The sequence below is a fragment of the Chionomys nivalis genome, chromosome 8 (assembly GCF_950005125.1).
Source record: "Chionomys nivalis chromosome 8, mChiNiv1.1, whole genome shotgun sequence".
In the NCBI taxonomy this organism is placed as follows: domain Eukaryota; kingdom Metazoa; phylum Chordata; class Mammalia; order Rodentia; family Cricetidae; genus Chionomys; species Chionomys nivalis.
Window position 1 is genome coordinate 56,214,112 of NC_080093.1, and position 129,072 is coordinate 56,343,183.

General features: G+C 47.0%; 7 protein-coding genes and 1 pseudogene across 8 annotated transcripts; 4 read left to right on the top strand and 4 right to left on the bottom strand.

Annotated features, from left to right (window-relative positions):
* Positions 1-3,825: 3,825 nt before the first annotated feature.
* On the bottom strand, positions 3,826-20,930 carry LOC130879883 (NEDD4-binding protein 1-like; annotated as a pseudogene).
* On the top strand, positions 4,727-22,781 carry LOC130880343 (interferon-induced transmembrane protein 2-like). Its single transcript, XM_057779330.1, has 3 exons — positions 4,727-4,803; positions 21,567-21,895; positions 22,433-22,781. Exons 2-3 carry the CDS (start codon positions 21,755-21,757, stop codon positions 22,571-22,573), a joined length of 282 nt encoding a protein of 93 aa, XP_057635313.1. The 5' UTR covers positions 4,727-4,803; positions 21,567-21,754; the 3' UTR covers positions 22,574-22,781.
* Positions 22,782-27,333: 4,552 nt separating this feature from the next.
* On the top strand, positions 27,334-28,715 carry LOC130880131 (interferon-induced transmembrane protein 3). Its single transcript, XM_057779007.1, has 2 exons — positions 27,334-27,694; positions 28,410-28,715. The coding sequence occupies exons 1-2, from the start codon at positions 27,446-27,448 to the stop codon at positions 28,572-28,574; spliced, it is 414 nt and encodes a 137-aa protein (XP_057634990.1). The 5' UTR covers positions 27,334-27,445; the 3' UTR covers positions 28,575-28,715.
* Positions 28,716-57,160: 28,445 nt separating this feature from the next.
* Positions 57,161-59,987, bottom strand: LOC130880240 (interferon-induced transmembrane protein 1-like). The gene is made up of 4 exons (XM_057779185.1): positions 59,866-59,987; positions 59,141-59,291; positions 58,311-58,518; positions 57,161-57,526 (listed from the first exon to the last, which is right to left on the bottom strand). The coding sequence occupies exons 3-4, from the start codon at positions 58,494-58,496 to the stop codon at positions 57,371-57,373; spliced, it is 342 nt and encodes a 113-aa protein (XP_057635168.1). The 5' UTR covers positions 58,497-58,518; positions 59,141-59,291; positions 59,866-59,987; the 3' UTR covers positions 57,161-57,370.
* Positions 59,988-80,675: 20,688 nt separating this feature from the next.
* Positions 80,676-81,851, top strand: LOC130880176 (interferon-induced transmembrane protein 2). The gene is made up of 2 exons (XM_057779108.1): positions 80,676-81,078; positions 81,545-81,851. Exons 1-2 carry the CDS (start codon positions 80,833-80,835, stop codon positions 81,731-81,733), a joined length of 435 nt encoding a protein of 144 aa, XP_057635091.1. The 5' UTR covers positions 80,676-80,832; the 3' UTR covers positions 81,734-81,851.
* Positions 81,852-86,722: 4,871 nt separating this feature from the next.
* Ifitm5 (interferon induced transmembrane protein 5) lies at positions 86,723-87,667 on the top strand. The gene is made up of 2 exons (XM_057777081.1): positions 86,723-86,911; positions 87,455-87,667. Exons 1-2 carry the CDS (start codon positions 86,723-86,725, stop codon positions 87,665-87,667), a joined length of 402 nt encoding a protein of 133 aa, XP_057633064.1.
* Positions 87,668-89,472: 1,805 nt separating this feature from the next.
* Pgghg (protein-glucosylgalactosylhydroxylysine glucosidase) lies at positions 89,473-96,259 on the bottom strand. 2 transcript variants are annotated; one of them, XM_057778483.1, is made up of 14 exons: positions 96,184-96,259; positions 95,181-95,461; positions 94,342-94,552; positions 93,831-94,266; positions 92,395-92,514; positions 92,083-92,214; positions 91,778-91,889; positions 91,601-91,673; positions 91,375-91,511; positions 91,109-91,242; positions 90,920-91,015; positions 90,703-90,800; positions 90,420-90,631; positions 89,473-90,344 (listed from the first exon to the last, which is right to left on the bottom strand). In XM_057778483.1, exons 2-14 carry the CDS (start codon positions 95,434-95,436, stop codon positions 90,289-90,291), a joined length of 2,073 nt encoding a protein of 690 aa, XP_057634466.1. In that variant the 5' UTR covers positions 95,437-95,461; positions 96,184-96,259; the 3' UTR covers positions 89,473-90,288. The 2 variants fall into 2 exon arrangements, with proteins under 2 accessions (XP_057634466.1, XP_057634467.1); XM_057778484.1 differs by lacking the exon at positions 92,395-92,514.
* Positions 96,260-112,265: 16,006 nt separating this feature from the next.
* On the bottom strand, positions 112,266-118,237 carry Nlrp6 (NLR family pyrin domain containing 6). The gene is made up of 8 exons (XM_057778713.1): positions 118,209-118,237; positions 117,376-117,647; positions 117,120-117,155; positions 115,205-116,930; positions 114,428-114,520; positions 113,030-113,200; positions 112,787-112,954; positions 112,266-112,389 (listed from the first exon to the last, which is right to left on the bottom strand). Exons 1-8 carry the CDS (start codon positions 118,235-118,237, stop codon positions 112,266-112,268), a joined length of 2,619 nt encoding a protein of 872 aa, XP_057634696.1.
* Positions 118,238-129,072: the final 10,835 nt, after the last annotated feature.

A 129,072-nucleotide genomic window follows, 5' to 3' on the forward strand; every position in this document is an offset into this window, starting at 1 on the left:
TATTTCAAGCCCCTCCCCTGGGAGTGGCCTCAATCCAAACTCCACCTCCAAGAAAGCCACGCCCACAGGCTATTTAAACTGCTCCACAGAGAAGGACCGCATGGTCCCCCTTTCCCCTTGCTGTGGTGGCTTGCTGTCCTTGTGGGACTCCTAACAGTGAGAGTGGGGGTGCCTCTGACTCTTCTGCCTGCACTTGGGAACCTTTACTACTGGGTTGCCTTGTCCAGTCTTGATATGAAGGTTTGTGCCTAGTCTTATTGTCATGTGTTATGTCATGTTCAGTTTTGCCCCTGGAAGACCTGCTCTTTTTTTTTTTTTTTTTTCCTTTTTAGGGAAGTGGAGGAGTGAAGTGGATCTGGGGGAAAAGGGAGGGAACTGGGAGGAGTGGAAGTAGGGGAAACTATGGTGAGGATGTAATGTATATAAAGAATAAAAAATAAGGGCTGGAGAGATGACTCAGAGGTTAAGAGCACTGGCTGCTCTTCCAGAGGTCCTGAGTTCAATTCCCAGAAACCACATGGTGGCTCACAACCATCTGTAATGAGATCCGGTGCTCTCTTCTGGCGGGCAGGCATACATGCAGGCAGAATACTGTATACATAATAGATGAATAAATGAAAAGAAAACCTATTTTAAAAAAAAAGAATAAAAAATAATAAAATTAAAAGATTTTTTGTACATTATTAGGAGTACTCTAATTTAAGTTTATCGTTATATCTTAAGATATTTCTGGGGCTAAGAGCTGGCTGAGTGGCTAAGAGCACTTGCTGCTGTTCCAGAGGACTGGAGCTTGGTCCCCAGCTTCTGGGGATCTTACTCTCTCTGAAGGTACCCACACACATGTGGCATATAATCACAGACATGTGCACACCTACTATCGTATTATCTAAGCAGCCAAGTAAAAGTTTCCAGCAACTTAACACAATTTCTATCCTATGACTTAATGGACGTTGTTTCATGTGAGGATTCAGAGATATGCATGAATGTGTCCTTACAGACCTGTGTCTACACAGATACTGACTGGGTCAGTCATCCTGAAAATTGAAGGCTAAAGGTTCAAAGCAACAATAATTATACACCATGACTATTTTATGGCTCAAATATCAAATGGATTTTATATTTATACAAATTACAGACTCTAAGGGCATTTCCAGTTGATGGAGAAATATGACCTCAATGATCTTAAAGCCTGATTGACTAAAACACATCTCCTCCTAACCCTGCCCCCACCCACACCCACTGTGATGGCTAATCTTGGTTGTCAGCTTGACTGTGGGTGGAAGCAACTAAAACCCAAGGCGAGAGCACCTGGGAGGGATTTTCTTGACTGGATCATTTGAGGTGGAAGACACACCCTAAGTCTTACCTACACCCTTCTGGTGCTAGTTTCCATAAAAGAACATTGAAGGAAGCTTTTGCTTTTTCCTTATTTGCCATCACTCTTGCTGGAAAGTTCATCTGTCCTGTGGCTGAGGCTTTCCTTCACTGATGTTAGAACCCACTTCTTTGGGGCAGACATGGTGCTAGAGAAGGAACTTAAGAGTTCTAACATCTTGACTCACAGGCAACAGGAAGTGGTCTGTCTCACTGGATGTAGCTTGAGCATATAAGAGAGCTCAAAGCCCGCCTCCACAGTGACACACTTCCTCCAACAAGACCACATCTCCCCATATGCCCCTCCCTTAGGAGGCACTTTCTTTTTTTTTTTTTTTTTTTTTTTTTTTTGGTTTTTCAAGACAGGGTTTCTCTGTAACTATGGAGCCTGTCCTGGAACTAGCTCTTGTAGACCAGGCTGGTCTCGAACTCACAAAGATCTGCCTGTCTCTGCCTCCCGAGTGCTGGGATTAAAGGCGTGCGCCACCACCGTCAGGCCCTAGGAGGCACTTTTTTTTAAACCACTATACAACTCTTGCAGAGGACTTGGGTTTGATTCTTGGCATCCATATGGTGGTCCACACCCATCTATAACTCCAGATTCAGGAGATCCATCACCTTCTTCCTGCCTCCAGGCATGCTTGTGGTGCATATACATACATGAAAACAGAGAGCTCATACACATAAAGTAAATAAGTCTAAAAAATTTTAGAAATTATATGAAAGAAAAAATATTACATTTTTTCCCCATTAGAGCCTGAGCTGCCTCCTCTGGTGCCTATTAAATGTCAATCTTCAATATAATTTTGAATAAAGCTTATCTTAGCAGAAAACTCCATAGAAAAGCCAAATCCTTCTAAGAATTCAAATAGATGAACCTACGGTGACCAGTAACATTCAAACCACCACAACTGACGTGTTTTGATTTTCTCTTGGGTTTGTTTGATTCAGTGGAAAGATTTGGCTATGTGCTATTAATCCCAAAGATTTAAGGAGAAAGACCACTAACCCAAATCATTATGGCCAAATTAATTAAAACGAGGTTTTTTTAATTCATGTACTCTGACTGCCTCCCTCCCCCTAAGTTGTGATTTAGGAGGTCAGCATTAGAGGAGGGGATGATAAGGTTTTTATAGCTTAGAGGCAGAGGCTTTCCAAATGGGGGATTGGGCAGGCTAATAAGCTGGGTTACAGACACAGGATGTAAAAAGGTGGGCATAACAAGGGAGCCATAGCAACGACTGATTATAATAGTCTTTATAATAGTCTTTGAAACAAAAGCAGAGTTGCAAGATGATCTTATCAACTTTTTGAAACAAAGAAATGGTTGCTGTTTCCTGGAACAGGCAATATAAAACCATTTGTAATTAAGGTTATAGGTGGGAATAGCCCAATCCTTGAGAAACAGAAGTTTAATCATAAACAGAAATGAGCCTAGTTTTCTTTACTATAAGATGGCTTTCAAGCCAAAAATGGAGGCAGGCTGGCTCATCAGTATCCACTTCATGAAAATCCCAACAGAGGTCTGCAGCATTGTACAGTAGTGGAGCTGGGTACTCTGACACTTCCAATAACCCTCTGGTACCTAGAATCACCCCAGCAGGTGTGTGTGTGGGGGTGTAGGAAGCACCAGCTCTTTAAACAGGTGTGTGTGTGCACACGCTGGCTACAGGGAGCACCAGCTCTTCAAATCCTGGGGATCTAAACAGATCACTAATAAGACTTTGCTGCAACTGGGCCTGTGGAGGCTCATGCATTTAATCCCAGCTCTCGGGATGCAGAGGCAGGACAGCCTCTAAAGCTACAGAGAAACCCTGTCTTGAGAAACAAAACAAACCCAAAAAACAAAACAACACCAACAACAAAAAAGATTTGCTGCAGCTGTTAGGTCTATGGGAGTTGTGCAAAGATGGGGACAGACCACCAAAGCTAGTAAACTAGAAGCAAACTTTTTTCCAGGAAAAAACTAAAAATTAAAAAAATAAATCTCCATGGGACACAAAAAGCTTATCAGCTAGCTGAGACCACAGCCAGAGATAGACATGTACAGCTACTGCAAAAGATGGTTTTCTTTTTTTTTTTTAATTTTTATTTTTTTAATCTTATTAAGAAAGGCTAAACATATTCACTTGTCAATTTTTCTTCAGTTCTAAGGAAATAGTTTAAAAAAACATAAAGTTGAAAGTACACTCAAGAGGAACTGCTGATACACAGTTCTGAAAAGGCAGAAAATGTGCTTTCCTTTTACAGAAAAGGTTAAATCTGTATTAGCAGCAAGTTTTATACATAGAAATAAAGCTGGGTTTAAAACTCCAGTTTTATGTAAACACAAAACACATCCCTTCCTTTTGTTAGGAAATCCTGAGCAGCCCCGTTCACTCTGGAAGGTTTCTTCCCACTATGGTTGTCCGCAGTTGGCAGCTCGCTCTGGTCCCCATCAGCCTTGGGCTCTCAGCCCAGCCTTTGGTCCAACACCAGGTCAGAACGCATGTTCAGGTCTTTCAGGAATAGCTGAACTGGCAGGATCTCATCGATCTTCAGATTTTGCTCAGAGTCAGGAAAGATCTTCAGCAGGGCCTCTCTCAGCTTGCTGGTCTCTGCAGATCTGTGTGCTGGCATGAGATGGTTCTGCTGTATGCTGGGATACAGTGGTCAGGGATGTGAAGTGGGGCTGCTGAGGAAGCCGAGGGCCTCAAGAGGCTCCCTGGTTCCGACATGGAGGCTCGTGGCTGGTGGTAGCTACTTGGGTGTTGTGGCTCCGGGCGAACGTGTCCACATTTGGCAGGGCACTGAGTAGAGACTCCGTGTCTCCAAGAAAGCCCTCCTTTCCAAGGAATTCTTCTAGCCGAGGCCCGTTTCTTCCCAGAGGGTCGTCGGAAACCACAAATATGTCCCCCACGAATGTGTACTGAAGCAATCTTTTGGCAATAATTTCTTTCCAGGACATTGACTTAGTCACAAACTCTCTGAAGTTATCATTGCTTACAATGACACCCCCAGTCTTGTCCTCTAAGTGTAGTAGGAACCTGTCAACATGAGAAGCAATTTGTTCTCCAAAGACTGTCCTGGAAGGAGTTAAAAATAACAATCAAAGCTCCTGGAGCTGGGTCAAGAAGTGCTGTTCTGTGACATTAGGATCGGGCCTTGTTCTCCACTGTGTCACAAACACAGTGATGTTTCTGTGGCCAAGCTTCCAAAAATATCCAACGGCAATTGCTATTCCACGGCAACTAAAGAACTTTTTCAGACCATGGGTAATTGCAACATTACATCCATCTGTAACAATATGCTTCAAATCTGCTCTGCTGGGTGCATTTTTTAATTCCAGCTTGTAAGGTATTTTCAGCATATCTCTAAATCTCTGAACCCCCATAACGATGGAATCGGTATGATCAGAGGCCCCTGCCAATCCTGCATCGGTATCTGAAGGTAAGAGCTGGGGCAGTGGCAGGGGTGGAGAAAGCTGGGAATGATGCAGCTTAGGCTGAGGGGAGCTACAGCAGCCAGAAGGTTTCTCACAGGCAGCCTTCACGTTATTGGGAAGCGAGGGTTCAGCTTTCTGTTGAAAACCATTTTCGGAAAAAGCTGGACCTCTCTGGTGGCCTGTAGCTCCCCTCAAAATGAAGCTGACTTCTTCAGGACTGGACGAGGCAAGAGACAGTGAGAGGCCATCGCTCTCAAGGCCCACATTGCCACTGTCCTTCTGGTTTGAGCCCCACATTTCATGTTTCTGTCCCACTGGCCCTGTTCTGAAAGAATTTACTCTGCCGTTTGAGGTATGTGGTTTAGAGTCTTTAAACGATAACTGGGAAAATTTTTCTTCGACATTTTGCTCTGTGTGACTCTGTGTTCTTGGGAGTGGAATCTCCTGTGAGCTCATTTATGCTGCCCCCAACACCTGCACTTCTGCTCTGAGCAGCAACTGGACACACAGAGCAAGGGGCACAGGCTCTGTGTCCTTGGAGCCTTTGGTTCTCTTTCTCAATTTCCTCCTGGAGCAATAATGGCTGTGTAGAAGGCCCGTACTTCCTGATGACTTTCTCAACAATCTCTTCGGAATAGGCCATATTACTAAAGAATTTTACAGCAAGGATATACTTCATTTCTTCTATGCAGACTCTGATATTTTGTTAATGTTCTGTCTGCACCAGCTTGACTTCCTGTATCAAGGTGATTTGCCCGCATAAGTGAAAAAGAACAGGAAGGGCGTCACACTTAACCAGTTTAGCTCATAAATGACCCTTGTCAGTCAATAAAACCAATTGGCCAGAACTAGTATTCAACGCCACTATTGACACGATTGTAGGAGAGAATTGGCAGCATTGATTATACTCGGTGGGTTATGGAAAGCACAAAAGAACATGATGTTTGCACAGGATGAGAGGGGGCAGTCTGGGAGGTGATGGAGGTCTGAGGAAAGGTTGATAGGCTCAAATACATTGTTCATATGTATAAAATGACCACAGAAGGAATGAAAAAGAGAAAAGGGAGAACTTAGAAATGGAGTCCGGTAGTTGATGAGCAACTGTTTCTGCACTAGACAGGAAACGCAGTGTCCTTCAGGAAAAAAGCGGAGTGCAAAGCAAAGGCTGGCAAGGCTGGATAAGTGCATCAGGATGGCACAGCTTCCCAGGCTCGTATCAGTGATTCACACACACTGTCTGCCTTTGTAGACTGTCTTCTCAGTCTCTGCCATTCCTCTCCGCTCAATCCCCATTCTTTCTAGACCCCAAATGTAGGTTTTTACCATTTCTCTCCTTCTAGTCATGATTACTTTTTAAAATTTTATCTGTTTCATAAAATACTATACACCCTTCATAATTTAAGCAATATAGGAAGCCATCCTTACACAGGCCAGATGGAAGAGTAGGTACTCTGACATCTGAATTCCACAAATATACATACTTTGAATATAGTACCATCTTAGTCTGCTTCCATGCTGCGCTGATAAAATGCTGACCTACAAGAACTTATGGAAGAAAAGGCTTCCTTATGTCAGCTACAGATTAAAGCCTGCCATCGGGGGAAGCCAAAGCAGAAACTCAACACAGGAATCTGGAGAAGAAACAGAAGACAGAGGGTGAGGAGCAATGCTGAAGATCCAGAAGGCAAGGCAGCCAGCTCGCCACTGACTTTTACCTCAACCTCAGTCTGAAATGGCGATCCTGCCTCCAGGAACCTCAGCATGAGGCTGTGTGTGGAGAAATGTTTCCTCCCAATTTATAGCCCTCTCTAGGGTTGGGATTAAAGGAGTGTGTCATTGTGTTACTGGAATTAAAGGTGTGTGTTACCATAATCTGGTCTGGAAGGCTGACCAGTGGGATCGTTTTACTCTCAGAAGAGATAGGGAAGGATACCACATAGTCATCAAAAGAAAAATTCACCAAGATGACATTTCAATTCTTAACATCTATACCTCAAACCCAAGGGAAGCCATATTTGTAAGAGTATCACTACCGAGCTTAAATCATATACTGACCCTCACACACTGATCTTGGGAAACATCAATACCCCTGTCCCACCAATAAACAATCATGGTAGGTAGGTAGATAGATAGATAGACAGACAGATAGATAGACAGATAGATAGATAGACAGACAGACAGATAATATCGGCAACAGAAACAAGAAAAAGTTTCCAAACTCATGGAACTTGAACAGCTCTCTACTGAATGAAAAAATGAGTAAAAACAGAAATAAAATTAAAAAATTGAAGACTTTCTAAAATTGAAGGTAAATGAATAACCAAACAATGGGAGACATTAAAAGTGGTTCTAAGAGTTTACAAGTTCACAGCACTAAGCGTCTTCATCAAAGAGCTGGAGAGATCTCATACTAACAATTTGAAAGAATAGCTGAAAGCTCTAGAACAAAAGGAAGAAATCACATTCAAAAGGAGTAGATGGCAAAAAATAATCAAATTCAAGTCTGGAATCAACAAACTAGAAACAAAGAGAAAATACAGCCAATGAAACAAAGATTTGGTTCTTTAAGATGATCAACAAGGCAGGCAAACCCTTATCTAAATTAACTCATGAGCAGAGAGAGAATATCCACATTAACACAATCAGAAATTAAAAGGGTTGTATATCAGACACTAAGGAAATCCAGAGGACATCCAAAAGATGGTTTTCAAACGCTCCCTTTGTAAAGCAAGAAGCAACAAGCATTAGGTATGAGCAAAGGAATTTTTACAATCTTTAGGTAAAACTTAGATACAAATTGCCCTTCTCTGCAATTTCCAGTAACAGGGTTTTTAATTAGACTAGTGCTTGTATTTTAGGTTTTTGTTTCTCCCTGACGCTCCCTGATGGTGCTAACCGAAGCTCTGCACTCCACAATGCTGACCATGCGTAACCCAAAAGTCACGTACATCCCACCCTCTAAAGGTTAACTTAGCTCATATCCGTTGTTGATCACTGGTGGCTGGGGTGTTATTTTAGGGTTAACTCTCAGTTTGCAGAGCTGACCCTCGGTTTGCAGAGGGCCGCTCCAGCCTTGCAGACAGAGCTATGGGTTGTAAAACAAAGTAGCCCACGGTTAATAGTTAATCCTTAAACTGCTGAGAAAGCTGCCGACAGTCTGCTCTCATCCTCCTAGGCGTACACCTTTGCATTTCTTGATTTCTACGTTCTTATTTCTGGAATCTACATTTCTGTATTCTTATTCTTGGACTCTACACAGCCACTGGGTCACTCAGCACAAACACAAACTAACAGCACAAGATGACACGTGAAAACAACTGTTTCAATTCAAAGTTCATTCTTAGAGAAACCATCTCTCTCTCTCAAATACACACACAAAGGTAATAAAAAAGACTTTAAGAAGAGAATAGAGAAATGTTTATTCGTTGTGACTATGTTGAGCAAAGGAACAAATAAAGGGGTTCAGTTGTCCCCAATAGAGAGAGAGCTAAGAACCCAAAAGCCTTAAGTTAGCTGAGAAATTCCTGCTGGGAAAGTTCTTGCGCTGTGAACATCTTGAAGACGTTGGGATCCAGAAACCTCTGATAAGATCAGCATACCAACCCTGGCTGATATTTACCACTTTGAGACTGTGAGGAACAGATTTGCACATGGAATCTCCCACCCCCAGAGTTCTCTTTTCTGCACTATAAGCCCCCCAACCCTCGCCCTCTGCACCTGGGTGCAGTCCTTCTATGCTAAGTCTTCTTTGGATGTGAAGATTGGCGGCCCTGGGAGTTGTGATAGTGAGGATAAGGGCAGAAGAGGTGTCGGCCGTTACCTCCGCAGCAACAGTTGTGACAGTGGCAATCACAATAACAGGCAGCTGAAAAGTCCTGGGGACTGAGCAGGGCAGAAAGAGGAATGGATGAAGGAAGGAGAGAGAGAGAGATCAGAGCTGAGGCTGAAGGACAGAAAGAGCCAGAGATACAAAACTGCCAAACACGGTCATTGGGAGAGTTCCAGAGAACCATCAGATTGTAAGGACCGAAGGTTTCAGACCAGCAGCTGCCTAGGACTGGTGAGTCCTGACTCCTTGGGCCTTAGATGGAGCCCCTGTCACTGTGGGGCTGAGTTCAGGTCTGCATGTGAGCTCTAGGGGGAGCTACCTTTGGCCTCTTGTGGTTCGCTGCAGCGACTGTTGCGTTGCCTTCAGAAGCCAAAGGAAATACAAGCTGCCAGGACCAGGGCTGAAAGAGATTTTCCAGGCCTACCTATGATTTCTGCTCATTCCATCTTGGGTAGAGGAGACAGACCCCAGGTCAGCTGGCTGCTCCTGAGAGACTGGAGTACCACACATGCAGAAACTCTGTACTTCATCCCTTGGTTTGGGGGTTTTCCTCTCTATCCTTTGAACTTGGCCTTGACATGCCCCTATCTGTTTTGCTTTGGCAAATTATATTACTAAAGCCTTCAGTCTTTGAGATGTACATTTAAATATAAAAGATTACATTTTAAAAAGTTTTCTTGCTTTAGGACCTAAGGGCATCCCTTTCATGAGCCAAATAGGACAATGCTGCCAATCCAAAAGAGGAGAACAAGGCCACTACCACAACTGGAGCCAAAAGTGAAGCAAACGATGTTTTTATTGGGCTGCACCCAAGAGCTGGCCAGCAACTGCTTCCTAAGTGGGGTTAAAGAGAGCAGCTGGGATTCTACCCCTTGGATCCGTTTTAAGGAGTAAAATCATAAGTAGTTTTATAGAGACAGACAATAGGGCAATAAGAAAATAAAAAAAAAAAACAACTAAAAAAAACCTCCAAACATCATGTTGTCGCCTAGTATGTGATTAGGGAGGGATCAAGGAGAGTCATGGAGGAAAGGGAGGGTCAGGGTATTCTCAAAAATAAATCAAGGTCCTGGGCTAGGGAAGGTCAGGGTCCAGGAAACAGAGCAGCTCAGCTCTTGCAGTAAATAGAAACTTATTTTTAAAAACACAGTATAGACGGCGGAGGTGGCGCACACCTTTAATCCCAGCACTCGGGAGGTAGAGGCAGGTGGCAAGTTCCAGGACAGGCTCCAAAGCTACACAAAGAAATCCTGTCTTGAAAAAAACAAAACAAAACAAACAAACAAAACCCAGTATAATTGCTCCTGCCTTCAACATGGAGTCAGGTACATTCCTCAATACAAAATGCACTAGTTTGTAATGAATGGGCTGGTTTGCTTCCGATCTTGTAAATAATTTAAGTTTAATAATATTTGCCATAAAGCTAAGATTTTACATCTGCTCAACTTCCAAATGGTCTTTTTTTTCTCCCTTTCTTTTGTAGGGAGGTATCTACCCAAAATTTATATATCAAAGGGATATCCCTTATCATCTGGCTTGTGAGTACGATTTTATGATGCAAATTATTAGATCTGCTTCTAAGTGTTTATGTCCCTGTTGAAGGGGACTTCCTCACTGCAGGATTAGACACAAACCATACCCAAACACCTGCTTTCACAGAAAGATCCTTTATTATAAGTGGGAAGGGAAGTTAAAGTGGCTGCTTTCTGACCCAGGCAGAAAAACAGCAGCAAATGACTTTGCAGGTGTAATATTTAAGAGGAGAAGAGGGGAAGGTCTGTAGCACGAATTTTAATTGGTATTAAAAATAAAAACCCAGAGCCAGATATTAGGGGGTGAAAACTGAAGGATCAGAGAAGCAGAGCAGCAACCACTAGAGTTCTTACCGCTATCAATGTTCAGACCGAGGGGGTGATCCTATCTCTATGAATCATGCTGCCGTCTCTGAAACCTCAGACTGAATGCTCGGATTGATTGTCCAGACTGCACTGAGCTCCCGTCTCCTCCTGCCTTATGTTCCTCTCTCTGCCCAGCCACATTGCTTCCCATAGCCACCTCCCTGGTGCTGGGATTGAAGGTGTGAGCCACCACCGCCTGACTCGATTTCTCTTTGAGACTGAATTCACAGAGATCTGTCTGCCTCTGTCTTCCAGTCCTGGGATTAAAGGTTTGTGCCACCATTGTCTGGTCTCTAGTGGCTTAGCTCTGTACTCTGATCTTCAGGCAAGGGTTATTTGTTAAAACACAAACAAAACCGCTACAAAGGTCTGTGTTAGAATGGCCCAGATGCAGTGATAAAGGAGCTAGGGAATGACAAAGAAGGGGACAGAGGAGAGGGGTATTTGTCCCAAAGGGACAAAGGACTACCTCTGGATAGAGAGGAGGCAGACGTGGCCTGCAGGCAAATGGAGGTTTATAAAGGTAAAGGAGAAACCCATGTTAGGATGAGGTGTTTGATTTTAATTGGACGTGTTAATTAGGTGAGTCATGTAATGGTCTGTCCTGTCCCTTTAAGAGACAAGCCCCGCCCACTCCCCCACCCTGTCCACTAAAGCAGGCAGATCTTCCTTTCTGCTAGCAGCCCAGTCTCCTCTCTCTGTTTCTCTCTCTCTCTCTCTCTCTCTCTCTCTCTCTCTCTCTCTCTCTCTCTCTCCCTCTCTCTCTGTTCTTCCCCCTTCTCCCCTTCCTTTCCATAACCCACTAAATAAATATCCAACTTCCTTCACTCTGCATGTCATGCCTATCTCGCCAGCCGCGTGGTCCCTGCCTGGGACCAACCACCTTTGAAAACCTGCGGACGTGGTCTTGTGCCATGCCCATCTGTCTGTCTCTCCTGGTGGGATTGGTTGCCCTGTCAAGGTCTCTCACCCACCACACACCTCCCTGCCTGGGACTCGCTACCCCTCATAGCCCCCAGCAGCCATTTAGGGAGATACACTGTCCCCTGCTTGGGACTGGCTGCTCTGGGGATCCGTTGCCCGCTGCCTACCCCTGCTTGGGGCGTGGTCTCATGGCTTGCTGCCCACTGCCACCACTCGGGGACCTGCAGCATTTTACTTAAACCATAACAAGCCAGAGAGGGTTTTTAATTGCTGGACTTTAATACTTTGATAACTGGACCTTGGTAGTCAGCCTCAGGAGAAGGAAGTGGCCAAACAAGGGAACAGTCCTTGGTGACTAGCTACAGGAATGTAATCTAACGGTTTTTAGCAAGACAGAGAGAATTGAGAGAAAGGCAAAGCCTGGCAGAGCCACCTGCTCCAGTGGGCTAGTATTCCTTCATCTATGGCCCCACCCCTTTCCAGGGTCTTTTTTTTTTTTTAAATATTTATTTATTTATTGTGTATACAATATTCTGTCTGTGTGTATGTCTGAAGGCCAGAAGAGGGCACCAGACCTCATTACAGATGGTTGTGAGCCACCATGTGGTTGCTGGGAATTGAACTCAGGACCTTTGGAAGAACAGGCAATGCTCTTAACCTCTGAGCCATCTCTCCAGCCCCCCTTTCCAGGGTTTTATACTCTAGCCCATACTTGCTGGCAACTCATGGCCCACGTGGGTTTCATCCTCATGGGAGACTTCCTGTCATAGCCTCGTAGTGCTGAAGTTGCAGGTGAGAGACGCTCCACTCCACCCCTGTCGCATTTTTCTTTCTCTGGTTGGCATTGACAAAACTAATTATTAAAAACTATTTTTGTTTTCCATTTTTGAATTTTAACTTTTGTTTCTACATTTTCTAACGCTTGCAAACATTCATGTTACAGACACTCAGGCTGGGATGAATGTGCATTCATTGTGGGCTAATGAAAAAGCAAACAGACAAACAAAAGGGTTACCTATCCGGTGAAGGAGCTGGCTGGGTCTAAGAGGTGGCCCCTCAGGGGAAGGGAACACCTCACCTGCTCACAGCAGTGCTGGGTTGTGTCTCTTGACAATGTTGACTGACTAGAAAGTAAATCATTACATGTTGAGTGTAAGCATCATCTCAGTTCTCATAAATTTAATTAGTTGATGAAATTATTGACCGAAGTCATCAGAGTCAGGTCTTACCTGCTATCAGGGTATATTTCTCTGCTATATCTTTATGACATTATAATCCATGTCCTCTTTATCCTGTCTATAAACAACATTGCTTAGTGGTCAGCAGTACTATAACTGAGGCAAAATTTCAGTTTTAGGTTATATATTTACAGGGAAAAAAGTAAAAGAGCTCCACTTAATAGGTTTAAAGAAGTCAGCCAGTGGTGCTATACGCCTTTAATCCTAGCACTCAGAAGTGAGAGGCAAGTGGGTCCTTATGAGTTCGAGGCCAGCCTGGTCTACAAAGGGAGTTCCAGGACAGTCAGGGCTACACAGAGAAACAAAACAAAGAAAAAAACCAAAAGACAAAAAAAATAGATTTAAAGAAAAGTAAGTGTTTAAATAAATATTCCTAAAACTCTCAGATATAGGTAAGAAAAGTGAGTCAATGTCTTCAGGCCGCCAGGAACCAGAAGCACTTGAAGCTCGCTGCTTTGATGAAAACGTGTGTGTGGAGTCGTTAGCCTTGAGTACTGTGTAGACAGTGTGTAATCCTGGCGTTCAGTGGACAAATGCACTTTATCTGTAACAGAAATCACTAACAAGAAAAACGACCTCAAGACAGCAAATCTTGTTTGTTGCTGTTGACTTCAGAACACCTTCCTGATCTCTAGAACAAAGAGCCTTGTGCACACAGATAAGCACCGGAGATGCCAGGAAATTTAACACACAGTTCACCTCTTCAACGGAATGAGGTGCGAAGCTGCTCTTCCTGGAACGTTAGGAATTATGCCATTTTACAGCCTGATGATCCTTTAGTGTCTGATGAGAAGCTCTGCCTTACCTCCCAGAATTTGTTTTTACTTATTCAAGACCTTTTCCCCTAAATTTTGAGCCTCGCTTTTCAACCATAACCCCACTCTTTTTTTTAAATTAATTTATTTTTATTTAATATGCATTGGTGTTTTGATATGGGTGTTGGGTTTTATAGACACACAGTTGTGAGCTGCCATTTAGGTGCTGGGAACTGAGTCCAGGGTCATCTGTCATCTCTCCAGCCCCACAAACCCACTCCTATGAGTGAGGTCTCTTGCGTTTTTCAACAGCCTAAGTGACTTCTATGTTATCTTAGGGCCAGGGCAATTCTGACACCACAGGTGTTATGTTTACCTGAGTCAAGCTCCCTGGACCCTAAATCTTGGGCACAATCTCTGAGTCCACAGTACTCCTTCTTATAAAAGAAGCCAGTTACACTTTGTAAGGACTCTCAAGGTAAACATGTCTTAAAGTGTGCACTTGGGACTGAGTTCATTGTTATCTGAATACTTTTCCCCAAATTGTGCTGTGCTTAAATATGACTGAAGCAAAATGACCTGGGCCAGACTCTAGAAGTCCTGTTCCAGCACCGGTTACAACAAAATGGGGCTGAGCTGAGTTTCCTTCTTGTCTCTTGGTGGATCCTTTTCCCCCTGCCTCCTGTAAAGCCTAAAGGAAAATCGCCCCAGCAATCTCCTTGGTAATTTGTGCCCATAGGTTCTTGCCAAGTTAAATGAAATGATGCGTGGTTACTAAGTATCCAGGCCTCTTAAAAAGCAGATATGATTTAGAAACCTGTGTACATGAGGTTTCTTCATGTGGCAAAGCTATACCATTTCGGGTTTGTTTAGCAAACATGACTCGACCCACAGTAAATCTTGTGTGTGGAAAAAGCAAGGTTACCAGAAGTTAGGAAATGGCATGGTTCACAGAAATTGTGAAACAGCAGTTTTCTGCTGTGTCGATGTGAAGTGTGCTATACACGGTAAACAGCTCTTAATGGCTTTCTTCCCGCTATTCTCTGGAGAACAGGTGACTAGGGGCTGAGCGATCTGAGTGCTGGCTGCTAACCAACAATCCTGAAATAAGAGAGTCACTACCTATGGCAGAATAGGTAGAGAAGCTGTTCATCTCTTAGGAGAGCTGTGATGAGAGACCAGGACCAGGCTCCCAGTTACAGGAGTTATTTTCTTTTTTTTCTTTCCTTTTTTTTTAAAAAAATATTTATTTATTATGTATACAATAGTCTGTCTGCGTGTATGCCTGCAGTTCAGAAGAAGGCACCAGACCTCACCACAGATGGTTGTGAGCCACCATGTGGTTGCTGGGAATTGAACTCAGGACCTTTGAAAGAGCAGGCAATGCTCTCAACCGCTGAGCCATCTCTCCAGCCCCTACAGGAGCTATTTTCTATAGTTTTGGGTTAAGTTTTATTTTTTTTTCAGCAGAAACGAATAAAGAAACAAAGAAAATGGGAAGCTAGAAAGGGAGAGGGGGCCGCTGCCATCAATTGGCTGAAAGGGAATTTTAGATAAGGTTGCCAAAATGAGTTTGGTTGCTGTTTGTTTGTTTTTGAAATAGAGCTCACATTAGAACCAGGCTGGTCTCGAACTATCAGCAGAATCTTAGTCTCAGTGTCCCAAGTGCTAGAACTATGAAGTAAAGCACAATGCCCAACCAAAAGGAAAGCTAATATGAAAGTAAACAGAGGGGGCTGGAGAGATGGTTAAATGGTGAAGAGCTCTGGCTGCTCTCCCAGAGGAGCTGGGTTCAAGTCCCAGTGCCCACATGGCAGCTCACAACTCTCTGTAACTCCAGTTCCAGGGGATCTGGCAGCTTCATACCAATACACATAAAATAAAGTCAAATAAATTAAAAAAAGAAAGTAAACAGATATCAGACTTTAATCGTCCTGCTACAATGACAAAAGTTTGCTCTGGTCTCAGGGACTGAAGGAGTTTTTCTGTTTTAAGTTACTGGCCTAGGAAAGGAAGATTTCAAGTTTTATCAGGATGCTCCTGTGTGTTCTGTGTGTACATGCTGTAGGTTCCTGGTTACAAAAATGTGACTTCATCTGCCTTTGAATTCTTTATCTGTTCTTGATATTTGTTATGATTTTTGTTAAATACGTAACTAAAATGTATTTCTCAATTATCTGTGACCCTGTATAGTCACAAGCTTAAACTATTTTATTTATTTATTTTATTTACTTATTTATGGCTAGCCTGGAACTCAGCTTTTTTTTTTTTTTTTTTTTTTTTTTTGAGGTCAGTAGTGAATTTACTAATGGGGCAGGGGACCGCACCTGCTCAACATTCCACAGACACCAGGGTTGGCGCAGTTCAGAACCTTTGCTTTTCTCTGGAGGCCACTGCACACCTTGGGTTCAAACAGAATCTGGAAGAGACAAAACAGATAGACAAACGCAAATGCTGACTTAATAATCAAGAACTGGCTTGTTCACTGGCAGCCAAGGGCCCAGGCTGTGAAGCGCTCCCACAACACATCCTGGGTGTTTCTAGTCAAATACTAGGGTGGATGAAAGCTTAGGCCACACAGTCCCAGTTTTCCAGTCCAGGAACTGGCAACCCACCGGAGGCAGGGCAAATAATGCTGAGCTTTTGTCAAGGCTGGTATTGAAAGTGTTCCAAGTCAAAAGATACATATTCTAGTGAAAACATGAATTCAGTAAAATCGCAGCAGATTCCAAAAAAAAAAAAAGATACATATTCTTATTCTGCTAGCAGCCTCAGAGCACAAGGAGGGGATTTATGGGAGGGAAGCTAGTAGCTTTTTTGGGGGTGGGGGGGCAGGGTTTTTCTGTAGCTTTGGAGCCTGTCCTGGAACTAGCTCTTGTAAACCAGGCTGACCTCAAACTCACAGAGATCTGCCTGCCTCTGTCTCCCGAGTGCTGGGATTAAAGGCCGGGCGGTGGTCCTACCAGTAATCTGACCACTCATCACTGAGGAACCTACAGAGGACTAACTATTCCGGGGGCTCAGCTTTGCAGCCCCCACTCTCTGTGCTGGTGGACCCTACTTGAAGTGCCCTCTGTTGATCCTGCCGGTCGTCTGTCTGTCTGGATGTGGTTTTGCACCTTGCTTCTGTAGCTTGACTTGATCCTAAGACTCAGTTCAAACCTGTGAGCAGGGGGCTTGTCTCAATGTCTTGGTAGTGGTTTTTCCAGCCAACTTCCAATGGGAGTTCAGTGTGTGTCTCTGCAACCCGCAGAGGTAGAGACCCTCTTCATACCCTATCAGCTTCCTGCTTCAATCTCATAGAATTTCCCCCAAATCTGCTGGCCTCTCTAACCCCTTCTGGCCATTCTCTAGAGTAGTAGATACTAAGAATATGTGAACTGTAATGTGTGGCCCAAGAGTTAATATTAGGAATAAGGATTGGAACTGAAAAGTTGGTCTGTGGCTGAGTGGTGGTGGCACACGCCTTTAATTCCAGCACTCAGGAGACAGAGGCAGGCGAATCTCTGTGAGTTCAAAGCTAACCTGGTCTACAAAGTGAGTTCCAGGACAGCCAGGGATATGTGGAGAAACCCTATTTTGAAAAAAAAAAAAACCAAGGAAACAAACAAACAAACTTTGCCAACAGCCGGTTATCAAGAGCCAAGCGTGGTGGTGCATACTTTCAATCTCCAAACTTGGGAAGCAGAGGCAGACAGATCTCTGTGTGTTTGAGGCTAGCCTGGTGTACATAAATAATTCCAGACTAGCCAGGATTATACAGTGAGAACCATGTCTAGAAAGAGGAAGGAGGGAGAGAGAGAACAGAGAGAGGAGAGAGAGAGACACACACACAAAACACCTACACATAAACACCACACACACACACACTCAGGGCAGGCAGAGATACACATGAGACAGAAAGAAGGAAATCAGATTCATTTGGCAAATGACTGCAAAAAAAAACTAATAGTTTGTCAATTTATTTATTTATTTTTAAAATCTATTTATTTATTATGTATACAGTATTCTCAGTATTCTGTCTGCATGCATGCCTTCAGGCTAGAAGAGGGTACCAGATCTCATTACAGATGGTTGTGAGCCACCATGTGGTTGCTGGGAACTGAACTCAGGACCTTTGGAAGGGCAGGCAGTGCTCTTGACCACTGAGCCATCTCTCCAGCCCCAAGTTTGTCAATTTATTACCAATCAGTATATTCTGACATTGTAGAAAGACGCAAATATGCCTGTCTATTTCTGTCATGATGCTTTCAGAGTACATACTATATCTACCTGTTTGCTATCAGCATACTGCCTCTCAAGCAGGACTCTCAAGACTGATTTGAGGGGGCCAGACTCTTGGCCCCCATGATAGTTCAGATGAGGAGCACCTGGGAAGGGGAGGGGAGGTCCTGACCATGGGGCTGGATATTTCTAGACAAGACTCGGGTGTGTATGGGACGCCATACTCTCTCTTCCCTGTTCCCAGGGCGTCCTTGGTGACTGTGAGATCTACAAAGTTTTCTCAGTCCTTTTTGGCCCCTGGAGACACAGAGATAAAGTAGTAGCTTGGGTGTGGCTGATCTTCACCCGAGTTCATGTTGAGGTTGGTCATCAGGGATGCTGGTGGGGTATCTAAAGAGAAAAACTCCTGAAATGCTCGAATAAGTCGTAGACAGTCTTTTTTACTGCCGGCTGGGCTATCCTAGGCAGTGTAGCAGGAAGCAGCCTTGACCTCCAGTTTGTTTGAGTTTTAAAGGCAAACCTGCAATTGTGTATACAGAAAAGTAGCCGTGGGCGTCTGCAGTAAGCAAGCAGTTACAGCAGCACAGAGGTTGGCTCAGTGACCAGGCATTCTCATGACCTTCAGGTCAGGCACACACTGTATAGGAATTTATGGCTGGTTCAGAGGCCAGTTTACCCAAGACACTTCTAGCCCTTAGTGTTCTTAGGAATGCTTTCATGAGATGGCAATTCTGTATTCAGCATCCCACTCTACTGGGCCTTGGGGAGTTCTCATGGTGAGGGAGGGATCCATCCTCACAAAGGGGTTATCACTGGGAAACTGGTCAGCCTGGGGACTTCTAGTCCAAACGAACCTCAGTTCTTTATTATATAACATACCCAGTCTCAGAGACTCTCTTGTAGCAACGGTAGCCAGGCAGAGGCAGGCTGGGACTCTAGCCGTTAGAGCCTGCGTTGGTATTCAGGAGACAGAACTAGTTCATACACGCCATCAGCTTTACGGAACCCTGTTTGATCTCAGAGTCACATGGCAACAGTCACGGTGTCTCTGCCCTCACTGCCTCTCCTCTGTGCCGTTTCCTTGTCCTTGGACTCCTCAGGCCCCCGGTGTCTCACTCTCTTGAGTGCCTATTCACAAAGCTGGGTCCAAGTGATCTTCAGGATTCAGTGGATGAGGGTGCCCCTCATCTCTTTCTGGGGCCCTGCTGTCCAGCCCCCAGTTAGGAGCTCCTGCACGGTGGCAGGCTGGCTGCGGCAGCCCTACTACGGTTATATTCTCCCATCCACTGCATGCCCCAGGGTCTGTGCAGCCGGTTAGGATCACTGGTTAGGATGGAAGGGATGGTGGGATTCCTTTTGTTCCTGTTTTCCCACTACCTGAAACTTTCCCCAACCTGTGTGGCCGGAGCATGAAGCCCCTGCAAGAAGTGGACCCTGCATGCGTTTGCTGTCCGGCTCCACATTGCTTGGTCTCTTTCAGTCCAAGCTGAGGATGCAATGCCTGCGTTCCATGCAGGACTGGGCCCGAGGGGAGTCTGCACGATTCCCTTGGGCAGTGCCATGTTGAGAAGCCCACTCCGAAGCATGAGCTGCCATGAACAGGAATGTGGCAGTTGGTCCTGCTAAGTCAGAGCTCTTACCCAGAAGCCCCACAGCTCATGGGCACGTCCACTTATGCCTAGCTGCACTGTCCGAAGACGAAAGTATTAGGAGTGGGCCTGAGGTCTCAAGGAAATGACCACACAATTCAAAATATTTTGGTCACCAATAAGTTTTAGGTTTCTAGCACCCATGTTAGGCCGCTCACAACGACGTATGACTTCCGGTCCAGGGTGTCTCAGGCATCTGCACTCATGTTCATTTACTCCCAAAGACACACACAATTCAAAATTACGAAAATAAATTCTTTCTTTTTTTTTTTTTTTTTCCGAGACAGGGTTTCTCTGTAGTTTTGGAGCTTGTCCTGGAACTCACTCTGTAGACCAGGCTGACCTTGGACAAAATAATCTTTTAAAAATTAATGATGAAATATATGTGCTAAACTTTGTTTAAAAATTATCTTTCCCCCTCATGAAATAATGATAGCTTTAGTTTTGTGTTTTTTAATTTATTTATTTTATTGCATTGGTGTTTTGCCATGGGTGTCAGGTCCCCTGGAACTGGAATTACAGACAGTTGTGAGCCACCACACGGGTAATGGGATTTGAACTCAGGTCCTCTAGAAGAGCAGTCGGTGCTCTTAACCACTGAGCCATCTCTCCACCCTGTGTTATTAGTTTTGATTGTCAATTTGACACAACCTAGAGTCATCTGGGAAGAAATTCCTAGTGAGGAATTCTCTAGATCAGGTTGGCCTGTGGGCCTGTCTATGAGGGTCTGTCTAGTTTGTTAACTGATGTGGGAAGATCTGGTCCACTGTGGAGAGCACCATTCCCTAGGCAGGGGTGTCTGGAGAGCACAAGAGAGGAGAAAGCTGGCAGAGAGCAAGCAGGTAGGTAAGCCAGCAAGGATGCAGTTCTCTCTCTGCTTCTGAGGGCTGATGCGACGTGAACTAGCTGCTTTTGAGTTCCTGCCTTTACATTTCTGAAACGATGCTGGAAACTTGGGAATTGTAAGAAAATAAACATTTTTTTTCTCTAAGTGGCTTTCTGTCAGGATATCTGTCATAGCACCAGAACTGAAACTAGAACACCAACTCTTCAAATATCCAGTTTGTGAGCTCGGCGGAGATGGTTCACGCCTTTAAACCCAGCACTGGGGAGGCAGAGGCAGGCTTATCTCTGTGAGTTCGAGGCCAGCCTGGTCTACAAGAGCTAGTTCCAGGACAGGCACCGAAGCTACAGAGAAACCCTGTCTCGAAAAACCAAACCAAACCAAACCAAACCAAACCAAACCAAAACAAACCAAAATCCAGTGCATGCTCTATGTTTCCTGCACTGGGTGAGCTGCACCGCATTCGAAAGGCTCGTGGTCACAAAGACTACTTGGAGAAGAGCCAGGACAGTAGCTTCAAGGGACCCAGAAGTCCAGGCTGATGGGACAAGGGGGTCCCTGGAGGCCTTGCCTTGCCATGGATGACTGGTTCAGGGGTTCCTAAGGACACAGCAGAAGGAGCAGTAGCCTAGCCCCTGCAGTGTGAAGAGGGCCCAGACCCAGGGGCAGGGACCATTCCAGGATCTTGGTTTCTGCTATTTAGGAGAAACCTAGCAGCACATCCATCACATGCAAGCATCCGCTTACCTCCCCCTGCTCCGATTTCCCCATCTTTCCGTGAGGATGTGCTGAGGCAAGAAGAAAAGACTGCAATTTCAGGAAGGCCTTGGCCAACTTCACATTGCACCTCCTATGGCTCCTCTGGGTGCGGTCCAGACCCACCCAGCTCGCCCCCGAACTCCAAGTCTTCTAATAAAATGATAAAAGATGAGAAGGAAGGGTGAGATCGCACAAATATGTTAGTCTAGCACTGTGAGGATGCCATGTGCCTGGAATAAACTTCTAGTCTCCCCGCCTGGCTCCTCTTCAGCCTGTGAGCAGAGCCTTGGCCTGAGAGGCACCACATTGCCCTTTGGCTCTGGACAAGAAGGATGACAACGATCTGTAGCTCTCTCCAGCCCTGGTCCAAAGCATGTCAGCCAGTAAAAGGGCATGGATTTCTGCAGAGAAGGCTCCTCCAGTGGAGACTAGCTTTGGGGCGCTGGGGAAGGCACAGTAGAGGGCTGCAGTGTCCTGGCTAGGAAAATGGCTGCAGAAAGCATCAGTACTTTTATTCTAAGCAGGGGGGTGGAGAGCCAAGTCCTGACTCAGGTTCTAGTACAAGAGGTTCCTTTTCCTGACCCTTTCCTTTCTAGAACCCTATCCTAGCGTACCACTACATAATCTGTTTCCACATCCCACTTCCAGGTAGCTCATTGGTTTACAGAAAACAGGAGCAGAAATATCAGAGAAAGCAGAACTTTAAAGAGGCTGTTGAGCCCACCCGCAGCATCCGGACCTCGCTCCACAAATGGTTATATATAAGCACCCAGGACTCCACTATCTACAGGAACTTCTAACTTCCTTCAAACAAGAGCGTCCTTTAAACACAAGACATGGAGTCCAACTCCAGGTCCACCGTGGTCAACATCAGCAGCAGCGATGTCCCAAAGGATTATGTGACCTGGTCCACATTTAACACTGTGTTCATGAACAGCTGTTGCCTGGGTTTCCTTGCCTATGTCTTCTCTGTGAAGGTGAGTGTCCTCGCCATGGGAGTAATGGGGCAAAAAGGTGCATATGGGACTGAGGCTCTTCCTGCCCAGAGAACACCTTGGATATGTACAGCCTTGTGTTTGGTGTCCTGTTTGTAGCTATGTTTGTGTGTGTAGACTGTGTAGACAGCATATAGTGCAAGTGAATTTTATGTGTCTTGGAGACTCTCCTAGGTAGGCAAAGGGTAAGGCTGCCTAGGGATTCTGGGTGAGACTGTCTCCACTCTCGAGGACTTCTCCTGACTGCTTAGCGTCTGGAATGCCCCTTCACCCTGCAGCCTGGGGCACCAGTCTGTGTGAAAGCAGGGCTTACAGAAAACAGTACCTGACGGTGGGACAGGCGGGACAAGCAGACAGTGCTGGGCTCTGCGGGACAGTCTGAGTGTATGAGAGGGAGAGGGTCCTTGTGCTGAGGGAGGAGATGGTAGTGGGTAGGAAGGACAGTGGGGAACTGAGGCAGAGCGCCTGGCTCTCAGATAACTTGCTCCAAGTCCACACTGATCATCTGGTCTCCTCCAGTCCAGGGACAGGAAGATGGCGGGCGACGTGATTGGGGCCCAGGCCTACGCCACAACTGCCAAGCGACTGAACATTGGTGCCGTGGTCGTCTCCATCATCACGTTCATCGTAATTATCATTATATCCACCCAAAGAAGATAGACGATCGCTGCGAGGATGGCACTCCACGAAGTATGTGCTCTTCGTATACAGAGTCGGTGGATTAAACCCCCCTGCGCTGTTTCCTCGGGGAATGCATGCATGTCCTCCGCCCTTCCCAGCCGCCACTTATCCTGGCCCCGACCTGTCACTGGATTCCTCGTGGGATTGTTAACCTAACACATCAGCTCCCATTGGAGTCAATAAAGTGTGCGGGGTGGCAATTGTGCTGTAACTCTCTGTCCCCCGACCAGTCCTGTCCTGAGCTTACTCAGGGTTTTCCTGGCTTCCTTCCTATCTAAGAGGAGCTGTAGGGGCAGAGTGCAGGGCCTTCACAGCCAGGAAGGTTTCTGGCCTCTTGCTGGAGGCAACAGTTGACCAGCATCCTGCTTAGGGTCCTCTTTTACTTAGCAGGCACAGGCAGGCAGTAACGTACCCCCCCCCCCCCCCCCCAGAACTCCACACGGCACCAGGGTTGCAGCCAGAATGCCTTAAAGCAGTGAGGACTTAAAAGAATGTCCTACCTATCTAAAGAAAAGAGATGTACACGTCCCATCTGAGGGTCATGCTGTCTTTGTTTCCAGCTCTCTTTCTCTGCTCCCATTCTCTCTGTTCACACAGCTTATATACGCATTCAACAACAAACTTCAGGCAGTAAACGAGGCTACAAAGGCGATTTCTCAGGGCCCTGATGCATCCCTTGAGTAAAACCATAAGGGGCAAATAAACTTGTCAGCTACCGATTAGTAGGCAATTGTAACAGGGAGTATATGCAGTGGCCTTTTCTCTTAAGAGGGTTGCCTACTGCAGAGGCAGGAGGATCTCTGTGAGTTCGAGGCCGGCCTTGTCTACAGAGCAAGTTCCAGGACAGGCTCCAAAGCTACAGAGAAAAACCCTGTCTCGAAAAATCAAAATTAAAAAACAGAAAGAAAAAGAAAAAAAAAAGAAAGGTTGCTTACAAGGGTTTAGAGAAGAGAAAGGCTAAACAATTAGGAGTCTAAGGAAGGAATAAAGAAGTTGTGTACAATACTATATTTCTTAAGTGTATTAAGCTTTATTTATTTATTTATTTATTTATTTATTTTCGAGACAGGGTTTCTCTTAGCTCTGGAGCCTGTCCTGGAACTAGTTCTTTTTTTTTTTTGGTTTTTCGAGACAGGGTTTCTCTGTGGTTTTGGAGCCTGTCCTGGAACTAGCTCTTGTAGACCAGGCTGGTCTCGAACTCACAGAGATCCGCCTGCCTCTGCCTCCCAAGTGCTGGGATTAAAGGCGTGCGCCACCACCGCCCGGCTGGAACTAGTTCTTTTTGTGTTTTTGTTTTTTGTTTTTCGAGACAGGGTTTCTCTGTGGTTTTGGAGCCTGTCCTGGAACTAGTTCTTGTAGACCAGGCTGGCCTCAAACTCACAGAGATCTGCCTGCCTCTGCCTCCTGAGTGCTGGGATTGAAGGAGTGCACCACTACCACCTGGCGCGTATTAAGTTTTTTAAACTGACATTGTATGATTAACAGGACATGAAGGTGTTGTGTCCTCCCTCCCTTTGCCCTTGCTCCCCAGCCCTAATGACTGGAGGCCATTTGTTAGTGTCTACGAGTAACCGTGGCAACCCGCGGGAGTCAGGGCAAATAATGCTGAGCTTTTGTCAAGGCTGGTATTGAAAGGGTTCCAAGTCAAAAGATACATATTCTTATCCTGCAAGCAGCCTCAGAGCACAAGGAGGGGATTTATGGAAGGGAAGCTAGTAGCTTTTGGGGGGTGGGGGGCAGGGTTTTTCTGTAGCTTTGGAACCTGTCCTGGAACTAGCTCTTGTATACCAGGCTGGCCTCGAACTCACAGAGGTCAGCCTGCCTTTGTCTCCAGAGTGCTGGGATTAAAGGATGTGCCACCACCACCTGGTTTATAAAAGTATATTTTATTCACCAGAAGTACACAGCAGAAGGGGAAGTCATCCTGTCAATCCTCAAGAACAACAGTGCCCAACAAATGAGGAACACACTGGCAACAGTTGTAGGAAGAATCCCGCGGCTATTTTGGGAAGCGGGGAATCAGGTTGGCACACAAGAGAGTTATAGACAGACACAGACAGTATTTATTGTTTATGAGTTTATCCTCCATCAGATAAATCTGGCAGGCTGACCTTATAAATATCAGCTGCCACTACTGCGTATCTTTGCAGACCCCGACAGTAACTAAGAATCGCATCCCTCTAGCTTCATGTACGCGGAGCACCCAGGACAGGTACAGAGCCACAAGCCAGGGAGTCCTCAGTCCAGGGATAAAGAGCCAGGCTAGGGTCCTCCCATTTCAGGAGGAAGAAGCCTCGACCCAGACAAAGTGTGTCTAGGATTTCTGTAGTGACTTCCAGCTTGGATTCTGGGCAAACTGTAGTACCCGCTGGGCGCTGTAATGGGGCAATGACCCTTCCCTTCTCAACCAGTCTTACAGGTTTATTTCAGGTCAGGTCGGGGTGGGCAGCAGGAGGTGAACATGGAGTCTTCGCTGCCAGGCGCCACCTGCTGACGGAGCACATTATCGCTCTGTGGAGCCTCAGATCTGAGATGGGGAGGGCGGGTCTCCATGGGCCTTGGCACCCTTCACCATTAGTCTGTATTCAACATTCATCTACCCTCTTCTTGGATGCCCTGGGTGCCTGCGTTTCCACCTCATTTCGGGCACCCACACATCTTTAGAGTTTCTGGGTGGCACTGTCTTCCTGTGTTGGCACATAGGTTCTAGTCCTGGGTTCTGATCATCTTGTGAGGCTAAGTGGGTTTAGAGATGCCCTCTTCACCGAGGTTCAAGGTTCCGGAGCAGGATCCCTCCCTTCACTGTCTTGGGAGCTGACCCTGTCTTAGGAAGACAGGAACCCTAATAGCAGTGAAGACAGAGGACCCCACTGGGAGAGCAGCTGTGATACTAGAGGGGAGCGACTCAGCCAGACCCAGTCATCAAGGGCTTGTTTGCATCGGTCAAGGAGCAAGAGTTTTTGAGAAGAACCCAGTGTGGCATCTCCACTAAAACTCATGACCCTGGGCCTTCAGAGTTTTCAAGCTCAGACCCAGATTGGGACTGAATGAAGGTAGAGACTTCAGGACAAGGAACACAGTCCCTGATGTCACACTTCAGGCCTTCCTAATGCCACGTATGAACAACGCTTGACAATTATCCGGAAGGCAGGGAAACTGCAGGCATGTTAACACTGTGGAGCACAGAAATCAGGCTGTGATCTCCAGACCGAACACCGTCCTAACCGCCTGTCTGAAGTGGAACACATGGGGCTGGATATGACTAGGCTTACTATAACCCGTGAGTGACGTCAGAGTGGAGCTGCCTGTTCTGGTGGAAGCTTCACCTGAGCCCCTAGCACCCGTGTACCCAAAGAGTCTGGGATGATTATGCAGAAGTCCCATCTCTCCCTAGACCTTCCTGCCAAGAGTTAGCCCCTCCCCAGGGCTGCTCAAGACCCTGCCCGTAGCTCTGCCATGTGTGTAGCAGAGGAATCCAGCAACCGGGGATGCAACACTGCTCAGCCATGAAGAGTCCCCATGCTCGCTTCCCACTCACCAAATGTGTAATTGGAGCAGAAGCAATGGAAGCTGTTACAACTCCCCATCGTGTTGGTGACCTGTAGGGTGCCCTACACCTGCAGGGCAGGGTGGTCAGTCGAGTGGGAAGACTCTGAGTTGTTCCCTACCCCAAGCCGGAGAGTAAACAAAGCAATGTCTCATCCTAAAAAGACAGCAGAGAAACCCCTGCCCCCCAGCCTACACTGAGTGGGGTGCTGGTCCCACCCATTTTCCTCACCCGTTCTGGCAGCGACAGGACAGAGGGTCTCTGGTAGGATTAAGCCGGTACCAGCCAACGGTATTGCAAAGAGGAGTGACTGCAGGAGATGTTGATAACCCTGTGAGGAACTCAAGGAAGAGAGTGAATAAAACAACTAGAACCTGGGAACTGGGGGAGCCCCAAACCCCAAGACTCGGAGCTCTAGGAAAGGCGGGTGCTGCAAGGTGCCTTGAAGCAGGTCTGGCAGCCCTGTCCTTGCAATGCCACCAAGACAGAAAGTGACTACAACCCCCAACAGGAGAGTCCAGGCCAGGCCTCCTCGTTGTCAGGGAAGGGTAGCACGATCAGGAGAGGCTTTGGGGGCCACAGCCCTCACCCCACCGCATACTTGAGAAGGCTTTTCTGGCACAGTGGCGGTCCTCAGTGAGCATTCCACTAGCACGAATAAATGGTGGAAGGGCTGGAGGAAAAGGGAGTTGGAGAAGCACACACACACACACACACAAAAAAAAAAAAAAACCCAGCCCTGGACCATGAGGTCACAGCCATGTGACCTGGGACCATTCAGTTCTAACACCAAAGTCCAGTGACTGACCACGTTAGGGCACTAGGTCTCTGCAAAAGGAGACACAGGTACAGTTCACCCCAACTTCTACCTGCACCTAAGCCAGAAGAACTGGCCTCTAGAGTGAGTGTTGTGGGCTCTGTGGGCACCCTTAATTGCTGGGAGCAAAGAGGGTTCTGCGGGGCCTGCCTGGGACCTTGGCAGGGGCAGTGAAGTCTGCAGCTGTTAGCCTGAGCTCCGCAGACTGCAGGACCCTCTCACTCATAATCACTTTAGTTGGGCCCTGGGACAAGTCCTGACTTGGGTTCCAGGACAGGAAGTTCCCCGTTCACAGTCTTTCCTGACATCCTGCCCTGGAGTAATTTGATCCACAGAACTTTTAGATCCACGCCCCTCAGAACTCAGCCAATTCTCATTAAGCCAAAATTCAGGAAAAGGAAACTTCTGAGAAACCGAAACTGCTGGAGAGAGGGTGGGCCCACAGCACTTCACCCTCTACCCTTCACTGCTGGCTGCGCTCGGGACCATGAACCACACTTCCCAAGCCTTCCTGACTTCTCCCAGTGGGGGACACCCCACAAACTACGAAAGAATCAAGGAAGAATATGAGGTGGCTGAGATGGGGGGACCCCACGGATCCACTTCTGTCAGAACCACCGTGATCAACATGCCCAGAGAGGTCGCTGTGCCGGACCATGTGGTCTGGTCCCTGTTCAATACGCTCTTCCTCAATTTCTGCTGCTTGGGGTTCATTGCCTATGCCTACTCTGTGAAGGTGAGTGTGGTGGAGGTGGAACGATGGTGTAAGAAGGTGTGTGGGAGCCGGGCGGTGGTGCACACCTTTAATCCCAGCTCTCGGGAGGCAGAGGCAGAGGCAGGCAGATCCCTTTGAGCTCGAGGCCAATATGGACTATAAAGGGAGTTCCAGGACAGTCAGAGCTAAACAGTGAAACGTTGTCTTGAAAAACTTAAAACAACAACAACAAAATTTGTGTGTGAGCCTGAAGTCCCATCTATCCAGAAGGCACCTAACCTAGGTGTGTGTGTGTGGGTCCTTTGTTTAAAATGTTTGTGTGCGTTCTTCTGCGGTGTGCATGTATGGGGACATGTGTATGTGTGTTTGTGAACATGTGCGTGTGTGTGTGCATGCGTGTACTTGTGTGTTGGCTTAAAGACGCTCTATGGCAGATATAGGGTGAGGCTGCCTGGGTCAAGACTGTCCCAGGGCAGTCTAGAGGAACTCCCAGAGTGCCCCCTTCGCCTTGCACACTGGGGTGCTAGCCTGTGTGGAAAATGCCCAGGAGATTCATGGGGAACAACACTCCATGGTGGGGTTAGTAGCAAGTCCTAGGGCCATGTGCATAGACAGAGTATGTGAAATGTTCCTGACCGAAGTGGGAGAGATGCAGTCCACAGGGAGCATGATGAGAAAAGCGTCCGAGCATTTGCCCATCAGCAACAGGGCCACTGACTGCTCTGCTCTGCTCCAGTCCAGGGACAGGAAGATGGTGGGCGATGTGACTGGAGCCCAGGCCTACGCCTCCACTGCCAAGTGCCTCAACATCAGCGCGCTGGTCCTCAGCATCCTCATGGTTGTCATTACCATCATTGCTGTCGTCTCCATTGCTGTGTCCGCTGGTCGTCCTTACACTTAATAGAGGGTTCTGGCTTTTGGACCTGATGCGTGCTCCACCATCCACAGCTGCCTTCCTCCTTGCTCCTTCACCCCTGCCTGTATAAACAGATGTAACCTCACAGCTCTGTCCACAGCAGATTCAATAAAGTACACACGGTAGCTACTGTGCTTTGACTGGTCATATTCAGCTTACCCCTCAATCTTCCTCTCTCTGAGGTGGGCAGGTAGCTTTTTCTCAATTTGGCAGCAATTGGCCTATTGCTGCGGACATTTGCTGGCCAAGTCCTGGATGGTATTTGGCTACACCAGGCAGGAAGAACCTGAGCTTCATCCAACCATGGCCCCATATTCCAACGGCATCCAGCTCAGTTCAGAAGTGGAGGACCACCAGGCCAGGGTCCTTTCCTTCCAGGAAGAAGAAAACTCTGACTCAGACAAGATGTGTCACGGGTTCCATTGGTGTTCTCTGGGTGCAGTCTGTGGATCCCTGGGTTTACCCTGTCCAGGATTTGCAGGGTGTTGTGGTGGGAGCCTAGTGCCCCCTGCTGGTCTCATAGCAGTGTTGCAGTTCATTCTATGTCCTGGAGCCCTGACTGACCCTAAACAAAACTCATACTGCCCTGGTGCCCCCTGCCGGCGTTCTGCGGATATGGCGGGCACGTGACCGTGTGGGGGCCTCCTCACCTCCATCCCGGTATGGGCGAATTCCAATCGCGTCCTCCCCTGCCAGGGTTTTCAGGACTCACTTCTTGGGTCCTGGTAACCCTAGTTACTCACGTTTCCACTTCACTTAGATGCATTGGGTTTATGAATCTCCTGGGGGTGGGCGCTGTCTCCCTTGTTGGTGCTGGGACCCAACATGCGTCCCACAGGTGCCTTTCCTGTCCTTATTTCAGGTTCCCAGAGGCAAGCACCTCGAGAGTTGCTGGGTCTTCTCCCTATGTCTATGGGATTCGGCTTGGCCCGTCCTCCTGCTCCTTGCCTCCTAAGCCACTGTGGTGGGTTTCAATGTTTCATTGTGGCTACACCACCTAGGGCGGCAGGGTGGGTCTGGGTGGGTTTCAATGTTTCATTGTGGCTACACCACCTAGGGCGGCAGAGTGGGTCTGAAGGGCCGTGGGTGCTAGTGAGAGAGACCTTGTAATGGTTGCATCCAGGAGTGGAGGGAGGTGGTGTCTGCACTCAACAGAAAGGGATGGGAACACGTACGCAACTTATACAGGTTTTAGGCTTCTCGTCCAGGATGGCAGAGACCCCATAGCGAATCAGGACCCCAACTTGTCTTCCAGTTCAGACTCTGACAGGAGCTGCACCACCAGAGAAAGTAAGAAAAGAGGCGTGCCCTTTCCAGAAGGCATTTGTTTGGCAAGACAGCGCGCCTGTTTACTTCATCAGTCTCACAGGATGTCCGGCTCAGTGGGAGGGTGTATGGAAAGAAAAGTTCGAGAAATGTGGTTCGTGGAGTAGTCCTGAGGTGTGGAAGAAGCAAAGCTCCCCTGTTGGGCAACCTCTACCCCCTCCCTGCCCCCCGCAGAGGTTTTGGTTTCCCTGCAGGCACTTTCATGAAAGGGATCTTGTCTTGTTGGGGATGGATGAGAACTAAAGGATACAGAGGAGGCCGGACAGAGATGGAAAATTAGGAGGACTCGGCTAGGGAGGAAGTCCATCTGGGAGCTAGCTTGTCTTCTTCCCCACTGACTCAGAGTCAAGAAACATGACTGTCCTCCTCCTCCTCCTCCTCCTCCTCCTCCTCCTCCTCCTCCTCCTCCTCCTCCTCCTCCTCTTCCTTCTCCTTCTTCTTTTTCCTTCTCCTCCTCCTCCTTCTTCTTTTTTTAAGACAGGCATTCTGTCCTGTAACTCACTTTGTAGACTGAGCTGGCCTCAAACTCAGATCCACCCGTCTCTGTCTCCTGAGTGCTGGCTGGGATTAAAGGCGTGCACCCCCATGGCCCCCTTCTAAATACTTAACCAATCTACTAACTGTTTCGCTCAGTCTTGTCTTGACATTTTTCTTGATTGTCAAGGGTCAGGCTTTATGTGAACGGAAGAACCTAAGGGGGTAGGAACTCCTCCGGCTACTGAGGGCAAGGTCGGGTAATGTCTCCGTTACTGCTGCAGCCTTGACAGGAGAAATCCTGAGATCAGATTATTCCAGGGCAGGTTAACAGGTAACACTGAGCGCCAGGCAAATTTTCTGTCCAGAAACCCGAGTCAAGATTTGACTCACCACAGTCCCACTGCTTAGGGAAGGGATCCCAGAGCTTTCTGCAGGCCTGGGGGGTCTTCCCAGCCCAGGTAAAACTGCTATGGCACCTCACTGCCCCTGTTGAGAGCCTTAACCAGGCCCCACACAGCCTCTTTCCTGCCCAGAGCACCTCTGTCTGAGTTGGGATTTCTACTGCAACTTTTGTGTGGAGGAGTGCTGTTTACTGCCTTGCTCCCCAGGGCTTGCCCATCCCACCTTTTTATACCAACCAGGACCACCTTCTCAGGGGTGGCACTGCCCACAGGGAGTTGGCCCCGCTGTCTTAGGGTTACTGTTGCTGTGATAAAACACCATGACTTAAGCAACATGGGGGTGGGGGAAGGGCTTATTTAGCTTACACTTCTGTTCATCATTGAAGAAAGTCAGGACAGGAACTCCAACAGGTCAGGAACCTGGAGGCAGAAGCTGGTGGAAGAGGCCTTGGAGGGTGCTGCCTACTGGCTTGTTCTTCCTGGTTTGCTTTGTAGAACCCTGGACCACCAGTCCGGGGATGACACTACCCACAAAGGGCTGGGCTCTTCCCCATCAGTCACTAATTTTAAAGATGCCTTATAACTTGTAAAACTCTAAAACAACTCTGAGGCCTCTCAGCCTTAGTGCTTCCCCCCTCCCCTGGGAGCCAGGAATCTAACAATTACCCCCACAAGTACTGAAATGTTGGGAACTTTCCATCTCCCTGAGTCTTTGTGAATGTACTCCAGATAGAACTCAGTTATGGAAATTGGGGCAAGATAACCCTTAAGATGTTGACTCAGTTCCTGATGTTTTGACTCAGTCCCTGGGAGGGGGTCAAAGTAACCCTTAAATGTTTCCTCTTACCTCACCTGATTTGGCAACCGCCCTTCAGCCCTGGCTCAGACCAATTATTGTTAATAGCCCTTTGAATAAGCCAATCCAAATAGTTGGAAAACAACCCTCGAGTTCCCCCCGCCTTGTTTCTATGGCTTTTTACTTTAAAAGTAGCCTGTACCAGCTATTCAGGGTCTTTTGGCTTCTCAAATGCTGAAAGACCCTGTCGTGACAGAATTAAAAAGTCTCATGCTTTTACATCAACTGTGGTGTGAGGGTGGTCTCTTGGGGTGACTCCTCCTGGTAGCTGGACTTCAGGGTCCAACAAACTGAAGCTTAGGGAGGCATCTTCTCAATTGAGGTTTCCTCCTTTCAGATGACTCTAATTGTTGTCAGGTTGACGGGAAACTAGCAAGGACAGTCATCAATCAGGAAAATGAACCATAGGCTGGCCCACAGGCCAATCTGGCAGACACATTTTTCTCAGTTGAGTTTCCCGCTTCCAAAATGACCGGAGTTTGTGTCAAGGTGACGTGAAACTAGCATTAAGATTGCCCTCATTGCCGGGTGGTGGTGGTGCACGCCTTTAATCCCAGCACTTGGAAGGCAGAGGCAGGTGGATCTCTGTGAGTTCGAGACCAGCCTGGTCTACAAGAGCTAGTTCCAGGACAGGCTCCAAAACCACAGAGAAACCCTGTCTTGAAAAACCAAAAGAAAAAAAAAAAGATTGTGGGTCATCCTCTGCTAATATCTATGCCCTTCCTAGGCTAACCTGAGGTCAGTCTGGTTGTCAGTTTTCACGTATGTCTGTGTGCCACATGTGTGTGATGCCCATGGAAACCAGAAGAGGCTGTTGGACTCCCCAGAACAGGAGTCACAGATGGTTGTTACCTGCTACATGTGGGTGCTGGGAATCAAATCCAGTGCTCTTAATGGATGAGCCATTTCCAACTCCACATTTTTTTGATTAGTGATTGATATGACAGGGCCCAGCCTGGACAGGCATTGCCAGTTTATTTAGGAAGCGGACTGAGTGAACCATAGAAGCTAACCAGTATACAGTGTCCCTCTGTGTTGTTTGTTTCTGTTCCTGCCTTGAGTTCCTGCCTTAGCTTCCCTTGAGGATGGACTGTGACCTGTAAGTCAGACAAACCCTTTCCTCCCTGTGGGGGTTTGAATGAGATTGCCCCCTCCTGCAAAGGTTCATGTATTTGAGTACTTGGTCTCCAGCTGGTAGAACTGTTTGTGAAGCACTGGGAGGTGTGGCCTTGTTGGAGGAGGTGTGTCACGGGGTGAGGGGTGGAGTTTGAAAGCCCACACCAATCACATTCTCTCTCTCTGCCTCATGCTTGTGGCTGTGGAATGAGCTCCAGCTCCAGCTCCGATGCCTGCTTGACTCTGCTGTGTTCCCTTCCATGATGGTGACAGACTCTGAGTGTCTGGAACTGGGAGCCCCAAATTAAATGCTTTCTTTTAAAGATTGCATTGGTTATAGAGTCTTAACCCAGCAATAAAAAAGTAACTAAGACTAATCGGGCGGTGGTGGCGATTGCCTTTAATCCCAGCACTTGGGAGGCATAGGCAGGTGGATTCTGTGAGTTTGAGGCATGCATGGTCTACAGAGCGATTTCCAGGACAGACTCCAAAGCTACACAGAGAAACCCTGTCTTTAAAAACAAAACAACACCCCCCCCAAAAAAAAAAAAATCTGAGACACTCCCAAAGTTGCTTTGGGTCATGTTTATCTCATCAACAGAAAACCAAACTAGGACACCTCTCCATCCCCCGCAAACCCCTAGCTATACATACATGAAATATGTAGAAGAATGGCCACACAGGGCCCTGACAGAAGCAGTGAGGAAGCTGAATGACTGTCAGAATCAAGGAAAGTTCCTTTGTGGCGAAGGACACAAAAAAATCACTTGCCACTTTAACCTATCCAGTAACTTCCCATGGACCCAAAATTCCGAATTTCACTGCATGGTCGGATGGATGGAGAGGTCAAGAGAACACGGATACAGACACTCCTGTCCTTCTGACGCAGAACCCTAACCTCTGGAGTTCTCAAAGCTAGAGTTGGATCTTCTATGCTTCCCGGCATCTGCCTGAGCACTGTCCCCACTTCCAATCCAGGGGTGATGTTCTGGAGGGGTTGTGAGTTTGATTCTGAAATTCTGAGGGTAGAAGGTAGGGACAAGAGAAGGAATCCAAATTGTCTTGATCCTGTCTCCTTGGCGTCTGAGTCAGCCCTGTCCGTGCCTCAAAGAAGGGTCCCTTGTGCACCCTGACGAAAGCAGCTTATAGAAAGAAGGACTGATTTGGCTTATGGTTCCAGAGTCTATTATGATGGGAAAGTGGCAGCAAGCCCCAGCCGTGTTGCTGGAGCAGAAGCTGAGAGTGTACATCTCAACCCACGGCAGGAAGCAGAGAGAGACAACTGGGAATGCTTGCGGGTGGCTTTGAGACATCAAAGCTTGTCCCCAGTGACATACTTCCTCTAACAAGGCCACACCTCCTAAGCCTCCCTGTCAGCCACCACCTGGGGATCAGCTACTCAAAAAGTTTGAGAGTAGGGGCTGGAGAGATGGCTCACAACCATCTGTAAAGAGGTCTGGTGCCCTCTTCTGGCCTGCAGACATGCACACAGACAGAATATTGTATACATAATAAATAAATATTTAAAAAAAAAGTTTGAGGGGGCTGGAGAGATGGCTCAGTGGTTAAGAGCATTGCCTGCTCTTCTGAAGGTCCTGAGTTCAATTCCCAGCAACCACATGGTGGCTCACAACCATCTGTAAAGAGGTCTGGTGCCCTCTTCTGGCTTGCAGGCATACACACAGAATATTGTATACATAGATAATAAATATTTTTTTAAAAAAGTTTGAGAGTACAGGGACATTTCATTCATACAACAGGAGCTCAGCTCCCTATGAACTAGGAAGCTTGACTGTTTGCTGGTCTCCAGAGAGAGAGCTGGTGCTTTCAAATTTACTATTTATTATGCGGCAGCCTCTCTTCTCAGGTGATACCACACATATGACCCGTGAGATAGGGCCCAATAACCCCTTCTGCCTTATAAAAGACTTCTGTGTCCTCTGAGCCATGGGATTTGATGCTTCCTCTGGAATTTGGATTGGGTTTATTGACTGCTGACATTCCTTTATTGTAGGAGAGGGTGGGGAGGGCCACTGAACCCTCCTTTGAGAGTCCAGCCCCACCAGCTGTGATTCTGCCATAGCTACATGATTTTGGGGGTCTCTGGAGGTGAAAGATTACATGGAGGATGGAAAGTTACGCAGCTATGCAGGAGACTTTCTTGTGGTGTGGCTACTTCGGAATAACCCATGCTTTTGTAAGTAATTCCTTACCTCTGCTCTGTAAATAATCTACAGTAAACTCATTGGTTCCCCAAATTAGATTTTGGTGGAATCGCACTTTGATTGGTCACTGAAGCCCAATAAGGAGGGGATAGACGTTTGTTCTGTGTCCCCGGTGAGGGGGAAGTTCTTGCAGAAAGTGGCTTCGGGAACACAGTGTTTCTCACAGACCAGTAGACACAGCATACTCTGTAGGTCACATTGACCTCGCAGCGCAGCACTTGGAACTGCAGAGCGGGGGAGGGAGGGCGGAAGCCACTGCTTTATCACCTCCCCCCACCCCAGATGTTACCATTGAGCACTCAAAGGTGAACACAGGCAGCAATGTGCTCCTTACAGCTGCAGGGATAGGGGCTGAACTCTGGGTCCCTGGTCTCACAGAATCCCAACCGAGGCCAGCAGGTCACTGCAAAGCCATACTTCCCTGCCATGAGGCCTAGCCTTCTGAGGGCTTCTGAAGGGACTTCAAGGAATTGTCATTTCTTTCTTCACTCTTTGACCCCCCAAGATGTGCAGGCTGCAAACTAGCTCCTTGAAGACCAAGTCAAGGAATGTACCTTTTGTTTTGTTTTTATGAGGCAGGGTTTCTCTGTGTAGCCCTGGGTATCCTAAAACGAACATGCCTGTTCCAATGTAATCTCTGCATGCTACGTATACCCTATGGTTCTTAGCTCTACTGACTGAGCTATCCGGGCAAGGGCTCAGTGTTAAAACACACACACATACCTACAGACAGAGACACGGGGACAAGGGTCATCTTGCATCTTGATGCCAAGAATGTCCCCTTTATTGTCAGCTTATATAGGGTTCTGGCCACACCCCAGCTCTCAGGATCTTTCAGGTGCAGGCCCACCAGAAACCACTGTGTGTGTTTGCAGACCAGAAGAGGGCAGCAGACCTCGTTACAGATGGTTGTGAGCCACCATGTGGTTGCCGGGAATTGAACTCATGACCTTTGGAAGAGCAGGCAATGCTCTTAACCACTGAGCCATCTCTCCAGCCCCCAGGCTGGCTTTGAATTCACAAAAATCTGCTACATTTGCCTCCCAAGGGCTGGAGAGAAAGGCGTGTGCCTTCACTGCCTGGCAAGGAAGGTACATTTAATCCATCCTAGTTCATATTCTGATAATGGTTGCTGTTGGCTTTATGCCTCCTCCTCTTCTTTTTCCTCCCCCTCCTCATCTTCTATGGAAATATGGTCTCACTGTGTTGATCATAGAGGAAAATTTTGTTCCAAACTCTAACTATGCTGACTTGGCACAGACTTGCCTGTTCTAGCCTTTGCTCATCCAAGGCTGAAGACGTTCACTAACTACCATGACCAGAAACTGGAGTTTGTGGAGAGTGAGGAGGTGAAGATACTGGGTAGGCGAGAGGTTAGATTTGAGAGAACCACGGAGAAGAGCAGCTAGATCTTCGCAGCTGTGCTTCCATGGGTCAGAACATTCTTTCATTGTTAAACATCCTCCATGATGCAATTAGGATGTTGGTGCCTTATGGGGAGCTAGGGCTCTAGAACATTCTCCCTTCACACGCAGGTGTGCATCCTCGTAAAAGTGAGGGTCTCACTATAGTAGCACTTCCAGTGTGGTTTTGATCCCTTTCCTGTGGGCTTTTTGAAGGATCACAAGTGCTTGTACATCTAGCTTCCTAGCCCTTCTCATCTCCTCCGCCACCCTAAACTCCCCCCAGCCCTCTGGCTTCCCTCCCACAGCTGCCCGTCCTTCTTACACCCTTCTCACCCACTGTTGCTGTCTCTCTTGCTCTCTCGCTCTTCTCACTATTCCCCATCTCTCGCTATCTCCACGATTCTCCCCCACTTCCCTGGCCCTGGCCATGTCCAGTCTGCTCCCTTTGCTCTCTGCTCTGGGCTCTTTCAGATATCTTCTCTCTCTTTTTCTCAATAAAAACCTTCCCCCCTCCACCCCAGTCAGGCAGTGATTGGTGCACACCCTTTAATCCCAGCACTCAGGAGGCAAAGGCAGGCAGATCTCTGTGAGTTCGAGGCCAGCATGGTCCACAAAGTGAGTTCCAGGACAGCCAGAGTGGTTACACAGAGAAATCCTTACTCAAAAAACAAACAAACAAACAACAACAACAACAACAACACCTGCCCCTGATAATGGAGCAGTCATATCGGCAGCTTCTTTACCGCATCCCTCACATACAATGGGAAGAAAGACTCTTCTTACCCAGCTGTCTCATAAATTCTCTTCTTTCTGTTTCCTCTCCTCTGAGACCCCTGCTCCCATGATCCTCTCTGTTGAGCCAGTCGCCATATGCAGGTTCCCTGTCTCATACCGAACAGCAGTTACTTTCTAAAGCCATTCTCTAAGAGAATGTAACAATGATCCAGAAAGAGAGCATGCAATCTCAGGAATTGGACAGACCAGCTACACCCTTTTTTTTTTTTTTGAAGGGAACATCAACCTTATTCCATAAATGGGACATTTACCTCATGAATATTCATAAACATTTAAATCCACAATGTTGAATTTACTGGGCTATCTGCTCACTCCATCCCTTCAATTTCTCTTGGAGTGTATACTTTAATTTGTTTTGTTAAATAAGCTTCTGCTTAAATTGGGAATCTTTCCCTAACAAGAAAAGAAAAGAACTGAACCATCCTTCAATACCTTGAAGCCGTGGTTCAGATGACTTTCATCAAAGGCGAGATGGAGGCCCCTCGGCATGAGGCCACTCGTCTCCTGGAGCTTGGAGAAGGTCTCCATTCCGCCTGCATCTTCTTACATCTTAGCTGTGTTGGAGATGTCCCAAGCATTTCTCTTTGGGTTGCTCACTCTGATACAAGGGCCCCTTCTTTCCTCATCCTGAAACCCTGCTTTACCACTTCCCTTCCTGTGTGGCTACTTCTGACCCCTGGAGAACCTCTGCTGTCACCCGGCAGAGCCATTTCACTTCTTTCTTTGATTGACGGCGAGAGCTGAAGACTGCCAACACCTCTCCTCGTTGGCTTCCTCTTTTTGCCTAGAAACTCTGTGGGACTGAGTTATCCCTAGTTTGACCAAGAGGGCAAACTTCCAGTAGCTAAGGAAATTTGATGAGATCCCACTCTGCCTTACTTACTATACGCCCCCTTAATGATACTGACAAGGGGCCTAGAGCTTATCGCTTCCCTTGCCAACAGGACTCAAGATAATGCGTCTATTGCAAATATCTCTTGTTCGCCTGTGGTATGAAGAGAGCACCTTTCTGTCGTTTGGCATTTGTTCTGCTTCTGGGTGACTCCAGCCCTGGATTGAATAGACTTGCCTCATATGTTTTACCTTCCACAATCCAACATTTGAGTCCCAGAAAATTTAAAGCCTGAGCCATTTGTTGTATGAAGGTTCCTATCAGATCTAGTAGGATGAATTTACGTGTGTGGGATGGGGCATGCATGTGTATGGGCACATGTGTTCTGGCGTACATCCACATGTGTGCACATGCATGTGGTGGTCAGAGGCTGACATGGAGTGGTTTATTCTGTAGTTCTCCTCCTTATGTTTTGAGAAAGGGTTTCTTGGGCTGGAGAGATGGCTCAGAGGTTAAGAGCATTGCCTGCTCTTCCAAAGGTCCTGAGTTCAATTCCCGGCAACCACATGATGGCTCACAACCATCTGTAATGAGGTCTGGTGCCCTCTTCTGGCCTGCAGACACACACACAACACAGACAGAATATTATATACATAATAAATAAATAACTATTTTTTTTAAAAAAGGGTCTCTCATTTGAACTCAGAGCTCCCCGATTTGGTTAGTCTAGCTAAGCCATCTTGGTCCAGGATCCCCCAGATATTACACAATGTGTAATGTTGTGATTACAGGAAAGTTGTTCTACCCACCCAGCATTTCCATGAGTGCTGAGAAGCCAAACTCCTCCAGTCCTCAGACTCAAGTCGCAAGACTTTGTCCTCTGCGGCGTCTCCCCGGTCCCCAACATCTTTCTAAGGCCAAGGATAGCAAAGTGGTTCCATGAGAACGTAGTTTCAGGATGGCCAGCTAGTTACACTGAGTTCCCAAGATGACTAAGGGGTACTCTGATCACCCCTGTTTCTGTTGTTCTACCTTTGGCACAGTGGCTGTGCCGTACTGTGCTGCTATTTCAGTCAGCAACTGTGACTCCAGAGGTACCCACAATGCTTCTCTGACAGAGGCCAGGCAGTTCCGGCCTCAGCCCGGCAGAGAGTTTGTTCTGCAGGTGCTGACTCTGCCGCTGCCGCTAAAGGTAGCTTTAACTAGATCTCTGTCGTTCTATTTATAAATAAAATGTGAGACTCAAAGGCTGGGCTGAAAACCTGCCAGCTCAGAAACATTGAGTAGCACCCGGCTAAACCCCTCTTCTTGCTGGCATCTCTCCTAGAGAAGGCCTTCTCCTTTGGCTCTACAAAAACAAAAAAAGTCATATCACTCAATACCCTCTCTACGACTCCTGGTGTGTCTCTGAAATACAATTAATAAAAACTCAGAGTGAGAAATTGGGGTTCAACCTGAAGATCTGAAAAGCAAAACAGCCAGTCACTGGCTCTTACCTCGACCTCAGTCTGAAATGGTGATCCTGCCTCCAGGAATCTCAGAATGAGACTGTGTCTGAGAGCTGTCTCCTCCTGTTTTATAATCCTCTCTAGGGCTGGGATAAAGGTATGCATCCGGGGATTAAAGGCATGCACCATGCACCGCCGGTTTCTCTGGCAAACTAATGTGGCCACTGGGATTGAAGTTGTGTGTTATCACTGCCTGGTCTGTAAGGCTGGCGAGTGGGACTGTTTTACTCTCTGATCTTCAGGCAAGCTTTATTTATTAAAATACAAATAAAATGCTACTACATGTCTCTATCTCTCCCAGATGCCCTCTGATGCGCTATGATTACTTTCTGTCAATCAGTTGCTAATTTTATTTAATTATCACAAATGCAAACTCGGGGTTCACATTGTGATCAAATATCCCCCAAAATATTTCTGTGCTTTAACTCATGAAACAGCATTTCTTTCTCCCCCACCTTTTTTTTTAAGATAGGGTTTCTCCTTGTAGCCCTGTCTGTCTGAACTCACTTTTTAGATCAGGCTGGCCTTGAACTCACAGAGATCCACCTGCCTCTGCCTCCTGAGTGCTGGAAGCAAAGGCGTGTGCCACCACCGCCACCACCTGGCTAGAAAGATGCTCTTACCTGAGGCAGCCACTGGGGTGGAAGGGATACCTATCCCCCAGATTCTGGGTTGCTTCTCTTTTTAGACGGGGAATCAGGTACCGGTCCAGATGATCTGTCCTTTTGGCAAGTCTACTTTACCTCATATATAATTGTTACTAGTAAAATTCTGTGGGAGAATAAATTTAAATGTAACTTAGTCTGATAATGCAATGGGGACCTGTGCACATCTGGTCACATAGCTCCTTCTTTACATATAACTATTCTATATACAAAGGCTGTGGGTTCAGAATGCCATCGCTGGACCCAATGACTCAACAAGGACTCTCTTATTCTTCCTGTATTGCCCCTCCTCTTTTTTCTTTTAATCAATTTTGAAATTTTTTGTCTGGATAACACCTACATGTAGTACCGATAGAGGCCAGAAGAGGGCGCAGATCCCCTTGAAGTGGGGAACTGATGGTTATGAGCCATTGTGTAGAGGCTGACGATTCAACTCAGGTCCTCTAGAACAATCAGTGCTCTTAACCATAGGGCTCTAATAATTTTTTAAGCCCAAGCAGTAATAATATGATCTATAGCAAGCCAGAACCTTATAATTTGACAGTGTGTGAATGGGTAACCTTAATTTATTATTGCATTTTATAAATGTAATTCCAGTTAGCTTCTCTCTTCGTATGTTGATAAATCTGCTTATGTTGCTCTGTTTCATAATATCAAGGAAGGAAATGAAATAGAAAGGAACCAGTAAGTAGAACAGAGAAATAGAAACAAGGGTGAAAGTATGAGTTTTCAGATCTCTTAGTGAGAGGGACTAAACGAGAATATTTTATATAGGAAAGGGGTTTTGTAAAATAAGATTATTTTTATAAGATACTGTAGAACTTTAAGACAATCTTGAAGCCATTTCTGACAATTCTGAGCCTCTCAGTCTCAGCAGTAATGCTCCCCTCTTACCCCTGGGAACCAAGGACCTAACAGCTACACATGCATGTGTGTTCTCCAGAAACTGGGGCAAGACAACCTTTAAGATGTTGACTCAGTTCCTAAACAATTACCCACACACGTATGTTTTGACTCAGTCCCTAGGAAACGGGGTCAAAGTGACCTTTTACTTCATCTGATCTGGTAACTGCTCTCCAGCCAATTATTGGTAATAGCCCTTTTGAATAAGCCAATCATAATAGTCAAAGAGCAACCCCCCCTTGCTTCTGTGGCTTTTTCTTTTAAAATATCCTGTACCAGCTATTTGGCTTCCCGAATGCTGAATGATCCTGTCTTGACAGAATTAATAAAATCCGCATGCTTTTATATCAGCTGTGGTGTGAGGTGGTCTCTGGGGGCGACTCCTCCTCGGTGTTTGGACTCTAGGGTCCAACAATACAGTGACAGGCCAGACTGGAGGAGAAAAGATAAAGGCAAAATCAGGAAGCGTAAACAACCGTAAGTATGAGTGAGGTTTTTTTGTTGTTGTTGTTGAGACAGGGTTTCTCTGTGGCTTTGCTGCCTGTCCTGGAACTAACTCTTGTAGACCAGGCAGGCCTCAAACTCACAGAGATCCACCTGCCTCTGCCTCCCAAGTGCTGGGATTAAAGGCGTGCGCCACCACCGCCCGGTCCCTGAGTGAGTCTTTTGTGGCGTGTGTGGAGAACTGAAAGATGCTGTGTTGCTGATGACTGAAGGTTGGTAAAAGCCCCAAGCTCAAACTGAGCGTGCCAATGGAAAACCAGAGAGGAACGTTCTATTTAAATTAGTGGGGTCTTTTAAAATACCAATATGTTCTTTGTAGCACTTATAAAAACTGCAGCTGCTTGGAGATATTCTGCCTGCATGTGTGCCTGCTGGCCAGAAGAGGACACCAGATTTCTTTACAGATGGTGGTGAGCAACACGAGGTAGTTGGGATTTGCATTCATGACCTCTAGAAGCGCAGCTCTTAACCGATGAGTCATCTCTCCAGGCCCCATGGGGGCCATTCTTATTCCAACCACACTTGTACTCTAAATTATATTACCTTAAAAAATCTTAGGACGGGCAGTGGTGGTGCATGCCTTTAAGCCCAGAGAGGCAGCGAATGGCGGATCTCTGTGAGTTTGAGGCCATCCTGATTTACAGAGCAAGTTCCTGGACAGGCTCCAACGTTACAGAGAAAGCCTATCTCGAAAACCAAAAGAAAAGAAAACAAAATTTAGGGAGTCGGGCATGGTGGCACATGCCTTTAATCCCAGTACTCTGTAGGCAGAGGCAGGTGGGTCTCTGTGAAGTTCAAGGACAGCCTGGTCCACAAAGCAAGTCAAGGACAGCCAGGGCTACATAGAGAAACTCTATGAAACCCCACCCCCAAAACATTATTCTTAGGGTGTGTGTGTATGTGTGTGTGTGTGGTGTGCATACAGTCATGGAGCACAGAAGACAACTTGTGGGAGATGAGCAATTCTCCCTTACTATGTGGGTTCCAGGGACTGAACTCTGGTCAATAAGCTTGGTGAAAAGTACCTTTACCTTCGGAGACATCTTGCCCACCGTCTACGTTGTGAAAAGGAAACCACACTGTTAAAGTTTCCTTTCTTCTGAGTTAACCCCTCCCAACCCAGATACCACGGAGCGGAACAAGGAGGGAGTCAGCACAAACTAATCTGCCTCTGTGGTTTCAGAAAAGCATAGAATCTGGGAAGAATGAGGAAGGAAACGCAGGTCTTACCATGTGTCTGACCCCGTGACCAAGGACTGTGGTTGACAATTTTGTTACCACTCCCTTTTTCATTTGCTGACTGGAGATGAGGTGAGACTTGTTAATTTTTAAAAGTTTTTCTGTATGGGTGTTTTTCCTTCATATATGCCTGTGTGCCTCTGTGTATCTGGTGCCTGGGGAGGCCCTGTAAGAGGGTGTCGGGTCCCCTGGAATTGGAGTTACATATGGTTTGAGCCACTACATGGGTTCAGGGAATGGAATTTCAGTCCTCCAGAAGAACAACCAGTCCTCTAAAGTACAGACTTCTCTCCAGCCCTGGGAAACGGACCCCAAACCCCCTCTTCTCAGGTTGTTGGCTCTCTAAATAAACAGTTTTAAAAACTTAGTTCTAGTCTGGTGGTGGTACAGGCCTTTAAATCTCAGTCAGTACTTGGGAGGCCGAGGCAGGGGAATCTGTAACTTCAAGGCCAGCCTGGTCTACAGAGTGAGTTCCAGGACAGTTGGGGTACAAAGAAACCCTGTCTTGAAAAACCAAACAAACAAACAAATAAACACAATTCCATTCCAGTCTCTGTCGTTGGCACCTGCGACCTGCGACCTACGACCTACAGGCAAATGCAGGTCCCACTTTCTGGTTAGGCAACCCATCACAATGCAAGGCAAGTGTCTCTCTGTCCCTCCCTCACAAGAGACTTGCTGCTCGCTTTCCTTTACGCTAGACCTGCAGCTCTTTCCTCTTGCTGCTGCTGTTCCTTGTTACTACGCGGATATGGCCCCATATCTCCTCTTTAACTCTGTGGTTAAGTCACTTAGTTTACTCTGGTTTCCTTACTCCTATTTCCTTAAATACCTCATCACATATATTTTTTGTTTGTTTTTTCAAGACAGGGTTTCCCTGTAACTTTGGTGACTATCCTGGAACTAGCTCTGTAGACCAGGCTGGCCTTGAACTCACAGAGATCCGCCTGCCTCTGCCTCCCAAGTGCTGGGATTAAAGGTGTGCACTGCCACCACAGCCTGGCTTTCATGTTTGTTTCTTTCAGAATTCAACAAATTCAAATGCTTATATAACAAAAATGCCTGTTATCAGTTTTATTGTTTTCATTTAAATTCTGCATATAAAAGAGTCAAGTATCTAGACCTCAGAAATGAAAATAAAAATACTGGCCTCCCTCTCTGAGACTGGATCCTGAGACATCACACCCTCTACAGTATCAAATGAGACAAAATCATGGGACAAGACCACGTGGCCCTCACACCTGTAAGCTACTGAAGCCCTCGTTTCTGTTTTAATTTTTCTTCGTGTCTTTGACCACGGCTCACTTAACACCCTCTTATGATTATGTTTTTTGACTCCAGGTGCTAAAAGTTTATATAATTGTTATGCTTTAAATAAAATGCTGCAGATCCCTGAAATGGCTGCAGGCAGCAGGCAGCGGGTCCCGAGAGCAGCCAGTCTCAGGCAGGGACCACACAGTTCCCCAAGTCACTGCAGTGGGCCACTAGGGGCAGCGAGTCCCAGGCAGGGTGCCGCATGGTGGGTGAGAGACCTCGAGGGGGCAGTCAGTCCCATAAGGAGAGACAGATGGATGGGCATGCCACAAGACCACGCTGCAGGTCTCTGAAGGTGGCTGGTCCCAGGCAGGGAGCCACAGTCCCATCGGGTGAGAGACAGAGACAGGGATAGGCACGCCATGCAGATATTTATTTAGTAGGTTATAGAGGGTAAAGGGGAGAAGGAGGGGAGAAAAGCAGAGAGAGAGAGAGAGAGAGAGAGAGAGAGAAACGGGTGTGGGGGAGAAGTGAGAGAAGGGAAAGAGAAACTGTCTCAGAGAGAGAGAGAGAGAGAAACTGGGGGGGGGGGAGGGAAAGACAGAAACTGTCTCAGAGAGAGAGAGAGAGAGAGAGAGAGAGAGAGAGAGAGAGAGAGAGAGAGGCTAGAAGCTTCAATAGAGGGGGGAGGGAGTGGGCGGGCTCCTCTCTTAAAGCTACAGGGCAGACCATTTCAATAATGACTTTAGGGTGTCAGCTTCTGTAACTGTAGCAGAGCAGGACGCAGGAGGGCTTTGACCTTGGTCGAGGACACTGCCTGGAGTCAGTGTGCTGATTCCCATGGGATCCTGGTATGATGGATCCAGGTATGGTATTCTGTGTACTGTTGGACAATTCTCTTACCAAGGTTGGCTTCACTGTCCCCAGCACAACCCTGAGGTGAAATTTCAATTGATGGCTAGCAGCTCATGTGGGAAATAAATGGGAAATCCCAAGATATAAATAGCAGTAATTGTGTTGCAATGGGATTGCATCATGTGGGAAACCAATTGTTTTGGTTTTGTGTAGGATTTTTTTTTTTTTTTTTTTTTTTTTAGTGGTTTTTTGAGACAGGGTTTCTCTGTAGCTTTGGAGCCTGAAACTAGCTCTTGCAGGAAGGCTGGCCTGGAACTCACAGAGATCCACCAGCCTTTGCCTCTGCTTCGAGTGCTGGAGATTAAAGGCGTGTACCATCACCACCCAGCCAATAGAAACATGTTTTTCCACTTGAGATTCACTTTTCCTAGATGACTCTAGCCTGTGTCAAATTGGCATAAAACTAGCCAGCACAGGTTGGGCGGTGGTGGCACACACTTTTAATCTCAGCACTCGGGAGGCAGAGGCAAGTGGATCTTTTTGAGTTCAAGGCCAGCCTGGTCTACAGAACTAGTTCCAGGACAGCCAGGACTACATAGAGAAAACCCGTCTCAAAAACAAAAAACGAAACAAAAAGAAAAAAACCTATCCAGCACAAACTCACTATAGAATTCAAGTTTCCTTCAACTCGTGATCCTCCTGCTTCAACATCTCAAGTGCTGGAATTATGAGCGTGTGTTACTACACCTAACAATGAATATTATTTTCAGCAAATCCTTAATTGTGTTTTTTGGTTTGTTTGATTTGGTATTGGTTTTTCTAGACAGGGTTTTTCTGTGTAGCAGTCTTGGTAGATCCTTTATTTTGTTAGGTCGGCTAAGAACATGGAAAAGCTGAGTGTGCACAGTTGACAGCACACACACAGGACATACGAGGCCCTGGGTTCAGTCCCTGCTGCAACATGAAAGGATTTACACCATAAACACGAAAAGACGAAGTGGGCCCAGAGACCCAGGAATGTAAACCTTGTACCTGAGCATGGAGGTGGGAGGATCAGGCATTCAACTTCATCCCCTGCCACACAGGAAGTTTGAAGGCGGCCTGGGCTACACCAGACACGGTCACTAAACAACTATAACACAAACAGATTATGCTGGTTTTTTTTTTTTTAAATAAAATTTATTATCCTTGAGCCCCAGTTAGAATCACAACATCTGAACTAATTTGGGTTCTGATGCTTTTATACTTTTAGAATTCCAGGGTTAGTTTTGGCTGTGATCAGGAATGACAAGTCGGAGAGATGCATTTACCGTGTTGCCTATGAGAGACCGAGGCTGCCGGTCCTTTAGGGTTTGATGTTTATCTGATCTAAGGTCAGACTCTAGCTGCAGGATCTGAAATGTCAGTCTCTGACATTTCCTTCAGTATCCTGTTTTTCTCCCTGCTAATTGAGTTTTTTCAGAGTTAGAGCCTGCTAATTTGCTCTGCCGAAGAGTTGGTGGTGCCTGGAGACGGGGAGCTGTAGATATGGTAACTGTCACTGCGGTGATGGGGCTGCTGTGACTGCCCACAGTGTTTGGAGTCCTCGCTTGGCTGTGACTTTTCCAAGGCTCTTCCGTCTCTCCTTCTCTTTCTGAGGGAACAGAGAGGCAGACCAGGCTAAGGTGAGTGAGGGCCTCCTAACAAGCAGCCTTGGCTGAGGGGAAAGGATCTCTGTGTAGTCTAAGAACATCATTGCACCCTCTGTAGGAAGCATCTGGGGCTTCTCCTCCTCTGTCCCCAGGCCTTCAGGGTTCTGCATATATGCAAATTCTATTTCCAGTTTTTTGGGATTCCCCTCACCACCCACCCCCATTTTTTGAGACAGGATTTTTTCTGTGTATCTTTGGCTGTCCTGGAACTCATTCTGTAGACCAGGCTGGCCTCGAACTCACAGAGATTCATCTACCTCTGCCTCCCGAGTGCTGGGAATATACCACGCCCGGCTTGTTTCCAGATTTTATGGTGGTCTTGCACACTGTGTTCAGTCTTCCGGCCTGTATAAGGACTGTGGCTGAGATGGGCTTTCTTCGCCTTTTTCTGGCTATGATTAGAAGTGAGGGCATGACAATGACTGTGCTCTGTGGAAACCCAGAACTCCACATTCAGTAGAAGAGTCCAGCTACTGAACTTTGACCACAGACTCTCCATTTGTCTCTATGCTCACTGATACTTTCTTCTTATGTGTTACCGTGGTGTCTCACCTCCCCTTACTTCTCATCACCAGGCTTTCATATGGGGACATGCTTATAATACCTGCTTTGAAGCCTTTTCTTGTTAAAGCCAACATTCAATCAAGTCTCTTGCAGGAAGTTTCTGGTTTTCATGGTTTCCCAGAGAGAAATGTAGTTGGTGAATTTTCTCAGAAGACACGTCACAGAGCCCAGAGGTGACTGTTTACCTCAGTGCCAATCACACCAAGGGCAAGGTTTGATGAGGAGAAAAAGTTTCTTCACTACACATACAGGCAGGAGAGCAGGTGTCAAATTCTCTGGGGGGGATGGAGGAAGTTGAGTGGCGTGAGGCAAAGAGATCTGTGGCGTGAGGGGAGGAACGGACTGAGAGGGTCCTGTACCTGTGTGTGTGATAGATCCTCCTGGCTCCTCTGAGGGCATGTTCAGAAATTGGTGGCTACTTGCTACCAGGCTATCATTTGACTCTCTGCTATTCAAAGGTACGAAGCCCACATGAAGGATGAGTGGTCTCATGGATGAGTGGTCTCATCTGGCTTGAAATAGATGGTTTCTCGCTTTCTGAAAAACTCAGGTACCTTACTAGTTACCATAGTAACCATGTCAGAGGTTGTCTTTGGCAAAGCTAAGGGAAGCAAACGCCTTAGCAACTGACCTCTGACCTCCTAGATGAAGCAGTGGAGCGCCAGGGTTCCTGTAGCATCCCCAGTTCCCTAGGGTTTCCATGACTCGTCCTCGCAACTCTGGCTAGCGCCAAGCGTTCCAGGCCTGCTAATGTTTTTGCATGCTGGAGACTAGTTTAATTAACCCACTCATCTCCACACGTACACATGGGCTCAGGGAGGCACAGCTTTATGGATAGCCTTGTCATCACAGGGTGGTCTGGTGTTGGGAGGAAGCCCAGCCCAGAGTGAACCGTGGAGTTAGGCTCACTCATCTCTAGTGGCCCCACTCTTTCTCCATGCTCTAGCCCACAAACTGCTCCGTAAGTGTTTGATACAACTGGCTTTTTTGGTGGGGGAGTTTCAAGGTCATGCTGACTGACCTCTCTGCCTCTTACACAGCTTTCCCCAGCTCTCCCGGTTCGTAGTTGTCTCCTGCCGACTGACCTATGAGAGCCTATTTCGGTTAAGCCACCCTTTTCATCCAGGTATCTTCACCATGACTCCACCGTATATCAGAGTGTTCCCAGCCATGGCTTTCTCCGTTCTGCTGCGTATGGTGCCAGTGCCTAGGGACACGACAAGTTCTGTTTTCTAGATGCTTCTCCCTCCAGGGAAGTCTGTGTGGGACCTCTGGAGCAGGGGACGGAAGCTACAGCAAGCTTTTCTGCAGCGATGGAGTCAGACAGTTCCTATGCATGCTGCCGCCCCTTGATGAGACCCATGAAGGACCCTTTGCCTCAGCCAAGAACCCGAGTGAACCTTTCCCAGCAAATCAGCCTCTTGAGTGGGGAGTTAAGTCACAATTTTGGGGAAGGAAAAGTGAGCGTGTGAGACGGGTTGCCAGTGGAGCAAACATTCAGTTGTTTCTGGTCATAGACAGAGATCTTCCCAGATTCAAGAGGTCCCCCTTTCCTTCCGTTTATAGTCTGGGTGTTTGTGGTCATGCTTGCTGTGGGCAAGACTAGGTCACATCAACCCTACATTACAGTCTTTCTTTCTTTCTTTCTTTCTTTCTTTCTTTCTTTCTTTCTTTCTTTCTTTCTTTCTTTCTTCTTTCTGTCTTTCTTTCTTTCTTCTTTCTGTCTTTCTTTCTTTCTTCTTTCTGTCTTTCTTACCAGAGTGTCTCTACATAGCCTTGATTGTCCTGGATTTCACCACATGCATAGACCAGGCTGGTCTTGAACTCAGAGATTTGCCTACCTCTTAGTGCTGGGTTAAAGGTGCGTGTGCCAACACACCTGGCTGTAATACAATGTTTCTTTCTTTTTTCATTTTTTTCTTCTTTTTTGGTTTTTTGAGGTAGGGTTTCTCTGTGTATCCCTGATTGTCCTGAACTCACTCTGTAGACCAGGCTGGCCTCAAACTCCCAGAGATCTGCTTGCCTCTGCCTCTCGAAAACTGGGATTAAAGGCATGCGCCACCACTGCCCAGCTACAATAATTCTAGATGGTGTATCTACATGCAAAGCTGAGCTGATGAAAAACTTTTTTCTTTTTTGGTTTGTCCTAGAACAAACTCTTGACTCTTGCAGACCAGGCTGGCCTCAAACTCACAAGAGATCCACCTACTTCTGCCTCCCGAGTGCTGGATTTTAAAGGCATGCACCACCACTGCCTGACTTCAGTGAAAACTCTTAGGGCAGCAAAGGAACAGGCAGAATCTGAAGATAGAATTATCTGTTTTCTTATCCCATGGCATTTGCAGGCCTTGGGTTGAGTTAGCATAGTTAGAAGTGGCTTTCAGAGCCAGGCAGTGATGATGCCAACCTGGTCTACAAGAGCTAGTTCCAGGACAGCCATGGCTGCTACACAAAGAAACCCTGCCTCGAAAAACCACACACACACACACACACACACACACACGAAGTGACTTTCGGATCTCTGCGGAGTGACTGCTGTGACTGCAGCAAGGCTTGTGAGGCACCGATGCATTTCCCACTGCACTGGCAGCATATAGACGAAGCACCATGTAGAGACGCTGCATCTCGTGTCAATATGGTCGGTTGCCGCAGCTCAAGAAGCCCTCCCAGAGGCCTTTACTCTTTGCACTTTTAACATTTCCATGTTCCCCCTCCCACAAATCACCTTTTCCATTTGTTTATGTAATTTCTCACCCTTGCTTTTGACTTTCTTTTCCAGGGTTGCTTCTCTTTGAGGTCATGATTATTAGGTCATGAATTCTTTGGCATTTCAATGTTTTTTTATCTTTTAATTGACTGTTGAAGTGTTAAGATTGTGCTGGAGGAGTCACATTGTCTTGCTGTCCCATCTTTCATGTGTTTCTTTCTTTTTTCTTTTCTTTTTTTTTTTTTGGTTTTTCGAGACAGGGTTTCTCTGTGGTTTTGGAGCCTGTCCTGGAACTAGCTCTTGTAGACCAGGCTGGTCTTGAATTCCCAGAGATTCACCTGCCTCTGCCTCCCAAGTGCTGGGATTAAAGGCGTGCGCCACCACCGCCCGGCTCTTTCATGTGTTTCTGTGTTGTGTTTTTTGCATCTGTGAAGATCTATAATGTAAGTCACTTCTGCCTTTACTTAGGATCTTCTTAGTGAGCCCCTTTTGGGGGAATATGGCCGAGCTCAGTGAGGCGCGGCATGTAAGAAGAAACAAGCTGACCAACAACCACATCAAACCAAACAACATACAAAACACAATTAAAAGTTGTTAAGATGGGCGGTGGTGGTGCACGCCTTTAATCCTGGTACTTGAGGGGCAGAGGCAGGGGGACCTCTGTGAGTTTGAGGCCAGCCTGGTCTACAAGAGCTAGTTCCAGGACAGGCTCTAAAGCTACAGAGAAACCCTGTCTAGAAAAACAAAAAACAAAACAAACAAAAACAAAACCAAGTCACCTACAATTAAAAGTTATTAAACATGGGCTTTCTTACAATTCCAGAGGATGAGTCCATGACTGTAAAGGTGGGGAGCCTGGCAGCAGGCAGGTCTGGCATTGGAGCGGCAGCTGAGAGTTTACATCCAGATCCCCAAGCTGGAGGTAGAAAGAGCTAGGCTGGGCCTGGCATGGACTTTTGAAACCTCAAACCTCACCCCCAATAACACACCTCCCAATCCTTCCCAAAACAGTTCAACCGCCTGTTCAAATATATGAGCCTCTGGTAGCTATTCTCAGTCAACCCTCCTCACTCCTCACCAAAGAGCATTGAAAACTTCATAGTTAGAAATCGCAGTAATAGCAAAAATATAAATAAAATGAAGTGGGAAAATAAAGAAGATGCAAAGTTTAATAAAAAAGGAAAAGAGAAAATGAACTGAGGAAAATTAGGAACAGGGAGAAAATGGCAAGAGAAAAACCCGAAACCTATTTAGGATCCCCAAATTCCTTTTTCCAAATCTGGCATTTAGGCATTTAGACAAAAGCCAGCATTCCCTCAAGGATTTCCCTCAAGAAGATAGTTCCTGCCTGCTGTAAGGAACAGGTCTCCTTATCTCTGGCAGAAGGACAAGTGGCTCTTCCAGGAACCTAGCCCACAGTTCCAGTTAGCGTATCAAGGTCTGGCTACCCTCAGGGTCCTTACCCAGCACGGAGCCACCTGGCTGACACACCCAGCCCCTACCCTAAACCTCTCTAGCCCCGTGCCCTGGCTTCCTTTCCCTTCCCCCAGCCTCTCTTTCCTATACAACTCCCCCACGTGAATGAAATTGAGGACGTGACTGCTTTCCAGGTTTGGTTGAGGCGAAGGTTTTATTGTAGATCTGCACAACAAGAGGCACCTGGAAAAGTTCAGACTATACTAGGCTATGAGAGGAGAGAGAGCGCGGATAGAGCGAGAGGAAGAGAAGAAAGAGGAGGGCAAATGGTTCAGGAGTGGAGCCTTGAGAAGAACCAAGAGAACACGTGGCCGAAATGTCTGGGTTAAAGAAGAAAGAGAAGCTGGGGGAAGGGAAAGGAAGGGAAGCTGGGACTAGAGAGGTTTCAGGTAGGGGGCAGGGTTTGTCAGCCTGGAGGGCTCCGTATGGGTACTTGAGGGTCAGAACTGGGAGAGCCCTAAGGCTAGGTGATATGCTAATAGCACCGTGGGCTTAGGTTACTGGTGGAGCCGCAGGTCTTTTTGCCAGAGCTCAGGAGAATGACTCTATTTAGCAGGTGAGAACGATTTCACAAGTCCCTGAGGGAATGCTGGCTTTTGTCTAAGTGCCCGACTTTGGGAAGAGGAATTTCTTGGGACCTAACAGGACCTGGGGAAGAAAGGGTTTACTTGGCTCACACGTCATCCCAGTAGGGAAGACACGGTAGCTGGAAGGTGAGGCAACTGATCAGATTTTCCTAATAGGAAGCTGATGGTGGTGCTCAGAGTCTCTGACCCCGGCGTGTGGGATGGTGCCACCCACGCTTGAGGGCTTGAGGAGGATCTTCCCTTCTCTGTCAAACCAATGAACCCCATAGATACACCTAGGGTTCCATGGATGAGTTCAAATTCAGTCAAGCTGCCAGTGAAGATTGACCATCGGATGTATTACTGCTCAGGCTGCTGCTGATCCCAGACTCCCTGAGGATCAGTTCCTCACTGTCAGAGTTGGATTCACTGTAGGCTTTTAAATTCTTTACCTTTTTGGGAGGTGGTGGATCAGGGGACACACGTCCTAGTGAGAGGACTGTGGAGCACTGACTGTTGCCAGCATCATTTTGTGCTTTCCTGAGATAGATTTACCCCTCTAGCAAATGGACTGCTAATCTTGAATGGAATTTCAGAACCATGAGCCAAAATAAACTTTTTTTTTTTTTTTTGGTTTTTCGAGACAGGGTTTCTCTGTGGCTTTGGAACCTGTCCTGGAACTAGCTCTGTAGACCAGGTTGGTCTCGAACTCACAGAGATCCGCCTGCCTCTACTACCCGAGTGCTGGGATTAAAGGCGTGTGCCACCATCGCCCGGCTTCTTCTTCTTCTTCTTCTTCTTCTTCTTCTTCTTCTTCTTCTTCTTCTTCTTCTTCTTCTTCTTCTTCTTCTTCTTCTTCTTCTTCTTCTTCTTCTTCTTCCTCTTCCTCTTCCTCTTCTTCTTCTTCTTTTTGCAGGACCTCTTAAAGATATTTTCTTCAGCCGGGCGGTGGTGGTGCACACCTTTAATCCCAGCACTTGGAAGGCAGAGGCAGGCGGATCTCTGTGAGTTCGAGACCAGTCTGGTCTACAAGAGTTATTTCCAGGACAGGCTCCAAAACCACAGAGAAACCCTGTCTCGAAAACCCCCCAAAAAAAAAAAAAAAAAAAGATATTTTCTTCATTAGTTAATTGTCTCCCAGGTATTGTTATGAAGACTGACCAACACAAGGAAATACACTCATGTGCGCATGTGCGTACCTTTCTGTACTGGTAATGCCTGCCAACGGTTATATCACACAGCTTTGGTTTATTATATTCCAATAATATTAATTGGGTGATTTTGCTCTGTCTTCATACTGTTTACAGGGTCATAAACAGTTTACATGCGATTCAAATTTTCATGTGTTTTTGGATTACTACTGTAACATCTGGCATATGTAAATCTACTGATAGATATTTATATGCTTTTATTTATGTACTTACTATTGTCTTATTTATTTATTTAATTTGGTTTTTTGAGACAGGGTTTCTCTGTGGTTTTGGAGCCTGTCCTGGAACTAGCTCTTGTAGATCAGGCTGGTCTCGAACTCACAGAGATCCGCCTGCCTCTGCCTCCCAAGTGCTGGGATTAAAGGCATGCGCCACCACCGCCCAGCTTATTTATTTATTTATTTATTTATTTATTTATTTATTTATTTATTTATATTTTGAGACAGGGTTTCTCTTAGCTTTGGAGCCTGTCCTAGAACTCGCTCTGTAGACCAAGCTGGCCTTGAACTCAAGAGATCTTCCTGCCTCTGTTGGGATTAAAAATGGGACCCACTACCACCCGGCCTATTGTCTTTTTTGGATGTTAATCTCACTATGGTCTAGAACATTATATGGCAGATATGATACTCCTAAGTACTTATATCATGCATCTTATTTTACCCGAAATAGGAGATAATAATTTTAATATGTGTGGTAAGGTCATATTTGTCCAAAGTCAACTAGTTTTTTACTGTGTATTTTGGTCTGCTATATTTTATCCTTACTTTTTCTTTGAGTGGCTATTTCCCCTGTGGTTTCTGTCTAGCTTCGCGAGATTTGTATTGTGTGTGTGGAGTTTCTCTGTGGTTTTGTCAGTTCCTGTTCTGGTCTGTTCAGTGCTCTGAGGTTGGAGAAACCTTTCAGTGGGGGTGTGTTTGGAATTCACAGGGACCCTAATTGCAGATGCTTTGGGCTTTGTTCTGCCCTTTCTTGCCTGTTTACTGTGTCAGTTAGGCTTTGTTTCCTAAGTGTATCTCAGCTAGCGTTGTTCAATGCTGAGGCCACGGCCTCAGAAGGGAAAGTCAGGTACACTCTCCCTGTGGGGAACAGGTGGGGTGGGTAGGTCATGCTTTCATTCAGGGCCTTCAGGGCTGGGGTGGGAAAAGCCAACTTCCCTTCTACTCTTGCCGAGGGTGAGTCAAAAGGTGAACCTTCCTCAGAAAGTCCTTTCCAGCTTCTGCTTTCTTTACATTTATGGATCCTCTCTTGGTCCTGTCAGAGCCAGGGCAGGATAGAGAAAAGCAGGGCAGCCTCAATTGGTAGAGTCTGGTGAGGGTGGTGGAAGGGGTGGTGGAAGGCATATAGCCACTGGCTTATGCTTGAGGCTCTTGCCACCCAACCTGTTCTGTGGTTACCTCTTTTCTCTAGATTTTTGATCCCTTGCCAGTCAACTTTCCAAGAATGAAAGACATCTGGGGAGAACCTTGGACTTTGCTACCCCCAGAATGGCCTATTCCTGGGTTTCCATCTCACTAGGATGGCATCCTCTGACTCTCCTTCCTCGTGAAGATGGTGGGGGCCAGAGCAGAGCCCTCCCCAGCTTTCAAGGGGTCTGTTCATCCTCTATCCATCCTGCCATGCACTGAAATTTGGAACGTCAGCTCCTTGTGAAGTTACTGAATTGGTAAAACTGGCAAATGACTTGTGCCCTTCACCACAAAAGAACTTATCTCCTCTTCCTTTCTTTTCCTTCTTTCTTTTCTTTCCCTTCTTTCCTTCCTTTCTTCCTTCCTTTATTTCCTTCCTTCTTTCCTTCCTTTCTGTCTTTGGAACAGGGTTTCTCTATATAATCCTGGCTGTCACAGAACTCTTCATGTAGATCAGGCTGACTTTGAACTCAGAGTCCCACCTGTTTCTGCCTTCCCAGTGCTGGATTAAAGGCATGCACAACTACACTTGGCTTCTTATTTTGATTCTTTTAAGAAATGAGTAGTTAGCTGGGCAGTGGGGCACATGCCTTTAATCCCAGCACTTGGGAGGCAGAGGCAGGCAGATCTCTGTGAGTTCAAGGCCAGCCTGGTCTACAGAGTGAATGCTAGGACATGTCTGAAGCTACACAGAGAAACCCTGTCTCAAAAAAAAAAATTAAAAAAAGAGTATTTAGATTTATTTATTTTTATCTTACATGTATGGGTGTTTTGCGTGCACTGTATGTCTGTGTACCATGTGCCTGCTTGGTGCCCAGGAAGGCCAGAAGAGGGTGTTGGATCCCCTAGAACTGGAGTTACAGATGGTTGTTAGCTGCCATGTAGGATTGGGAATTGAACATGGGTCTTTTGGAAGAGCAACAAGCACTCTTAACCATGGAGGCATCTCTGCAGCCGGTCTGAAGACAGCTCTCTCACTGGTCCCATGGGTCAGAGTTCCCCATATGGACATCTGCAGGCTTCACTTTAACGATGTTTCACAGCTGTCAAGACAACATCTGCCTTCCAGGAACTCTCAGGCTTAGCCAAGTAACTGGAATTTTCCAGTCTCCCAGCATAGACCCTCTTCAGTCAGCCAGAAACATCCAGACCCTGAGCTCCTTTCCCCTGACTTACAAGGAACATAAGCTCCTCAGTCCTGTCTGCTGGCAGATCAGCCCAGGAGAGGCCCCTCAGAGGGTGTGGGCTTAGGGGTGATCTGGGCGTGGCTATGTGGAGCCTGTTAACCAGCGTCAGCCCTGAGGGGACCCCATGCCAGGGAATGTAGACCCTTTCCTCTTCCTGCTGTGGCAGAATTCGACCTTCAGTTATTTAATTGCTTCCCCTCAGTACCTAGGTATTTCCCATAAAGCCAACACTCAGGAACGGGAAATTTCTGGGACATAAAAAAGTCCTGGGGGGCGCCTGGCCTCGGAACAGAGCTCCTCAGTGCAGAGGGTGGTGAGTGGCCACACTTCTGAAGCCTGCCCTCTGCTTTTCCTCTCGCTCTGCTGGGCCTCAAGGGAGGCCAGGTGGGCGATCCCTCATGGGCGGTTATACTCTCCTGCTGGGTAAATTTACTCTGCTAATCAGGGGTGGAACTTTGGGTCCTGGACAAGTAAGGTTCTCTGTCACTCTGTACCCAAGCATCCCTCACCCCTTTTGGTCAACAGCTGGCTTGCTCCCTGGTTGAGCCCACTGTAGCACTTCCCACCTTGGCACCAAGGGACCCCCCAGACCCTTGTGCTATTCTAAGAATTCCAGGTACATTCAAACCCCCCTTGGCGGTTTAGGAGGGAAGGAATTCCTGGGTGTGGGAGCAAGTTCTGCAGACATGGGGTGGGGTGTGTGTGTGAACGGGCTGGAGGCTGGGTGGACTCTGAGGGACTAACCTTGGTGACTGAAAGCAAGTGCTCTCGAGAAGGCCACCTGAGATGAACCGGCAGGACCGCTCTGGGGACTTGCAGACTTGAGGTGCAAGTGTGGATGTGGCCGCCATCACACCTGCTTCTGATTGTGGCAAGAGCCATGAGGGAGGGTGGAGGGCCCTCTGCACAAGCATGCTGCTGCACAGCCCAGGTTAGGGGAGCTAGGGTATCCAAACTTCCCAGAAGCTTGCAGAGTTTCCTTTGGGTTTTCTGCCTGCTGCTCAGCAAATCAGATAACCTGGCCTTTATCCTAAAGAGCTCACCCTGGAATTGGAAGTAAGCGCTTGTGTTGTTGCTGGAAGCCAGAAGTGAAGGGTAAGAGATGATGAGCTTCCCTCACAGAACCCAATGCATTACATCTGGGCTCAGGCGAGGAGCCTGGAGCCTCAGCTCTGCAGTTCTTATAGAACCTGAGATGCAGTTTGTCTGAATAGAAGGTGGATAGGAACCTCAGCGGGTGAACTGGACACTCCCTGGATCTTTGTTCTGTATAATTTCTGGGTATTCTGGGAACATGGAGTCAGAAGTGGGCAGAGCTGCGCGCGCGCCACACACACACACCGAGAAGTCTGGTCAACTATTGCCCACTGCAGGTGGCCAGAAACCTGCCAAGGTGAGGATGCCCTGCTGGCCTCCGACAGGAAAGACACATGATGAACTCAGTTCAAGATTAGTTCAGGAACAGAGGATCACAGCATAGTTGTCAATACATGCACTTTATTGAATCCACTGTGAACAGATGCGAGCTAACAGCTGCTGATGTGTGGGGTAAAGTGTCAGGCCCAAGACCAGGGTATGGGGCAGCTGTAGACAGTGGAGCCCAAGGCAGGACTAGAAGGCCCCATAACTAAGTCTGCTGGCGTAAAGAACAATGACGACAATGAACATGATGATGCTGAAGACCAGGGCGCAGATGTTCAGGCACTTGGCAGTGGAGGCGTAGGCCTTTGCCCCAGTCACATCGCCCACCATCTTCCTGTCCCTGGACTGGAGGAAACCAGACAGTCAGTCAGTGGCCCTGGAGCTGGAGAACTGAGAAACAAGTGCTCTTACTCAGTTCCCCCATCATCTTCCTAGCAGCGCCCTTTACTTTTCGGGCCAGGGACCATGCTCCACTTTCACACACTCAAGACTCTCCAGAGAGACCCAGCACTGGCCGTCACCCCACAGTTTCTTTGTACACTTTCTACCCAGCCTGGAGTCCTAGTCTTCAGGATGGAGGGGACAGTCCAGGAACCAGAAAGTAAGGAAAAAAATTCTAGATGCTAGGTTACAATAGAGATAACCTGACCCAGGGATCTCCAGGCACCTCCCTTGTGACTACATGGATATTCCCAACACATACACACACTCACGACGATACATATAAACTCTCACACACCGACACAAGATCACACACACACACTCATGGCGATACATATAAACTCTCACACACCGACACAAGATCACACACACGCACACTCATGGTGACACATATAAACTCTCACACACCGACACAGATCACACACACACACGATGATACATATAAACTCTCACACACCGACACAAGATGACACACACACTCATGACAATACATATAAACTCACACACTGACACAAGATGACACACACACACACGACGATACATATAAACTCTCACACACCGACACAGATCACACACATACACACACTCATGACAATACATATGAACTCTCACACACCGACACAGATCACTCACACACACACACCAGGTACCATTGGAACAAGTCAAACTTGAGATCCACATACAATACCTTCACAGAGTGGGCATATGCTATGAAACCCAGGCAGCAGAAGTTCAGGAAGAGGGCATTGAATGTGGACCAGATCACGTGATCGGGCGTGGAGATCTCAGCAGGCATGTTGATCGTGGTGGTTGGTGCAGAAGTTGAGATGTGGGGACCCCTCAGCGGACTCATGACTTGCTGCTCCTTAGACATGGCTTGGCTTTTGAGGCAAGAGCTGTGAATGAAGACAGAATTGGGAAATGTGACCCAGGCTGAGGAGTCTGGAGGCGCCTGCACGGTGGGCCCGCCTTTTCCCCAGTGGGGTCCGTTTCTCAGAAAACTACTTCCTTATGTTTGTAAATTGTGTATCCTAGGGACTGGGGCGCTAAGAACAAGTAATGGTTTCAGGTTTTTTCTAAAGGCCTGTGCAGGGAGAGCCACTCCTAGGCCTTTTCCAGCCATCGAAGGAATCCCCCGAGGCTGAAGGCAACAGCTCACTCTCCACTAGGGAGAAGAAATGACATCAGTGATCCTGAGTGTGTAGCTTACAGGAAGGAGAAGGAGGCAGCGTGATCACTCTGTGGTGTGCTTTGAGGAATGACGGCTTTTTTGTGTGCATCTTACTCCGTTCCTTGTGACGCACAATGGGAACAGCGACCCCAGCATCTACTTTCTGTACAAACAGGGCCGAGAGAGAGCTAGTGGGTCTGTATTTTTAGTTACTCTGCTTTTACTTTTGTAGCACACTCATTCTAGAAGCTGGTGGAAAAACAAGGTAACTGTATCCAGAATCCTGGCCAAAACAGCTACACATGGTAAAAAAAAAAAGGGGGGGGGGTTAAATTAGAATGACTTACAGGCTGTGGTCCGAGCGGTCCAGCAGTGGCTGTCTCCTGGTGGAAAGGCAAGGATCCAGTAGTTGTCCACAAGACCCAAAGCGTCAGCTTTTGATGCTAGAGTCCCAGGGAGGTCCTAGAGAGCTGGGTTGGAATCCTGAAGAAGTAGATTCTAATACCAGCAAAGCAATGTCCCAGGAACAGGAGAGATGAACGTTTTCAGATGAATGTTTTCAGTGAGAGTGCAGGCAAGCAGGCAAAAATCAAAGGCTTCCTTTTATGTGGGCTGCCACCAGAAGGTGTGGCCCAGATTTAGGGTGGGTCTTCTGACTTCTGATAATCCCATCAAAAAAGAAAAAATAAAGATCCCTCCCAGGCATGCTCCATCCACTGCTCGGATTTCAGTTCCTTCTAGAAGTGATCAAGTTGATTAGCGGCATTAGTTGTCACGGCCTCTGCGGACCTTCTTGAATGCACTGGCCTTGTCAAGACTGCATCACTGTCTGCTAAGAGCCATCACCTCACCTCCGTAGTGTACTTAAAAGGTAGGAAGCGAAAGAGCCGCCCCTCCCTCATCCTCCCAAGCCTCCTTGCTCTTTCCCTTTTTCCTCTGAAGTAAAAGCCTCTAATGAAAGCCTTGTCTGGAAAATGCCCTCCGCCTCCCTGTTCATTGTTCATTTCTACCTCTGATGACCCTGCAGCAAACTGATTTCAATTTTTCAAATAGCACTTAATTTTTTACTTACGATTGGCATTTCAGATGCAAGAGATGATTAGCATCTAATATCACCTTCTAGGAAATCACATCTGCATAAAATCTGCGAAGTAGGCGGAGGTCTAAGAGGAGCAGCTGGTGAAATGTGTTGCGGAGGGCGCAGCGCCTTCCGGCCAGGCCAGAGGAGGGAGGGGCACTTGGAGGCAAAGCTGCAGGCAGCTCTCCGCAGGTGGCTTATGTGGTACTTTGGAGTTGTGAGTCTCCCTTTGAGGGATCATACCCAATAGGACTAATACGGCTCAGGAAAGAAACTGCTTTACCTCTGTGGGCTGAGAGTCCTTGTTTTCAGAAGACACCCTAGTCCAAGTCACATCTCAGCCAAGTCAGTGCCCTGGGACAGCGTCTCACCGCGGAAAGCATCAGGAGGGAGTACCCATGGCCTTCTAGGGATGCCTCTTAGGCGAATGTTCATGGATCCTACTCTCCATCCCTCCAACTCACTTCTGGGATGCATTCTCAATAACGGATCTAATTTTATCTTCAGCCCCTCATCTTCGATAGGAATGCCATTTATGCTTTACTGGATTCGGATACTCACCCATTCTTCTCAAATTCAGCCCAACATGACATCCCTGATGACTCTTCCTTTGGGCACATTCCACCTTGTCTAATACCAGCCACCCCTCTACTGGCGGCTCTGCTCCCTCCTCCCCATCTTTGACTTTCCCTCTTCCTGGTCTCCCTCCTCCCCACCACAGAACTCTTCCCAACTGCCCCCTCACCCTGTCCACATACACACACTCTCTCACACTTGCTTGGGACATTCATATTAGGTAACTCAAGAAACAAATAAAAGCAGCCCCCTTTTGTCAGAGATGCTTCCCCTTCCTGAGGTGGCCAATGAAGACCTTAGCATCACCCAGGTACATGGCCCCTTCCCCATATCTCACCTCTCTGGAATATAATGCTCCAGCCTGCCTTCGCTGGTCCTGGTTGCAAGTCTCTTGCCCATGTTGTACTATTGAACATCACCTCTTTCTCTTTTCTTACCCTTCTGCCCCCTAGGCAAAAGCAGCCATTTGTTGACTCCCAGTTCTTCAGGGGAGCAGGTGTCTTTTGTATTCTAAGTTGTAGCTGCAGAGTTAACATATGAGAATTATTGGCACACTGAATCTTCCCTTCTGCCTTTATCACTAAGTTCTAAGTTCACCATCTGAGGTGACTGTAAACTTTATTATGGTGACCATCTCCTGCTGGAATGTAACTGTTAGACTCTCGAGGGACCAAGGAGGGGAAAATATAAAAGTACTTAAAAAACAAAACAAAAACAAACAAACAAACAAAAACCCAAGCACCTATAAAGCCTTCCTAGGACCAATGGCAGACAAGAATGTTACAGTTTCACAATACATGGACAGGTAATTAAGGTTATTCCATTGTTATAGCATTTGGGACCACCGGGAAAAGAAAGACCCTCAGACTCAATTCAGATTATAATTAGTCAAATTTATGAAAGCTGCTAGTGGGGTAGCTGTCTCCAACCGAATCAGAGATGCGCGGCCTAGAGGCAGGTGCAAGAAGGGCTTTGAAGGGTGAACAGCCGCAAGAAGTCCTTGATGATCTGCGCAAGCAAGAGACAGGAACCAGAGAGAGCTGTTCTGCCCTGCTAAGCTTAGGCAGTCAGGTGACCCTAAAATAGCCCTTGAATATCTGCTAAGCGGGTTACAGATGCCAAAATCAGTACTTAATCATATCATAACAAAGCAGGAAGTCACGCTGCACATTTCTGTGTGGGGATTGAGGAGTCTGGGTTGCTCGGAACCTATTTCCCAGGAACTTGAGTCAGGCACAAACGGTTATTAGCTGCCAAGTTTGGGGTGCAGCGGAAGATGAGCGCTATGAATGAGACTTAGGTCCAACTCTTTCAGTAAACTGTAAATTTGTTCAGGATGTTGTTCTGACTCACAATAAGATGAATTTTTTTGTACTTTTTTATTTATTTGGTTAAATCAATGAAAAAAATCGGGGGCTGGAGAGATGGCTCAGTGTCTAAGAGCATTGCCTGCTCTTCCAAAGGTCCTGAGTTCAACTCCCAGCAACCACATGGTGGCTCACAACCACCTGTGGTGAGGTCTGGTGCCCTCTTCTGGCCTTCAGTCATACATGCAGGAAGAATATTGTATACATAATAAATAAATAAATATAAAAAAAAGAAAAAAATCATTTTAGCCACTGGTGATACAGAAAATGTAACAATAGTATCTTGAGAAAAAATAGATGTCAATTTCTATCATTTACTAACTCTAAAGACTGGTCATCCAAGGAGAGCATTTGAGCATGCTGTTCGGCACCTAAGTGCCTTTTTTCTTTCAGCTTTAATTCTTTTTTTAATTTTTATTTATTTATTTATTTATTTTTTGGTTTTTCGAGACAGGGTTTCTCTGTGGCTTTGGAGCCTGTCCTGGAACTAGCTCTTGTAGACCAGGCTTGCCTCAAACTCTCAGAGATCCGCCTGCCTCTGCCTCCCGAGTCTGGGATTAAAGGTGTGCGCCACCACCGCCCGGCTCTCTTTTTTTTTATTGATATTTATTGAGCTCAACATTTTTCTCTGCTTCTCTTCCTGCCTCTCCCCTCCTCGCTTCAATCCTCCCCCAAGGTCCCCATGCTCCCAATTTACTCAGGAGATCTTGTCTTTTTCTACTTTCTACTTCTCATGTAGATTAGATCTATGTAAGTCTCTCTTAGTGTCCTCATTGTTGTCTAAGTTCTCTGGGATTGTGGTTTGTAGGCTGGCTTTAAAAACCACCTATGAGTGAGTACATGTGATAATTGTCATTCTGTGTCTGGGTTATCTCACTCAAAATAATGTTTTCTAGCTCCATCCATTTTCCTGCAAAATTCAAGCTGTCATTTTTTTCTTTTGTGTAGTACTCCATTGTGTAAATGGACCACAATTTTTTTTAATATTTATTTATTTATTATATTATGTGTACAGCATTCCTTCCATGTGTGCCCACAAGCCAGAAGGGGGCACCAGGTCTCATTATAGATGGCTGTGAACCACCATGTGGTTGCTGGGAATTAAACTCAGGACCTCTGGAAGAGCAGTCAGTGCTCTTAACCACTGAGCCATCTCTCCAGCCCCCAGGACCACAATTTTTTTATTCATTCTTCGATCGAGGGGCATTTAGGTTGTTTCCAGGTTCTGGCTGTGACAAACAAGGCTGCTATGAACATAGCTGAGCACATGTCCTTGTGGCACGATTGAGCATCCTTTGGATATATACCTAAAAGTGCTCTTACTGGGTCTTGAGGAAGGTTGTTTCCTAATTTTCTGAGAAATCGCTACACTGACATCCAAAGGGATTGTACCAGCTTGCATTCCCACCAGCAATGCAGAAGTGTTCCCTTTCCCCCACAACCTCTCCAGCATAAGTTGTCATCAGTGTTTTTGGTCTTGGCATTCTTTCAGGTGTAAGATGGAATCTCAGAGTTGTTTTGATTTGCATTTCTCTGATGACTAAGGATGTTGAACATTTCCTTAAGTGTCTTAGATTCCTCTGTTGAGAGTTCTCTGTTTAGGTCTGTACTCCATTTTTTTTTATTGGATTATGTGATCTTTTGGTGTCCAATTTCTTGAGTTCTTTGTATATTTTGGAGATCAGACCTCTGTCTGATGTGGGGATAGTGAAGATTTTTTCCCATTCTGTAGGCTGTCGTTTTGTGTTGTTGACCATATCCTTTGCTTTACAGAAGCTTTTCAGTTTCAGGAGGTCCCATTTATTAATTGTTTTTCTCCGTGTCTGTGCTGCTGGGGTTATATTTAAGAAGTGGTTCCCTGTGCCAATGCGTTCAAGTGTACTTCCCACTTTCTCTTCTATAAAGTTCAGTGTGGCTGGGTTTATGTTGAGGTCTTTGATCCATTTGGACTTGAGTTTGAGGTTTTTTTTTTTTTGTTTTTGTTTTTGGTTTTTCGAGACAGGGTTTCTCTGTAGCTTTGGAGCCTGTCCTGGAACTCCCTTTGTAGACCAGGCTGGCCTTAAACTCCCAGAGTTCCACCTGCCCCTGCCTCCCGAGTGCTGGGATTAAAGGCGTGCGCCACCACCGCCCGGCCTGGACTTAGTTTTGTGCATGGAGATAGATATGGGTCTATTTTCATTCTTCTACCTGTTGCTATCCACTTATGCCTGCACCACTTGTTAAATATACTTTCTTTTCTCCATTTGATATTTTTTGCTTCTTTATCAAAGATCAGCTGTTCGAAGATTTGTGGATTGATATCCGGGTGTTCTATTTGGTTCCACTGGTCCTCCTGTCTGTTCTTATGCCAATACCAAGCTGTTTTCAGTACTGTGGCTCTGTAGTAGAGTTTGAAGTCAGGGATTGTGATGCCTCCAGAAGTTCTTTTATTGTACAGGATTGTTTTGGCTATCCTGGGTTTTTTGCTTTTCCAAATGAAGTTGAATACCGTTCTTTTGAGGTCTTTGAAGAATTTTGTTGGGTATTGCGTTGAATCTGTGAACCTGGTATTCTTTTTTTTTTTTTTTTTTTGGTTTTTTCGAGACAGGGTTTCTCTGTGGTTTTGGAGCCTGTCCTGGAACTAGCTCTTGTAGACCAGGATGGTCTCGAACTCACAGAAGATCCACCTGCCTCTGCCTCCCAAGTGCTGGGATTAAAGGCGTGCGCCACCACCGCCCGGCTGGACCTGGTATTCTTAATGACCTGCATAAACATTCATTCAGGTGAACATCTTTAGTCAATGTGAAAAACCTTCAGGCCTTATAAAGGGCTCCGACAACCGCTCAACTGTAGGTAATCACTAAATGTACTCTCTCACCTATTGGGAGAAAACCCAGTTTTCCAATAAGCATTCAAAGTGAAAGGCAAGAGAGCCCTCAGAACTGCAAACCAATGGAGAGCGGACCGTTTCTTTTCCAAAAGGGCACCAATGGTTGGAGCAACAGCTCAGTAGTTAAGAGTGCTCCTTGTACAGGCCTGAAGTTTGGATCCCAGCATCCATGACACAAGCTGGGCATTCCCTACAGATTCCTGTAACCTCATCGCTGTGGGGAAGGGGGCTGAGGCAGGAGAACTACTGTGGCTTTCTGGCTTCCAACCTAGCTGAGACACAAGTTCCACAGTCAAGAGAGACCCTCCTTCAAAGGGACAGGCAGAGTGATGGAGGGAGATGCCCACTCCTGTCTTCTGGTACCGGTACACATGCCTAAACACACATGTGGACATATGTTCATGCAGATATGCTGTCAAACTTAACCCGTTATACTATGCGCCTCAAGGAAGGAGAGAGGCAACACTTATGGGTTCCCATGACTTTAATAATTCACCTCATAATTGGGTCACTGATAGAACCAGCCTACAGGACAGGGACTTGGGAGCCTTGGTTCTCCTGACAGCCCCAAGCAGGGGCAGAAGCAGGGTTTATAATCATAAAATTCACAAACATTGGGCTGGAGAGATGGCTCAGTGGTTAAGAGCACTGACTGTTCTTCCAGAGGACCTGGGTTCAATTCCCAGCACCCACATGGTAGCTCACAACTGTCTGAAGATCCAGTTGCAGGGGATCTGACACCTTCACACGAATGCACATAAAATAAAGTTAAAATAAACCAAAAAATGTATTAAAAAAAATTCACAAACATTGGTTGCCGAGTTACAACTAAAATTTTTGTCATCAGGACTTAAAGAGTGGGCTTCCTTGAATGTTCCATCATTGTCAACCATCATTGTCATCATGATCAGATTCATTTGTTCCTTCTGTGGTTAGGAACAGTCATAATGTTTCTAAAAAACTAAAAACGAATAGTGATTTTTTTTTTTTTCCGAGACAGGGTTTCTCTGTGTAACAGCTCTGACTGTCCTGGAATTTACTCTGTAGAAAAGACTGGCCTTGAACTCACAGAGATCCTCCTGCCTCTGCCTCCTGAGTGCTGGGATTAAAGGCGTGCGCCACCACCACCCAGCAAATAATGACGATTTCTATGGTTTGGGGAAGATGTTGATCAGCCCTTGGAGAGTTCCCAGGTCTCCGAGGGCTTGGGAACCTGAACTTTATTTCATCCTGCAGGTAAAATGGAGTCTGAAGTCAAAATGGCAGTGCTCAGACCAAGGAGCTTTCACCTGCTCCCTTCAATTTACAAACATAAATAAATAGAATAAAAACATCCTAAAAAAAAACACCAGCTGAACAGTGGTGGTGCATGCCTTTAACCCATTTTAGGAGGCAGTCACTGGCAAGCCCTTGGGTGCACTCCAATAAAAATCAAGTTTGAAGTTGGACAATGGTGGTGCATGCCTTTAATCCCAGCACTCAGGAGAAAGAGGCAGGCAGAGCTCTGAGTCCAAAGCCAGAATTATCCGCAGTTCCAGGACAGCCAGAGCTACACAGAGCAACAGGGTCTCTCTCTCTCTCTCTCTCTCTCTCTCTCTCTCTCTCTCTCTCTCTCTCTCTCTCTCTCTCTCTCTCTCTCTCTCGGCAGATGGTGGGTCTACCCCTGCTCCTAGGGTTCATCTTGAGGACAGTTTCTGGTCAGCCAGCTAAAGCCTTCTGTTTGTTCCTGTGTTCCCTCAGCCGCGCCTGGTGATTAGCTGTAGGGCATTGTTTACTCCATCTTGGGTGGGGTGTGGCAATTTCCCACCAGCCTGGTGGGGGAATTCCTTTTGCTGCATCTAGGTATTTAAGGATTTCCCCAAGGTTGAATAACTGGCAGTCAGCTGATCTCCTTTCGAAAGACCCAGGTCTCTTGTGTGTTCTTTCAATCTCCAGGCCCTTGTACCGAGAGGGTAACACAGACTGCGTTACCACCCCCCCTCTGTCTCTGTCTCTGTCTCTGTCTCTCCATAGACAGCTCTGGCTGTCCCAGAACACACTAAGCAGATCAGGGTGACCTTGAACTCACAGAGATGTGCAAGCCTCTGCCTCCCAAGTGCTGGGATTAAAAGTGAGTGCCACCACCCCCAAGTACTCTTTTGAAATGAAGATGGTTGTTTCTCCCAATAATCTTTAAGAGATCTTGATCTTGTACATACTGGAGACTCAACGAACAGGTAGGTAATGGTACCTAGTTCTCAAGCCCCTTTACAGATCGGAGGGTATGGCATTTTAACAAAAGAGCTCCTATCACAGACCTGCCAGCTTCAGCAGCACCCTTTAGCGCCTCCTAGAAGACAAAAGACCTTCTGCCTCCAGGCCTTGCCCTTGGTTTGGCAAACCCACCCACACAGCAAAAAGTGGCCTCTCACCTCTTCGGCTTCCTGGATGCTTCACTTGGGGAATAGATCTTCTCATCCTGCCAAGACAGGTAGACTAAATCTTTCCCCCAGAGGAAAAATCTTTGAACCTCTTGTACTCAGCAGCCAATGGCAAGCACAGCTTCTAAGACTGGTGTTCTCTAAGGACCAAGGAGAGGATTTGGGATTGCCTGCGTAGTTAAAAAAAGCTGGCTTGCCGGGCGGTGGTGGCACACGCCTTTAATCCCAGCACTTGGGAGGCAGAGGCAGGCGGATCTCTGTGAGTTCGAGACCAGCCTGGTCTACAAGAGCTAGTTCCAGGACAGGCTCCAAAACCACAGAGAAACCCTGTCTTGAAAAAGCAAAAAAAAAAAAAAAAAAAAAAAAAAAAAAAGCTGGCTCATTTTTTTTTGCTCATTTTATCCCTCCCAGATCTGTCTAATGGCATTTGAAGGTACTATTAGCACATTACTTTCTTTGTAAAGTTTCCTGCTAAAATGCAGACAGGTGTGCCTCTTTAACAGGCTTTGTAGTTCAGGATCAACAGGTTTCAGGTGTATGAAAACTAACAGTCTCCAGAGCCTTTTGCTAACCCCAGTCAATTTCAAGCATATTTTATAGGTCACTCCTGCTGCCTGGGCCAATACCACCTCACAAAGTGCTCTCCAGATAGTGCCAAACACCTGCAACAGCTCCTGGGACTTCACCATTGGTATCGACTCTTCTGGATCAAGGACACCTGCCAACTAAAATCTGGTTTTTCTCTGCTAATGTGCCCCGTCCCATGGCTAGCCCCATTCCATAGGGCCAATAATAACAATATTTTTTTCTCCTAGCCACCTGCCTTCTCATCTCCCTCAAAAGCAGCTGCCTAAGGACCCCAGGATAACAGTAAACCGGATACCGCTCCAGCCACACCTCTTGCTGAGCAAACGCTCAACTCCCAGCTCCTCCTCCCACACTGCCCCACGCCTGCAGGAAGTAACCAGACTTGAGCCTATGCCCCTATATCCAAGGACTCTGGGATGTTTGAAGTGAGACCCCAGCCCTCTGACATCCCTATTCCAAGAAGTCTGGCATGATTGGAAGCATCACCCAGCCGCTGGCCTGGGAGTTGACTTGATCCAGGTTCCAACTCCCAGCCTGCCAAGCACTGACCCCTCCCTGGGGAAGGTCAGGACCACTCCCACAGGCTATTTAGGGTGGTGGGAGGGGGAGGAATACGTGGTTTCAGGTTTTGAGTGCCCTCCCTTCTGTCTCTCTCTCTTCCTCACCATGCTCTCCCTGCCACTCACTCAGGAGCGTGGCATTCATTAAACGTGGGCATTTTTGATTTGGTCTAATCTGGTTTAATTGGAGTTATTTTGAGTGGGCAGAGAGGCTCTTAAGATTTTTCCTAACATCAACCACATTCAACTTTCCCACAGGAAATGCGGGCAGTGACATGTGCCAGGCCCTGCTCATAGTTATGTTGCTCATGTTCTTTTATCTCGAGTTTCCCCAGAAAAAGCGTTCTTTACCTTTGCTGGGTTGAGCACCTAAACAATCAGGACTCTATACATTATAAGACCGTCTTAGTTAGAATTTCTGTTGCTTCAGTTAAACACCAAGACCAAAAGCAACTGGGTGAGGAAAGGGTTTATTTCATATTATAGTTTGTAGTCGGTCGTTGTCATCCAGGGAAGTCAGGACAGGAAATGGAGGCAGGAACCTGGAGGCAGGAACCTGGAGGCAGGAACCCATTCAGAAGCAATGGGGGAGTGTTTCAAGTACTTCTTACCAGCTTGCTCCCCATGGCTTGCCTGGCCTATTTTCTTGTACTATCCAGGACCACCTTCTCAGGGTTGGCACTGCCCACAATGAATCGGGCCTTTCCTTATCAATCATCCATCAAGAAAATGCCTTACAGGGTTGCTCACAAGCCAATTCTATGCAAGAATTTTCTTTTCTTTTTTTCTTTTTTGGTTTTCTGAGACAAGGTTTCTCTATCTAACAGTCCTGACTGTCCTGGAACTCGCTCTGTAGACCAGACTGGCCTCAAACTCACAGAGATCTGCCTGCCTCTGCCTCTCTAGCCCTGGGATTAAAGGCGCGCCTCCCAACCGCCCGGCACAAGTGTTTTTTTAAGACTCTTTCTTCCTAAATAACCATAGCTTGTTTCAAATTGATATATAAACTCGTCAGCACAGACTTAGAGAAAAGACTCTCAAAAATCAGAGGAAATGTCAAAATACTAGAGTATCTTAAACAAAATGGAGTAGAGACATGACTAGGGCAACTCCTGGATGGATTTTCTATAAAGGCTTAAACTTTTTTTTTAATTTTCTCTCTCTCTCTCTCTCTCTCTCTCTCTCTCTCTCTCTCTTTCTTTCTTTCTTTCCTTCTTCATTCTCCCTCCCTCTCTCCTTCCCTCCCTCCCTCCCTCCCTCTCTTCCTCCCTCTCTCCTTCTCTCCCTCCCTCCCTCCCTCCCTCCTTCCCTCCCTCCCTTCTCTCTTTCTTTTTTACATTCCAATCTCAGTTCCCCTTCCCTCCTCTCCTCTTGTTCTCCCTTTCCCTCCACCCCACCCCTCATCTGCTCCTCAGAGAGGGTAAGGCCCCCTCCCCCACTGTGCCCAGGCTGAGCCAGGTCTCTCTCCATAGAGAGTGGGCTCCACAGTCAGCTCCTGCTCCCACTGACAATGTCCCCACACACTGCCCAAGCCACACCATTGTCACCTGCATTCAGGGACCTAGTTCAGTCCTACACAGGTTCCCTGCTGTCAGTCCAGAGTCAGTGAGCTCCCACTAGCTCAGGTCCCCTGATTCTGTGGGTGTCCCCATCATGGTCTTGACCCCTTTGCTCATATTTATTGCTCGTCCCTCACTTCAATTATACTCTGGGGGTTCAGCCCAGTGGTTAACTGTGGCTTTCTGCATCTGCTTCCATCTGTTTCTGGAAGAGGCTTCTAGCTTCTGGGGTTGTGGACTGTAGGCTGGCTTTATGTCTGGTATCCACTAATGAGTGAGTGCTTACTGCATTTGCCTTCCTGGGTCTGGGTTACCTCACTCAGGATGTTTTTTTCTAGTTCTGTCCATTTGCCTGAAAGTTTAATTATGTCATTTTTTTTTTAACCACTGAGTAGTACTCCATTGTGTAAATGTACCACATTTTCTTTATCCATTCTTTGATTGAGGGGCATCTAGGTTGTTTTTAGATCCTGGCTATTACGAATAATGCTTTATGAACACAGTTGAGCAAATGTCCTTGTGGTGTGAGTGTGCATCCTTTGGGTATATGCCCAAGAGTGGTATTGCTGGGTCTTGAGGAAGGTTGTGTACTAATTTTCTGAGAAAGCACCATACTGATACCCAAAGGGGCTATATCAGCTTGTGCTCCCACCAGCAATGGAGGAGTGTCCCCCCCCCTTTTTTTTTTTCGAGACAGGGTTTTTCTGTGGCTTTGGAGCCTGTCCTGGAACTAGCTCTTGTAGACCATGCTGGTCTCGAACTCACAGAGATTCACCTGCCTCTGCCTCCCAAGTGCTGGGATTAAAGGCGTGCACCACCACCGCCCTGCAGGAGTGTTCCCTTTACCCCACATCCTCTCCAGCATAAGCTGTCATCAGTGTTTTTGATCTTAGCCATTCTGACAGGTGTATCTCAGGTACATCATCTGTAAGATGGAATCTCAGAGTTGTTTTGCTTTGCATTTCCCTAATGACTAAGGATGCTGAGCATTTCCTTAAGTGTCTTTCGGCCATTAGAGATCCCTCTGCTGAGAATTCTCTGTTTAGATCTGTACTCCATCTTTTAAATTGGATTTCTTTTGTAGTTTGCTGTCTAGTTTCTTGAGTTCTTTGTCTAGTTTGGAGATCAGCCCTCTGTCAGATGTGGGGCTGGTGAAGATCTTTTCCCATTCTGTAGTCAGCCATTTTGACTTACTGACTGTGTTCTTTGCTTTACAGAAGCTTCTCAGTTTCAGGAGGTCCCATTTATTAATTGTTTCTCTCAGTGTCTGTGCTACTGGTATTATAGTTAGGAAGTGGTCTCCTATGCCAGTGAGTTCAAGGCTACTTCCCACTTTCTCCTCTATGAGATTCAGTGTAGATGGATTTATGTTGAGGTCTTTGATACATTTGGACTTGAGTTTTGTGCATGGAGATAGATATGTATCTATTTGTATTCTTCTACATGTCGACATTCAATTATGCCAGCACCATTTTTTGAAGATGCTTTCTATTTTCCATTTTATATTTTTAGCTTCTTTGTCAAAAATCAGGTATCCATAGGTGTGTGGGTTAATATCAAGGTCTTCGATTCAATTCCATTGATCCACCCGTCTGTTTTTATACCAATGTCAAGTTGGTTTTCATTATTATAGTTGTATAGCAGAGTTTGAAGTCAGGGATGGTGATGCCTCCAAATGCTCCTTTATTGTACTGGGTTGTTTTGGATAGCCTGGGTTTTTTGTTTTTCCATATAAAGTTGAGTATTCTTCTTTTGAGGTCTGTGAAGAATTGTGCTGGAATTTTGATGGGCATTGCATTGAATCTGTTGATTGCTTTTGGTAAAATTGCCATCTTTACTATGTTAATGGAAGCATAAGTATGGGAGATTTTTCCATTTTCTGATATCTTCTTCAATTTTGCTCTTCAAAGAGTTAAAGGTCTTTCACTTGTTTGGTTGGAGTTACCTCATGATATATATATATATATATATATATATATATATATATATATATATATACTTGGTTTTTCAAGACAGGGTTTCTCTGTGGCTTTGGAGCCTGTCCTGGAACTAGCTCTATAGACCAGGCTGGTTTCGAACTCACAGAGATCCGTCTGCCTCTGCCTCCCGAGTGCTGGGATTAAAGGCATGCACCACCATCGCCTGGCACCCCATGATATTTTATGTTGTTTGTGGCTACTATAAAGAGTGATGCTTCTTTGACTTCTTTCTGAGCTTCTTTAGTATTTGTATATAGGAGGGCTACTGATTTTATTTGGAGTTAATCTTGTATCCTGACACATTACTGAAGGTGTTTATCAGCTGTAGGAGTTCTCTGGTAGAATTTTTTGGGTCACTTATGTATAATATCATATCATCAGCAAATAGTGAGAGTTTGACTTCTTACTTTCCAATTTGTATCCCCTTGATCTCCTTTTGTTGTCTTATTGCTCTAGCTAGGACTTTGAGTACTATATTGAATAGATAAGGAGAGAGTGGACAGCCTTGTCTTGTTTCTGATTTTAGTAGAATCACTTTGAATTTCTCTCCATTTAGTTTGATGTTGGCTGTTGGCCTGCTCTGTATTGCCTTTGTTATGTTTATGAATGTTGAAGATTTAAACTCTTAGCTCCTAAAATCTCTCTCTCTCTCTCTTTCTCTTTTAAAAAGATTTATTTATTATGTATATAGCATTCTGTGTGCATGTATGCCTGCAAGCCAGAAGAGGGCACCATATCTCATTACGGATGGTTGTAAGCCACCATGTGGTTGCTGGAACTTGAACCCAGGACCTCTGGAAGATCAGCCAGTACTGTAAGTGGAGACTGTGCCTTCGTTTCCCAGTTGCCAGACCCAAATAATAACACAGAAACTATATTAATTACAACACTGCTTGGCCGATGGCTTAGGTGTATTCCTACCTAGTTCTTATATCTTAAATTAACCCATTTCTATTTGGCTACGTATTGCCAGAATGGTTTCTTTCTCCATTGGCAGCTACATGGCATCTCTCTGATTCTGTCTTCTTTCTCCCAGCATTCAGTTTAGTTTTTTATCCCAGCTCTATTTTGTCCTGCCATAGGTCAAAGCAGCTTCTTTATTAACCAATGATAATAAGACATAGTCAGAGTACATAGAGGGGAATCCCACCATGCTCTTAACCTCTTAGCCATCTCTCCAGCCCCACTAAAATCTCTTTCTTGCCACTTTAATTGTGCTCTGTCTTTGTCCTCAGCTTAATTTACATCCTGTGATTGGTTTCTTTCAAAAGTCAAGCCTCTCTAGATATTGGGGGGAGTCAAGGAACAAAAGGTTTTTGGAGGACTGCTTTGAAAATAGCCCTCTGGACTGACTGAAAAGCCTCAATCTAAAGTCTGTTGGGTTTCCTGAGGAGTATCTTGTGGACATGGGAGAGTGAGGTTGGAAGGTAAGCAGCTTTGAACAGGGTTTCTCATTGTAGTCCTGGCTGTCCTGGAACTCGCTCTGTAGACCAGGCTGGCCTCACACTCACAGAGATCCACCTGTCTCTGCCTGTTGAATGCTGGGATTAGAGGTGTGCACCACCACAGCCTGACTCCTGGTGTTGTTTTTAAAATGGGTCTTGTAATGTATAATAGTCACCTAGGTTGGAGTCAAGATGATGAATATTAGGGCCAACATTTCGGGGCATCTTTAATCAGCCTGTCCTCTCTAGATTGCTGCTAGGACACAGGTCACATGGACCGCACAGGCTGGCTCTGTGTATATTTTAAGTCACTCCTGCCCCCAGCTGGAGAGCCCTAGCCAAGACAATGAGTTCCACTTTTGGGGCTGACTTGGAATTAATTACGTGGAAGTAACTCAGAGTCTGTGACCTGAGTCTCACTGTAGCATACCTGACAGCTGTTATGCCCAGATCTGCAAAGTCCCCCCCAAACCAACAAGGAGGCCGACTCCCATATGTAAAAGCAAAGAGCCTTTATTTTGTACGAGTTTGCAAACTCGGTCTCGCCATGTGTCCAACGTATTGGAATAAACGGAGAGCCTCGAGCTCAGTTAGAGTTGGGTTTTTATAGTAGTAAAGGTGGGGGTGAGGGGTTTCTAAGTTTCAGGACCCCTGATTGGCTGACATTTGTCTCGGGGTGTCCTGGTGAGTGTGTGCTGGCAGGTGATCCTATCTACAATGGTTAGAACATTAGGCATCTCCTTTGGATGGTCTGTTCTAGGGTGGTGTTCCGGTAATCTCAGTTTATGGTCCTTCCTGCAACCAGGTGTGTTGCTTCAGGGTAAACTACTGAGACTCAGGCCTCCCTTAAACTTATCGATGGCTGAGTCCTACACTGGCAGGTGATAATGGTTGGAAATAAAGAACTTCCTTTGGGTGGTCTTGTTTCTATTTAACTTATCATGGCTGGCTCCTACATTTACTCTTCATAAGCACTGACGAAAGGACCCAATCATGGGTCCTGCTTACTCATGGTTTTAGTGAGGTATCATTGGGACCTAAGAACTATTTTAGTTAGTAAATTCATTAATTGACAACTCTGGGCTTTTTTTTTTTTTTTTTTTTGTTTTGTTTTGTTTTTCGAGACAGGGTTTCCCTGTAACTTTGGAGCCTGTCCTGGAACTAGCTCTTCTAGACCAGGCTGGCCTCGAATTCACAGAGATCTGCCTGCCTCTGCCTCCCAAGTGCTGGGATTAAAGGCGTGCGCCACCACCGCCTGGCTGGGCCTATTTTTCTTGTATATCAACCAGCACTATAGGTAGTTATTTTGTCCCCCATGACTTTCCCCCTTGTCTCAGCCTTTCAACCTATTCTGTGCGGTTGAACATGTTCCTTTCTGCAACTACTTCAAGCTGACATTGGGGCGTTGTCATAAAGGCCCAGGCAGGTTGAAAGGCTAGCCAAAGGTAGGGAGGAAATTCAGGCAATGGGTCACTCATCAGGTTCCGTTGAAGGGACAAGGAGCATTCATATCAGCTAAACTGGTCCATATCAGCTTTCGGGGAGTCCAGGGCTTGCTGTCATTCAGAGCAGGCTGTAGTCAGCAGCTGATGCTTAGATGCATCTGCCAGCCAAATGGGAGCCTATTGAGGTAAGTTTGAACTAGGAACAGAAGTTAAAATTTATGTACTTAAAGAAAAATCCATACTGTAGAAAAGGAGCAGATAACAGGTATCTGTAAACAGAAGGAATAGACTCAAACCTTTGAGCCCTAGCAAAAACTACAGATTTTGGTTAGAAGCCTGTATATTTTTCTGCTGTCCAGAGAACTGCACATGGCTTGGACAGAGATGTCTTTGGCCTAATGAGAAACACCATTTAGTTCATATTTAAATGGCAACTAGAATAAATCTAAAATCTTGAGCTTGTGAGCTAACAGTAAGTACTCATTGCTCTATCAGCTTATTAAAATTCTACCATAGAGGGGGGAAAGAAATCAGAAACATTTTCCATATCTTAACCTGTATTTACATCTTAAATCATTTATTTTTAGACCCTCAAAGCTTATAAACTTTTATATCCTCAGATCTTAAAACATTTTAAAAAGAAATCTAGTAGCTTTAGAATGTGCTAACAAGCTGGCTCTAGCTTTGTGGAAGGATCTGGATAGGAAGGATTTAGTTTAGCTGCTAAACTGACATTATGACTGCCCTAGTCATCAATACTATCAGATATCCCAGAAGGATAAATCAATTATATCTGAGTACTGACCAAGTCGTTTCCAAATCTATTAAAAATGGCAGGGACCAGAGTCCATATACAGTTAGCCACACCCAGGTCTCCATAGCACTGGGGGCAGAAATATCCAGAACAGCAGTCTTACAGTCTTAGCCAGGCCTATGAGGTGAAATATTTTTCATGTGGAAGAGGGACATGGAAAAGACCGACCTTATTTTGTATAGTCAGAAGTGGTGCAATCGATTCTCCAATGTTCTGCTGTCTGTCCACAGTCTGGCCGGGTCCTGGCAGCAGGTGTTGCACTGGGGCACCTCGCCCAGTGGTCAGCGTCATTGTAATTCAGGTGGAGACATCGTGGTGTCCTATAATCTTCTTTGGAGACCTTAGGTCACTGCTAGGATCTCAGAGTCTCTGTCTAATACAATAAGCCTTTTGATCATTATTTTAAATGCCATATCCTGCAGATCTCTGAAGTATGAGGGCTGCCTATATATGTCTGATTAGACAAACTTTGTTTCTCATTACTTGTTTTAAGTTTGACTTTGAAAACATATACAGGGGCCTAAATAAGGCTATTCCTGTAATTAATTATATCAGTATTTCAGGGATGACTGGCTAACTTGTACTTCCCAACAGTCTACAGTAAGTTAGCAGCTTTCACAACTAGAACTCCACGCTCTGTAACGACTTTGAATTGAAGTTAATAAAGAAGTTGAATTAGTCATTCTGAGGGTAAAAACAGAACAAGTTTGTATCTAGGTGCAAAGGCAAGAAACAGGTCCCAGGATAAAATGGGAACAGGAGGGAGTCTAAGGCTTAGCATTGCCCTAGGGCAGACTGAGACTCACCCTGTCTTCCTGCTGATCTATAGAACTCATCTTGGCAGGTGTGCACCACTTTGCCCTGGGAAAGCTGCCCTGGGTCCTACATTTTCCCCCCTTCCCAAGTACCAATGACAGGATTCAATCATGGGTCCTGTCTGTCCAGGGCTCAAGGAAGTGGTACTGAAACCTCAATACCATCAGTCAAACAATATTGACTCGTTCTCAAACTAAAGCCATAGGCAGAGGCGAGAGCTGAAAGTAAGGTGGTTAACCAAGGAGACCAGTTGAACAAGCTTTCTCACCATCTGGCTCCTACAACAGCTTGTGTCTGCCATCATAAAACTGCTACCTCCTGCGAGCCATGTAGCCTCAGGCTGGGAAAGTGAGGCACTCAAAAGGTCTCACCCAGCCCTGCAGGCAAAGCAAACTTTGCTTTACTCAGGGGTATTGTAGAGAATCCTTGGTGTTGCCATCTGGCGGAGGCAGTAGTATTAAAAGCTGGTTAAAGTTTTATAGTTAGCTCTGAAGTTTGTTGAGAGCTTGGTACTTGTTGATTCTGTTTTCTGAGACCCAAGATGGCTTGGCCTTTCTGACTCTCAATATCCAGCATAGTTGCCCACGGTTTCAGCTCAGAATAGATTATGTTTCTCAAAAGCTGTGTATTTTCTTCCACAATTTATAGTTATGGAGCTTTTATCCTTTCTATTTGATTGCCTCACTGTTAGAGCTGTTATCTCTAATAAAAAGGGAATTATATAGCCCTGGTGGCTCCTTCCCCCACTCTTTCCTTTAAGTGTCCTGATATGACCTGCAAAGTTCTCCATCAGACCCAGCAATGAAAGCTAGCTTGGCTGTAACTGAATTCTGTATGTGAGCCTTATCAGTTCAGGGATGGTATTAAAATCCAGATGTGGAACTTTTCTTAATTGTTCAAATGATGTGGATACCTTTCTAGGTTAGGTCAAATGCCACAGGGAGACTTTTGAATTCCTTAATGAAGGTGGGAGAGATCCTGGATAAATGAGGCTTATTTGGATCACATATGGGAAAGATCAGGGTCTTAGTTATAGTCCTATTGCTGGGAAGAGACACCTTGATCATGGCAACTTTTTTTTTGTTTGTTTTTGTTTTTTCAAGACAAGGTTTCTTTGTAGCTTTAGAGCCTGTCCTGGAACTAGCTCTTGTAGACCAGCCTGTGCAATGGTATTTTGCCTGTATGCATATCTGTGTAAGAGTGTCGGATCCCCTGGAGGTAGAGTTACAGACAGTTATAAGCTGCCATGTGGGTGCCGGGAATCAAATCCAGGACCTCTGGAAGAATAGCCAGTGCTCTTAACCACCAAGCCATCTTTCCAGCCCCGACCATGGCTACTCTTATATAAAAGAAAACATTTAACTGGGTGTAAACAGAAACTGCTTTCATTTTCCTTCCATCCACACCCCCCCAAAAAAATCACACAGAAATTATATTAATTACAACATTGTTTGATTGTTTGGTCGATGGCTCAGGCATATTCCTAACTAGCTCTTTTTTTTTTTTTTTCGAGACAGGGTTTCTCTGTAGCTTTGGTGCCTGTCCCGGAACTAGCTCTTGTAGACCAGGCTGGCCTCGAACTCCAGAGATCTGCCTGCCTCTACCTCTCGAGTGCTGGGATTAAAGGCATGCGCTACCACTGCCCGGCCCTAACTAGCTCTTATATTTTAAATTAACCCATTTTTATTAATCTGTGTTTTGCTAGAAGGCTGTGGCATTACCTCATTTTCTTTTTTAAAAAATATTTATTTATTTATTTATTTATTTATTTATTTATTTATTTATTTATTATGTATACAATATTCTGTCTGTGTGTATACCTGCAGGCCAGAAGAGGGCACCAGACCCCATTACAGATGGCTGTGAGCCACCATATGGTTGCTGGGAATTGAACTCAGGACCTTTGGAAGAGCAGGCAATGCTCTTAACCTCTGAGCCATCTCTCCAGCCCCATTACCTCATTTTCTACATGTCTTGTATCCTCAGTGGTTGACTCGCGTCTTTCTCCTTTGGCAGCTACATAGAGTCTCTCTGACTCCCTCTTCTTTCTCCCTGCATTCAGTTTAGTTTTTCCGCCTTTCTCTATTCTGCCCTGTCATAGGCCAAAGGAACTTCTTTTTTTTTAATTATTATTTATTTATTATGTATACAATATTCTGTCTGTGTTTATGTCTTCAGGCCAGAAGAGGGCACCAGACCCCATTACAGATGGTTGTGAGCCACCATGTGGTTGCTGGGAATTGAACTCAGGACCTTTGGAAGAGCAGGCAATGCTCTTAACCTCTGAGCCATCTCTCCAGCCCCAGGAACTTCTTTATTAACCAATGGCAGTAAAACATTCACAGCATATGGAGGAAAATCGCACGTTAATTGGGGGCTTGCTTACAGTTTCAGAGCGTTAGTCCATGATCATCATGGCAGGAAGAAGACGGACATGGTGCTGCAGCAGTAGCTAAGAGCTTTATATCCTGGTCCATAACATAGGCGGCAGGAGAGACACAGAGAGAGAGAGAGAGAGAGACAGACAGACAGACAGACAGACAGACAGACAGAAGGCCTAACATGAGCTTTTGAAATCTCAAAGCCCATCCCCAGTGACACACCTCCAACAAGGCCATACCTCTGAACCCTTCCCAAACAGTTCCACTAATTGGGGAATCAAGAATCCAAGACACCTTCCCCCATTCTCTTTCCCCTCTAGACCCTGGGAACCACTTACCTGTTTCTGTCCTTCTAAGTACGGTTTTCAAGGCTCACCCCTGACTTGGCATATACCCAGGCTTTCTTTTTGTGACCGAATGACTCTATTTTCTGTATTTTCCCATTTGTTCCATTTGTCAGTTGATAGACATTTAATTTGCTTCTATTGCTGCTGTAGATGTGGGATATGCCGTCTGTACATAGACACGTTTTCATTCTGACAGACACAGAAGTGGGATCGTGGGTTGAAGAAGAGATCTGCTCACGCCCGCAAAGCCTGAGTGCCATAGTTCTGGTTTCTTTGCTTCTAAAACACGATGGCTATCTGCTTTTTCCCTGACACATCTAATGCGTATGAGCAGGTTGACATTGGGGCTTTGATCTGCATGTTCTTTTCTTTTTTTAAGATTTATTTATGTATGTATGTATGTATACAGTGTTCTGTCTGCATGTACACCTGCAGGCCAGAAGAGGGCGCCAGACCTCATTACAGATGGTTGTGAGTCGCCATGTGGTTGCCGGGAGTTGAACTCAGGACCTTTGGAAGAGCAGGCAGTACTCTTAACCATTGAGCCATCTCTCCAGCCCCCATCAACATTTCTTGATGCCAAGTATATAGAGCCTGTTGTCATTGTGCACATTTTAGAAGAAATGGTCATCTCCCACTCCCCTTTGGGTCTTTTCTAAATTTTTCTTACTTCTTATTTATTCATTTATTTGAGGCAAGATTTCATGTAGCCCCAGCTAGTTTCATGTAGCCGAGGATGACCTTGAACGGATCCTTCTGCCCACTGCCCACATCTCTCAAGTGCTGGAATTACAGACTTGTACCCTGTTCCAGCTTTTGAGTCTCTCAGGTTGCACATTCAGCAGTGAACAGAAGCTCTGGAGTTAGGTTTATTAATCTGCTCCTTCATCCATCCTTCCCTGCTCGATGCAACTTAGGGGGAAAAAATGTGTGGTTGCTGAATAGTTTACAGTGACAAATGATTTGTTGTGTCCTTCACCGAAAGAGAATTTACCTTGATTCTGACAGTTCCTCAGTTTCTTTATTGCTTCTGCCAGGGCAGACTCGAGGCGGGGAGGTGAAGGGGGCTGGGGGTGGGGTGTCCGTGTGGCTGTTCTACAGGCTTCACGTTAGCAACGACTGTTTCACAACTAGTAGGGAAACATCTGCCTTCCATAAGCTCTCAGGCTGCAGCCAAGTGACTGGAATTTTCCTTCTTCAGCTAAGCCAGGAGCATCCAGGCCCTGGGCTGGAAGGCTCCTCCCTCCACCACTGACGGCAGCATTCCCCAGCCTCTGCAACAGATTGTTTGGGCCAGGAGTAGGGTGGGGGTGGTGGTGGGAGGCATGGATTTCATTAGAGCAGGCCCAGGCAGTGAGGCTGGGCTTGGGGATGTTCAAGGGGTGTGAGAGTGGAGGGTTGTTTGGGTTTGGCTTGGCTGTGGCTCTGAACAGGCACAGTGAGGTGCTGCAACTATTTTTCTGGGCTGGGGAGACTTGCAAGCCTGGGGAAAGTTCCAGAACTCATATTCTAAGCAGGAGGTGGAGACCTTGGGACAAGTTTTGTCCCTAGTACAAGTCATGACCCCAGGAAGTTTGTCTCTGTACCTTAACAGCTATCCAGTCCTGAAGTAATTTGATCCTCAAGTTTTTAGTGCCGCCCCCTTCAGTACCTAGCCAATTCCCTACAGTAAGGCCTTCTACAGACAAACCCACCAACAGGAAAAGGAAACTCTTAGAGAAAGGGCGGGCCTACAGAGCCAGGGTAGCTGCAGCCATCCTCTCCTGCAGACGGAGAGATTGTTCGAGTCAGTACCATGAGCCATAATTCCCAAGCCTTCTTGAGCACCAATGCCGGACTTCCCCCAAGCTATGAGACAATCAAAGAGGAGTATGGGGTAACTGAGCTGGGGGAACCCCACAACTCAGCTGTGGTGAGAACCACCGTGATCAACATGCCCAGAGAGGTCTCTGTGCCTGACCATGTGGTCTGGTCCCTGTTCAATGCACTCTTCTTGAACGTCTGTTGCCTGGGTTTCATTGCCTATGCCTACTCTGTGAAGGTGAGTGTGGTGGAGGGGGCAGAGACTCTGAGGGGGACAGTGTGTGGGAGCCTGAAGCTCCATCTACTCAGATGGCACCAAGGTGTGTGTGTGTGGGGGGGGGGTCCTTTGTGTCAGAAAGTAAGTTTGTGTGTACACTTCCTGTTTGTGTATGTGTCTGTCTGTCCTTCTGGAGACTTTTCAATAGTTCGATAAGATGAGGCTGCCTGAGGATTCTGGGGCCAAGACTTTCCCCACCCCGTTCCTGGAATGTCCCTTCACCCTGTGCACTGGGGTCTAAGCTGTATGGAAAGTGGGGTGTGCATCAGTGCTGGGGCCTCCCCTATCGCTTGAGTTTGTGTGCGTGAAAAGAGGCGGGTCCCTGGCCTAAGGGAGGGAGGCTGCAGTGGGCAGGGGGGACATGGGGGAATTGAGTCAGAGCACCTGGCTCTCAGCTCCAGGGCCTCTTACGTCTGGTTTCCTTCAGTCCAGGGACAGGAAGATGGTGGGTGATATGATTGGAGCCCAGGCCTACGCCTCCACTGCCAAGTGCCTGAATATCAGCTCCCTGATCTTCAGCATCCTAATGGTTATTATCTGCATCATTATTGTCTCCACCACCTCTGTGGCTGTCTTTCAAGCCTTTTCACAGAGAATGCCGCATTCTGGATTCTAGTCCTGCCCCACGCGCCACAGTCCACAGCTGCCCGTCCCGTGACCCTTCCTTTACCCTACGCGTAGGCAAATGTTACCTTCCTGCATCTGTCCACAGTGGATTCAATAAAGTGCACATGACGACAACTCTGGCTGTGAGTGTCTGTTCTCTGGTTCTGTGCTGAGCTTGTCCTGCAGCCTTCCTGTCTGTAGAGCACAGAGTGTCCTTGACTTAGCAGGCTTCTGGTCTTTTGATCTAGGCAGCCCCTGACTAACACCCTGTGTCAGTTTTTGGCTGTTCCAGACAAAAGGGATCTATCTAAGTATCATCCAACCCTGACACCATGTCCCAGGGTGCCCAGGAAGGGTACAGAGCCCTGAGCAAGGGAGGCTTCAGGAGAGAAAGACACCCAGATGCCCTTACCTTAAGGGAAAAGAAGCCTCTAGCCAAGATAAACTGTGTCCTTGTTCCCTGGTGGCCTCTTGGATATGATTCAGACTCCTTGGGCAGACCTGTACACTAGTTAGTTGGCGACTGCTGCGGAGTTTAGTACCCTTCGCTCTTTCCTTGTCCTGCACACAGCATTCAGTTATATACAGGCGGGGATTCAAGAATGCCTCTGGCAGTCTTTAAACAGTAGGGAGGACCAAAAGACAGTGAGTTCTGCAGGGGTCACAGCGCCTATATTTCCACTTCACCCGGAGCGGATGCTGTCTACCTCGGTGCTCCACTGACATGTTACACGGCATCCCACGAGTTCCTTCTAAAGGGTACCCTTTCTGCTTACCCAAGCCTGGTCCCTGGAAATCAGGCTGGGTTTCCAAGGACTGTCGTCCTATCAAATAGCACTTTGCTTCCCCAACCACCAAGATGATTTGAATGTATCTCAAAATTCCAGGAGTTAGTGAGCCCTAACGGAGGGGTGTTACTGGGAAGGTGCTGTGTGGCTTCAGCAAGAGGAAGGCCTGTTTTCTTTCTCTTCCCCCTCCCTTTTTCTTTCTTTTTTTTTTTTTAAGACAGGAAGTATAGTTTTTAATAGAAGTAAATGAGAACAGCTAAGGAGGAGCCAGCTGTGGCCTGCAAGTCCGCGGAGTTCCCTTACTGTTTTAGAGATCTCAGCATGGTTTTGACACAGAAGAGAGTTTCACAAGTCAGTGGGAAGAAGTTGGAGTTTATTCAAAATAGGAAAGTGCCCAGGGTAAAATGTAAAGCTCACCCAAGAGTAAGTGTGTGGACTTCTCAGGTGACACTGTGAAGTGTTTTAATGGTGATTGTATGTGGGATTTTGAAAGGTTTTGAAATTTCAGTTGCTTAACAGGATTCTAAGGGTCTCTTTCTCTCTCTAGTCCCCATTTCATAACTGAGGCTATACAGTGACCCTAAGGTACTTTGGTTTTTTTTTTAAAAATATTTATTTATTTATTTATTATGTATACAATATTCTTTCTGCGTGTATGCCTGAAGGCCAGAAGAGGGCACCAGACTTCATTACAGATGGTTGTGAGCCACCATGTGGTTGCTGGGAATTGAACTCAGGACCTTTGGAAGAGCAGGCAATGCTCTTAACTGCTGAGCCATCTCTCCAGCCCCCCCTAAGGTACTTTGGATGGGAACACACGCTGACAAGGTAAAACCAGGAGCCCTTAGGATCGCACAGGGTTTCTGGTGGGTGAGATTCCTAGAAAACGGTAGGTTTATAGTTGAAAAAGGAGAAGCAGACAGTGGTGGTGGTGGTACACTCTTTTAATCCCAGCACTCGAGAGGCAGAAGCAGGAGGATCTCTGTGAGTTTGAGGCCAGCCTGGTCTACAAGAGCTAGTTCCAGGACAGGCTTCAAAGCTACAGAGAAACCCTGTCTCAAAAATAAATAAATAAATAAACAAACAAATAAATAAATAAATAAATAAATAAGAAAAATAAAATACAGTTAGAAAGGAGAAAGGTCTTCAGACAATGTTAATTACTTTGGAATTCTTGACTCAAAGCTGGTGAGAGTCTTCCAGGGTGAGGGACGCCTTTCCTTCCCATGGCAGAAAGGAACCACGTGAGTTGGGTGTTGGTTCAACAAGAAGACTTAGACCAGTTGCGAGCCCAGACTGAGGGTTACTGTCCATAGGAAGGAGTCAGCTAGAACCTGAGAAGCTCATGAGAAGAGAGCTCACCTGCTCAGTGCATAGCCCTTCGGGAAGACAAGTCACACCCAATACCTGGGCCCAGGACAGTTCCTCCATCATGAGGGAAAGCCACTGCTCAGGTTCAGGGATTTGGTCCTGAGATCTCAGGTCTGTCCTGTCTATCACCAAGAGGTCACAAGTCAGATATTTGGCTTCTGAAGTACCCACGGTCAAGAGCTTTGCCCTGCCAACCTGTTACCGGCTGTCTATACAACCAGCTCCATAGAAGATGGGCAGAAATCATGGAAGATGGAGCTAGAGGTGGGTGGGTAGGTGGATGGGCAAGGACCAGGACTTCATCAACTGTTTCTAAAGGTGCCAGGATCCTTCCATCTCTCAGGGCCAGCACTGTTCATATTCCACAAGAGCCAGCCAGGGTTGGCCAGAGCCTAGTGATTTTAGACAGAATATCTTAAATTAGCCCCAGTACTCCAGAAACTTTCACTGTGGTCTATCTACCCAGAGCAGGAGGTCAGAAGCCCGAATCCCAAGGATGGGCTCTCCTCCCCTCAGACAGGGTGGTAAGGGTAGGCCCTGCCCCCCTTAGACATTGACAGTGAGGGTGGGCTCTGCAGAACTGGCCTGGGGATGGTAGCAGAGGAATCCCAGCACACTCCCAGCCAGGTGCACTTTATAAAGCCTCACTGGGTGAGTGTAACATCTGTGATGAAGCCTGGGTCTAGGCTTGTATGCAGCATCTGTGGAGCATATGAGGCTGGGGAGTGAAGAGCTCTCAAAGACAGAGAAAGACCCAGTAAACATGCTCAAAGCTGGGAGAGTGTTTCTGGATAGTTTCACCACTGGGATTTTGGATAGTTTCTCTTTTTTTGGAGACACAGTTTCTTTGTTTAGCCCTGGCTGTCCTGGAACTCGTTCTGTAGAACAGGCTGGCCTCGAACTCATAGAGATCCATCTGCCTCTGCTTCCCAAGTGCTGAGATTAAAGGTGTGCGCCACCACTACCTGCTTTGGATAAAATTAATTATGACATATATATATATATATATATATATATATATAATTTTTTTTTTTCCTTAAGATAGCGGCTCTGGCTGGCCTAGGACTATGTAGACCAGGCTGACCAGGAACTCACAGAGATCTACCCACTCTGCCTGAGTACTGAGATTAACATTCCTAGCCTATGACTAAACTTTTGAGGGGGAAGTGGACTTATTCACACGTGAAGGTGGGAGTGGAGGGGGGAGACTCCTGGGATATCAGTTTTTCTCTAATAGAATCTTCTCTCTCTTTGGTCCTTATGCTAATGAGAGCAGATTTCACAATTCTGATTCTATGAAGATGTTATAATAATGAAGGAAAGGGTAGGTAGTGATCATCTGGTCAGTTTGTTTTTCTGAGTAATCACGTGTTCTGTTGTTTTTGGCAGCCCAGCCACCGCAGTTGGCCTCTTGCTTTCCCTGTACCTTACTAGCTAACCTCACGGGGATGACATAGCGGGACTAGAAGGCAGGATCTGTCTTCTGAAGAGATGTCGGTGAGCTTGGTTCCTAGCACCCACATGGGGCAGTTCACCGCTACCTGTAACTCCAGCTTTAGAAGTCTGGTACTTCGCGGGCACCTGCACTCATATCCACATACCCACCCCACATCCATAATTCAAAATCATAACAACAAATATTTCAAAAGAAGTCTCTGAGATTAACAGAACTTGCAGAAACAAGGTAGAAACAGTACTGCCAAAGACAGTGGCTCGTAAGGCAGGGAAGACCAGGGCACTGGTGTATAGGTACTTGGTGGTGGAGGAATAGGCCTGGGATTAGTGATATCACTCATCATCTTCCTGGGATTAGTGATATCACTCATCATCTTCCCGGGATTAGTGATATCACTCATCATCTTCCCGGCCCCCGGACTGGAGGAGACCAAATGACAAGAGACCTTGGAGAAAGTCATCTGAGAGTCAGATGCTCTAACTAGGTCCCTGCCAGTCATTTTCCCTGCCCACTGAGGTCTCCCTGCTTCAGGTCAGGGACAACTCCTTCACACACTCAGACTCTCCTGCAGGTCCCAACACTGCTTGCTTGGTGGGTGTCTAGTGATCCTAGTGGCACGGGCAAGAGTAAGCCAGGCTCTTGGCCTGCATACCTGAGGAAGGCTGGGCAGTGGAGGTGTGGAGCAGGGTCTAGCTCTTGCTAAGGGTTTGACCTGGGAAGATCCTAAGGTCTCCTTTACTATTCTACTCAGATTTTAGGATTGGGAAGGGCAGCTCTAACAGGTCCAGGAGCTGGAGGGGATGCCTATCACGGGGAGTGGGGAGGGGCTTCTTACAGTTTGTGGTGGGACGGGCGGTCTCCTTTCTTATTCCTTTCTGCTTACTATTTTCTTAGCATCCACCTCTAGCAACTACGCGTTTGCTCTCCCGTTTGTGCTTGTCAGCAGAAGGTGACCTGATCAAAGCCTGGGTTCTGAGTTCTGGAGATGGAGGGCTATAGTATATGTAGCTCTGGTCCTGAGGAGGGAGCTCTGGCTGCCCCCTCAAACTGAGGCAGCCTCAGGGTCCACCATGGAACTGTTTGCAGCCAGCGGCCTGGAGCAGCCTTCTGTGGACAGTCAAGACTGCATGCAGGGGGGACTCTGGTGGGTGGTCCGCAGCCGCTGCCCATGTGACGCGGTGGCCTTTGATGGGGTCTTTTGAGAGGGGTGGGGGCTGCTGGGGTGCAAGGGCGGGCCACACTACTTGGCAGGCCGAGGTTGTAATTTGTGTTATATATAGCGGGTGGGGCTGGCCAGCCAGGGAGGGTAGCGTCGGGCTATAAGCAAGCCTGGTGGTACTCAGAGAGCACAAGCCTCAGCTAGGAAGACACGGCGCTGGAACCCATGGACACTTCCTATCCCCGTGAGGACCCCCGGGCTCTATCTCGCAAGGCTGATGATGCTGCCCACACGGCCCTCTCCATGGGAACACCGGGCCCTATGCCACGAGACCATCTCCTGTGGTCAGTCTTCAGCACGGTCTACCTGAACCTGTGTTGCCTCGGCTTCCTGGCACTGGTCCACTCAGTCAAGGTTAGCTTCAAGGCTTGCGGGGAAGGGCTGGGGAGGGAGAATGTGTGAGCGTGGGGCGGGGGTAGGAATTCAAAAGTATACAAAGGGGCGTGTTAGTAATAGCCACTGTCCCTCACCAAGTTTGGGGACCACGAGAGCTTATCCATCAATGGGCTAATGCACTGTTCACAGGCATGGCTATAAAGTCCCCTGAAAAGGGTAAAGTCCTTAAAGGTTGCCCATAGAGGTATTCCCCCTGTAGCTTCTGTATGGGATGCAGTTCTTGGTTTCCTAGGACTCTTCTCCATAGGAGGCTTCCAAGGACGCTGCTGACCCACAATGGCCACTGATTCTCTATCTGTAGCCTTTAGGCTGGGGCCATCATGACTCAGGACCCTGCCAGGAGCCAAACTGTGCCAAGTTGGGAGACTATAGGCCCAGCCCAGGGAGATATCTCCTCAAGCCATGCCCCTCTGGAGTCTAGCCTGTGCCCTACAGTTGCCCTGGGTGGTCTCTGGTCCCCTATGAGGGGGGACCAGAACGTGTAACATTTTGGCTCTGCAGGCCCGAGACCAGAAGATAGCTGGGGACCTGGAGGCTGCGAGGCACTATGGCTCCAAAGCTAAATGCTACAACATCCTGGCAGCAATGTGGACATTGGTACCCCCATTGCTGCTCCTCGGGCTGGTGGTGACCGGAGCCTTGCACCTGTCCCGGCTGGCCAAAGACTCTGCGGCTTTCTTCACCACCAAATTTGACGATGAGGACTACAACTGAGAGTTCAAGGTCACCGAACCCAGGCGCCCAACACCAGCTCCTGGGAGTTAGAGCCTACCACAGTACCTTGGTCCCTGCCCAACCATGACCCCAGAGGCTACCCTCTTGTCCACCATGTGTATTAGATGCTGACCCACTCAGACCCTTAGACTTTACTTCTAACCCAGAGGGTCCTCAGTACCTGTCTTTGCCCCCTTTTCCCCACTTACCAGGCTGAATCTCCATTCATGATTAAAGGTGGCAGATTCCAGAAACGTGTGGGTTCCTCCTTCTTGGTGGTAGTTATGTAGGGAGACCCAGCACCAGATCCTCTGGCCAACTCCCAGTCATCTGATTCTGTCCGCTTGGCGGCCCCTGACTACTGCTTTTGCTTGGCTATGGGCAGCCTGTGGGTTCTGGGGTGGAGGAGCCTAAGTATTTTAGGATGAAGTTCGGGAACTCGGGCCTTTGATTCCTACTACCCTGTGGTTTGATGGGCTGTGTCCCAGAACATGTGAGGGTGTGCCCCGAGTCCTCATATGCCACAGCGGTCTTCTTCCGTCCTGGGTCAGTAAAGGCTGCGGGGAAGGTAGGTAGGGTCCATTTTCCTGTGGGACTGAACACTGGACTCCAGCCTTCTCTTTCGCTCGCCGTGTCCAGAGGCAGACAGGCAGTGGGCATGGATAACTCTGAGCCTCCAGTGGTGCCAAATGCATGTTCTCCCATTATTTTCCCTTTGTGTCGCGTGCCCATGGCTCCCACACTAGATTCAGCAGACGACACACCCCTGAAGAGGCTGCTGTGAGCCCCTCCACCCCACCCACTTCTTACTGTGGCTGGCCTATTACAGAGCAAGCTAACTGCATAGCCCTTAACTAAAAGTAGACTTGGGGGTTGAGTACTCCACCCAGGCCCCCTTCCTCCCCAGGAGCCCCTTCTCCCTGCCAGCTCTTTCTAGGCTGGAGGTTTCTGCTGAGCTATCCTACTCAGAGATGAGAGGCAGCTCCCCACAGTTACACGGCTATAGCCAAAAGCTGGCCCTGAGGAGCTCTAGGCTTTCCCAAGCCAACCCCTGGAGATAGGGCCATATGATGACCTGTGTTTGGGAATGGAGATGAAGTTAGTGCTGGGCACTAATCTGACTGTGGACAAGGGACAAGGACAGTGTGGTTGTGCTTGGACAAAGATAGAGACAATGTGCTGACCATGAGCTCCTGGTCTAGTTGAGGAAAAGGCCAACTCCTGATGGCTACAGGGTCCATGAGCCCCTGGTCTAGTTGAGGAAAAGGCCAACTCTTGCTGGCTGCAGGGACTTATCTGTTCCTGGGTAGATGTCCCCAAACACGGGATATTTTGCCAGCCTCCATTTATAATCTGGGAAAGGACTGCCTGGTTTGTGCCCTGGTGCTGAGGACAGAGTATGTGGTCAAGCCAGTGGGGCATCAGCAACAGCTTCTCCTGCCCCAGGCTACTTAGACCCGATCTGCTGTGCCAGCCCACATATTCTGCCACCCTCAAGGCCCCAGAAGCTTACCATAACACATGCACAGAAGTGATCACTTACACTTATGCACTCCCAGGTACTGGGCTACATCTATTCTTTGGGGGCAGTGTTACCAACCAACCTGCTGCTGCCCATGCCCAGTCCTGGCTTTGAGGCAACGGATGAACACCCACTTCTGCCGGATAGTGCCCTGGCCCACCGTAAAGAAGGCGGAGGAAGACGCAAGGGCCCCACCTTGCCGCTGAACTTTGAAACCACATCCCCAGATGCAAAGGGACAGGAATTCATCACAACCTGACTTCAGGAGCTCTTGCCCCCACTGACTTTAATTAGCCAAGCTGGTTTGGTAGAAGGGCACAGGTTTTACCAGGATCCTGGCTCTGTTCTATGCACCTTGTTCTGGGAGGAACTCTGATAAAGTATGCCAGGAACTGAGGGCCAGGAGTGAAACCTGGGCAGCTTCTCGGCTCATTTGACTCCAGTTTCTCTGGTTGCCAGCCAGGAACTTCGTGGTCTTGATCTGATGTTCATCTACTGCATCCTCTGGTGACAGCACTGACTTCCTTCTCCCATGGTTAACGGCTCTCACTCTAGCCCACTATGCTAGACACCAACTGACGTCAAGAGGAGTCAGAGAAGAGGAAGCTCAAAGCCACAAACCCTTGAGAACTTGGCCAGTCAGGCGTGGTCCCAACTGCATACCACAGGAAGCTCTTATTTGGGTAGCTAAGCCCCTGATTCTAGGACCCACCTGCTGGTCACCTCCTCAGCAGGGCTGCCGGTCATTCCCCATCCAGCTCTTTGACCAGAGCAATTCAGAGACCAGAGGTGAGCAAGGAAGTTAAGGACTAGGGAGACACCAAAATGGGGAGCTGAAGGGTTGGGTGCTGGGGTCGGCCCCAAAGCAAGGAATGTATGAAGTTCTAGGTAGACAACCCAGTACAGGAGAGGGTAAGGAGAGGAAGGAGGAAGGGGAGGATGCAGAGGGAACGCCCAATAATAGCCTTAATGGCTTAGGCCTGGATCCAGATTGAGAGACTGTGTGGGTGGGGAATGCAGCTGAGGGTCCAGAAGTGTCCCTGAGGTACTGAAACGGGTTCCTTTCAGGAAACACTGAAGAGTTGGAATTTCTGGACAGCTAGGGGGATGACTTTTGTATCCGGCCAGCTGAGTGGGGAAAGCAGACCTTATGTCCTGCAAAAGAGAGGGTTGATCCTTTAGGGCATGCACCAAGACTTCTGCACCACAGGCCCAAAGGCTTTTCCTTACCTGGTGGCAGGGGGAGCCGGGTCAGCGATGGCCACAGCTCAGCTTCTAGCAAGGGCGCCCAGGGTTCTGCACGGACTGTGACCTCAAGTGTCACCGTGTCCTTGGAAAAGGTGAAGTTGAACTTGTTCCCCAGGTAGGAGATGCCAGAGACAGATACTCTGGAGATCAGGTCTGGACACAGGGGGTCAAAGGCCACACCTGCCTCAGTGATCCTGTGAGGGAGAGCTGTGTGGTGAAGAGGGTTGGGACAAGTGGGAATTGCACTGCTGGTCTCTGCACTCACCTGAATCCTGTGCACCCGAAGAGTGCTGCCTGCAGAAAGCCCCCCATGCCCGTCAAGAAGTTCACTGCGCCAGACCCATCCGCATTCTCTGTCCACACCTGCAGGCAGCAAGAGCGGCTGTGACATGAGTCCAGCCTCAGCAGGACCCTTACCTCGCTGAGATTCCCACAGAGGGAGAAGAGGGAGGCAGCGGGTGGTGGGCAGAAGCCAGGCTGACCTTAAAGGGCTCAGTGGCATTGATGAAACTCTTGCTCAGGAGGACCTGGGCCCTTGAGGGGTCCCTCAGCTCCATCCAGCCCACGGCAAACATACTCTGAGGTCAGGATCCAGATATGAAGCAGTTAGACTCACCATGTGGGAAGGAAGGGGAGGACAGTAGGGTAAGACTATCCGCCAGGCTCCTCACCCAGGTCATTGCAGGGCCCTGGGGGGATGTCACAGCCTCATAAATCTCCAGATTTTTCCTTCGGATGTCGGGTCTTAGGGGAAAGGGAACTGGGTATCCCAGGAGCACGACATCTGCCTGTTTCACTTCTTCTCCTGATTTGGGGGGAGGGGGCAGCAGGATAGGGATGGGTTCTTGGTCAAAGGGATGAGGGTGCTACAGGGTGTGGGGCAGGGGAGGGGAGGTGACCAATCAGAAGGGCCCTTGGAGGACTCAGTACCACCCACCTCGCTCATAGCCGTCAAACTCAGGGTGGAAGTTCTGCTCAGAGTCAAATGGCACCTTGATCCTATCGGCCACCTCCAGCCACTGGTTGGGAACAGACAGACCCAGGTCCTTGGCCAATGCAGCAGCGAAGCGCAGGCTGGGGAGGGTACAAGCCACAGTTGCACAGCTTCTGACTGGGCCCTGTCTGCTGTGCTGGGCTAGGGAAGGGGATGTCTTCCGTCTGACCTGTTCTGGACCAGGACGTTGGTGTACACAGAGTTGTTGACTCCTGAGTGGTATTCATCGGGCGGCATGACTCCTGGTCACATGGGGCCACCATGACAGTTAGTGTCGGGGCTCAGGATACGCCCTTCCATGGTGACAGTCCACGCTGAGCTGGCCCCTGTGCTCCCTAGTCCTCACCTTTCAGGTGGTACATCTTCTCCTGGGGGCTCCATTCTACGCGGCTGCACCAAAACTCAGCTACCGCGCTGACCACATCCCAGCCACCAGCCTCTTGGAAGAGCTGCAGGTCCTGGAGAGGAAGAGCAGGGCAAAGGACCGGGTGTACAAGAGGGCCACTGTGCACGGCCGGTGCCTACCTTCTGAACACCCAGAAAGCAGTGCCTGGCTTCCAAAGTTCCTCTTCACTCAACTTCCCAGGGTCACGGCGTGGAGTGTGGCCTCAGGAGGTGCGTGGGTGCACGTGGGACACAGTGGTGCCTCACCTGAGTGCAGCAGTAGTACAGCTGGAAGGCCAACACCACGGCTCCATTCACATGGACCTCCTGGATCCCATAAATGTCCTCAGGGCAGACCTCCAGCCCAGTGCTTGCACTTTCCCAAGCGAACTTGGCTCCCTAGGAGGAAAGAGGATGCAGTGGTCAGGTCTTGGCCAGGAGGGCCAGTCCAGTCCTACCAGAGGTGCAATCCTTTGTGGAGGAAAGGAAAGAGGAGGTTTGGGGGTCTGGTGGTCACTGAATGACCTTGGGAAGACCCTGGGGCAGGCACCCTATGGGATAGCACCCAGGCCCTGTTACCTGGTAGCCTAGGTTCTGGGCATTCTTCAGGGCCCCTCCCAGTGTACGGACTCTGTACTCCAGGATGGCCCTAGCAGCCTCTGGGTTGAACATCAGAATATTTGGGAACATCCAGAGGTCCTGAGAGGAGGAACCATTCTGGGATTAAGCAGAAGTCCATACTATCACCCTCCTTTACTGCCCACATTCCATCCCGCCAAGGCTTCCAGCCCATACACAGCAAAGAAGACACGGGGGGGGGGGGCTTCCTCCCGCACCTACCCCTTGGCAATCCCTCTGCCTCTCTCTCTGAGTTCCTCCTCTCATGCTCATCCAGACCCATCTGGGGCCTTTCTTGCTTGCTCACTCCAATGCTATTTCTCCAGCTTAGACAGCCCAGAGTTCTGGTTCTCAGCCAGGGTAGTATCAGGAGATGCTAAGGGCTCTAGTTTGTATCAGGGCTCAGGCCTCTAGGGTGAGCTTGCTCTGCATTTTCTGGCTGCCTGACCTCAGCTTCCTTTGGCTTCATCTGCCAAATGGGCCACAGCACAGCCTTCACAAGCTGTCAGATGTAGAAGTGGCCTTGAGTCTTCTCCCCCAATATTTCCTCAGCCAGTGGCCACTGAACCCCACATGCTACATCCTTGACCCCTCCAGCCTTTGCTTCCCATCACCCAGCTACTCCTGGCAGATCTCTCCGGACTGTATCTCCACCCCTGTCATTCCTCTAAAAAGTCCCTATGAGTCAGGCGGTGGTAGCGCATGCCTTTAATCCCAGCACTCGGGAGGCAGAGGCAGGCAGATCTCTGTGAGTTCGAGACCAGCCTAGTCTACAAGAGCTAGTTCCAGGACAGGCTCCAAAACCACAGAGAAACCCTGTCTCGAAAAAACCAAAAATAAATAAATAAATAAATAAATAAAATAAAAAGTCCCTATGGCTTCCTGCGTCCTCCAGTAAGCTCCAGGCTTGTACCCAGCTCACTCTGGGGCTCTGGTGGTACTGGCCTGATATTCTTCCCACCCCAGTGAGGCTCCTCTGCCTTCAAACGCCACACACCCTCAGCCTTCCACAAATTCTGTTGCTCTAACCCGCACCACTCTTCTCTGCCAAATTCCTACATACCATCTCTTCCAGGAAGCCCTTCTGTCTATAGCCCCCATTTTATTTTTTTAAAATTTGCTTTTTAAAGAAAGATTAATTTTTTATGTATAGTGTTCTGCCTGCGTGTATACCTAGAGGTCAGAAGTGGGCACCAGATCTTATAACAGATGGTTATGAGCCACCATGTGGTTGTTGGGAATTGAACTCAGGACCTTAGGAAGAAGAGTCACTGCTCTTAACTGCTGATCCGTCTCTCCAGCCCCCTGCCTTGTTTTCTACGGTCTTGAGCTCAGGTAGTGTAAAGGCAATGCCCAAGATGCTAACATGCAGTTCTTCCCGTGTAACCAGTGTGTACCTGATCCCAGAAGATATGGCCCCAGTAGCTCTCCTCCTGACTCCCATTAGAGAGGCCTCCAGGGCTAAGCCCATGGCTGATTGATCCTTGGGTGCCAGGCTGGGGAAGCTCACTGAGCAGGTAGTAGAGAGAACCACGGAGGGCCTGGCGCAGGGCCAGGGGTCCAGTCACATCTAGGCCACAGCTGGCCCAGAGCTGGGCCCAGGCGTCTGCATGGACTGTATACAGAACGCCCCTGGTCTGCAGCTGCAGGGCCTCAGCAAAGCAGCCCTGGGCCTCAGCCTGGCTGCCACCAACCACAGTCAGAAAGTCCCAGGTCCTGTCTTGCTCATCTTCTGCAAGGGTCAAGACTGGGGGTACCGGCATCCACAGCATGTGTACTTCCTGCTGTGGCTCTCCTGGCTGCTCAGGGGTGAGTGTGTGGCCATGGAGGTACCTGCAGGAGTATAACTGAGTCTCAGGAAAGGACTCCCTCTCTGGGGCACCTAGATTCACCCTGTGTGCTCCTTACCGGGCTCCCTGGAAGTCAGGCCCAACATGCAGATCCAGGTCTGGGCTTTCTGGGGAGAAGGATGCCTGTAGCAGCACCGTGATGGGCTTGTTCCCTGTTGTCAAGCGTGCAATGGACACGCTGAAGGCCAGGACATGGGGTAACACACGGTGAGCATAGATGCATTGGGAAGCCCGGAAGCTGGGGCCTTCCAGGGTGTGCAGGAAGGAACCTAGGGAGGGTTGGGAGGCTCAGTCATCCTGGGGAAGGTCTCAGATGGACTCCCATACCATGGAGCACCATGACCTTCCTGGGCTGGGAGTGGGGTCCCTCAGATCTCATGTTGCCTCTTCCCACTGTGTAGTGGGCCCACCCAGATGACAGGAAAGCAAGACAAACCACAGAGACCTCATTTGGGGAGGCAGCTTTTTATGCTTATTTTTTCTCTTCCTTAAATTAAAGGCCATTTATTTACTTATTTTTGAAATGGATCTTGTTATATACCCGAGGCTGTCCTCCAATTCTCCATATTCATTTTTTTTTTTTTTTTTTTTTGGTTTTTCGAGACAGGGTTTCTCTGTAGCTTTGGTGCCCGTCCTGGAACTAGCTCTTGTAGACCAGGCTGGCCTCGAACTCCCAGAGATCTGCCTGCTTCTGCCTCCCGAGTGCTGGGATTAAAGGCGTGGGCCACCACCGCCCGGCTAATTCTCCATATTCTTGTCCTGGCTTCCCCAGTGTTGAGATTACAGGCCTCAGTCACAGACTGGCTTTTGTGGTCCCTTCCCTTGTGAGATTTCATGGACAAATGGGGAGGTCCCGCTCACCAGAGCAAGGCTTGACCAGGATTGGTGGCCGCTAACCTGTGTTAGTATCCAGGGCAAAGGTCTCAGTCAGCGGTTCTGTTCCTGCTGGGGCCTTCAGCTGGACATTGATGGGACTGGGCAGAATTGCCCGGTGAGTGTTCCCTCCAGCTCCGTTGTACACACCATTTACATGTATAACGTCATGATACACACGTGTGCCCAGGTATGAATTGGTTACAGTGGCCCAGAACCTGGGGTCACTGGGCAGACAGTGGGTACTGAATATGGTCGGGTCATCTTCAGAATTGTCCATGGAAAGCTGTCTCAGTCCAGGTGGCCTGGGGAAGGCGAGATGACAGTGACTAGCTGGGCTTCCCTCTGAAGACTGACATAAACCCTCAAGTCTACAAGGAATTTGGACGATCCCCATAGACGGTGACGGGCGTGAGGGGCTAGTTTAGGAGAGCAGTATTTATAAAGCCTCCACTTAGGGGTTGCGCCGAGAACACACCCTTAATTCAAGAGGAATGCAGCTGAATCTGCAAACCAGCTCACTCAGCATCTGCAACAGGTCTCCCTCTCGCGAGGTCCTGACCCATCTTCTCGAAGTAGGAAGAGCTGAGAGTGGAAACAGGGAGTTCCGCGCTGGCCCCAAACCCTCAGGGAGCCTGAGGCCGGACAGTGGAGGCAGAGGAATCAGGAGCTGTGGTGGGGATAGCGGGGAGTGGGGGGTGGTTGGGGGTAGGCGGGTATGGGGTGGGAGAGGAGGAACCGGATGTGGTGTAGGACTGTGATGGGCGTGGTGGTGGCCGGAGGGCCCTAACTGGGAAGGAGCGAGACTTGGTTTGGGGGGGGGGGGGGGGAGGAAAGAGGAAGTCAGTGAGTGGGCGCGGGAAGGGGGGCGGAGAGGAGGGTAGCAGGTTGACCGACAGGACGGGAGACTTGGGAATGAAAGAACGAAAGTGAATTTTTAGAGTATTTGGTGGAAGAGGGTGAGGGCCGGTTGGGGAAGGGGTGGGGGTAGGCGGGGGAGGCGGGGACGGGCAGTTTAGCGACTCACCGCAGTCCAACTCCAGGCAGTGCGGGGTCCCGATGTTAGAAGACTCTGTGGGCTCTGTGCTAGCAGCCCCTGGCGGGAGGAAGGAGAAGCGACCCTGCGGCGTGGCAGGTGGGCGGGGCTGACTCTAGGCGGAAACTGGGAAAAATGTCGTGGTATTTGGGGCGAGTGCCCTGATTCAGATCGTACTGGAATTGGGCTTTGGCTTTAAGACGTGCGCAAGAGCGGGTGGGGCCTGAGATCTCTCTCTACAGTGACATTTAGTCACTATAAAGGACACTGACCGGTCTTCTTGGACGGTCCGCCGGTCTTCTTGGACGGTCCTTCCCTTTGCTGGGGACCCCACCCTTTTGATCTCCATCTGCCTGCTTTCCTGGCGGGACCTGGGCCTGTCTAGTCCGTCTCTCATCAGTTCCCTGCTCTGCCCCAGACTCTGTGTTTGTGAACCGGTTCAGTCAGAGCCTGGGCTTCACCTGCTCCAGAATCTGTTTCTGCTGCTCAGATGCCCAGATCAAAGCCCTGTTTACCTTGTCTCCGTGCCACCAACAACCCACTGCCACCAATGGTTGGTGTCAAGCCCAAGCCTCCTGGACCCACTGTAGAGACTCCTGCTACCCCAGTGCCACCCAGCGAGGACAGTTAGGTCACACCCCAGTTAAACCCGAGGTTTGCAGCTGGCTATATCACTGCACCCTAAATGCTTTCTGCCTGCCTCGCTTTTCCAGTCCATTACCCACCCTCTCCTATTGTACAGTCACCACCTGTTGGGCCCCAAGAAGTTCCTTTTCCCAAAGTCTGGCATTTAGACAAAAGCCTCAGGAACTGGAGAAGATCGGTCTCATCTGCTAAATGGAGTCACTCTCCTTAGCTCTGGCAAAAAGACCTATGGCTCCTCCAGTAATTTTAGACCACGGTGCCTGTTAGCATACCAAGGTCTATGCTAGCCTCTGGGCTCCCCCAGTCTCTACCCTCAAGTACCTGTACAGAGTAATCCTGACTGACACACCCCACCCCTATCTTAGACCTTTCTAGCCCCTTCTCTTCCCTTCTGTTTCCCGGCTTCTCAAATTTCCATATAACCCAGACATTTTGGCTATGAGCTGTCTTGGTGTCTTGGTTGTCATGTGCTCTCCCTGTGTCTCCAATCATGTCCTGATTTATTCTGCTGGCCCAGTTCAGTCCAGACCCTTCCAGATGCCTCTGACTGAACTCTCCTTCTTATCTACAATAAAACTTTCTTCTCAATCCTTCGAAGGAGCTGTTGGCGTCATTCGGCTGGAGAGAGACTTTGGCAGGCCAAGGGGCCCTGCAGAGGATGAGAGACAGACATACCAGGCAGACAGAACTTCTGTGGGAAGTTTTATCAAGAGAAAGGGAATGGAAAAGGGGAAAAGGGGAGGGAAGAGACCAGCCTTGTGGCAGAAAAGGAGAGAGAGAGAGAGAGAACTGCCTGGGGTGTCTGTCTCTCACCCTCAACAAGGCCTCTAGGCCCGCCAGGGTTCCTCTTCCGCCCGCCAGGGGTCCTCTCCCTCTGAATCATATCAGCTGTCAACTCCTCATTTTTCATTTACCATCCAGGCTTCTTTAGTATTTCTGATACTTTCCAAGCTACTCCCTTCTCTCACATACTCCCTTTCTTTCTCCCTTCTCTTTAAAAATCTCCCCAGAGCCTTTATGCGTCAGAAGTCCTTAGCTTTAGTCTCTCCAGCCCTTCCTGCACTTTGCCGCCCTCCCCAACCTGTAGCAGCAATGACTGTCAGTGGCTGTGGGGAGACAAAGCCCAGTGTTGGGCCTGGGAGACCCAGTTCCGCCTTAGAGACCACCACCCAGGTACAGTGAGGTCTTTCAGTCTACCGTAGAAAAGAATTTCAGGACAAGAAAAGAATTTCAGCACATTTGGATAGAGACAGTAAGAGGTCAGAAAGAGACATGTCAAGTGACCTCCTGTGGCAGGAGAGCAGAGTCTGAAAACAGCTTCATCAGAACCATCTTGTAAAAGAAGCCAGTTGGCTGTGAAAGGCCACTTAGGCTGGAGTCCCCTTAGGCTCGGTACAACATCTAGAGCATGCTAGGGACAGTTTGCAAAGACTGGAAGCCCTTTCCTCACCTGGCTTCACATAAGGAACAGAGCATGTGTGAGAAAATCCTACTTCACCCGGCCGTGGACTTTGCGTGAAGATCTTATAAAGGGTCACACATCTCACAACCGGATGCTTTTTGGATTTTCCCTTTAGCTCACTGGACCTTTCCTATTTAGAGAAATTCTTTTATTTTTATTTTGTTTTTTGAGTGGTTGGCCTGGAACTTGCTATGAAAACCAAGCTAACCTCAAAACTCACAGATATCCAACTTCTTCCCCCTGAGTGCTGGAATTAAAGATGTACACCACTACACCTAGCTTTTTATTTGTTTGTTTGTTTGGTTTGGTTTTTCAAGGCAGGGTTTCTCTGGGTGTAGCTCTGGCTGTCCTGGAACTCACGCTGTAGACCAGGCTGGCCTCGAACTCACAGAGATCTGCCTGCCTCTGCCTCCCTAGTGCTGGGATTAAAGGTGTGTGCCATCACTGCCCAGCTATTATTTGTTCTTGTTTAATTAAAATACAATTACATCATTTCTACCTTCTGTCCTACTCCTCCCACGTATGCCCCTCCCAATGGCCTCTTTTTAGCCATTGTTATTACACATACATATACATGAATAAATGTATAAACACAACCTGTTGAGTCTGTTCAGTGTTGATGTGAATCCACCAATTGAGAATAAGACCACTACCGCAATTTAAAGCAAAATTTGAAGAAAGCTTTAACTAAATACTGGCCAGGTGGATGGGCTTTGGTTAGGTCCATATCTGGTTCTCCAGAAAATGGACCTGAATAAAATTTTGCAAGGACTTAAGAAGGAAAATCCATAATTCATTACATTTCCCATCAGGCCCAGTCAGGAGCAAGCATACTTCCTGATGTACCTCCAGCCTATACCCGATCACAGGCAAGCATACTTCCTGATATATTTCCTGCTTGAGAGCCTTCTGCCCACAGTGATTAAAAGCACTTCTAGTGCAGAGGGGTCAAACAAATTTGTTTAGGGGAGTGAAAGCATGTGACTTGCTTTCTCCCCTAAATGATAGCCTCCAGCATTTCAGGAACTATCTGTCCTTGGGCAAGGGGCGTGTACAGCAGAGGCATTTTTGTTTCCTGGCTCTCTTAAGTAATTGTTGGGTCTGGGCACAGTCGGGCAATGATGCGGGGGCAGACCACTAAAGACTGTTAAACCAGAAGCAAACTTTATTTCAGGAAAAGAAAAAAATTGCTATGGGGCACACAAAGCTGTAGCTGTGACCACAGCCAAAGATCGGCTTCTGTAGCTGTGACAAAGGGTGGTTTCCGAAGTCCCCTTTTTAGAGCAAGAAGCAAGCATTAGGCATGAACAAAAGAATTTTTACAATCTCAAGGTAAAACTCAGATAAAGATTGCTTTTTTTTCTTTTTTTAAAGTTTCTATTGACAGGTTTTTTTTTTTTTTTCCAGTTAAACTAGTGTTTGTATTTAGCCCATTTTTTCATCTCTGGCGTTTCCTGATGGTGTTTACCGAAGTTCTCTACTCCCCTGATACTGCCAGTTTAGCATAGCAGGGAAGGGTATGGGACAATGCACAACCAAAAAGTCACATCCATCCCATCATTTAAAAGTTAGGTTAGCTCACGTCAGATGCTGGTCATGAGTAGCTGGGGAGTTCTCTAAAGCTGACCCTCAGTTTGCAGAGGGCCGCTCCAGTCTTACAGACAGAACTATGGGTTGGTTGTAAAGCAAAGTAACCCACTGTTAATAGTTAATCCTTAAACTGCTGACAAAGCTGCCGACAGCCTGCTCTCTTTCTCTTAGGCTTCCAACTTTAATTCTTTATCTCTATGTTCCTGTTTTTGGAACCTACATTTCTATATTCTTGTTCTTAGACTGATCAGTAATTAAAACTTAAAATGTAACTTTGGCTCTCATATTGCCTTCCAGTTGGTGTTTCTAGGGCTGACCACTTGGTACTGAACACCAATAGGAGGTGTTGTAATGGATTAATAAAAATTGCTGCAGATCCCTGAGTAGCTTCAGTGGCAGAAATGCTGCAGGTCCCCAAGTGGCAGCAGGCAGCGGGCCATGTGGTGGCAGGCAGGGGGCAGTTGGTCCTGAGAGCAGCCAGTCCTAGGCAGGGACTGCTCTGAAGGCGGCTGGTCCTGGGCAGGGAACCACATGGTGGTGGGGGCGAGAGACAGACTGATAGGCACGCCATGCAGAGTGAGGTTGGATATTTATTAAGTAGGTTATGGAAGTATGGAAGGGAAGGGGAAGAAGAGAGAAGAGGAGAGAGAGAGAGAGAGAGAGAGAGAGAGAGAGAGAGAGAGAGAGAGAGGTGGGGGGAGAGGAAAGGAAGAAGCTGCCTCTTGGAGAAGGAGATGGAAAAGAGCGAACTCAGGCTGGAAGCTGAAGATCAGCCTGTCTCAGCAGATGGGGGAGGGAGTGGGCGTGGCATGTCTCTTAAAGAGACAGAACAATCATTACAGGTGTGAAATCGAAACAGGAGCCACATTGTTGTTAAGGAGGTACATGGTTACATTATTATTAAGTAGTCATACTTTACAAGAATACATTTCTGTTTCCAAGGCCTAATGTATCCTGCAAATCCATATTTCAGCCTTTGCAGGACTTGTGACCCCACGATGTGTGCCCACCCCTTTTCCTTGCTAAACTTCTGAACCTTGACAGAAGATTGCCCTTTGCCTTACTAAACCATGTCTTCCCAGACACCTTGATGGCTCGCTCCTCTTCCACAGGATGTGTTTTTGCTCTTATTTTTATTGCCTCTTCTAACAGCCAATTATCTCAACAGCTGTTTTATATCAACCCTAACCTTTCTCCATAAAAGGGACCTCAAAAGCCAGTGAAGGACTACTCTCTGAAATCCCGACTTTGGGAGAGGTTGCTGGCTGGCCAGTTCTAAATACAGCTTGCTGCCGGGCGGTGGTGGCGCATGCCTTTAATCCCAGCACTCAGGAGGCAGAGGCAGGCGGATCTCTGTGAGTTCGAGACCAGCCTGGTCTACAAGAGCTAGTTCCAGGACAGGCTCCAAAACCACAGAGAAACCCTGTTTCGAAAAAAAAACAAAAAACAAACAAACAAACAAAAAAAAATACAGCTTGCTTTAACCAGACAGTCATGGAATTGTTTACGGGTATTTTGCTTTTGTTTTTGTTTTTTTCCCATGTCACACTGAGGCTGGCTCCTCCCAGGGGAAGACTAATCTCCCTTTCTGCAGTTGTTAATAGATTATTGCTCCATCTAGGGGTGGAGCCCCATGAGCTTTCCCTATCTACGTTTGGATGTCATCTGTTGTTGGAGCTGTACAGATCTTAGACTGCCATGTTGTTCCCCACCACAGCCAGTCTTGCCCCTGCGTCTTGATGTTAGGTCCAGGAGTTTATGCTATTCATGTGTCAGTGGCTCTGCATCCAAAAGTTATTCTCTTCCGTTTGACTAGCTGTGGCTTTGTGCCATGTCCTCCTTTGTCAAGTCCCAAGAAATTCTCTTTCCCAAGTCTGGCATTTAGACAGTGAAAGACCCTAGTGTGGGGAGACTTCACTCAAGTCTTGGGATAGCATGACCCCGCCCCCCAGTAACTCACGAGAGACCCCCGTCCTTGCTGCAATCACACGAGGTTTAATCGACAAGACAGGAACCAGTGCACTGGGGCCGAGACTCATAACCCATGCAGGGGAGGAGTTCGACCCCAGTAATAACTGGGAGAAGAGGTTTTTAAAGGAAGAAACCACAGCCCAGTAATCTGAAAGGGGTAGGGAGGGTGTCACAGAAAATTCCAAAAATACCGGTGATGATCACAAAGGGGCAACTCCTTATTTCTCAGGATTATACTCAAGATTACAATCTAACTTTATCTTCAGCTAGTTCCTGAAACTGAACTGGCTAATTCTAGATTTCTGATTCTTCTCTCCTTGCTTAGATTTTTGGCTCTATTTTTTCCTACTAGAGGGGGTCTGGATTTATCCAGGTCTTTCAACAGCATTCTTTCAGTGGCTTGAGAAGATAGTTCCTACTTGCTAAAAGGAATCCTTTTCTTGAGCAAAAGGGCTGCCTGACTCTTCCACCAACACACACCTATGGTGGCTATTAGCATATCAAGGGCCTCTGAGCGCCTGCTCTGCCCTTCAAAGCCCCTCACACCAGCTCACAGGCTTCCTTCCTCCCAGGCACCCCTTCCCTCATAACCCTGGAGCTGTAACCCCACTCCCACTTTCTCTTTTTATGGTAATTTGGAACAAGCTTTCCCCTTTTCACCCCCAGAGCTTTACTTTTGGTTTCTTTCCTTTACTCACCGAGCATTCGCATTGGCCTTCCCTAACTTTACTGTCTCCTTCCTTGACCCTCTGGATATTCTCCTCTTTTGCTGAAGGCATCCGCCTCCCGCCTTCCCCCATCCCCATGGTCACCCCTTCCATGCCATCTCCACTGCCTTTTGCCCTGCTGCTTGCTGACCTCCACTGCTGTACCTGCCAAGACAAAAAAGATTGACTGTCTTTTCTCCATCTCCCTTTTCCTGTAAGATTTACAGCTCGCCTGCTGAGATAGCTAATCTTGGTTGTCAGTTTGACCACATCTGGAATCAAATGAAACCTAAGCAACCGGGCACACCTCTGAGAGTTTTTCATGACTGGATCATTTCGAGGTGGGAGCCCCATCCTAAATCAGGGATATTTGAGGTAAGAACACCCACCTTAAATCTGAGCCACACCATCTGGTGGCAGCCTACATAAAAGAACGTGGCATTTAGCTGGTATTAGAGCCTACTTCTTCAGGATTCCAACACAGACTGAACACCAGCAGAGACATGGAGCCTCTTGGACAGAACAACGAGCAGATTCTTGACCTTTCCAACAGGAGACAGCCATTGTTGGACTAGCTGGACCACTGCCATGATACATAAAACACGGTAAATACCTATATAATCAGGTGTACATGAAACATGGTATATATTTATGTGATATAGGTACCTGTATCATGCTTCTATATCACACATATTTACATATTATATATCACATATTTACTGGATGATATATATCATTTGTGAGCTTACTGTCTGTCTCTTTGCTAGGTCCAGAACACAAGCTCCAGGAAGGCAGATGTGGTAGTTTTAATGGAAAATGGCCTCCAAAGCTTCAGGTATTTGAAGACTTGGGTCCCAGTTGGTGGTACTTTTTGGGAAGGTTTAGGAGGCCACTCTAATAAATCCCATATACATGTACATACATATATTTTTTTTCTATCAGTTCTGTTCCTCTGAAGAACCCTTACTAATAATACACTTGCCCTGTTGACATTCTCTCAAATCCTTAGCCAAAGAGTTCTCTAGTCCCCTCTAGAGTCCTCTTTTCAGGATATTGAGACTCCAGAATAGGACCTCCAGAGTCAGTTACCACTAGCAATAGCTATGTATGATTTTGCAGCTTTTGAAATTACATTGCTCAAAGGATATAATTTACAGCCAGGTTCAAAGTTTAAGCAAAGTTAAAGATTAAGTAAAGTTTAAAAGTTAAATAAAATGATGTGAGCTGGCTTACTCGTTCTCTCAGTGAATTTCCTTTTGTAACTGAGTTTGTAAGGTGGTTTATGAGGTACATTGTTCAGTTATTTGGGAGAGAGATGGCTGACATTGAATTTGAGGCCAGCCTGGTCTACAGAGTGAGTTCTAGGATAGCCAGAGCTACATAGTGAGACCCTGTCTTGAAAACAAAACAAAATGAAAACAAAAAACAAAAGCAGAGGGTCACAGACTGGTTGCATAGCATTGCCAAGCCACGGACTTACTTTGTAGCACTGCTTAAACCACACAGTGACACCTTGTAATCACGCTGGTGTGGAGGGACAAGGAAGATCGGAAGTTCAAAGTCATCTTCTACACAGTGAGTTGGAGGCCAGCCTGGGTATATGAGACCCTGGGCCTTAAGACAAAATGAAACAACTCATAAACGTTCTGGCCCTAAGAAAGTACATTGCACTTGTTTACGAAATTCTTATTTGAGAGTAGGAGAGATGGCTCAGTGGGTAAAGTACTCGCTCTACAAGCATTAGGACCTGAGTTCAAATCCCCAGCACCCATACAGCCCAAGCTCTTAACCACTGAACCATCTCTCCAGACCCAGGAAACACATTTCTAATTTGAGATATCTTAAGAAGAGGAATACTGTCTTTGTAGGTGATGTTTATTTGAGCAGTTGTATTGAAAATCTTGGTTCTTTAGCCAGGCATAGTGGTATATAGGTGGATCGCTGTGAGTTTGAGGTCAGCCTGGTCTACATAGTGAGTTCTAGTGTATCCAGGATCACATAGACACTGTCTCATAAAACCGAAATAAAGAAAGAAGAAAGTCTTAACTTTCAAGAGTAGAAAATACAAACCAGTACTCAAGTCCTCTTTTTCTTTTCATGCTGTCTCAATTTCCCATCTTCCTGCACATACTTATTATACTATGTGTTAATCTATAACATGTGTGTCTATGTATGTATATACCGTGTGTATCACACTTTGTTTTATCTGTGTGTTTCACATGCAATTGATGTATCACCCCCAATTATTGCATGTTTTAGACATACATTTAATGTATTATATACTATATATTACTGTATTTTGTTTTTGTTTTTTGTTTTTTGTTTTGGTTTTTTCGAGACAGGGTTTCTCTGTGGTTTTGAAGCCTGTCCTGGAACTAGCTCTTGTAGACCAGGCTGGTCTCGAACTCACAGAGATCCGCCTGCCTCTGCCTCCCGAGTGCTGGGATTAAAGGCGTGCGCCACCACTGCCCGGCCTGTATTTTGTTCTTATATTAGATCAGTATTAACTATGTTTTGTGTATCAATACATATCTATGATTATACATCATACACATTTACATACTATATATTTATGTATCACATATTTACTGAATGATATTCATTGTATCATCTATGTACTTGTTGTCTGTCTCTCTGCTAGGTCCAGAACACCAGCTCCAGGAAGGCAGTTGTGGTGATTTTGATTACAAATGTTCCCCAGCTGGGTAGTGGCACCATGTGCCTTTAATCCCAGCACTTAGGAGGCAGAGGCAGGGGCTCTCTATGAGTTCCAGGCCAGTCTGGTCTACAGGGTGAGTTCCAGGACAGCCAGGACTATTCCACAGAGAAACTCTGTCTCGAAAAAGACCAAATACCAAACCAACCAAACAAAACCAAAAGATGCAACCAACCAACAAACAGAAAGAAATGTTCCCTATAGACTCAGGTATTTGAACATTTGGGTCCCAGTTGGTGACACTGTTTGGGAAGGTTTAGGAGGTGCGGTTTTGCTGGAAGATGCATGTCATGGGGTAAGCTTTAAGAGATTACATCCTGGCCGGGCAGTGGTGGTGCACGCCTTTAATCCCAGCACTCGGGAGGCAGAGGCAGGTGGATCTCTGTGAGTTCGAGACCAGCCTGGTCTACAAGAGCTAGTTTCAGGACAGGCTCCAAAGCCACAGAGAAACCCTGTCTTGAAAAAACCAAAAGAAAAAAAAAAAAAGAGAGAGAGAGATTACATCCTTGCCCTACTTCCTCTCTCTACTTCATGCTAGCCTTTGACAATATGAGCTCTCAGCATTCTGTCCCTGCCACTGACCTGCCGACTGCTGCTCTGCCTCCCTGACATGAGGGACTCTTATTCCTCTGAGACTGTAAGCAAAAATAAACACTCTCTTCCTTAAGTTGCCTTTATCCTGTTTTTAATTTTTTATTTTTATTCTTTTTATAGCAACAGAAAAGTAACTAATGTAGAAGTTGGTACCGGGATTGGGTTTTTGCTTCAAAGAACCTGACCATGTTGGGTTTTAGAATGTGGAAGATTTTGGAACTTTAGACTAGAACAATGATTGGGTGCTTTAAGTAGAGCTTAAAGGGCCATTCTAATCAGATCCTGAAAGACAGTAGTACTGAGAACAATTTAGAACATAGAGGTCCAGCTCATGAGATTTTAGAGGGGAACAATGTTTTCAACTCAGCTATAAGCTGTTTGTGTGATAATTTGGCAAAGAAACTGGTTGCTTTCTGCCCTTGTCCTAAGAACTTGTCCGAGGTCAAATACAAACTGTAGAGTTTGGAGAGGAGAGGGTACTAGGATGCCTCCTGTATCCAGGGCTTGGGCTGGAAGCGAGAAGTATAATTGTTCAGGAGACTAGTGTCGTTAAGGAGAGTGTCACTCTCGCTGGGTAGTGGTGGCAAGCCTGGTCTACAAGGCCAGCCTGATCTATAGAGCAAGTTCCAGCACAACCAGGGCTATGCTACAGAGAAACCCGTGTTAAAAAGCCAAAAACAAACAATCAAACAAACAAAAACACAACAAAACATCTCTCCCAAACAAACAACAACAAAACCCAAAACAAGCAAACAAAAACCAACAACAAAAAACAACCTCCCCCCCAAAACAAACAAAAACCTAAAAAAAACCATCAAAACCAAAACCAACCGAATAAAAAATCCCAAACAAAACAAAAAACAGGAGCTAACACTAAGATGTTATAAGGTTTGAAAAAAAAGTATTTTGCAAACAGGCTGAACTTACAGTCTCCTCAGGAATAGGAGACCAAAGCACCCAATACTAAAAGCAGGACTCCTCTCTGTAGCAGGTGAGCAAGTGATTACAAAACTGAAATTTTCAGTTGCCTTTATTATCATGGGAAAAGTACTGTTGTGGGTTTATGGTCAGACAGTTTCAGTAAAATTCCAGGAAACAACTGAAGCAGTTTATGACATGTGAATCGCAAGATTATAGAGGAAGAATGAATTAAAAAAAAAAAAGTTGACCTTTAGCTTAACTTTTAGCTTGGGGCATGATTAAAGCAAACACTATAGGGACCAATACAGAAATAAATAAAAATTTACCTACAAGAAAAATGGAGTAATGTTGTGGAATATTAGCTAAGATGTGTTGTATTCTTCTGCGCTGTGGAATGTTGGTTTAATGATGTTGCATTTCATGTTGCATTCTTTTATGCTGCATTTGTGTAACTCTGTGAATCTGTGTTACTGTGCCTGTTTAAAGCCCCTGATTGGCCTAATAAAGAGCTGAAAGGCCAATAGCAAGGCAGGAGAGAAAGATAGGTCTGTTTTATCACAGTGAAGAGGCACCATGACCAATGCAGCTTATAGAAGGAAGCTTTTAAATACAGTTTGAGAGGATTAGTCCATGATCATCATGGCAGGGAGCATGGCAGCAGGCAGATAAGTGTGGTGCTGGGGCAGTAGCTGAGAGCTCACATTTGGTCTGCAAGTTGGAGGTAGAGGGAGAGAGCGTGGGCTTTTGAAATCTCACCCCCCCATCCCAGTGACACAGCTCCTCTGACAAGGCCACGCTTTCTAATTCTTCCCAAACAGTTCCACCAACTAGGAGCTAGACATGCAAAGAGGTGAGCTTATGGGGGCCTTCTCATTCAAACTACCACAATAATTGCACACTTAATTTCCAGTTGTTCGCACTAATTGCACACTTAATTTCTAGTTGGTGACACTCTTAGGAAAATATGTCAGGGAAGCAGGCTTTGAGAGTAAAAGGACTAGTCTCATTTCCAGTTCATGCTTTGCTTTGTGCTTGTGGTTCAAGATGTGAACCCCCGGTTTCTACTCCAGTTGACACACCTGCTGCTTTCTGCCATGCTTCCCAGCCTTGGTGGGCCCTTCTCCCTCTGGAACCGTAAGCCCAAGTCAACTCTTCATTTCATAAGTTGTTTCCAGCCATGGCGCTTTATCACAGTAATAGAAAAGTAACCGATAGAGTAGGCTTTTGTGTTTTTCATTGTGGAGGATGGAGGAATGGATCTATAAAGGGATTGTGGAGGGAATTTCCCCTGAGAAGTAAGGGGGTCATTGCAGTGCTGAGCAGAGAAGACTCAGTTCTGGGGCATGCATGGCTTGTCCTGATTCGCAAGGCCACACCTCTCTTGCAGTCAGGCCAGCATGCCAAGCCCATTTCTTCAGTGGTGGACTAAGATTAAACCTCACTCTGTACATGTGGTTATAGGAAAAGTCGTGCCAACCCCCAGTTTTTTTGGAGGAGGTCGCTTGTTGGTTCCCGGCTGCTTAGCCCTGAAATAATCACACAGAAACTATATTATTTAAATGACTACTTGGCCTATTACCTCTAGCTTTTTATTGGCTAAGTATTACATATTAATTTAACCCATTTCTAGTAATTTCTGTATCAACATGTTGCTGTGGCTTACTGGCTAAAGTTCCAGCGTCTGGTCTCTGGTGGGGCTACATGGCATCTCCCTGACTCCGCCCTTCTTTCTCCCAGCATACAGCTTAGCTTTCCCTGCCCAGTTCTGTTCTTCCCTGCAATAGGCTCAAAGCAGTTCTTTATTCATTAACCAATAAAAGTAACACGTAGACAGAAGGACCTCCCACACCATTTCCCCTTTTCTGTTTAAACAAAAAGGGAGGCTTTAACTTTACCATAGTAAAATTACATATAACAAAACAGTTATCAAGCAAGAATTACAGTTAAAATATTTATATCTACTTTATCTTTTATCATAACTAAGGAAAACTATAACTATAAATTCTTCAACTCCATCAAAGACTCCAGAAGGATATAATATTACCTAAGTAAACAGGAAGTACATTATAAGCAACTTCCAAAACTCTAGAATTAACAAAGACATCTCACTGCCTGGATAGTTACCCAAAGTTTTTCTGTACCATTGGGGCATCCATCTTCAGCCCACAGGCCTATTTGTATCCGGCAGACTTTTCCATGAAGCAGGAAATTTCAAAGACAGTTCTGCCTATATTGGCAGTTTGCCAGTCACTTTCTTTTGTATCCTGCAGAATGTCTGACAGACTCTTTCATGTAGCAGGAAAGGACCATCTCACCTTTAGGCAAGTTCAGCAGTCATTTCTCTGTGGGTTCTACATGTCCAGTTTATCAAGCAGTCCAGCCAAGAGCAGTTTCTTGCTAAATGGTCAACCAACTCTTCAATGCCCATCTTCTTCTTGAAGAGCTTGGTGTTGCCAGGAGCAGATGTGTCTCACTGTCATGAAAAGTCTTAAGTTCTCAAACATTTTAAATGCCATATTATGAAGGTCTCTGAAAGATTTGAAGAATACCTATCTATCTGAATTATATCTCTATACATCCAGAAAATCTAACTAACATGACTAAAAGCTTGACTATTATAAATGATTATCTATTAACTTATATTTATTAATTTTACACTACATTTTAAAATGAGCTTCACAAACACAATACCTTAATCAAGAGCAGAAATATATGTATAACAAAATTGACCTTAAATTTGTATCAATAAAGCAAGATCCATACCAATGCAAAGTATCCATCTCTATTACATATTCCCCTTTAAATGTAAACAAACATTTATAGACAATATTTAGGAATATGAGCGTAGTTCTATCTAAAATTCTTCCTTCTGTCTATTGGGCAAAGTAATTTTTTGAGGGGTGTTCATGGTGACCTTTCAGGGGGTCGTGGTCTATCAAACAACATAAGTCTGGAAGCAATCTAGAGATTCTCATTCTCTATGGAAACAATAGAAGAACCTCTTTTCCAAAGCAACACATCCTTAGAATCAAATTTTAAAGTCAAGATACCTTTACGTTGGTTTATCTTACAGCCTGTACAATGAAATGTCTCTCTGTACTTAGCTTCTTCACAATCAAAAAATTTAAAGAAAACACAATCGTATACAGAATCCAGACTCCCTGTGTATATTCCATCTTTACGTGGCTTATTCTTTTTTTTTTTTTTTTTTTACTCCTTTTAATCTATGGCTATCTATACTCTTTAAAGTCTCTTTAAAGACTTTGTTTTATTTTTTAAAAAACCATTTACTGTCGGGTGATGGTGGCGCACGCCTTTAATCCCAGCACTTGGGAGGCAGAGGCAGGCGGATCTCTGTGAGTTCGAGACCAGCCTGGTCTACAGAGCTAGTTCCAGAGGACAGGCTCCAAAGCCACAGAGAAACCCTGTCTTGAAAAACCAAAAAAAAAAAAAAAAAAAAAGAGAGAGAGAGAAAAAAGAAAAACCATTTACTTCTTTTTTTTTAAAAAAATATTTATTTATTTATTGTACAATATTCTGTCTGTTTGTATGCCTGCAGGCCAGAAGAGGGTGCCAGACCTCATTACAGATGGTTGTGAGCCACCATGTAGTTGCTGGGAATTGAATTCAGGACCTTTGGAAGAGCAGGCAATGCTCTTAGCCACTGAGCCATATCTCCAGCCCCCCATTTACTTCTTTTTATAACTCTCTGTACTCTTTTTCTTCTCTCTCCCAAGCCTACATACGTTTATTCATCACTGTGACCCAATTAGAGGTCTTTTATGTCTGAATCTGTCTTACTGTGAATCTGTAATTCTTTATTGTCCAGAAGCACTTCTTAAAATGCTAAGCGCTTCTTAAAAACTTAAACTGTGCCATTGCTAGGGGAAATACAGCACTACCTGCTTGCTCCACACAGTCCAACATGGTGGAAGTCCGTTAGTGCCTGAGACTGCCGGGTGGGAGCCATCCTCACCATCTCAACTCTGATAACCAGTTGGCCCATGCTGCCACCAAGTAACTTGCAGTATGCTATCCACAAACCCCATTTAAATGCTTGATAGCCGAACCTCTCAAAAGAGCCAGAACCATTGTGCTGGTGAACCAGGAAGTCACATCTTTTTTTTTTTTTTTTTTTTTTTTAAAGAAGCTGCACAATTTTTACTGCACCCTGTGGCACCTTATTTGCTGCAAGCCCATCTAGAAAAAAAAATTGTTGCTATCAAGAAGCTGCTAAACTCTGTTCTTTTATGTCTAGAGTTCATTTTCAAGCCCTCTCAGGTTTTAAAGTGGATTTTAGTTGGCCACATGGGCGCCAATTTGTAGTGAGGAGGAAGGGAGGCCACTAAGCCCTGAAATAATCACACAGAAACTGTATTAATTAAATCTAGCTTCTTATTGGCTAACTCTTATATATTAGTTTAACCCATTTCTAGTAATCTGTATATGGCCATGTGGCTGTGGCTTAACGGCTAAAGTTCTAGTGTCTGGTCTCTGGTGGGGCTACATGGTGTCTCCCTGACTCCACCCTTCTTCCTCCCAGCATATAGCCTAGCTTTCCCTGCCTAGTTCTGTTCTTCCCTCCCATAGGCTCAAAGCAGTTCTTTATTCATTAACCAATAGAAGCAACACACAGACAGAAGGGGCATGCATGGCTTGTCCTGATTCTCAAGGCCACGCCTCTCTTGCAGTCAGGCCAGCATGCCAAGCCCATTTCTTTAGTGATGGATTGTGACTAAATCTTGCCCTGTATATGTGGCTATAGGAAAGGTCGTGCCAACACCTACTTTGATAGGCAAGTGTTACAGAGATCAATGAAAGGGAATCAAAAAATCATTATTATGTTAGAGACATCCACTGTATTGCCCCAGCTCCCATCATCAAATAAAACTGTCATTCTTTTGGCTCATTGCCCTGCATCTCTCAGGCAGAAAGTGGATTCCTCTGGGTTAAAGTCCCAAGGTTTCCAGAATGGCATCCTTCTAAAAGCCAACACCCCAAATTCCAGACTGGAATGGTGATCCACCTACCTTCTGCCTATAGAAGGTAATACTCTGGGGCCCTGCATCCACCTATACAAGAGATGTGGGCCAGATCAAATATGAGTAACACCATTAAACAATATGCTCAATTACTGCATGTTCTTATTATTGTTGGGATTATCTGCAAGGGACAGATTGGAGGGTACAGAAAGTCAAGTAGCAGTGGTTGTGGGGCTGGGGGAAAAACTAACCTCAGAGTGTCCAAGGCATGGTAGGGCATGTACCAGCCTATCCAGGAGTCATCAAGGGCCTATATCTACCTGGGTCTTTTGTTTGCCCTTCTGTGGCTTCTTGACTTGAAAGACTTGCCTTGAGGGAGAAGCTGGCATCTTCCTGCTTTTGAATGGAGAGGACATCTTCATAAGGGCTTTTATTACAGCATCATTTACCCTGTTCTGGCCCCCAGGGCCTCGGAAGACACTGCTTCATCTCTTGAGAGGCTGAGGATGTGTGTCTAGTTTTGGATGTAGGATGGTCAGGTCTGGCTTTGATGTCTTCACAGCTTGAAGGTCCCTCAGTGACATGTCACTCAGCTCCACAGAGGTCAGACTGCAGCCACATGCATAAGACAGACGGGACAAGGGTCAGTTAGGGGCAAGGGTCTGTCAGCTGGGGGAGAGAACCCAGGTGAGAGTGGAGTGGTTGGAGCTGTCTGCTTAGCTATAACAGAGACACAAGTACCAGAAGCATTGGAATCTATTCAAAGTTGAGAGCCTTTGAGGGAATAGAGACAATGATTAGGGTCACTGGCCCAGACTGTCTCCTCAGGCTATGGATATTTATTTGAGACCCAGAGCTTTGGATAGAATCGTAGAAGGTGAGTCTTTGTAGGCTGGGCACCCAGCTCTGTGTGTGAGCTTGGTCTCAGAGAGGGATTCCTAGGCATCTACTCTAACCTAGAGTTGATAGGCTGTGTCCTCAGCACCATGTCTCCCCCTGCCTTCACCTGAGTGTCTTTAGGCAGCAGTTAGGGTGTTTCAGGGCTGAACACAGGCAGGACACCATGTAGTTAGGCAGCTGACAGCCACTGAGATCCAGGGTGGTCAGAACCCGGCTCTGCTGGAGCAGGATGGCCAGGTACTGGATTGCTTCTTGGAGATTAGGCATTTGCATCCTGTGGGAAGAGCTGACTTCAGAGGTTGCAGGAGTTGGGATCCCCTACCTCCAACCCTCCAAAACCAGGCCTCACCTGAGTGTCTGCACCTGGCACGTGGGCCAAACCAGTCCGTCACTCAGTAAACGCAGGCCTGCCTCAGTGAGCCGACACTGGAGGAGACCCAGCTCCCTTAGAGCAGGAGCTACCTTCAGGGCCTCAGAGAGGTCTCGGCAAACTGCATCAGGGAGTTTGCAGCGTGACAAGCTGTGGTCAAAAAGTATGTAGATTGGTCTGTAAGCCCCTGACTCCTTTTCCGCCTCCAGCTGAACCAACTACCTATCCCTTTGTAGCCTGATGGCCAGCCAAGAAATGCATAGCTTTTCATAAATACCCCGTGGGTTCAGATGGGCCGTCATCCCCAATGGTTGAGCATCTTTACTATTTTAGATTTTTTTCTATTACAAATCATAAGGTGAGCACCTTCATGTACTTTGTCTTCTGGGACAAATCTCTTTGGCTCTTTTGTTTTATTTTCAGGGTGCTGGACCCTTACACCCACAAACCCAGCCTTCTACCTCATCCTCTATTGATGCATGACTATCTGCTTCACCGTGGCCTGTCACTATTATTCCTATAACTTTCCTTACTCTCTGCTCAACAGTGATAGCTTAAAGTAAGAGGAAACCTATCATTTTCTAAGAACTCTACCCATGGAGTCTCAGTAAATCTTATATCAATCTCGAGGTGGAATTATCTGGATATATATATATTTCCGAGACAGGGTTTCTCTGTATAGCCCTGGTCATCCTGGAACTCACTTTGTAGCCCACTCTGGCCTTGAACTCAAAGATTCACCTGCCTCTGCCTCCTGAGTGCTGAGAGTAAAGGTATGAGTCCCACTACCCAGCTTAATAATAATAATAATATTTTGAGTACATACTTATATTCTTTTAAAAGAGGATTTGTCTATTTATTATATATACAATGTTCTGTCTGCATGTATGCCTGCATACTAGAAGAGGGAACCAGATCTCATTACAGATGGTTGTGAGCCACCAAGTAGTTGGTGGGAATTGAACTCAGGACTGTTGGAAAAGCAGCCAGTGCTCTTAACCTCTGAGCCATCCCAGCCCTCAGCTGGTTATGTCTTACAGGGAGGAAACCAAAGCATGGGCAGACTGACTTGCTCAAGGGTACAGAGAGTCAGGATGTACCAGCTGGTGACCCCTCTGAACACTTTCCTTCCAAGAGATGGCCCAGCAGTCTCCAGGAGCACCAGGGAACTTCCTTCCATAGGAAAGCACTGTTGCTTTTTCCGTCTCTCCCCACAGGCTGTGCTGCACCCCGTTTCCCACAAAGCCTAGCAACAGCCTTCCTCTGCCAGAACTTAATAGTGATGGAACCTGGTTAAGCTCGCCTCCTATGTCCCCAGCCTTCCTCAGAGGGCAAATACAGGGCACCCAGCTTGGAATCCCCTCCAAGGTGACTCACATCAGGATACGCAGGCCACATTGTTGGGACGTCATGGCCTCACAGAGTGGACGCAGCAGGGAGACTGGGGGTTGTTTCGTGGTGTTTTGAGAACTGTAGGGAGAGAAAAAACAAGGTTGATGACCATAATGCTCCTTCCAGGCCTTTTTGAAGGGACTCAGTTTTTCCTTTGTTCCAGAACTGTCTCTGTCACTTATCCCACATTCCTTGAGTTTCCCCATCCTGACCCCCCACAACAAACTTGAACAAAACCCAAGAGTGGACCTGTACGTCCCTAGGACCAGGTCTTGCCACTGTCTTGGTGTATACTCTCAACAGACGGTGAGTCTTGGGATGGGTATTGAACAGAACTTAGTTCATAGAGAGCAAATGTCCTTGTCTGTGTAGGAACCTAGGATCTGGTGGAGCTGGGCTATGGAATAGTGCCGTCAGTACCTTGGGGCCAGCGGTTGGACCCAAGTGGTGAAGTCAGGGTAGACTTTAAAGATAGACAGCAAATAGTGTTGGGGCGGAGGTACAAGGCTCAGCACACAGAGGACATGGAATACCAGAATGTGTGAGAAACTGCATCAGGGAGGGGCCTAGGTTGCTTCTTGGAGCTATGTTGGCTGTGCTGGGAAGGTTGCCTTGATCTGCATAAGGCATGGTGAGGTCACTCTGGGGAAGAAGAGAGACAGCTGCCTTGCAAGGGGTGGGTCATCAGGTGTGGACATGTTTCCCACCCCAAGCGGGCACGCGTACTGCGCTGGTGAGAACAGCCTTGCCCTCTAGACTCACCCCTTCAGCCGTTTCATCAGACTCTTTTTCTTCTTCTCCTTTACCTCCACCAGCCCACAGTTGACCAGTTTCAGAGCCTGACCAGCTGGGCAGCACCGGACGCAGTAGCCCAGGACCTCAAGGTCCATGCGGGTGAACCGAACTCGCTCCAGGACTATCTCTGGAAGGTTGGTGAGAGACTGGCGAACAAAAGCATCCTCTTGTGTCTCATACAGGCAGTACAACAGTTCCAGTCCAAAGTTGAGGTCCTCCTCATCCTCCTCTGGTTCCTCAGTGTCCTCCAGCTCATCATTCTTTTCTGGCCCTACTGGAGCCACCTTGGGGTGGCCCTGTCCTTGTACCCACCGTAGGGTGTCCTGTTTCACGTGTTCTGGCACCACACAGCCAAAATAACGTTCAACGTCACGAACCCTTTCTGCACTCAGCAGTCCGAAGAGGAAGCGAGTGGTGAGTGCAAGATGACCACGCAACTCTGCGTCAGAGTTCAGGAGCATCTTCACACCTCCCGCAGGTGCCCTTGGAGCCCCCTCAGCCTCCAGTAGGTAGGACAATGCAGCCAAGAACTCCTGGAAGCTCTGGTCAATGAACTGGTAGGTGACCTCCTTTTCTATAACGCCCAGCACTTCTTTCTTGCTGAGAAACAGTGTCTGAACTTGGGAGCCCTGAAGCTTCAACCGTTCCAGGTCGTTTTCTGAGAACTGTGCTTGATGCTTCAGGATGCCCTCCCGGGCCAGACGGCACAGCGTGCGCAGTTCTCCCTGAACCCGGGGTCCATTGGTGCCGGCAGACTTCAGCATGCTGGCGATGAAGAGCAGGTACACCGATGTCGTTGTCTTGGAGGTACGAGACAGATCCTGGCCCAACTCCAGTTGCTGCTGCAGCACCGTGCACACGATCCAGCACACAAAGGGCACGAAGCACAGCGCAAACAACGTCTCATTCTCTTTCACAAAGCGGTAAGCGCGCTCTGCCTTCCTCTCATCCCGGAAGAACTTGAAGAAATACTTCTTCTTGTCTTTGTCTGAGAAGCCGCGTACTTCTGCGCACTGTGGCGAGCCCAGTCTGCCCCGCAGAGTCCCCGGGGCGACATTGCGTGTAGTCACCAGCAAGCGAGCCAAGGGCAGCAGCTCATGGCTCAGCAGTCCTCTCAGCACTCTCAAGCCACTCGTAGCCTCAAAAGGGTCTTTGCAGGGGGCGGCCTCCGGGGCTACAACAGCAGGCAGCTCGTCTGCACCGTCCAGGATAAACAGCAGGCGCTGGGGAAGCGCCAGTATCTGCCGCACCGGAGCCTTGCGGTCCGGACACTGGTCCAGGATCAGGTCTGCCAAGCTGCGCGTACCCGGACTCTCCAGCAGCTCGCCGCATGGCATGAAGAAGGCGAAGTCCACCTGGCCGTGGTATAGCTTGCCTGCTGCCCAATCATAGAGGATTTTCTTGGCGGCCATGGTCTTGCCAATGCCCGCCGGGCCCTGCAGCACCACGGTCAGCGGCCGCAGGCCCTCGTCATCTCCCCGGAAGAGCTTATTAAAGGTGTGCGTGTCCGAGCGCCTCGCGCGCTCAGGCTCCGGCTCCTCGGACGGCCCCAGCAGCTCATCCTCCACGGCGTTGCTCCCCGGCGCGATAAGCAGCTTGGTGAAGCGCTTGTTGATCTTCACGGAGCGGGCGTTTCTCTCCTTCACCTTAGCGTGCTGTAGCAGCACGTGCTCGCGGTATTTCTTCTTGTACTCTGTAAGGTGTGAGACCGGGGAAGGTAGGGATGGACTTGCCGCCGCCCTGGAACCAACGCCCTGCCTGTCTAAACCTGGCTTCACTTTCTTTTATTGTGTCATGGCTTCCTCCTCCAGCTACCTCACTCACATCCAAGGACCCCCAAGCAGTAATAGGACCCGTCACTTGTGTGCCCCGCCGAACTTACCCGACAGGGAGAGAACCACTGAGCTGGGACCGAGTTCTGGAAGAAAAACCCAACGTAAGGCTCACTGAGCATGAGGGATGGGGCAAGGCATTTCCCTGGAAGTCTGGAAGTCTCTGGAACTGTCCCCCGCCCCGTGCACGATTTTTTTTTTTTTTTTTTTTGGCTCGTTCTCGGGAGTAGCACAGCTTCATGCGGTGAGGGAGAGGACGAAGTAAATCTCAACCGATTCCGCCCCATCCTACCCAACCCAGCTTACGCTGCAGCTGCTGCGCCTTGAGCCGCACTGCCACATCTCGAGCATCCGCCTTCTTCAGGATCTTTCGGGTCACATCCACGGCTGGCTCTGACCCATAAAACTGGGTCAGCTTGTCGACGAGGTCCACTGCGTCTGAGTTCTCCAGTCTCCCCCAAGGGATGCTCCGGCCATCCAGGGGCGCATCCCGCAGCTTGTGGCGAAAGCGCTTTAGCTGCTCCTGGCTCAAGTCTTCTAATGCGGCCAGAATCAGCTCCCTTGCCAGTGCCTCCCGGCTGGGAATGAGCAGAGTTATTACTGATGTGACCTTCAAGAGACCTACCTGTCCCCAAACCTCCAAAGCACCCCTTGCGCCTCGCACATTCTCCACAGGGAGCCCCAGGACAATATGCTTCTAATTTCTAACTGCTTGTGGTGAAGTGGACCACTCCACAGCTAGCTTTCCTTCCTGTCTTTCCTTTCACACACATGGCCACACCAGATAAAGCCAGTTAAGGTCTCAACACGGGTCTGTGCTCTCCTTTGTCCCTCTGACAGCGCTCTAGCACAGCTCGCCTCGGGAATAGTGAGCAGATAGGCCTGGCCCTGGCAGAGTTCCTAAATTCTGCACTCCAAGCCCGTGTATAACACTTTGGTAAGTCCTTTCTGGATCACGGGCACGAGGGCCTGGGTCTGAGTTCCTTGTGGGGAGCAGACTCATAAATGACCCGGCTTGAAGTTGGGAGGTGTGTGGGCGGGCAGAGTTGCAATAGAAGATGGGTTTTAATCAGCAGCCCAGGTCAGGCTCTCGAAGTGAGCCCACTCCTTTGGAAAGTTTCCCCGAAAGGCACACTCACCTGGAGCAGGGGGCTCCAGCCACATCCATGGGGTCCCGTCACAGGATCTAATGCTCAGAGGTAGATACAGGGAGCAGAGGTGATCTTTTCCTGGCTAAATTGGTCTCATCCTGGGACTGGGTGCGGGGGGTTTCTCAGTCTTGTCCATTTCGGCTCAGCTAGAGTCTTGCTGAGAATCACAAGGCTCCCTCACTTAAGCACAGTTCATGCTTAAATGGTGGTGACCTTTGGTTTTCTTCTATTTTATCAATACTCCTCCTACCAGGTGTGGCATCCCAAGCAGCTGTGTAAAGGTGATTCAGGTTGTCAGAAATCGCCTTAGGTGACTTTAATTTTGCAGACAGGGTGTGAAAGGCAAAGGGGGAGTGTGTGGGCAAGGCTTTGTGGAAAGGTTCTCACCAGGGGAAGAGGGGGGGCCGGGCCCTGAACTCTGCTGCCTGCTAATCCTCCCACACCCAGCTAAGGGGCAGAGATTGGATGCTTCTGACCTTAGGACCCGCAGGTGACTACAGGGACGTGGAGCTCCACTGACTGTGTGGGATGGACGTGCAGAGAGGCATGCGTGTGTAGCTCCACATGGCAAAGATAGTGTGGCGTTCGAGTACAGGAATACCTTTACAGTCCCCGAAGACACATTTCACACACGCAAAACTGTATTGCCCTTTACAGCGCATCCTTTTCTGTAAGTTCTTGAGAGCAAGTCAGCTTTGTCTCCCTCTCGTCGCTTTTGAAGGTAGACGATGCAATGCCAAGCTAGGGCCGGTGAGATGGCGTCTCAGATAATGGCACTCGCCTGACAACCTGAGCTCCGCCCCTGGAACCTACATAAAGATGGAAGGGGAGAACCAACTCCATGAAGTGGTCCTCTGACCCCCACACCCAAGCTGTGGAATGCATACCTCCCAACATTAAATGTTTCAAAGCGGGAGGCTGGAGAGATGGACAGCATGTAAGAGAACTTGCTGCTCATGCAGAGGGCTAGTTTAGTTTCCAGAACCCACGTTAAATAGCTAACAACCACCTCTAACATCAGCTTCAGGCCATCCATGTGTCCACCACATGCACGCCTAAATAAAAAGAAAGAAGGGGTTGAAGAGATGACTCAACAGTTAAAAACACTGATTGTGAGTGGGACAGTGATGGTGCACACCTTTAATCCCAGCACTCTGGGTAGCAGAGGCAGTCAGATCTCTGAGTTCAAGGCCAGCCTGGTCTACAGAGTGAGTTCCTGGAAGCCAAAACTGTTATACAGAGAAATCCTGTGTGGACAAAACTAACTAACTAACTAAAAAAGAAAAAACAGCAACAAAAACTGACTGTTCTTCCAGAGGACCCAGGTTCAATTCCTAGTACCACATGGCAATGCAAAACCATTACGTACAGTTCCGAGAGTTCTGACACCCTCTTCCGGGCTCTGTAGACACCAGGAATGCACAGGGTTTACAGATACACATGCAGGCCAAATACACATACACATAAAAATAAATTTCAAAAAATGAGCTAGGGGCTGCTGGTGCATGCCTTTAATCCCATAACTCAGGAGACAGAAGCAGGTGCATCTCTGTAAGTTTGAGGCCAGTTTGGTCTACAGAGCAAATTCCAGGACAGTCAGGGCAGGTGTAGAGAAACCCTGCATAACTCCAGTTCCGGGGGATCCAGCATCCTCACACAGACATACATGTAGGCAAAACACTGGGACACATAAAATAAAAATAAATTATTAAAACAAAGCAAAAAGAAAGAATGAAAAGAAGCACTCATGGTACTCCTGTCCCACGGTTTGATGTATGGGTCTGACCGTGTAAGTCCGAGGACTACTGTAAGCTTGAGGATCAGAGTTTGAATCCCCAGAGTCCATTTTTTTTTTCTTAAAGGCATGGTAGCTCACAAGAGATGAAATGTTGAAATGGTGACATTCCCTGGGTGGCTTTCCCCACACTGTTCCTTAGAAGCTGTGTTTTCTGGTCTTCTAAGAATGCTGGGTTCTTAAACCTGCCTCAGTTCTGCTTCCACCTCACCTCCACCAGCCCTCACCAGTGTCCTCCAGATATTCTTCTCTGGTTGTCGGGGAGAAGACGGCAATGGCTGAGACCGAAGGTCGGCGCTGCTTTGGCTGTTGGGCATCTGTCATCGGAGGTGTGGGCCCTGGGACCCCAAGGATGGGGCTAGATTCCCCACCAGCTCTAGAGGGCCCCTCTGCACTTGGTGGCCCATGCACTGCCAGGGCTGCTGAGAGCAGCTGTGGAGAGACTTTGGTTCAGTTCCAGGGGACCCGACACTTTCTCCTGACCTCTGTGAGCACCAGGCACACAGATGAAGCACAGACATACATACGGGTCTATACACATAAAATAATATTTTTTTCAAAAGAAACTAGAAAAATAAAGGCAAATTAAATTCAAAATCATCAGGGAAAAAAGAAAATAATAAAATTCAGAACAGAAATCAATGAAACTGATAGTAAGAAAGCAATAAAAACCAAGCTGGCTATTTGGGAAGAATAAAAATTTTAAAATCCTAGCCGAACAAAGAAAGGGAAAAAGGAAATAAAAAACAAATCACTAATATCAGACCTGGAGAGAGTTCATCACTACTGATTCCATGAATTAAAGAATAATCAGGGAACATTCTGAGTAGCCCTCTGTCTATAACTTTGACAAAATGTACCTGTCTTTTTGTTAATGTTTAGAGACAGGGTCTACTAGGAGCCTTGGTTGGCTTGGAACCTGTTATGTAGATCAGAAATCCACCTGCCTCTGCCTCCCAAGTGCTGGAATTAAAGACGTGTACCTCTAAGCCCAGCTAGGTACCAGTTTCTTGAAAAATAAAATCTTCTAAAATCTATACAAGAAATCAGTAAGTGCAATAGCCCTAGGTGATGGATTGAATGAGGTGCCCTCCATATTATTTCCTAGGTTTGGATGCTTGGTTCCCACGTGGTGATCCTGTTTGGGAAGGATTAGGAGCTGTGGCCTTGAAGAGGAAGTACGTCACCAGGGTAGGATTTTGAGAGCTATTTTGAGCTAATTCTTTCCTATATCTATTCATAAATTTATTGAGTCGATATCTTGTAACTTTCCAAGCATAAGTATAGGCTCTGATTGTTTCACTGATGGAGTCTGAGAAACATTTAAAGAAGTGAATACGAATTTTCTGACGAAGCCAGTAATGTCTTCAAATGAAAACATGACGAGCCAGCTGAGCCCAGCTCTGCTGACTTCCGTTTGGTTAGCCTGCCTGTAGCATAGTGAAAGGGATCTTAAAATAGTTCTTTTGTTTGTTTGTTTTTTGATTTTTGAGACAGGGTTTCTCTGTAGCTTTGGAGCCTGTTCTGGAACTGTCTCGTGTAGACCAGGCTGCCTGCCTCTGCCTCCCAAGTGCTGAGATTAAAAGTGTGCACCACCACCGCCCAGTGTAGGATAGTTCTAATCTGAGGGAAAAGACTCACATGTTTGCAGTTCCAGCTATGTGCCTTTATTGTTTTGCGTTAATTTTAATTTCTTGCCCTAATTGTCTTTAATTTCTTATCTCTAATTCTCTGATTCTTTTTTCCTTTTCTTCTTCATTTTCCTCAATTCTGTATCCTGCATTCTTCATTCTTCCAATCTTATTCCTTCCACTGTTACAAATTCCCAAGCATGCGTATATGCATATATACAACACTTTCACTAACAACTTGTTAGTGGTAAAAAACAAAACAAAACAACAACAACAAAAAACTACAAGGACAGTTCTCAGGGACACAGGCATTCTTTGAAGATACCTCGCAAAAATTTATCAGCTCATTTGTAGCTAATCACAGCTGCAGCTGTGAGGAGATTCCTGCAAGTCTCTTAAAGTGGCCACTACAGGTTACAAAGGGAGAAAACGAAACTATTGAGAGATCAAAGGAAAGGTAAAGAATACGTGCATTGTTTTACATTTTCGAAGTGTGCTTACTAACATCTGGACATGGTTAGTCAGTTAGGTGATAGTGATCTCTTGAAGGACTATAAGATAAGAACAGACACCTGCAATACCACCCAAATGCATCATAAGTCTTTGAATGACTTAGCTCTAGCAAGGCCAGACACCTGCCGTTCTGCCTTGTGAAAGTTCCCCCCTGTGATTTCTCCACAAGGACTTCAGTTTGGCCAAATCATCCTGTCAGGAAGTTAATGATAGAGAACAGGTTCCCAAGTTGTTTTACTGCAGTGTGGGACAAAAGGTTTCACTGTCTTATTTGCCAGAGTACACTATTTGGGGAAAAAGTCATCCTTCTAACAGAACCTAGGGAAATTGTTCTTGACAAATAAGGAATCCAGTCCCAAAGCTGAGTTAGAGAGGAAGCCTATTATCACACAAGAGAATGTGCAGTTTGAGGCAGCCAGCCATTCAAAAAGCAGTATTTTTCACAGGCCATGCTTGTGTGAACTTAACCTCCATCAGATGTGTAAATCTCTGAGGGGTTGGCTTCTCAATGTCAGCTGATCTACTGCATAACTTTGCAGATCCATGAAAAACCCAAGAGAGATCCCAGAAGAAGAAAACTGTAGACTAGGTCTCTCAGGAACACAGGTACAATGGTCTCCCATTAAGTGGAATCCACCTTGTGTAAAATAAAGTTATATCACAAGCAAGTGGGATTTGTTTCTAGCAACAAAGCCTGCTTCAACGTACAGATATCCGTTAACGCAGTCCATCACATTACATGGTCATGTGGATAGAGGAAAAAAAGGATTTGAAGCCGGATGTGTGGTCCGAGTTCTCAGGAAGCTGAAGCATGAAAAATCAAAGTTTGAGACCAGCCTGAGCTACATAGCAAGACTCTGTCTAAAACAAAGGGCATTTGTGAAAATTTCAGAACTAATCATGACTTTAAAACAAACAAACAAACAAACAAACAAAAAAACCAAACCCGTCGAAAAGGGTCAGGCTTGATGGTTCGTGTCTTTAATCCTAGCACTTGTGAGGCAGGGCCAGGTGGATCTCTCTGAGTTTGAGGCCAATTTAGTCTTCCCAGTGAGTTCCAGTCAGGGCTACATCATGAGACCCTGTCTCAAAAACAAAGAAAGAAAAAGCTTAGCAGGGTAAGAATGAAGTGGAACTTCCTCAACTTGGTGAAGAATATCTGCAAAACGCCTACAGCTAACATCATACTCATTAGTGGCACAGGGACGATTCCCTATAAAACTGAGAATAAGGCCGGGTGGTGGTGGCGCATGCCTTTAATCCCAGCACTCGGGAGGCAGAGGCAGGAGAATCTCTGTGAGTTCGAGACCAGCCTGGTCTACAAGAGCTAGTTCCAGGACAGACTCCAAAACCACAGAGAAACCCTGTCTCAAAAAACCAAAAAAAAAAAAAAAAAAAAAAAAAAACTGAGAATAAGACAAGGTTTGTCTCTCACACGCCTATCAATGGTGTATTAGAAATCTTAACCCTGTGCAATAGAACAAGAAAAAAAAAGGGCACACAGATTGGGAAGAAAAACACACTGTATTTGTTTACACACAACATATATATACAATATATATGTAGAAAATGCCAGACAACAAAAACATTTCTAGAACTAGTAAATTATGAGTGTTGTAGAATACATGGGTCATCTGCAAGTTATTTGATTTCCTGTTTACTAGCAACAAATAATCGGAATTTAATGTCTAACACATGAGAGATGGCTCAGTGGTTAAGAGCATGTACTGATCTTGCAGAGGACCTGGATTTGGTAGCTAGCACCGATGTTGGGAAGCTCACAATTCTATGACTCCAGCTCCAGGGGAGCCAACACCCTCTTCTAGACTTCCCTCACACACACGCACACACACGCACACACCACCCCTCCACATACACACATAATTACAGACAAAATCAATCTTAAAAAATTCTCCTTAAAAGGCTTTCATTGGCATTGGCATCAAAAAAGGGAAATACTTAGGTATAAATCTATTAAAATATGTGGTTCTATATGAGATAAACTCTAAGTTGTATGAAAGAGATTAAAGATCTAAATAATGCTCATGGAAACAAAATTTTAATAACATTAAGATGTTCTTCCCAACTTGACTTAAGTGTCAATGCAACCAAAATAAAAATTCCAACAAGGTCCAGCCTTTGGGCCTCAGTGCACAGGGTTACCTGTATCCAAGCGTCCTATCAAGGTTGAAGACTGCCCCCCAAGGGAAAACTTGTCCTCAGAGCTCACTTACATGTCCCCTCAACCCATTTTTCCTGTCCTTTCTTCCACCCCATAGGGGCTGCAAAGTAACCTCAATGGAAGGACCAAGAGTCTGCAGACAGCCTTGAGTAATCCTACACCTAACACATGCCTGGATTTGAGGCAAATCACGTGCCTAGCATGTGCCTGGACTTGAACCCCTGAGCCCTAGAATGGCTAAAATTGAATTAGTAAAAATAAAATAAAATAAAATAAAGGACAGCAGTGGAAAAGAAGGAACCCACGATTTAACCCTGATGGCCGTTGAGGATTGTATGCTGAAGGCATGAACCAGATATAAGACGAGGACTGTAAAATTACTTCTAGGAGTTTCCGGGAGTTTCAGATCTACAGAAACAGAAAGTGAGATCGGGTGCCAGGGACTGGGAGGATGTGTGTGTGGGTGTGTGTGTGTGTGTGTGTGTGTGTGTGCAGGAGTCAGTGCTGAATGAGGACAGAGTTCAGCTTTTGATAGCAAGTCTGGAGACTGATGGTGGCGATGACTGAACAGACACTGTGGCTCTGCTGTCCTGACACCAGCTGTGCACTGAGCTGTGGGCAAGATGGAAAAGTGTTTTAACTTTATTTTAAAAATTTATCCTCATGGGCTGGAGAGATGGCTCAGAGGTTAAGAGCACTGGCTGCTCTTCCAGAGGACCTGAGTTCAATTCCCAGCAACCACGTGGTGGCTCACAACCATCTGTAGTGAGATCTGATGCACTCTTTTGGCACGCAGGTTACATGCAGGCAGAACACTGTATACATAATAATAAATAAATAAATAAATAAATCTTTTAAAAAATTTTTTATCCTTACAGTTATTTGTGTGAGTGCTTGCATGTGCATGTGAGTGTATGTGTATGGGCACGTGTGCCACAGTGTGTGTGGAGGTCAGAGGTTAACTTGCAGCAGTCAGTTCTCTTCAACGCCCTTGTGGGTTCTAGGGATTGAATTTTGCTGACTCAGAAACTTTTTATTAGTTATAAAAAATTATGTAAGAAGCAATGCATTTCACTACAGGATTGTCATATGCTTCCTTCTTGTTGATCGTCTTCCCTGACTTCCCTCTCCCAACCAGGGCCCCCTTTCTGCCGGTCCCCTCCTCTGCCGGTCCCTCTGCCTTTGTGCCATGTGTTCTCATATTTTGTTTTTATCCTTTTCCCCCTGCTCAGCTCTCTCAGGGCTTCTTTTTCCCCTCTCTCGGTCCCCTTTCCAGTATGACCTGTATTCTACATTCCCTCATCATAAGACAGACAGACAGACACACACACACACACACACACACACACATGCATGCACGCACGCACTCACGCACACACGCTAATCAGGACCCACACTATAGAAAACCTGCAGTATTTGTCTTTTTAAATCTGGGAATACTTCAGATAATAATTTCCATTTCTACCTATTTTCTTGTAAGGGTCATGATTTTATTTTATTTTTTTTTTTATTTTTTTTTTTTTGGTTTTTTGAGACAGGGTTTCTCTGTGGTTTTGGAGCCTGTCCTGGAACTAGCTCTTGTAGACCAGGCTGGTCTCGAACTCACAGAGATTCTCCTGTCTCTGCCTCCCGAGTGCTGGGATTAAAGGCGTGCGCCACCACCGCCCGGCGATTTTATTTTTCTTTAAGACTGAGCGAAACCCCTGCTGTGTCTGTTTACTATAAGTAGATGCAGCTCCTTGATAGATTGCTCAAGACCCTGGATCCTGTTCCAAGAACTGCCAATGAATAAATAAGAAATACAAAGGGAGTCATTGCATCCTCAGTCTGGTTAATTTTTAGCTCCAGTGTTCTCCCCAGGGCCCCTGTTGCATGTATGGGAAAGGCTGAAACCAGGACCTTGGGTCTGATAATTGTGCTGTCCCACTGGGAGCACAGGGCCATAAAGTCGACCCTTGTCACCCTCAGAAGGCAGGAACAAATCCATGCCTGCCTCCCTCTTAGTCTAGGCTGGCAAGAACCCTGATCCCTCCTCAAGGCTGAAGTAATCACTGTTGCCAACAAAGCACCCTCCGTACTCCTGGCACTTCCTGTGGGTAGGGGTCATGGAGAGTTCTTGCTTTTAAAGGAGCCAGACTTGAAGCTTCGAGACAGACATCCCTTGTGGGCCTTAGCGGGCCGCAGAGGAGAGCTTCCTTTAAAGTGCCCTGGGTCAGTCCTACGTTTGAGGACAAAATATGGGAGCAAAGAGCCTGGTAGCACTCAGTGCAGAATGCCCTCAGGCCACACAGGAACTTTCCCTGGGGTGAGGGAGCAAACCCCTGTGCTGTAGAGCAGGACCGAGGGGCTCCCAGATGCTAAGACTGTGGGGACCTTTGTGTTACACTAGGAAACCACCCCTGGGGCCAAACTTCAGTCTCCCCTTCCTTCTAGAGCTGGGGTGCTCAGGGCCCCTCAGGGCCCTATTGGCCTAGCAGTCCCACCCCCTCCCAGGATGTGAGTGCCCCCACCTTACAACTCTGACTCCCGTGTCTTCCCATGATCTCCATGGCGTTCTGTTCTTTCTCCTCTGCTTACACCTGTCTCATCCCCAGAGACCTCTGGCCCCCACACCCGTGTTCCCCCTCCTCTACTGCTGAGTGGGCCGCTGGGTCTGACTTGGAACTCTGCTGCTCATTGGCTCACCTGTGTCTTGTGCCATGCTCCCGGCCCTGCCTGGGCTGCAGTCCTGACAGTTTAGTTGTGAGTCTGAAAGAAGCCATCAGGAAACAGCTAGGACCTCTTCTTGAGTGAAGGTGTCACTCAATCCACGTCATAAAAATTAGCGCAGCATAGACCAACACCCTGCATTCAATAGCTACAACCACAAAACCTGGATGGGTACAATGTCAAAAGCACGAATGAGCAGCCATGAGAACCTCAGCAGCTGAAAGTGCTGGTCACAGAAAACTGACAATCTGAGCTGGATCCCCCAAAGCCACATAAAGGTGGGAGGAGAGAATCAACTCTGTAGATTTTTCTATGACTTCCACACGTGTGTGGCATGAGCATGTGTGCCCATGTATAAATAATAACAACTAATAAGTTCAAAAGTATAAGCAAAGAAAGAGGAAAAAAAGATAAATTGAAACTGGGAGCCGGGCGGGGTGGCACCATGCCTTTAATACCAGCACTGGAGAGGCAGAGGCAGGCGGATCTCTGGGAGTTCGACCAGCCTGGTCTACAGAGCTAGTTCCAGGACAGGAACCAAAAGCTACAGAGAAACCCTGTCTCAAAAAAAAAAAAAAAAAAAAAAAAAAAAAAAAAAAAAAAGAGAGAGAGAGAGAGAGAAAAAAAAAAAAAAAAAAAAAGAGAGAGAGAGAAAGAAACCGGGCATGACGGGGAAGCTACAATGATTGGAACTGAAGTTATTGCTTGATACCCCTTAACAAAGTAGTTTTTAAATGAAGAAGAAAGAAAAAGGCAACGGACTTGAAGAAGAAACTTCCCATATCCCCTGGGAAAGGCTATCATTAAAAATAAAACAGCTGGGCATGGTGGTGGGCTCCATTAATTCTAGCACTTGCAGAGGGGCAGAGGGACAGAGGGGCATTGAGGTGAGAGGTAGAGGCAGATCTCTTTGAGATAGAGGCTAACCTGGGTCTACACAGTAAGTTCCAGGACAGCCAGGGCTACATAAAGAGACCTGGTCTCATAATAAAATAAAATAAAATAAAATAAAGCACAAATGGGGGTGGAAAGGAAAAGGAAGAAAAAAATGCTGAACCCACAGAAAATAATGAAACCACTGCTGGTAAGTTTTGTGGTTGTTGAAGATAAACAAAAGTAGGAACTCAAGATACTTACAGTTTCTGTGGTTTCTGAGTCGGGCACTGTCCGGGTCCGGGACCAGCCCCGACATAAAGTATTTCTCATACCAGAATGGAGATGTGGGACTAATTGAGGCACAGTTCACAGGGCAATATCAGGAGGGAGTCTTGGGGTTCATTCAAATCCTGAAGCTCAGCCATGTTTATTATCCAAACAGCTTTTATATCAAAACATAAACTGAGGAGGAAGTTCATTAGCATTCTGTTTCCTAAGTGATGGGGAGAATGACTCAGGTCACGGCCACAATCATGCCTGCTCTGTCCTGTAGACTGAAAAACACCTCTTCCCCAGGGGACCTCCTAAATTACTACAGAAGGAGCAGGACGGCATTAGCATATCCTGGCCACTTGCTTTGGATGGTATCAGGCTGTCTCACTATCAAAGGCGAGGCGACCACCTTCTGTGTGGAAGGTGCGGATTGTACCTTGCCAGGTCGCTCAGAATTCTGACTGTCATACCACGCAGGAGTATGGCCTGTGTAATCCGGCCCTCCAGGGCGCCGCCACTCACTGGAATCCAGTGTCTATCACAAATGAACAGATGTTCGCACGTGGTCAGGACCAACAATGGGATGTTGTTCAGCCACAGAAACGAAGACATTTCTGACAGATGGTGGGCAGAAGGTGGGCAAACCTTGAGCTAGGGGATCCAGCGCAAAGGAACAAATGTAGAAATCTATTAATCTGCATAAGTGAAGCTCACAGAACAGACATAACTTTAAGTCAGAGACACAAAGTAGGAAGAGGCTAAAGCAGGAAGATTGATTTGATTTAGAGGCCGGGCTGGGTTAAATAGTGCATTTGAGGTCAGCCTGGGGTACGTAGTAAGACCTGGTCTCAAGAAAACAAGCACCAAAACAAC

What these genes read in the sequence shown, in the direction of transcription:
- Pgghg (XM_057778483.1), bottom strand. Translation starts at nt 95,436, where the DNA reads ATGGACAATTCTGAAGATGACCCGACCATATTCAGTACCCACTGTCTG. An exon ending in CCCAGAACCTAGGCTACCAG is followed by an intron (nt 92,215 to 92,394) that starts GTAACAGGGCCT and finishes CTTTCCTCCTAG; the next exon opens with GGAGCCAAGTTCGCTTGGGA. An exon ending in ATGCCACTGAGCCCTTTAAG is followed by an intron (nt 90,801 to 90,919) that starts GTCAGCCTGGCT and finishes TGCTGCCTGCAG; the next exon opens with GTGTGGACAGAGAATGCGGA.
- LOC130880240 (XM_057779185.1), bottom strand. Translation starts at nt 58,496, where the DNA reads ATGTCTAAGGAGCAGCAAGTCATGAGTCCGCTGAGGGGTCCCCACATC. An exon ending in CATATGCCCACTCTGTGAAG is followed by an intron (nt 57,527 to 58,310) that starts GTATTGTATGTG and finishes GGTTTCCTCCAG; the next exon opens with TCCAGGGACAGGAAGATGGT.
- LOC130880131 (XM_057779007.1), top strand. Translation starts at nt 27,446, where the DNA reads ATGAACCACACTTCCCAAGCCTTCCTGACTTCTCCCAGTGGGGGACAC. An exon ending in CCTATGCCTACTCTGTGAAG is followed by an intron (nt 27,695 to 28,409) that starts GTGAGTGTGGTG and finishes GCTCTGCTCCAG; the next exon opens with TCCAGGGACAGGAAGATGGT.
- Ifitm5 (XM_057777081.1), top strand. Translation starts at nt 86,723, where the DNA reads ATGGACACTTCCTATCCCCGTGAGGACCCCCGGGCTCTATCTCGCAAG. An exon ending in CACTGGTCCACTCAGTCAAG is followed by an intron (nt 86,912 to 87,454) that starts GTTAGCTTCAAG and finishes TTGGCTCTGCAG; the next exon opens with GCCCGAGACCAGAAGATAGC.
- LOC130880176 (XM_057779108.1), top strand. Translation starts at nt 80,833, where the DNA reads ATGAGCCATAATTCCCAAGCCTTCTTGAGCACCAATGCCGGACTTCCC. An exon ending in CCTATGCCTACTCTGTGAAG is followed by an intron (nt 81,079 to 81,544) that starts GTGAGTGTGGTG and finishes GGTTTCCTTCAG; the next exon opens with TCCAGGGACAGGAAGATGGT.
- LOC130880343 (XM_057779330.1), top strand. Translation starts at nt 21,755, where the DNA reads ATGGAGTCCAACTCCAGGTCCACCGTGGTCAACATCAGCAGCAGCGAT. An exon ending in CCTATGTCTTCTCTGTGAAG is followed by an intron (nt 21,896 to 22,432) that starts GTGAGTGTCCTC and finishes GGTCTCCTCCAG; the next exon opens with TCCAGGGACAGGAAGATGGC.
- Nlrp6 (XM_057778713.1), bottom strand. Translation starts at nt 118,237, where the DNA reads ATGGATGTGGCTGGAGCCCCCTGCTCCAG. An exon ending in GCTGGAGCCCCCTGCTCCAG is followed by an intron (nt 117,648 to 118,208) that starts GTGAGTGTGCCT and finishes GCTCATTCCCAG; the next exon opens with CCGGGAGGCACTGGCAAGGG. An exon ending in CAAGGCGCAGCAGCTGCAGC is followed by an intron (nt 117,156 to 117,375) that starts GTAAGCTGGGTT and finishes TTTTTCTTCCAG; the next exon opens with AACTCGGTCCCAGCTCAGTG.